The sequence below is a fragment of the Aythya ferina genome (assembly GCF_964211825.1).
Source record: "Aythya ferina genome assembly, chromosome: 4".
NCBI classification, from domain to species: Eukaryota; Metazoa; Chordata; class Aves; order Anseriformes; family Anatidae; genus Aythya; species Aythya ferina.
Window position 1 is genome coordinate 7833275 of NC_140300.1, and position 143116 is coordinate 7976390.

Genomic DNA, 143116 nt, shown 5'->3' on the forward strand with positions numbered 1-143116 from the left:
TAATGACTACAGAAAAATACAGCCGTGGCGTTTGGGAGGACTTGCTCAGCTTGCCTTCAAGCACCACTTGAGCGTTAAACGCAAGTGTGTGAATTTACTTAGCATATCATTTCGGGGATGGGATCGGAGTATTTTTTATTTTTTTTTGTCGCAGATGACAGGGGAGAAGCATGCATTCATCCATTCATTCATAAACTCGACTTGTGGCACTGCACGCTGGGGAAGGGATCTTTCGCATCATTTTTAAAACAGAAAGAGTGCAAAGCCCTGTCAACTGACAATATCCATCCAAGCTGTCATTGCCAATCACTTGAATGGACTGCAGCAGAGAGTATTTTCCACAATGAGATACCAATGGGGGTGACCATTAGGTCAGGAATCTTATTTTCTCAGCTCACCAACCCCTGCAAATAAATTCTCACCAAAAGGAGAGAAAAGCCTCATTGATTTGACAAGCGATCAGACACTGCAGTTGTCATTTTCCCAGCAGTTGCTGGCATATTTTTGCCTGGTGTGCGAGATATGAATTTCCTGACTTAACCTATCAAGCTCTTAAAGGGATCATCCCTTTTTCATCTGCATCCCTGTGAAAAGCAGAACTCTCAGCAAGAAGAGCCTGAAAGCAAAACACTGCTTTGGGCTTTAACTTACTATTAGTTGATTTACAACAGCCCAAGTTCAGAGGGGCTACTTTGCTGTTACCAGTCTGACACACTCACTCTACCTGCAAGAACGTGTTTTTTCCCATCTATACCCACCTTAATTTGCAAAACACATCTTTACCAAATTCATTTGTTTTTCCTTATGAATGCATCAAAACCAAACCAAGAGAGGCAACGAAAGCAAGAAAACTGCATCCTTTGATGGAAGAAGTCACATTTTCAGGTCTCTGTGTTCTAAGGAATCCACGTGGAGTTGAATTATCTTTTTGGAAAACAGATTTTAAAGTTCTGTACTAATGTGAAAAAATCTTTATGTTGAGTTCCAACAAAGGGCTTAAATTCTACTTAGGATTTTAGTGTCACAGACTGGTGTTGGGAAACACGGTATGCCTTACTCTGTGCTACCTGTATCTATGCTTAAAAGTTCACGTTAGACTTGTTTGGGAATTTTTGGAAGGAATGTCTTTGCTGATATTTGTATATGAAGGTTCTTTGGGAGTATTTTCTGACCATGAGGAGAGCTGGGGCCCTAGCTGGAGAATAATTAAGAGTCTGCAAGGATGCAACAGTCCTTCCTCTGCCTCCTCCACATCAGGCAGCTGTGGAGAAGCAAGGATCTGAATCGGAATTTCCAGGATGACATCTTTGCTTTTCCTTTTTTTTTTTTTTGTTTGTTTAAAAACAGAGGTTCAACACACAGAAATCTTTCACAAGAAGCCCATCCCTGCCCAGTTCTAGACACTTGCTAAAGACCTAGCTGAAGTGCTCACTGCCTATTTGAATAAAGATATTTTCCACCCCAGATTAAGATTTGCAAAACCTGTAGTTCCATTCAGCCATTCTATCTCTAGTTCCCAATAATGAAAATTGCCACAGGCCTTGCTTAATCTATGGCATGATTATTATTCAGAAAAATAATCCATTAATATTGGAAGGACTTACGTTAACATTTCAGTAGATGTGCATATATATACATATATATATAATAATATATGTATACACATGTACATATTTATTATATATACATGTATAAATTCATCCCAATACAATATCTATTTATTATTGAGATGGAAATCTGAGAAAGTCATATTCCGAATAATGCCACAAAAAATAGATTAAGTCAGGTAAAGCCTCACATCCATACTTTACACTTCGTGCCATACTTGGTCTAACAAAGATTGTTGGTTTGCCCTATCAGGGCTCCCTAAAAAGAGAAAATGAAGAGTTTTATGATCAAACACCAGAGAAAGAAAATTAATAAATTTTCTGGTAAATTGACAGTTTAATAGAGTTGGTATCAAATGCATTAACTGTTGCCAGGGCATTGCCTGTTAATCAGCAGTTTGTATTTCCTTGCTGGTCTTTTCTTCGGAGCATATTGTTCCAGAAATTCTAGTTGCATACTGAAGCCTGAATTTGCTTCCAGAGCAGCCTGGCTAGCTTGAAGTTCTTCCTCCTTCTTTTTCATTGCAGATAAGGAATACTGCCTCTGCTCAGGGACAGGGGACCACCAGAACATCATTTTATTCCTTACACATTTACCGGCGCTGGCTTTGCCACCACCTTGCATAAAACGCTCAACAATTCAGGCTTTGAGCAGTCTCTAGATTGTACTGACACTTTTTTAACTACATTTTCGAGCATTCTTTCCTCTGTGCATTGTACATGGTAACCTTACCAACGTAGTCTTTTCAGTTGCTGCTAATTTCCTACTTTGATTTTACAGCTAACTCTGCAACTACAGCGTATAATTTTTAATTCATACAGCAATGCTTTTAGAGCACTAATGATCTGGTAGATATGAGACTAACACAGTCTAAACGATTATGTCAAAGAAAATGAATTCAATGCTCGGAAAGGTTCTGAAAACAATTAACCATGGACAAAATCCTAAAAGGAGTCTTCTTTGGGAAATTTAAAACCCTGAGGGGAAAAAAAAAAAAAAAGTTTCCTTTATTCTTTGCATATGAAAAAAATGTCTTTATAAAGCAAATTAAATAAGCATTTTTAAATACTTCCACTGTATAGCACTAGGGATTTTAAATGCAAGCAGGCTAGTGCTATCTGTCAGGAGGACTTTCTCCCCTCCCCAGGTCCATTTTTTTCTCCCTGTCTGCTGTTAAGTTTCTATTATCCTCCATTCCCTGTAATAATGGGCTTAAGATCAAGTGAAACTGGAAATGGAAAGAACAGTGAAAGATGACAGACTTGAAGGGATTTTATTGGAACTATGGGTTGCTCCTAAGGTCAGAATCAGTAAGTATAATTAGATTCCTAGCATTTACAACAAATGTAAAGCAACTCAGAGATTTCTTTTGTGTGCATGTAATTAAACATGCACTTTTACTGCCCTCTGCAGTATTGCAAAGTTACTTTGATTCCAGCACATGAAAGCTGCTTGAAAGAACAGACACAAATCTTCATCTCTATATTGCGCTCATATTTCTGAAAACAAAGCATTTTTCAGAAGAAATGGAATAGCCCCTTTCTAACGGGACACAAAAGGGAACATTGTTTTTTCTAATAATTAGGGCCTTTTCAGTACCTCCCAGGAACTCTCTCAATGGGAACCTGAATAGAAAGCAAGCTCCCAACGCAGACAGCTGAACCCCGGTTTAACCCATGAAGGAAGTTCCAGGGTTCCACTTAAAACTTATTTCTCAAGTGTATGAATCAGCACCTTGGGGATAAATTCGTTTCCTATTGTGTTTCAACACTATCCAAGGGAGGTAAAGTGGCAAACTCCGAGAAGAAACTAGCATTGGGAATCCAAAAATCCAGTGAAGTGACAGATGCTGGACCTCAATTCCTTGCACATCTTGTATTTAGGTGGTGGATGCTGCAAAATTAAATACCAAATGTATTGAATAAATTCTGCCCCGCAATACTGCCTTCTCTCCTGATTTCGTACATATCCCACTTCCTAACTACACTGGGTTCTTTGAAACTAAAATAGATTTTGACCCTTCCTAAAGTAACTTCAGTCTCTTTGCCAGTCATGCAGTATTTCACCAAAATTATCCCTATTTGTCATGAAGCTCTCAGGAAGGAATTCCCAAATAGTTATTAACCAATCTTGTCACGTTTTGAGACACCATATAGAAGGAAACCAGAGAATGAGAACTTCCACTAAGTTCAAATTTCTTTCAAAAGAGCTCTTTTACCAATCCAGTTTTGATTAAAAAAAAAGCCCCCAGTAGACTTCCCCACGGATCCACATTCAAATGTAATTACAAAAACCTTGCCTTTGTACCAGGGATCTTCTGTGCATTAGCAACACAACAAAGCAGATAATCCTGAAAATAACTTTAGTAAATACACGCATGAACAAAATGTTGTTTGAATGGGTATTTTTGACTTAAAAATGGATTCATGGAACAAAGCTGGCTTTAGCTTGGCTTCCTTAAAGAGGCTTAAATCATTGCATTGTCAAGTCTTTTTCAGAACATCTGTCCCACCCTTTCTAATTTTTAAACTAGCTTTCCATTTTCCTCTGTATTTAACAAAAGGGTACATACCTTCCTGTAAGCTTTATGTGACACCGGCTAAGTAATGAAGGAAGGCCCAGTTAATGCACAAGTGAAGGAAGAGTTGGCACAGCTTAGCTCCGACGTGCTCAGCACGTTACCAAAGTCAAAAAAGGTGGAGTTTTGAATTAGCCAGAGCCAAGACTACTGTCAGTTAGCTAGGCATGGTTTGAGGGATGCTGAAAGAGAACACAAGGCTCTTGCTATGATGGGAGTAAAAGAAACATAAAACAGAAGGCTCAAATCTATAAAAAGCAAGGCTGACAGGTTCTGCTGCCCACATAACAACCTGCGCGTTTTGAAAAGGCTTTAACCTATTAATTCCACTGTTTGACTCACCAGTTCTCCATCTGAAGCAAACTCCATCAAATGCAATCATGCACAATTGAAAAAAAAATGTTATTCTTCTATAATATTGTTCTATTAACTAGACATTAACCTATCCAAATGATGTTATCCCACATTTAACCACCAGAGGACTTCATTGAGAGCAGCCCTGAGAAGGCCCTGGGGGTGCTGGTTGATGAGAAGCTCAATGTGAGCCAGCAATGAGCACCTGCAGCCCAGAATGCCAGCCGTGTCCTGTGCTGCACCAACAGCAGCATGGGCAGCAGGGAAGAGAGGGGATTGTCCCCCTCTGCTCTGGTGAGACCCCACCTGGAGCCCTGCACCCAGCTCTAGGGCGCCCAGGACAAAGATGTGGATCTATTTGAACGAGTCCAGAGGAGGCCATGAAGATGATCAAGGTGCTGGAGCACCTCTCCTGGGAAGACAGGCTGAGGGAGCTGGGGTTGTTCAGCCTGGAGAAGAGAAGGCTCCAGGGAGACCTTACAGCAGCCTGCCAGTGCCTAAAGGAGGCTGCAGGAAAGCTGGGGAGGGACTCTTTGACAGGGGGTGCAGTGACTGAACAAGGGGTAGTGGCTTTAAACTAAGGTAGGGTAGGTTTAGATAAGATACTAGGAAGAAATTATTTACTCTGAGGGTGGTGAGGCACTGAACAGGCTGCCCAGAGGAGCTGTGGGTGCCCCATCCCTGGAGGTACCCAAGGTCAGGCTGGATGGGGATTTGGGCAGCCTGGGCTGGTGGGAGGTGTCCCTGCCCATGGCAGGGGTTGGAATTGGATGGGCTTTAAGGTCCCTTCCAAGCCATATCATTCTAAGATTTGTTCAATTTTGCACTCAATGAAGAAAATAATAATAATAATAATCCTGTTTATCATTTTTGAAAATACATCCCATCCCAGAAAACACGGGTGCTCTCTTTAAACCCCTACCTAGATGCAATCCTTAAACACTTAAGTTCTCTGAATAGTTAAAGTGAAGGGGAGTAACTCATAGGATTAAAAACAATGCCATGGATGCCCAGTTGTTTCAGAACAAACTCAGAATCTGAGCCTCTTTCACAAGCAGACACTGATCATAGTACAGCTAAAAAGATTTCTAAGCTGAAATGGTTTACCAACAGGTATCAGTGCTTGGGTAAGAATGCATGCTGAACACCCCAGACCTGCACCTAAGGGTTGCTTTTAAGCAAGCCAGGATAAATAAATTACCTAAGCTTACAGATAAACCCCTGAGAAGTTACTCTGTAGGAACTTTAGTGTCCCAAGATGCTTGCTGAAAGAGAAATATTTGTTATACATTTTGTTATAACAGAAAAGCAGTCTCCACTCTTTGCCTAATATCTTCTTACCCTACGGTTCCACTACATTTCTTCGTGAAGTTTTGCCCTCTTTCCCCCAGGCCTGGATCTTTCAGCATGCACCTTTTGCTTTACTTATTAAACAGCCTTTTTAAAAGGCTGTAAAAACTCTGCCCACGAGTTTTCTCTTTTACATTTCTGATTCTCTCCCTCATTCCACTGGGGGGAGTGAGTGAGCAGCTGTGTGATGCATAGTTGCCTATGAATGTTAAATCAAGTGTTAAATCTAACATCCCCCTTTAAAAAGTCGAGTTACTTCTCTTGACTCCAATACTGCCTTATCCTGATTCTCCACAAGAGGCTTAAAATTACTTACTACAGGATTAAGGTGATATTGTGTGACCCGTTTTACCCAGGAGACCAGGTTGCATGTATCTGCTAGCATCTCTGGGCTTAATTTTATTCAAAACGACCTGAACAGCCTGGGTATAACTTAGTGTCCTCGTTTCAGCTGGGATAGTTAATTTTTTCCTAGTAGCTGCTATGGTGCTGTGATTTGGATTTAGGATGAGAATAATGCTGATAACACACCAATGTTCTAGTTGTTGCAGAGCAGTGCTTGCTTACACTGTCAAAGACTTTTCAGCTTCTTGTGCTGCCTCAACAGGGCACATCAGGGGCTGGGAGGGGACACAGCCAGGGCAGCTGGCCCAGGTTAAACCACAACACCTTGACAAGTTTTGCCATGCTCTTTGCGGGAAGTTTAGATAGAGTATGGCATTATGAATAACATGGAGAAAAGCCAATTCACCGATCATCTAATTCCTCACATACTCCCTTCAGTAAAACAACAGCAAAGTAGACAGCTTGACTATTTCTACTTGCTACAGCAAGTGTAAAAGCAGAAGAAGCACCTGGCACTTCCTGAAACCATGGAAACTGAGACAACAGCTCAGTGGCAACTACCACCCTATGGTTTGCAGAATCAAGTACTTCAGGATTATGAGTACAGAATCAAGATGAAACGAAGTATTAATTTGCAGCTCTGCAATACATGTATGTAGTTTTCTAGAGAAATCCTGCTGTACTAGTTCACATTGGGTAAAGACACAACCTCATTTAACATTAATACTTTATTCTTGACCAATGCTGAAGTGTGTACTATCGGTTTCTTATTTACAATACGAGTAGCTTTGTTCCTGACTTCGTGTGACTCATTACAAATCTTCAAAACATTTAACAGTGAAGCAAACAAAAAAACTCACGAAAACATTTAGTACCAGCAGTTGCCAGCACGAAGTGGCACAGCGGAAGAACTACATTAAGTGTTTGATGGAAATCAGATGCACTAACCATAAAAAAAAACAAGACAAAACAAAACACAGAATACCCAACAGCAGGTAGTCATGATTTGAAATGGTGTTCCCAAGGAGCTTCATGTGCACTTGCCTGTCAGCCCTACCACCCAAGTTAGAATCATACCTTGACATCCAGAACTGTTACTGAACTCTAGTTTAAAGGCCATTTAGCTAGCATGTACAGAACATCAACACCCAGAAATTCCACGTTAGAGATCAAATCAGGTGAGGTCCTGTTAACAGAGCTTTAACTGTCCACCTAGTTTTTCCAGAAGTTCCAGAGAACACAGCCTTGTAACCAGCTCATGGATACCTACTAATCTAAACTGCTTTGAAGGAGACTGCAAAAGGCTCACCCATTACAAACCAGTCTTAAATTCACCACAGTGGCCTGCATACAGATTCTAGGTCTTTCTCGAAGTCAGAGGACATTGCTAAAACCCATGTAATACTCTAGCTTATTATTAATATCAGTCTCAGATGTATGGCTTTCAGTATTTTCTCTGCATTTTGTTATCCACAGAATAAATGAAGTTGATTAGTTGTTATGAAGTTATTAACAAATGAAGTTGTTATCCACAGTAGGAAATGAAGTTGAAGAGTCATAAAGAAATGCACATCCATTTATTTTCCAGCAACATCCCATACAAAAGCAATAGAAACATTAACTGCTTTCAGCAGAAAGTCTGTACAGTGTTATCATTTACAAGTTTTACATTTAAAATTGGCAAATTAAAAAGCATCAATTATTTTCCCTAAACATTTTGTTTTCTTGACTGTATTAACAAACAACTCATTAATATTTACAATTCTCAAATTCATGCTACTGCTTCTTAAAACAATATTACTGCTACCTAGTCTTTACAATATTGACTAATTTCTTGAGTAATTCTTCTCCAATTGTTTCAGAAACATTTTTGCAAATAAAAATAATCTTTTTTTTTTTTCATTTTTAAAAGGTAAGGCAGTTTAAACTTTAGTGACTGCAACAGACAAGTGTGCTAGTACTAATCAGCAGTATGCTTCAGCTACCGCCTGCATTACTTCCAGACAGATCTTTGTAGAGACAGATGGAAAAGCAAAATGACATACAGACGCTGAAAAACATTTCCCTATTTTGCTCTTGATCTGCAGGTGGACAACTGAAATAAGGGATGCAATGGTGCAAAAAAAATAAATTGTAAGATCTTGCTGAACTGTTTATAATCACTTGAGAATAGCACTGCCTTTGGCTATTTTTTTCTATTGAAAGGTTTTATAAAAAAAATCTGACATAAGTTAAAAAGAAGTCACACAATTTAATTCTATTTTTACATAAGTTTGGTCCAGAGAGTATGTAGACCAACCATGACTTAGAGAACAGTCTTTAACTTTGCTTAAACTTTCTTACTATTATCAGGTAGAAAACACCCAGTTTATGAATCAAGCTAACCTCTCAAAATTAAAAGGAATTTCCCCTAAACCAATTTGCATAAGACTATTTAACTCACAGTATTGAAATCTTTAAGTGGCTCACTCAAACATGCTTCCAAGTCAAATTCACCTTCTGCTTGATAGTCAATGTGTCTAACTTTGGTGGGAGTGCCAGAACAGGTATCCTGGAATACAAAAAATGTTAAAAATAAGAAGTTAAATACAGGTTTGCTTATGCAATAATTCATTTAATTTATTCAGTTCATTTAAACAACTCTGTAACGGAGACTTAAAAACACTTTTTTTAAAAGGCTATATAGAAACCTTAGACTAGTCTGAAGAGATTTAAGTGAAGGCCATTCAACCACTTTCTAAAGTTTCTTACGTACATCTTAAGGATCAGTGTATGCATATACCAAAACGTTATACAGCATCAATAATCATCACGAAAGATGTATTAACAGCAAGAAAAGCACTAGTAAATCTTTAGAAAAGGGCACTGCTCAGCTGTGCTACGTATTTTCTAGGTACAAAAAAAGCCTTCAAAATGTCCACTCATGCCCAGAAAACTACACCAATTGTTTCCTGTTTTAAAATCAGATATTGCAAAGTAAAGTAGCATTTCCTCTCTACATCACAGTTCACCAGTGACATGTTTTGAACAGGTGTATTCTCTTCTGCAAGCTATGAAAAATTAGGTAAGTGATCATCTCAGATGACAGTTAAGTTACAATTCTCTAAATTCAGGCTACAGACAGACATTGATTACAGCTGTTAATGTGTCTGAATTTAGTAATTGCTCAGCCCCTAAACACAGCTGACTGTGGAGCTTCTTGTGTATTCAGGCTACTCTGGCCACAATTCTAATTAACGGACCAATTACTAAACAAATATTTATGCAAATGACAGGCATTCTTACATCATTATCTTGACAGCTCGTTTGAGACTCTGTAGAATGGCTTCCTACGGATTCTGTCTCCATCTCACCAAGGTCAACAGGACTACTGTAAAATAATTAAAAAGCATACACCTTAGAACCAATTACATTTTTTAACAGGAGGTTTATTGTAGTTTATGGGCGCAGACCGGAAAGCTATGTCAGAACAAGAGCAACGAGACCTGCAGAGGTTATACAGAGGTGACAACTGCTGAGACAAAACAGAACGGCAGGTTAACTTACACAGCCAAAATGACTGAAGACTACGTTAAAGCCTTGAGATTGAGTACTGCAACTAAAACAACCCAACACTCAAGCAATGCCTCAATATATAGAGAACAACAGTTACGGAAAGAGCAAAGAACTTTTATTTCCCTGGGCAAGATTTTCATTAATTTGATTTCCACACAAGATTTAAGAGCCACAATACACAGAACTGGACGCTAGAATCTGAAGACAGACTAGCATTTCAACACCAAAAGATACCACAGGTTTCAGGATGAAATACCACTTAACTCCATTCTTGTTGATTACAAGTAAAAGAAAGCTAAAGTGAGCCCTTGCTTTTTTAGATCCACTGCTCCATATTGATTTTAAGATCATCACCATTGTTTGGGGGGGGTGAGGGGGGGGGTGCGCCAAGGGAGGTGATCAAGTAGTCTGTCACCACAAATCTGTTTCTTGAGGAATTAGTTACGTCTGCATCCCTTCATTCTGTAATACCACAGTTTTATTTTGGATATTCCCTGACCAGTTTTATTGCTTTCTGTAGAAAAAAAATAACTATTTGCATCATTCTGTTCTGAGCTCAGTATTCATGAGATCTGTCAGTCAGAATTCTCCAACACTGCTTCTACCACAGATTAATCAATTTACACTGCCCTGAAAGAACATTCTGCCTTGCTGGTGTGATATTTCCCTCTATAAAGCACTGCAGCATGAACTCTGATCTCATCCAGTGGAAATACATGAAAAGAAATGAGGGGTATATAGATATGCCCTTACAAGTCCAGTCTCACCAATTAGGTCCACAAAGCTGTTACATACTCTGAGAAGGAACTGAGTAGCTCCCAAGAACACTAACTGTGGACAACATTCAGTAACCACTGACTTGTCTCACAAATGGCTACGCTGCTTTATTTTTTTGAACATAAGGTGTTGTGTTTTTTTAATATATACATTTCTCTTTAAGATTCTATACATACATTTCTTGCAGATCACATCCTTCTTCAGTAGGTGGATCCCAGGAATGCAGTGCAACTTTCCATAGTTTTATTTGTTGGTCCCATGACCTACGGCTGTACTTCTTAAATTTATTTGGAGTTCTGGGGTGAACTCCTGGTATACGATGGCATCTACATTAGACATGAAAAAATTATTAATGCTTTTCACACAGAGATATGAGAGAGCTGCAAAAGTTAAGACATTTCCCGCTGCCCATGCTCATTACAACCCAGTAAATTCTAAGCGATTTTTTGAGGAAAAACTAACAAACAAAAACCACCAACAAAAAAGACTACTGCACAATTCCAATACCCAAGTGAAAGGCTGGCATCTACATGTGAATATTTTAGTTCTTCCATTTTTGCATCAAGTGAGGAAAAAAAAAGTCAATGTTAGACCTGAAAACTTAATTATGCAGTTTCCACATATAACATATAATCCAAACCGTAAGAGAAACCATAGTCCATTTTGTCTGTCAGTTTACTAATGAGAAAACTGGCTGAAAAAAAAAAGTAGTTTCATTTCCTCTAAATGACAAGCACAGAAAAAGAACTTACACTTTCATTTCTGCAGCATGAGGAAGTTCGAAAGGAAATGTACATGTACATTTCCTTTACATGTACATTTCCTCATGTACAGAGTAGTTGTAAAATAAACAAAAATCCAAGACACATTTAATTTGTTCATTTTGCTTATCTGGTAAAAAAAAAAAAGTCGTAGTTTCATATGTAGATACCTCAGATATCAAGTTTAGTATGTTCACATGCTTTCAAAGAACAGATATGACCTCTATTTGTACGTTTAGTTTTCCAGAAACTCAAGCAACTTACCTAGGAACTTCTTTAATGTATCTATCGTACGCAATTGTATTTTTTCCATAGTTTATCTGTTTTTGTCTTCTCATCAAAACCACTTCATCCGTCTCAAGTTCTACTGGTGCAGTGGACTCCTTTGAATCAGAACTAAGAAAAAAGTAATATAAAATGGGGGTACCAGAAAATAAGTGATACACCTAGAACAAATTTGTATGCCGCAAATTAAAAAGAAACATTAAAAAATTTAAAATGGATGCTGAGAATGTTACTGAATTTCAGTATCAGGGGAGACCTTGGATGAACTACTTAGTTTTCAGAAGCAACACAGCACATTTGAAAATTCAAACCTATTGTTTGTCAGCTAAGTTAGAAACCTACCTTCCAGAAGAGGACCTTCTTTCTCTTGAAAACTCATTTATCAGTAGTTTTCTTCTGTATCTGTAAGAGTTCAAGTCAGTAGTAAGAATATACACAAAGAGAACAGACAAGGCTACACTGTCCCAGCTCACAGTTAATTTTACTTCTCAGTTAAACAGTAGCCTTAAATAAGTCAACCTAAGTACCTTCCCACTATGGAACAGTTGCTTCAGTTTTTCCCTAAAAACAAACAAACAAACAAAAGCAAAACAAAACAAACAAACAAAAAAACACACAACAAAACAGAGCTCCAAGAACTTTCACTTCTCAACTCTTCTGTCTAAAATACCTTCCCATGGTAAAAATACGCAAAAACAGTAAATATCAAAAGGATATTCAAAGGAGATCATTTAAATCTGGAGACACGGGAGAAGTTTTGTCCAAAAAGGAGAGGTTTAGTGACTCTCCAGTGTGCTATGTCACTGCTATAGGACCTAAGCCACAGCTAGCCTAAAGCAGAACTTGCTACCTCTGACTCTAAGGCCAAGGTTGGTCTGGTTTTACTACAACAGTTAAGTTAAAAATACAAGTCAATACAGATTCTACAAGAAAACTGCCATTTTCCCTCCTTTCTCCACATCTTAAAACACCCATGGGTACCTTGCAATTTCTTTGTTAACGCTGGTTCTCATTTCATCTTCTTCCACTGCAGCTGCCCAGTCTGAACACCGGGAAAGGGGGCCAGGGCCTTCTGGTGTTGTAAAACTGAAGAAGAAAAAAAAGTAAGAATTAACTTTATTGTATTTCATCCCTCTCCTACCATCTCCCCCCTTCACAGCTCGATAGCTATTTGATATATTCATGTACAGTAATGACAATTCTGAAGATCTTCTATGGTTCTGTAGAAGCATTTAAAATGCTGCAAATGGCAGCATTTTAAAACCAAACAATTGATAGATCCACTTCGAGGTTGTCTGTTTTTGTTTTGTTTTTGTTCAGAAGTTTAGGTAGGTATCTGTAGAAACTAACCACTGTAGCAAGTTACCTAGCCTACACTTCAGTAAGTTTAAGTTGGTTTCCTTCAGAATATGGTATGTGAATTATCGTCTTCACTCGTTTACTCACTTCCGTATTTTCACTCCACTAAACAATTTATCAAATATTTACTTTCATGATTGCAGACTCGTTAGCTATAGGAGACAAAAGTTAGAACATGTAATTTTATTGTACAGATCATTACAAAACACACTCAGTTTTCAGTTGGTAACCTGAGATTTGCTCTGACCTTGCAAACAGCATTTAACAACTTCATTGCAGCCCATTAACATCACGAGCAGATTTGGACTATTAAAAGGGAGTAAGCTTATAACCTTTCCCAGCTGACAACTGCCTACATTCAGATTATTAAATATGTTTTCCAGACCACCTCCTGTCCTGATGATTTATCTTCCTAAAGTACAAAATCAAAACCGCATCCCACGGACCAGAGCTTTTTCATTAGATCTGGAAATTCTCTGGAGAGTTGCAAAGGTTCTGCCCAGAGAAGTCTCTTGAAGTCAGGGAATTTGACCCATCTGCACTAAAAACAGCTCCAAATCCCTTTCTGCTCCCAGCTCAGAAACGGGCTTGCACTACTTTAATGTTTTTGTTAAATTCATGCTGGAAGTCCTTTTTAGATGAACTCCAGTTGCCAACTCAAAAAAGTTACAAGTCACATTGCAAATATCTGTTCATCCAAAAATGATTTCTAGCATTTACTTAAATCCATCTCTAACTGAAAAAGCAGGTTCCATTTGGTTACTGCTCCCCCATGGAAGAAAATGGTGCACTGCTGACTGTCCCAAAATAAACAATTCAAGCATGCTTCCTGATATTAATTTAGTAATTTATTTTTTATATCAGCCTTTCATCCATTGATCAATCTCTTCTGGGCTTACCATCAATGTGTACTTCTAGGGTACAACCCATCTCATTCTGGATCAGAAGCCTAGGTTCAATCAACAGGGCTGTATGCTGCAACTCCCATCCGCCGATGAGAGGAACAAAAGGGACCCTGGTATTTATAGCTCAGATTTAACAGTGCTATAAAATAAGATACATTCACTAAATTGTCATTTCCTGTGCTGGGGAAATGGTAAGGAAGGCAAATGGCAAGGAAGGCAAATGGCAGCACTACGAACAGAGTGACTGACCTCAGAAGTGGGTCCCCATACATTTGTTTAGAAACAACTTTTTGGAATGATGTAGCATCCTCAGAAGTAAGACGAAAAATAAGAGCAGATCACTTTGCAGACTTGCATGTTTCATTAGCCCACTTTTTTTTTTTTTCTTTTTTTTTTTTTTTAAACCATAACAGTAAGCACAGCCTGTACCCACAAAGACAGACGGGTTGGCTTGTGCTGTTAAGCATGTCATGATAAACAGCAGTAAACAGGCATAAAGCACAAGCATAAAAAAAAAAATGAAGAAAAACAGTGCAAATCATCAGAATTAATCACAAAATGGCCGAGGCTGGAAGGACCTCTAAAGATCATCTACTCCAACCCCCCTGCTGATCAGGATCACCTAGAGCACACTGTGCAGGATGGCATCTAGGCAGGCTTTGAGTATCTCCGAAGAAGGAGACCTCACAAGCTCTCTGGGCAGCCTGTCCCAGTGCTCTGTCACCCTCACAAGGAAGAAGCGTCCCCTTGTATTCAGTTGGAACCTCCTGTGCTTCAGTTTGTGCCCGTTGCTTCTCACCCTGTTGCTGGGCACAACTGAAAAGAGCACGGCTCTATTGTCTTGATGTTCTCCCCTCAAACATTTATACATATTGATAAGGTTAAAAGATTAAAGAGCCTTCTTTCTCAAGGAGCAACTCCAAGACACCACAGTAGATTATTCTCTCCTATTTACTGTGCACTGAGCTGTGTCAGGGGAGGATCATAGCGTGTGTGAGGAAAAACCGCCTTGCTGTGCGGACACTCAGACCCTGGGACATGATCCTGGAGAGGTGGCTGGTGCCCCACACCTCTCGGTGCTCAGGAGGCATCTGGATGCTGCCCTTATCGGTGTTCCAGCAGGGTTTTCCCTAAGGGGAGCAGCCCCAAACCTACCTGCCCAGCCTGCCGTCGGCTGCCCTGCCGGAGCTCTCGTCCCTCGCCGCGCCGCCGTCCTGGCTCTGCCGCCTCCGCTTCCCATCCGCGCCGCGCTTCCTCCCCTGGCACCACCGAGGAGCAGACTGCGGGCTGCCGGCGGACAAGACAAAGCCGTTATTTCCACCTCTATTAAAAATAAATAATAATAAAAGAAAACGACTCCCCGCAACGACGCGGCGTCCCCTCAGCGAGGGGCCGGCGGCTCGCAACATGGCGGCGGCGGCGCCCCCCTCATGAGGCGGCCGCGCTGAGGGGGAAGCGAGGGAGGGAAGCAAGGAGGAAGGGGGTGAAGGGAGATGGCCGAGAGGGACCTCCAGGCTTCCCCATGGCTCCTACCTGGCGGTCTCGGCGCCGTGAGGGCTCCGCTGCCGGGCAGCCATGGCGTGGGGCGGCAGGGAGGGCAGTCGGCCCCGCTTCGCATCTCCCGCCGCCGCCGCGCCGAGCCCGCCTCCCTGCCGGCCCCTCCACCGCGGCGCCCCGGGGGGACACACGGGCGTGTGGAGGGCTGAGGAGGGGGAAAATGCGGCCGCCGGGCCGCCGCCGAGCTTCGCCGAGAACCAAGAGGGCTCCTTGGTGGTTGATGGAGGAACGGGAGGCTTCAAGGCGCTCCCGGCTCCGTCGCCGTCCCCCCCGCCGCCATGGTTGGACCCGGCCCGGGGCGTGTTGGCGGGAGAGCCGAGCGCGGCCCCCGGCAGCGCCATGGCTGAGGCACCTCCCTCTCAGCACCAAAACCCCCCCAAAAACAGGCGAAAAAGGGAAAGGGGAGGCTGGCCGGGATTTAAAGGTTAAGGCCTGGAGGCAGCAGGATGGCTCTTTAATCCAGGAGGAGGATAAGGGTATTTAAACGGCCGCTTCAAGCCCAAACTCAAGAGCTACAGTATAAATTTGTATCTTATGAAGAAACATAACCTTAAATAATAATTAAAATCAGTATTGAATAACAGTGCTTATTCCACAAGGTCACTAAACTTCTAAATAAGTGGAGTTTTTTGTGTTACTATGATTTCAAGCACAGGCATCACGAATTCCCATGCACCTGTGAGACCTGCTACAGGCTGACATTTACCAGAAACTGTCTGGAAAACAGCCCCAGGAAAACACAAACACACCTTTAAATAAAGTATCTTTCTTTTATTATTTTTGAAATGTAATAATGGCCAGATTTCTGTGGATTCTGTCAGTGTTCAAAAAGTGGCAAGGTAGAAACAAGAATGGGATGTTTATCTAAAGATAACATATAATAGTCATTCTAGACTTCTGGTCATAAATTTACTGCTGTCAAGGGATTACTTCTCAGGAACTGTAAGCTTTTTAAGAACTATTGTCATCTGTGGCCATAGCAGCACTCTCTTGCTGTAGAAGCTGGCACAATTTTGCATTAATTCTAAGAATGCAGTTTCCTGCATCGCAAACCCAGCAATCTTGCACTGACCCAGGTGGCCTCTCCATTAGGGGCATTTGGTTACCACCTGCAGCATGGGATAACTTATTTTCCACTATCCAGGTCTTCATCATGTCTTTTAAATAAATAAGTAAAAGAATATTATCACTGTACAGCAGCTAACTTTGAAGGTAAACACATCTTAGATGTCCTGTTTTCAGATCTTAGTGTTTTACTGAGCATGGAGCCAGCCTGTTGTCACAGAACAGCAGCATCTCAGAGACTTCCTACAACAGATCTCAAAGAGAAAAAGCACAGGACCTGCCTACAAACTTTGAGAAAAAAAAACATGAAACGGCTCTGGGCATAAGAGCAAAAGGAAGAGGTCAGATATAAATGTCTCAGATCAGCACAGGGATCACTGCAGTATTACCTATGTGCTCTTGAAGGCCGATAGGAGGCACCTACCAGCTCTGAGAAGCTCAGCATTGCCCTGAAGTGGTGAACATCCTCTTCATGGTGATTTACAGAGCTCACTGTCTCTTGTCTTCCTGTAACAAGCGAAACTCACACTATTAATTTCCTCCAAAAGGCCCAAACGCTATTTAAGCACTTGGCTAAACTTTCTTTTGCAAAGCTGGGCCAAACAACGGATGGATGAATAGAGACATTACCACAAACCTCCCAGCAAAATGAACAGCTTCAAATTGAAAATGCTCACTGCCTGCCTGCCCTTGTTGTGCCGCACCAAGCCAGACCAAGAGTCTTCAGCCACTAATTTGCAATAGCTTTTAGACTTTAAACAGTTTGAAATCTCAGCGGGTAGGTGGCTTGCTTTGAGTTTTTGCATTATTTTGCTTAATTTTACAAATGGAAGAAAAGCAAAACCATTGAGAATGCACTGAAATTAGTTTTCACTTATAGAAAATTCATCTGCATTCTCATTATATACATATATACACACACACACCAAAAAATACACACTTATATAAATAACTATACACTTGTAAGTGTTCTTTTTGCTATTTCATGATGCTCTTTGGATAGTATCCACATACTTTGTGCTCCTGGCTGAAATCAGTAGTATTTAGGGAAGATGCAAGGGAGAACTGAGTTTACTTTCTGTCACCTCGTGCTCTTCCCCTTCCCTCCCCCCAAAGTTTGTACACAGGTCCTGCATTTTTCTCCTCTGCAAGACCTATTGCAGGATGCCTCCAAGTTGCCCATCTGTGTGCAGTAACAATCAGGCTGGCTCTGCACTCAGTAAAATTCTAAGACATGAAAGCAGTACAATTTAAGTGATGTACCCATCTTGGAAGTTCCTTCCCCTTTGCCCACGTCTCTTGTTCAGCATTTGTATAAAAAATACATGCTTGCACAGGAATGTTTCTGCTGCAGTAGCACTGCTCCTTTCCCACACCATACTACAGATAACAGAATTGTGTTTCTGAACCAAGGACACTCTTGCAGCTCAGCGGAGGTTCAAAGCAGATACAAACCAACCCATTTCTTCCAGCCTTACTCTGAGATCAGTTGACTTGTTTACCTGAACTCATCCAAGCTGCCCGATAGAGAATGGTCCCAGCCTAGAAGATGCACAGTGCTGTTAGCATAGCACTGCATTCAGTTTACCGAGCAAAACTATCTGCTGGAACACAGATGAGGGGTTACAGTTGTCTTGCAACTTTTCCATCCTTTCCAGCAAAGAAAATCCTTCAGAAAAGCACTCTCACACTCCAGTGGGAATCTTAAGGGAACAAGGAGATATCTTCATCATTGTGACCTCAAAGGAACAGTTTTTTTTGTTCTTGTTTTTAAAAAAAGACACAGTGGCATTTCAGAACTGCTAGTGAAGGACTGTTTCTACAAGCACAGATAATGTATCATCTGTAAGGTTATTCTCCCAGTGGAAGATACGTGTCACTTCTTGAAAGAAATTTAAACCTGACTAGCAAAGTTCGGAATTTATTTTGGCATAATTACAAACTGAGCACAGAATTACGCAAACTGCATTTAATTAAGAGGTAAAAGTAATGGAAAACTATCAACTGGAAACTGAGCATGGAATACTAAATTTCAGCTTTGCTTACCTGAGTTATAAATCCTTACATCAAATAGTTTCAGATAGATAAACAAGCAAATGGATGGATTGCATTCAAGTTTTAACTGCTCTATTTAGACTGATGGTGTTGCTAATTAAAAGGTGTTGATATGGTTCTATATCCAGTGGCAGCACTGCAGGAGATGACTTTAGTAGACCTCAAACCTTATCTGTTCAGTATCATTCCTTTCATTCTGCTATCATAGCTCGTCCAACCATGTGGAACCTGGATTAGGGAACAAGCCTGTCCAAAATGTTACTGCCACAGGCAGATTGGTTGTTCTATTCCTAATTTAAGTACCTTCAACCAAGAAACACACATTAAGAACTGACTCATTACAAGTCGTATGGATTTGTGTCCGTAAGTCAGCTGCAGACCTTATCTATCACAGACAAAAGCTTCAGGGCTCTGACAGCTGAGCTTAAACATTTTGTGATAGCCCATTACCCCCAAGTGACAACTCCACCTGCCCCACAAGGACACCTTTCTCCTGGCAGAATGGGTTCTGGAACCTCAGCTTCCCCCTACCACCAAGCTACAATGCATTAAATGCAAGCCCATGACAAGATGTCAAAATACAAACTGAGGAGTTGGACTCAATCCCTCCCCTTTCAGCAAGAACTAGACCCCCATCCAAAAAAACACCCTAAAGCAAACAAAAAGACTACCAAACCCACATATGCCTTTTATAATGAAGCACCGACAAATTCAACATGGAAAAATGACTAAAAGGGATTTTTAAAGTCTTTATTTCTTCTGCGTAAAGACGATATGCCAAAAACATAACATTCTCATATGTACAATCATAAAGTACATGGAAGCATGCACACTGGAACAACAATGGTCTATGTATTACTTTAAAAGGTGCTGTACAGATTTGTACCCCATATACACACCCCATGCTCAGCAGTACGTGACTGAGACACGTTGTGCTGGGATACTACCAAACCCTATGCCTAAGCACAGATAGATGAGTCCCAACAGCCACAGGAACTGCACAGGACAAAAGTCACCAACCCATAGTCAGTTTCCTTCCACCCCACAACAGTGAGAGGTTAACTAACGTTTTAAATAGCAGAGGCCCCAGCCTCTTCCTGTGTTTGGGAACAGAGCACACAGCCAGGACATTCTTACCACTGAGCAGTAGCTGTGACCTAACACACTTCTGTTGAAGCAGCAGCACACATTCCCCTACCTAATCAAAGTTTGTTCTTTGTTAGGAACTGCCAAACTCATGATAAATAACCACAGCAGTGAATTTCTGTGCATGTGACAGGCCTTGGTGAAGGCAATCTAATGTTCCAGCCCACTGCAATAATGCTGTTTGCAGTCAGGTTTTCCTGGTGCACTGGACACATCAGAATTGTGCCTGAAAATCCCAAACAAGCACAGAAATCCTGCAAAAACTCACCTCGAAAAGATTTTAGCAACAATTGGAAATATGGTTTTGGAAGGGACTGGAAGTAGTTCCTGAGGAAGCAGCTTACTTCTGCTTCAGCAGAACAGCTGGCTTCTGGCCCTTGGGTACATTGCAAGCCCCACAACAAGGCTACTAGGCACCATCCCTAGGCCACAGTTTCTGCAGAGGCCTTACAAAGGGCTGCAACAGCAAAGCTGAACTACTGCAAAGAGAATTACCAGCTCTAACAGACACTTGTACCTCATACATGCTACATAAGTCACAAGGTCTGTAAAAAATTCTTCCAATTGAAATAGTTCTGCTCTAAACTCCACTGGAGCCACAGCCCTCACTTTTGAAGTTTTCAGCACAGTGATACAAAGGTAGAGCAAGGGAGAGTCAAGACCATTGTGGATTTCAGCCAGGACACTCCATGCCCAAGAGCAGCCCCAAACCTGCAAATACTGCTGGCTGTCATCCATTTCCTGTAACAATACCACTGCCCTCATCTACTTTCAGCAGTAGATTGTTTTTTCAGGACATGCTGCAACACACATGAAAGTGCAATCCAGGTATTCAGACTGTGTTGCTGTTCAGACAGTCACTCATCCCCTCATAGAGACACAGTTGATTATAATAAACCATCTACCTTTCCCCTTCTCTCCTCTCACTTAGGCAGATGCTACCTTAATGCGTTTTATCTCAGAGAACGGAAAACAAGCTGAAAAGGTAATCACCAAAAGTTAAAAGCAGTCTGTCTTTAGCAACTGAAGAAAGGCTGGAATTATCTACATTCTTTTGAAGCAGTTCTCCAGGTTGCATGTACAATCGGTCCAGTAGAACAAACAGGGTTTTAAGTCCTTGGTTTAACAGGAAGTATTCTTCACTCTGAATCAATATTGGACCAATTCAGCAGCAAAACATCAGTTCGCTTTATGCAGCATGGTCTCCAAATAGCGACAGGAAGAGCCATCAACTGAAATAGACTTTACAGTATGGTGCAAGTCATCTGTCAGTGCAGGTCAAGAAGAAACAGTCTCACAAACTTTAAGGAACATCCATCATCATCTTAGCAAAAGCTTAATGAAATTTGAGGTTTTACACTTGAGGCAGAACTTGCAGAAGACAATCTATCCTTAACGATCTGGAGAAACCTAAACAAAAGGCAGATAACATTTTATAAATACATTATTATCTATTCATTAACAGCAAAACATTACTCTAAGCTGTGGTATTACAGTACAAAAGGATCAGAGCATTGTACAGGGTGAACTTAAAGCACAGTGTAAAAGACACAGCCATACTTTCCATACTAAAGGAAGTGTTACAGACTGCGTGAACACTTTGAGAATGTAACTTACTGTAAAAAGAATACATACCTGATATAACTAAACTATTTGCCAATAAGAAAATGAAGCAGCTGAGCCTATATCCCAACCCCTTACATCATCTTCACTTAAATATTTACTACTTCAAAAAATACATTTATCTCAAATCTAATCAACACATTCCTGACATGTGTCCTACTATTTTTTTTTTCTCTTTAAAAAGCAACCAGATACATTCAAAATTATAGACATGTAATGGGGCTCAGAACAGCTCCGTTTTTTTTTCCTGAGACCAAAACTCCGAGTAGAAATTTTCAAAAATGGAGCGGAGTGGGGTTCTCTCATAACTCACAAGCTAGTTTTAAAGCAATATTCGCTTTCCACAGATATGTCAGAAAGCTCCTGCCATTTGAGAGCTAGAGCTCATCACTCCTGAAAACTATTGTAAAAGGTATTGTCTATCTCTGAATATTGATCTCTGTATCCCAGGCAACCTAGGTGTTGTCTCAGAGAGAAGCTATTTAATTCACTTTCTGTATTTTATGTGTCACAAAGACAGCTTTTCAATTAGAATGAGTGATTACAAACCCAGTGAGCATAAACAATCATTATAGCCTTGTTTAAAACAAAGACAACTACAAAGCAGATAAATATCAAGTGACTACCCAGAAGACCAGAAAGGCTCCCAACTCTGATTATAAATGCACGCTTTTTTCACCTGCTCATTTCACCTCGTGCTGATTGTACATATGCTGACTGTAAATCCCTTCTTCTTTCAGTGCAGAATTTATGAGGCTTTACCAGTCTTCCAAGTCTTGATCCACTGATCTCGTGCTGTATCATATTCAAGTCATTCTGTCACAGGAGGAAAGTCCTTCTTTGATAGTTCTATATACAAAGACAGACTAAATATTTACAAATACTGAATTAGCACTTTAGAAAAAGTAACACATTACGTCTTAGTCAAGCTCAAAGAATTTAACTTAAAATCATTTGAGCCAACAGCAAAAAGATGTTAGTAGCACTCTAAAAAAAAAAGTTGTTCTACCTGCCTTTTCCTCATATTCCTAGGGGAATGCAAAATCTAAGTAGTGTAAAACTAGTTATGCGGCACATTTTTAATGAGGCAATATTTTAATGATTTTATTATGCAATATATTTCATGATAATGACTGTTAAAGACACCTGTATCCTACTCCATACTTCAGTCTTCATTAAGCGTAGATCAAATTACACAAAATACTATATTCATAAAACTCTGACTCAAGATACAAACCATCGTATTAACGCAACAAAAGAATCTACAGTTCAGAAGAGAACTTTCATTGAAACCTATTGCTGCAAATGCAGAGCTGATTTCATCACAAAATACTAAAGGCAGAAAATCTGCTATTAAAATAGTTTTCAAAAAAATGGCAATTAGGTGATAAGACATGTTTTCTAACCAAACAAATATTTCAACTAACTCTGAAGTATTAGAACTTTTAAGGTACTGCACTAAATACAGGAGGATGAGAGGTTAACACTTACCATAAAGGAATAAAAAGAGAAACTGATCTGTTTGAACTGAACAGTTGGATTCTGTTCAATGCTGCATATGGGCTACTGAAACAGAATAGATAAAACAAATAGTCACCATGAACTCACCTTGGTATTTAAATTCTTTTTGTCATTATTCTCTCTCCAGTGCTTCCCCATCCCTTTTCAGAGTATTCTGGCTGATGTCCTTCCAGTAAACTGCTACAAAGCTTAAGCCTACAAATAGAAATCCACATATTTTCCTTCTGTACCCCTTCTTCAATTCAAAATTGCTTTATTACAGTAACCTTTTTCTACTAAGAACAGCGACAACCTCCTGCTTAATCTAATTGACTATCACAAGAGAACAGTAAGGATAGAATTTTACCACCAACACATCCTTAAAACCAATAATAAAAAAATAATCATGAAAGCTTGGATTGGAATATAGTAATAATGCAAGCTTGGTTCTTAACTTAGTATGTGGAAAAAAACAATTGATAAGCTGCATTTTATACCTCTCCAGCCTGCAGTCTGAATCTCTGAAAGTTTTGCTGTCAGGCAGAAAGATGCTTGTGTTTTTCTGTTTCTGGGCGTTCCATCCCGAAGAACAACTCGCTGGAATCAGGTCACTGCATAAAAACAAAGAACTGTCATTGTTACAAGCTGTAGAGCAGCTTCACCTCTGAGGAGAAGAAAGTTTTCAGCTCCTAGGCTTAGCAGGCCAGTAACAACAACAGGGACCAATTCTACAAATTGCCATTGCTTTCCGTAAGACAACAGGGGAAAGATTGTCAGCATCTTACAGCATTTCCTAATGGTGGAAGCAGCAGAAAGCAGTAGGTGGGGAGTTAGACTAGAGAAAAAAATACTGAGAAAAAAAGCAGTATTATACAGGGATGGAAAAGCGAGATAAAAAAAAGCCATGAACACCTTCACAGCATAGACAATTAAAAGAGATCATCATTATAGTATTTACCTTGTTATTTCTATACCATGTTGTACTGTCATTACTTCATCATTGTCACCTAAGGTCTCCCACTCTGAACAATTCGAAAAAGCCCTCTGATGTCCTGATTCAGTAAAACTGAAAATAAAATGAAAAGGTCTGAAATCATGGAGCTTTGTATCATAGTTCCTCCTAACTCTTCAGAGGATAAGGGGGCTAAGTTGAGAAAAAACACAACCGTATAAGCATTTTTACTAATGTTTGTGAAAAAAGAACTACTCACCTCCCTCTCCCCACCCCCCAACTTAAAACATTGGATCATGGCTGCCTTTTTTGTGGTTCCGACACAACTTTGTATAGAGTTAAACCTCATTCTACTTTATTAACTTATTTTCCTGGAAGATTTTTACACCAAAACTAGGAAAGGGAAGTAAGAAATAAGATCAAAATCAATCACTAGAGCAGAAGTGTAATTCCTGAGCAACTTAAAACAAAAAAAGGTACTAGCCTGAAAAACTCTACCTTTCTGTTACATATTTTTGAACATTAACCTGACTCTGGTTACCCAGCCTGGGACTAGGACAATTCTGTTGTGCCAGTAAGTACTTTTTCCTCATACTACCTTTCATAAGCAAGGAAAAGCTTTATCAAAATACAGAAGGGATATGAAGAAAGAACTTTTCATAAATACAATTTCCCTGTAATATCTGTAGTAAATTTAACAGGGCAGTAATTTACCAGGCAGCAAGCTTCAATATTTGCTGACTTATGAATGCACATTTTTTTGTGCATTCCATTCCTCTACTATAACATTCATTAACTTCTATATAGCCAAACTTCTGCATGCCAGAAGGTAGAATGCAGTGCACATAACACATACAGAAAATAACTACTGCAGAGCCACAGTAATTTCAGAATTACAACCACTGAAGCAGAAACTACATTCTATGTGGAATCAAGAGCAAGACATTAATGTTGTCTGAACATATACATAAAAAACCACCTGCCTCAAAATAACTTATGCTGTATGTCCTGATGTTTTCTTCAACTTTGCAACAGAACACAGTGTAAATATATCCAATCATACAGCATAATTATTCTGGAATGAATTCCTGTCTTCATTAAATTGCACTACGTTTACATAAAATTAGAGCTATTAGCAAATGGAAGAATAAATTCCAGTTATATTCCAAAAGTCTGTTTGTAATATGAATGGATCACCACATGGAGAATCATTTCATACCTTTCCAGTGCATGGTACATATGCATATAATGGCTTTTGCCCTTTGAAACCACAGAAGGGTCAGGATTGTTTCGTTTTCTGCGTTTCCATACTGGAGAACAATCAGGAGAGCAGGAACTACAAAAATAGGATGAAAAAAATAAGATGTAAAAATTCACGTGTTTAAATGCTTATCAGTTTTGCAAAGTAACAGCATGTGATGGTTCGCAAGATTTTTTTTCCCTTTGTGGTATGATCCTTCAGTGATAACAAAGGAATACCGAAGAAAATGGCTCAGATTTGGTAATCATTCCATTGTATTCTGAAAACTGAACCCAGTCAGAATTGCCCAAGAAAATCCAGTGAGCTTGGAAGTGGAACATTTTCAGCACGCATAACCCCCGATTGAAGTACTTCAGTAGAGAGATGAGTGCATGAGGTGCTTTGGTTTTACACTCCCTGCTGTTCTGCTGACAAGCACAGTGCTGTTAAAACACAGAAGCAGAAAGAATGCTGCTCTCTTCTGCTGTTCATCAAGCAATTCTGTAATTCTGGTAGTTTTTCCCCCATTCAATGCTCTGTACCATAGATGGCCTGCATTCAGCAGTGTAAACGTGAAGCTTAGTCCCAGCATCAATCGCCCTCTCACTAAACATTTCATACAAAGAAAAACCTGACAGCAGCAACGTGTATTTATTTATCTCAGTAAGTTGATCAAAGAAGTTTTATTTCATACCCCTCTGGTGCATAGTCTGTCTGGCTGTGTTGGTTTCCACACTCATTTCTCTTCAGTTTTTCATCAAACATGGGGAAAACAGAATCATCATGATCTCTGCAGAACCATTCCTGAGAACTGCCTGAAGGTTCCGTATTACTAAAAACACAACAAAAATCTGGATTTTAAATACTACCCAGCTAGCTTACTGCTTCAAAAAGACACAATACTTGCAGTGGTTCATGGCTCACCTCATACAACACCCAAATGGTGCAAACAACTGCAGCTTCCACTGCACGTCAATCAGATCACAGCTAAAAACTATTTACACACCTCAGTGATAGTGCTTACAGAAGTACATTCACTCTTCTACTCCCACTTTACTGGTCCAAAACTTGTAAAATGTTAAGTGGTGCGAGTGAATGAAGCTAGCCTTGTTACAGAAATTCAAAGGTATGAAAAAAAATAAAAAAAATTCCATCTTGAACACAGCTGCCATTCTCCTGCAAAGAACACAGAATTCTCTCTAATCTTCACAGAATTCTTGAATTCTCTCGTGTATCATTATCGCAGGACAGTGGTTCTGCTGACAACAGAAGAAGGAACGATGGAAAGCTTGTCAAGGTCAAGGAACAGTAATGACCAGATTTCTACTTATTCTTATCCCTTTCTAAGATAATTTTATCTTGTGCTGACTGGTGTGAATGCACAGGGGAATACTGTGTTCTACCACAGAGAGACCAAATGCGTTCTTCCTTCAAGTGGAAGGAGATTCATCAGAGATGAATTTAGACTAAAAATGGACTTGAAGATTAACAGAATTCAAAAATTAAAACAAAGGTTTCAATTAGGCCCCCATTCCTGAGTCTGAAACTCATTTCCTCTTCAGTTACTACTTAGGAACACTCTGAAGGAAACACAGAGTCTTCCTGTGAAGCAAGAGGTGTGCTGCTGACCGATTCTCCAATACATACACTGGCTGCAGATCCCAGGTCTCTTCAGCAGGAGGATCCCATGCGTGCAGTGCTATCTTCCACAGCCTGATCTGCTGGTCCCAGGATCTACGGCTGTACTTCTTAAATTTGTTGGGCGTTCGAGGATGCACTCCCGGTATTCGTTGATTCCTGTAAATACACAGTAATGTTTGTACTTCAAGATATTATTTTTGTTCTTAAAAAAAATCCTGTCCATCAGATAAAGCAAGCAGCAGTGGTCTAATAGTTCTCCTATTTCTAAACACTTACACTAAGATATGTAAATTCTAAAGCATTGTTGACAACAGACTGCACAAGCAACAACAAAATACTGATTCAGACCATAGCTTCATTCAGTCCAGCAAGACACCAAAGCAGGTGCCTACTGGCTGCAGACAAACAGGAAACCAAAGAAACACACTTCAGTAGTATCCTAGCCTCTGGATACTTCTATCTCAAACTTCATGAATCTTGTCCAGTTTCTTTGTACTCACTGTTGTACTGGGCATAGCTGGGATGGAGTTAGCTTTCTTCATAAGTACCCCTGCTTCGCTGTGTTTTGGATTTACAGCTAAACAGTGGTGATAAGAAACTAATATTTTGCCTACTAATTTCTCTCTTTTTCCCTAATCTGCCCAGCTCCCTCCTGCAGCCAGTAAGCTGGGAGCAGGCAAGAAGAGGGGAAAACAGCTGTCACAGCTGACTCAAATTGCCCAAAGCAGTATTCCATATTATATAACATCAAGCTCAGCAACAAGAACTGGGGCAGAGGAAGAAGACATATCTTCCAAAGTGGCTGCTTCTCAGAGACCAGCAGACTATCAGTATTCTTGTGTAAGTGATTGCCTTTGCATACACCAAGTTTCCCCCTCCTCCTTTCCATCACCTATTAATTTTCCCTGATCTCAATCCATGAGCTTTCTCAATTTTGCTCTCCCTATTCCCCCTCCAAGCCACTGGGAAAGGGGCAGTGAGCAAAGAGCTGTGTGGGTACGTGGCTGCCAGGGGTCAACTCACAATTGTCTTCACTGAAGACTTCTTCCACGCATTATTACAAGGTGGATTGCTCTGCTTCTAAATAGCATTTTTCCTTTGGGAGCATGGAGAGCCATGTACCCACATGCTCCAGCTAATACACAAATGGTGTGCCTTTCCTGAATCATCACTGTGTAGATGCTGTAACAATGCTGCCTGGGATCAACCAGTGACCAGAGGCAGTATTTCTCAGATGGTGCAACCAACTCAGACCCTAACCACCACTAAGTTCACTCAAACCCTGGCTCCAGTACAAAATACTGTTCACAGGAACAAAAAAATCATGCTTTAAATCACACAAAGCACCTTTACCTCAAGTAGTTCTCCCTACCACCTTCACAGATCAATATAATCATCCACTGCAGTTTTGTTATCATTTTAAAATAAATAGATCCCTGCTTAAGAACAGTATTATTAACTGCCTTGTTAAAATGCCACCCAGAAAACTTTTTAAATAGTTTATCCATTATTTTTTTTCCCTCCTCAATGTTCTCACCTCTTCCTATTTTCCACCTACAATTTAACTGATCACAGCACAGCTACGCAGCAGCCAGGCACCATTGTAAGACTGGCTGCAGTCCTATCACTGATGACACAGAGACAAGCAAAATCACAATTCAAAAGGCAGTCTGCAACTCTGAAGAAAGAACTTTATTGAAGATGCGTTCATTATATTGTGGAATATCTGTGGTCATTTATGACATCTGTTGTTGATATTTAATCAAGTTTTTAATATTTTGTTCAACAGGAAGCTTGCTGCACTCACTGCGCTGGCTGGCAATTTTCACCACAGACTCTTAAAGGCAGAATCCAGAGAACACAATTCTAAGTATCAAGTCACATTAAAACCAGAAACTCTATGTAACTACCTCCAAAACTAAAAACCAAGAACACAGATGCACATCCACATGTTACTACAGACTAGTTTCTGAGTCCTGATAGGTCTGCAGTAAGCAGAGGGGACTAACTAAGAAGTCTTCAACTTCCACAATTCATATAAAAAAGCCTGAAGTGGAATAACAAAGATGAAAAGAAATCCAAGTTCTGATTTCAGTTACGTACTGACAAATCATTAACGATTGGTTGCTCTTAACAATACTTAAATGCAAGGCTTCATTCATTCCTCAAAGATAGCATTTCCTGGTATCAATTAACTTCATAATGGCCTACCAACAGTCACCAGAAAGGTCTCATTAAAAATCTGATTAATACAGATACTTTTTTCAAGCATGATCGCCACTATACCAACAGCAATACACTAATGCAATATTTAGCTTTAAAACTTCACTAACTAAATTTGCTCCTATACAAAAAAAAAATATGACTTCTCTATAAAGAAAATAATTGATTCAAGTTTTCTTCACTTATCATTCCTATTACTTCAAGCGAACTGAAGCTGTGTGCTGACCTACCCATGTCACAAAAAAAAAAGTATTTGGAAACGCGCAACACAGTACAACTTACTTTGGAACTTCTTTAATGTATCTGTCATATGCAAGTGTGTTCTTTCCAAAATTGATCTGTTTTTGTCTTCTCCTCAGAACCACTTCATCTGTTTCCCTTTCAGACGGATTAGCTGAATCATTTGAAACAGAACTTAAAAATAAAAGTTAGAATGAGACTGTTGTAGAGCTATTAAGGTGCTTTTCAAGTCACATAAACATACAGTCTGCAACTGCAATGACAGACAGTGGACAGAACTCTTACTTCGCTAGTTTACACAGAGCTGAAAGTTGGACTAACCAAACCAGCCACTAGAACAAGCAGACTGGGGTTTTCTAGGTTAATGCAATTGCTCAGGTTTGTAATAAGCAGACATACTTGAGGCTACTTAGTGCCAGAGCTGCCTTACAACAAGGAAATCAAGTTGTGCATGATTACTGCATACATGAGTAACAACCTCCTAGTATACATTAAAAATCAGCTCAGTAAAACAAAGATGGATAATATAAAGGCTTGAGTGACCTCATGGCCATTTCTCTAAGCCTAGAAAATTGGTTTTTGTTTTCCCACCTCACTATCTCTATTTTCTTGGACAGACAATTGTAATATGAAATCTAACCTAAGAAGGAAGAGAACTTGCAATGATCACACAAACAGCTTTTGAGTTCTCCAGGCTACTCTCTACTTCAGGTTTCCTTCAGGCTTAATATGAAAAAGCCTGTCCATATTTCAAGTCTTTGTTTATGCATGTGAAATAGGTGAAAATCATCAGATGGTTATTGCTAAAACCACACAACAGTAATTTAGTAATTATTCAATACTTACTTTGTCATTTTCCTAGCAGATGTTCTCATTGTTTTGCCTTCTTCAATTCCACCTTCCCAGTCAGGGCAATTATAAAGAGGCTGAGAATCGTCTGCTGTCATAGTCCTGGAAAATCAGAACTGTGTATGAACATTTGTTGCTCATAAATATTTAAGTGACAGAACCTTCAGTGGTGGACAAATGCAGCTTCCTCCCCAACTGTGACACCATGAGAGTGTTCCTACTCCATTTTAGTTCAAAGTCAAACAAATTAAAACATTTCAACTTAAGTCATCTTCTGTGGCAATGTAGTATAATTGGGTTAACTTTGCAGGAAAAGAAAACAGTCAAAGTTTTACATTAAAACATAGACCTTAATCTCTTAAAACATTCCCAGCTTAGCTACTGCCAGCTCTTTCTACAGCTCCATCAAAGAGCATAATAAACAAAATTATGTAAGGTCAAAAATCTTTCACTGGCAAAGGACTTCATAAAGGACAGGAGAAATGGAATAGATTAGAAAAATGTCTATCACCCAAGCAGAACTAATATCCTGACAGACACTTGTATTTCATACTTTCCTGGCACACCATTTCAAGAATGTAAGCTCTGCCACATAATGGCAAGAAGGGAGCCAGGAAGCTGCTTAATAACTAGTGGATTATTGATATTTTCTGAGTGAAGTGACACACACCTGTTACAGTTAAAAAAAACAACAACACAGTAAATAAAAACTGGAAAATGAAGCAATATCCTAGTGGGGTCAGAAGTTTTCCTTCAGACTGAAGTCTGTCCACTTCTTTAAGCACTAATGCCTCAACTTTTAACATAAAGTAAAATAAAGTAGATTTAGTTTACAGTCTAACCTCCCTGAACTGTTTTGCATCAACAGTTGAAGTGACCATCGATGCTGTTAAAATAATCTTAACACTACATGGCATGAAGATCCAGCACAAAGGAATTTATCTACTCAACCAAAAAGAAACAATATGTTGCTAACACATCTGTTTTGATTCACAATTGTAATGTGCCATTGTTTTTTTTAACGACAGCGTTAAGAGACACAGGAAACACTCCTGAAGGTAAGATTATTTTTCCTAACCTCTTCAAAAGAGTTGTTTATTAACTGAAACAATATCAAACACACCATTGGAAATTATAAGAGCCACTTTCATATAATGCAGTACTCAGATGTACAAAGCACTCAGAAGTTTTCATGTATCTTCACTAAAATATTTAACCTCTCCTAATTTACGTTCTATGCAATATTCTGCAGGTATCCAAGCATTCACCACTTCTCATACTTCCTGTCAGACATTAAAATACCAACTTCAATCAGTTCTTCTGCCTGAGGTCTTTAGTCCAGAATACCCAAGAAGCAAACCAAAATACTCATGGAACTACCCACCTGTAATATTTGATTTCATCAAATTATTATCAACACTAGACTGCAAAGAAAATTGTTGTTTACTAAAAATTGCAGTAAAGCTGAATGCACTGTCAAGAGAAGAGACTTCATCATTGTTTGCCCCACTCACATAAAGATGCACAAACAAGCAAAGCATAAAAAAACCCAGCATATAGCTTCCACGGGAGTTTTATACTAACACTGAAAACATCAATAATAAAGAGCTTAAGCTACTGCTTCAGTATATACAATTTCTTTCTTTCATAAGCATTACTTGCTGATGTTATGGCACGTATTTCAATTAGCCAAACTTAATGGTCTACTGTTGCAGATATAGTTTGCTAACTGTGTGCTATGGCATTATAAGAAAACATTGAATTTGATCACATCCCAAGCTTTGTCAAATTGCTTAAGACAAGTGTGCCAAGAGAGTATTTAAACAAGCTTGACATGCACTGCTTACCTCTCCAACCACTGGTCTATATGGCTACATTGATACTGATCAATTCCCAAAGAATCCGAATCATTCCAGCTTCCACATTTCTGTTCTTGTTGCCAGCAGTCTGGATCTTGCATGTAACTAGAAAATAAGAATTTTCATTCCGTCACAGGGAGTCACTAAACACTGACTATGTGGAACAGAGCATTGTCAATTATAGTTACAAAATGTTGATTACTTTGGCAGAGATACACAATTTGTGCCAAGTTATTCATTCAGCAATGCTATCTTGGAGAGTGTGGTCGATAATGCAATTACTGAGAAAAGGGTCTTTTACTACTGCAGTTATGACACCTGAATTTTAAAATAGTCTGCTCATTTTTAGAAAAGCAGAAGTACCCTTTCTCTATTTGGGATAAAAAAGGGGGAAAACATAACTGAAGACCTTCAATAGTGTTTATAGAACTGCTGACATGTGCCAACATTCACAGTTTGCAATACATTAGTTTACATTTATATACTAGTCTATTCATCATTTAATGCTCAGAAGAACCAAACATACAGAATTATGACTTTTAACACAGGAAAACGGCACGTTTAAAGAGACTTAGGTCAACCGTTGACATGGAAACACTTTTATACAGGAAATAGTTTACCAGACACTGCCTTGGGGTCCTCACAAGCACGGAAGGAGCTAGCGTGAGGCACCTGTAACAGGCTGAAAGGACAGCCGAGGACTGCTGAAAGAATAAGTTACCTAATTTTTCCTTGCCTTCCTCCTCAGTTCTGGCGGCTTTGACATCTTAAATGATAGGTTACTAAATAAAACTGCTCCGCAGCCCTAGCTTCTAGGGTAAGAACCAGCAGCTCTGCCAGCACCTCCCTGAGGGAAGGAGCCCGTGCTGCCGGCTCCACACTGCAGGCACACAGACCCAGCCCCCGTAAGGTAACTACACTTTTTTAAGTCAAAAAGTGAAAGTGAGGGCTTTGTTATTGTAAACCTGGCTTAACAGCCTAGCTTTTGTTCCTCCACCCAGACTCGCTTTCGGCACGTTCCGTGACACATTTCCATTTCGACACATTCCTTTTCGCAAAGACAGTTAAAAGACAAAACGCCTCCCTAATCACCCGCGACAATTACCCAATTAAAACACCTGAAACAAGCAGCACACAAACCCCAACCAAACCCCCGCGCCCCTCACCACTGACCCGAAAACACACCACCAAGGCAAAGCAGCACCTTTTCTCCTCACGACCACGAACCGAGGCCACCCCACAACCCTATCTCCCCCCAGAAACCGCCCTGAAGGAGCCAGACCCTCACCCCCAGCCCTCCGGGGGGGCTCCCACCTGTGCAGCCCGCCGGGCCCCCCGCCGCCATCGCAGCGCGGCAGCCCCCGCCGCCCGCCCGACATGGCTGAGGCGAGCCCCACCGCCGCTGCCGAACATGGCTGCCGGCCGGGCGCACGGCGCAGGCGCGGTCATGGCTGCCTGAGGGGAGCCGCAGAGCGAGGTTCTCTCTCTCAGCTTATTTTATGCAGCCCTCCTCATTCATACTATACGAGGGAGATGTATAAAAGAAGGAGTTGTCAAGTGTTCCTTCAGGGGAATGTTAGCCCTTCTTCTGCTGTCATATTCTGAGCTGAAACCACAGCAATAAGTTGGTCTGCTTTCCACCCACCCCCCAGTTTTAACCGTGAAACACAACTTAAAAATGAAAACCAGAAGTCTTTCTTGCATAAAATCAGCTGTATTTTTATTAATCTCTTCACAAAGTTTTAAAATGAACTACATGTATTCATTAAGCCTTTAACATAAAGGCTATCCAATAACTCTGTTTTAAAATAGATAAACTGTTTGGATCAAAAAGCAACACAAATAACAAACCTTGTGGTATATCTTTGGAAGAAAATGTCTTGTAGTGCATGTCAGAGCTTGAATGTTCATATCTCACCTCCTCAAATATCTCAAAATTTCTTAAGAAATGTCACTCATTAATTACTTGTGTAAGTTGAGGCTGACTGGAATGCTACATAGCTGCAGTGTACAACGCTTCAGCACAACAAAGATACTCGATTGGAAGTGATCACATAATAATCAGGTATTCTTGTTGCAGGTTTTGGCAAGCCTCCTGGTAAACAACTTCATTTATAGCATGGATTCCAACTATATCCTGCTTAGGCAACATGCCTTTTGTGGGTTACCAAATTATGTTTGTCACTAACAAACATTTTGCCAGTATTATCTGGAATGCTACAATTACAGAAAACCAAACAAAACACAACTGTGGAAATAAATAATACATATAGACACTGCCCATGTTCTCAGAAACACCTGTTCAGCTGCAGTGCATATGGAAATTTGGGCTATATATGTCTACATACTTATGTGGTACTTACACTGACACTATGCAGCCACATATAGCTTGTCATAATGTAATGACATTACATAATGTACTGCAGTTTACTAACATTACCTACCTACAGGTGAGTGATGGGAAGAACATGCAGCTGAAAAAGTATCTCCAAGTCACTAATAATAGACGAAGGTTTTATTCTTAAAGTAAATATTTTATCCCATAACATTACTCGGTTCATTTTTCTCTTAGAAAATTGTTGTAAAAAGAACAATTCTAATCCCTACCCCTTTGTTTAGGAAACATATCATGGTTGGGCGGGAGGCAATGTATTTATTTTTTACTGCAAGCAAAATGAGGACCTGAAGCTATCACGAAGACAAATTCCTATTTTTATACTATATAAATTTCATGTTCAGTGAATTATGCAAGACAAATAAGATTATCAGATGACCTGTGTTAAGAAACCTGTCATGGTTTTTCCTTTTACTGTCTCTTAGAAGAAAATGTCATACAGATTTTTAACAAGTTAGTTCTGTAACATAGCTTTTAAAAAGCTTACCAACTTTGGAGGCATGCCAGATTATTACAAGAATTTAAACTTGGAAAAATGCTTGTTTTAAGGAATTTAAGACAGGCAGTATTATTAACATAAATCATTATTTTATTTTTGTAATTGTTACAAAGTTTTCTTAGAGGCACTTCTGTGGACAGAACACTACCATAAAAAATATGCAACAGTATTATACATTTATGACTATTACTTTGCTGTATTGTCATACTGGCAAAAGAAATAAGATGGGTAAAATCAAAGTTCTACTGAAAGGAAAGATTTCAATCAATACAAAGAAGATAGAGTTATCTAAAGAAAAACACTACTGCACAAGCAATTGGGAGACTAAAGCTTTTACTACATGAGATATTACTGGCAATTGACTTTTTTTTTTTAATATAAATATCTGCAACTACATGTGCTTATTGTCTAAAGTTCTCAAGGCCTTTATGATTTTAACTTCATACATCATTACAATAAATATTTTTATTCCAAACAGGAAAAGAGATGTAGGAATTGGCTGTCAGTGACAGAGTCCAGAATCCTACCTTCCCTTCTGCAGCTATTTCAAGGACCATATCCCTTATATATGTGCCATATTATGCAAACTTACTGTTAAGTAAATGGTTCAAAATGCTTATTTATAAAGTCTACTGTATAATAAGAAGGTGCATGTCAGGTGATACCACCTGGCCTTGTAGGACTCTTTGAAAGGTTAAAAAAAGTCCTGCAGAGAGACTACTTCAAAATTCCAAATAACTTTTCTACAAAAGTACTGGAAAATTCACTCATCAGCTTCTTGATTTTCTACTAATTTTCAGACTTTACAACAAAACTGAAACTCAATTTTATGCTATTCAGATGGCGCATGCCATTTAAAATAAAATTGTACTGCCAGGTGCAGTGTTAAATTTTTACTTTTTATGATCTGAAACAACATGTAATGAAAACCAGAAAAAAACACTCTTATTAATAGGCAGTACAGATAATTGTGTAGTAAAAGTTGTATACGTAACAACTGAGATATATACTCAGTGTCCTTATACTCGTTTGGTCTCTTATAAGTGCAAATTTAAAAACAAACAAACAAACAAACAAGAAAAAAAAAAAAAAGCTTCTCCACCAGCCATACAATATAGTATGTCAGATCTCAAATGATGCTGTCAAATCTGTTTTCAGTTCCTTATCGCTCTCCAAAACACGGCTTAAAGCCACATATATATAACCATTTCCTCACCACATTGATTTAATTGGAGTTTGGTGCATTCAGCATACATCCTATGGCTAGGCTGATACTAGCAAAATCTTTGGTGGTTGCACTTCCAGTACTTGTGCCATTTTTAACACCCTGCTACCTATTCCTTCTCAGAACAGTCTTGCTTCTCAAGGACATCAAGATTTTTTCAGTTAGCCACTGGCATGTTACCTGTGCTTATGATTTACAGAACCTTCTGATCACACACTATATAAGGGAAGCATTAAGGCTTTCATTCTCCTAGACCAAAGCTTTAAACAACTCCTTTCTCTCACCATTTGTCCCACCTGTCTGCTAGAGGTTACTGCCCCTCTAAGATGGACTACCTGGATAAGCAAATACCTGCATCTCAGCCACTGCAGTGCACAGATCAGTGTGAGAACTCAAACACACATTCTCCAGCACCTTGAAGCTTTTCACCAAGCAGTGTGACAAGCAATCATTCATTGAAGGGTCTGATAGACATACAAAACAGTAAACACGACATTTAGGTCCAGGAGAAGGACTCTCTTAAATTTATGGAAAATGCTTGGGTTTAAATTTGCAAATTATCCTGATGCAGACTGTAAAAGGGAGTGTGCATCAGTGCCCTCTGAATGTTAAAACACTGAATACTGCTTATGAGCAGTCTTGAAAGTGCACACCTGAAAAATTCTGATTAGTGAAATGAATGATGGTCATTCTTGGGGCATCTAACATGGCAATTTACACCTCTGTGATCCTGGCATCTCTTTCAGGGAAAAGGTTACCTTTCAAAACTTAAAGGCTTTGAAAAAGCTGAGCACTCTTTCAGAGTAATTTGACAGTTTGGATATTTGCTGTGCTCCTTTCAAACTTAGAAAATAATCCATCATCTAGAAAACATTGAAACCCTAAGCAATGTAGCTCCTGGAAACCAACAGATTTAATGATGCACAGCATTAGTAGTGTAAGTAAGCAGGGTACAGTTCTGAATCCTTCTGTTGTTTGAAATAAATATGTCCATCGAAAAATAAACTAGACACAACTGGAATAAAAAGTCCCTGTGGGAATTGCATATCTTCAGGAATTCAATTCCTGAGTTTACAGAAACCCATCCCCTTTACATGTGGAGGGGACCAGCAGAAGGAACACAACCGGAATACTTGCTTTGTGAACACTAGCCAAGATGAATAATAACTTGAAAAACAGATTAAATAAACACAAAGGTATCAATGAAGACTAACCAAAGTCATTTTTTTCAGTTAGCCCTTTGTGAAAGAATCAGAAATACTTATGTTTAAAAGAGAATACTACCGCACACATGGATGGGATAACCTTATTCCATCCACGACATAAACAAAATATTGTAGTTCCAGAAACTGACATCTGATGAATAAAAAAAAAACAAAGACACAGGTAAAAATGGAAAGGAACATAAAAAGATCAACATCCATATTAAAGGCTGTAAAAGAAAGCTCTGAGTTTGAACTCCTGTAGAATGTGAAGTATAAGAAAATGCTAACAGGCCTTTTGGCCAAAACCACTATGAAATACATTCAGATTTAAAAAGTTAAAGCATATCCAAGTATTATTCATCTTATTATGCAAACATCTAAAATGCAGAACTTGGCTCGGCAAGTTGGACAAGGCACGCGGCTCGACAGCCAGGTCTCTGGGTGCTGCTGATCCTGTCGGCTAGCAAACCATTTGCCCATGCAAGTGAGGCACCACATAGGACGACAGTAGCATTGCTGGCATTCCCCTTCATTTGGCTCCTGGCAGTTCTTGATGAGCTTGATGTTTGCAATAGTCTGCATACACCCTATGCATGGCTCCAGCTCCTGAAGGAGAATAATGTCAAAACTATGAATCGCACACAATAGCTTGCTATTGCTCTTCAAAAGGCTTTTTGAAAATTATCTCCATACAAGCACAGCAGGAACCCGAGCTGGGCAGAGCCTCAAGGCAGACCTGCCTCAGCAGAAGATAGCATGTGCTTCCAGTCTCCAGAGCTTCCATGAGAACACAAACTAATGAATGAGAACAAATTTACTCTATAGGCAGAAAATCCAGAACTGCTGCGTGAAACTGATTAAGCACAAATGACTGAAAACAGATTTTTTTTCAGGTCTCTGAAGATCTCCATCTGTTTCCAGAGTACAGCAGCCACATTAAGGTAAACAAGCAGCCATCTTTATCATTCAGACATGCTCTTTTTCAAACAACACAGAAATATACAGTTAGGAAAATAATCAAAGCAAGCAGTTCTCACTACTTGTTACATCAAGTGGTTCCTATCTTCCATGTTTGTAAATAAAAGACATAAATAACAGGAAACATGGGGTCTCCTGAAATTAATGAGCACTGGTCTTGAGGGACCAGAAATTTACTTAATTTTTCTCGGAAAATATTAGAATAATTTATATTTCCCCACAGTTAATTATGCCATGTGAACTAGCAGTTGCATATAGAGAGATCATCTTGCTCTGAAGTGTTTTAGCAATTAGAATCACAGAATGGTTTGGGTTGGAAGGACCTTAAAGATCATCTAATTCCAACCCCCTGCCATTAATTAATTGATAAACAATTAGCATTTCCCATGTGTCTTCCAGCTAAAGCTCTCCAAGAACTTGATGAAGTTCAAAAGAGTGCTGAACAGGCAAGGAGATGTGAATCCTGTTCATGCTGCTATCAGGGATTTATAAAATTCTGAGAAATGCATCTTAACACCTAAATGTGTATTTATATTAAAGAAAAATGGAAATAACTATCTGTTACTTACCTTTTTAAAAATATAATGGCATAAATGAAAACAAAACAAAACAAAACATTGAAGTGTTTACTAGCATTTACAAAACTATCCTCACAGCAGGGTAAAACCATACTGTTGGTGTAAGATAGCACTGATATAACAAAAAGCAGCTCTGCTTTGTGGTCTCTGGTTACCACTTCCACAGCACATCTTCCTTTAACCACATAGGTGGTTTGATTGTTGAACAGATCAGACAAAAACTAGTCATCTTCCTTAGCCTCTTTTCACCCCAGTCATTTCTCCCAGTCATGTTCACCACAGACAAAGTGTTGCATTAACATTAGGAAAGGAAGAGTGTAGGAAGCAGGACTGCTTCTTTCAGGGGCTATATAAGGTTTTAGTTTGAGAAATTAGAGTTTATCTTAGTTTTTAGGCAAGAAAAACTCCAGTGCAGAAAGGTTAACTAACTTTTTCTATATATTCACAGAGCTTCAGAGTAGGGAAAAATCACGTCGTATTTTTAATGTCTGCATCATATTTTTTGTTGTGTTTTTTTTTTTTTTTTTTTAATTGTGCAATGTCAAAGCAAAATTGAGTAGCTCAGTTGACACTTAAATATGACACAAATTAAAGCTCTGAAAGCAACTCTAACAAATAAATAGTATATTTTCTTTAATGTCTTCAGACTGTTTGCTGGCACTGCAATCAGAATGCACAACCTCATTATGTGCAGACATGTCTGATCCAGCTTTATTTTAGCTATTGCATGTAACCATGCAGTGAAGATAATAGAAGCTGCGTGATACTGCCCAGGATATCAAGTACTCACTCCATTAGGTGGTACATCTGCCACAGTCTCCCTGCAAGGTCACCAGAGCTAGTTCGATTAGTTGCCTCTGTTACACTGAACAATGCTTTAGTCACGCTTATGATTACAGCACAAGTATAATAATAACCAGGTCTCCCCAAAGGCTACTGAAGGAAGGACTCCATGGCATTATTTACAATTAAAGCAAGCCCCAGTTAAGCATCTTTAATTTATTACAGAAGAAGATCCAGCAAAACCTGGCTGTCTAGAAAAGCAAGCTGTAATAGAGCAAACTGCCTAAAGCACAGTAACAACAGCTGTTATTCTAGGTCTCTGTAAACCTTCTGAAAATACAACCTCACCATATCCAAATGTTTTCAAGTAAAAGTTTTATGAAAATTATTATAGGGGACTTCCTTCTACTATGCTATTTTTCTTGTGTCTCAAAAATGTAATGTTCACAAGACAGCTTGTTTCTTAGTAGAAGGAACAGAAGCAGCAGCCAGATCTACATAATAAATGTTTACTGAAACAGAAGGTGAGCCCTAAGTAAACAGAGTTACCAATTACAGTAATCACAGGCTCACCTACATTGAAAAATATAATTATTACAGTCTCACATGGATAGAAGGTCTCACCTGAGTGCTTGGAACAGAATAAGGCTGGTTAATTTCCACCAGAGAAGTAAAGGTTTCTAGAAATAAATCACTAAGGCTTTGATGGATCACAACATTAGCTGCATTGCTGATGGGAGCACGGAGCTTTTCTCGGAGCTCCCCATACTCTGTGGAGTTCAGCCTGAAGAAAAAAAGATGGAACAAAATGTTACCTTGGTTATCCATTCAAATACCTTGATAGTACAGTGCAGAGATGAACATCAGAGAAGTGAATACACAGAAAAGCTGTGTAGGTTGGTACGTACTGGTTAGAATAAACATGACAGCAATGATTTTATTTTCTTTTGCTGTTTGTTTGTTTCTGATACAACTTGAAACACGATGTCATCCTGCCTGGATCCCAACCTGCATATATAAGTAAGTTCAGGCTTCATGTCCAGCCAGTTCTTCATCATACCCTTATCAGATTGCCAGCAAGATATTCCAAAGATCAGCTAAAGCGTCATAAAAGGAAGGCTTTTGAAGTCATTAGCATGAATAAAAGTAATACTGATAGATAAATCATACTTTAACTAGAAAATACTGCATGCACAGTTTCTGTCCATCTTTTTAATGCCTATTTACTTACACAATAGTACAAGTTCATTATAATAATATATATAATTCCCTAGAGTTCATGAACTCGTGAGGACAGAAATTACAATTATCATATGAGGAGGCATGTATCACATATCAATACAGTACATGTAAGTATCAGAAGAATGACAGTCGGTATAAGTTTCTATGACTCTGTGATACAATTACAGACTAAAACTGAAATTTTACAAAGGCTACAAATGGCTGCTGAATGTGACTTATGCTCTGATTTAAGGCAGCAGCAGGCTGTGTTTCACACTAGGTTACCTCTAGTAAAATAAGTCTCCCTAAGCGAGTTGCACAGGCCTTAAGTGCCACAAGACTTTACAGATCCTGTAGTGACACATTATTATTGTTACCCTTTGAAATTTAGCAGCTCTGAACTGTAGATTCAGAAGTCCCCATCTCAGTGTTTCCACTCATTAAACAGCTTTCATTGAAGGAGCCCTGGGAACATTGCCCTGAAATTCCTAGGTCATTCTGCCACTAGCTCGGTTCCTGCAGCACAAGGCTAGCTTAATTTTAATTCCTGGTGGTCTCAATTGTTTTAACTGCTGTAGGATAATGGAGCTTGCTGACTACAGTGTCTGTACAAATAACAGAGACCTTTGTATCCAGAGAATGAACTCACGCTGAACATGCAGAGAAACATGGCCTGCCTACACAAAAGCATTTTTCTTTCAGAAACATCCCACTGTATCTACTTCTGATTCTGCATATATACAATGATTCTGTAGCCTTAAAAAGGGATTTTTGTCCTATGGCAATTTTCTTAAATACTGTATGGCTGCAGCCTAACTGATTTGCTCTTTTTGACATGTCTTATTACAAGAGCTTCTAAACAGTCTTCTCGGTGCTGTTCCATTTAGCCATAGAATTTGTGGTTTTGTAATTTTTTTTCCTAACAGAAATTGCCAAGGAAGTCACACTTTTCTCAGCAGGGGATATAGTTTTATCACTCTGACACTGAAGCACTTACAGAAGAAGATAATTTAGTTGTTTAATATTTATTTGGTCACCACTCTCACAGGCCTATAGAAGTCTCCTCTTTTGGATTCTGTAATGCTCACCCTAACTTCTCAGTTTGAGCTGTTCACCTGGATGTCTCATGCCACCCTCACGCTTGCCAGGACCCCTCCGTTTAGCTAAATGTCTGGTAACGTCTATTTTTAGTTACCTCGTAAATAAATGCTGCTGACTTACAAATTTACAGCAGACACTCAAATACCTTTTCAAATGTATAGTTGCAGGAGCACAAACATGTCTTTGTGTACTCCTTTTAATGACACAAGAACATCAAAGACTTTAGCACCGTTCTAATCAGTGTTACAGGTTTCTGCAGAATCTTGTACTTTTGCCCTGCTACACAGAAAGACTGCTGAAAAAATAGCGCAGGCCCTGGGAAAATGATCCATAACAGTTCACAGAATATTTACGATGATTTACTGCTATGAGAATACATAAATCATAAATGGACCAAAATTATTTCCTTGCTTTAAGGATAGTTGGCTTGCTCAGTGAGCTCTCTTTTGACAAGTAACAAAGTTACAAGCCTTGAGCAGGATGGGGAAAAAAAGACATGGGAGAACAACAGACAGTTTTAGACAAATCACTATTTCTTCACTCCCAAAATTTGTGAGACCAAAGATTCAGAGATTCTCCCTTTCTTTCCTGTTCTTCACCTTTCAACTAAGTTTTTCTAGTTACTTTTTTTTTTCTGCATCCAGAACAACCCTTTTTCTAAGAGAGGACCAAATGGGGCAGTCCCTCTGTTTAACCGTTGTGCATTATTACTGTAGGTACATGAATCTTCCTAAAAAATCTTTCTTCAACACGCTGCACGGTAGAACTGTGCTCACAGCATCTCTGAACACCAGGCAGGGAGCAAAAAGGAAGGGGCAAGACCCAAGGAGCCTTCAGATCTGCCACAAACACACTCCATCAGCATCATCAAATACCATATCTATAACATAACAGGGCAATATATTTTGTTTTACCGAATATCAAACGCCTTCACGTAGGGATTAATACTGGCAACACGGATGGTGAGGAACTGCACAGGCATATTTGAGTCTGGCGTGAGCTCATGCTGTCTGGAGTCTGTCACTGTCAAATGAATGTCCTGCTGCTGGGCAACATGTAAACAGTAGGTGGTCACCTTAATCACCCACGTGTCCGTAACGATCACCCTTGCTCCTGGGGCTCCAGTAGCAAATTTGTCAATTCTCCTGAATTCTGTATTGATGGAAGAAGCCACTGCCCTCCATCCTGACTGTGGGAGAGCGTGAACAGCAAGCGTCCGGGCTAAGGGGTGGTTATTCCAACCCTTCCGTGACCAGTAATATGCCAGGGCACCAGCCACCGCTGGGAAGAGAACGGCGAAAAACAGGAAAGTTTTCCATCCACTTGAAGCCAGGTAGAAAAAATAAAGATGTTTTTCAGGTGCAGCAAAGCACATACCAAGGTAATAACCTGCAAGGAAGAGGAAGCAGTTAAGTACACACGTAAAGACACACCCCTGGATCTTACAGTTAATCTAGCCAGTGAGCTCACTCCCGGGACAGCTGTAGGACGGTATCTGTCATCCTAAGCAATTTGATACTTCGTACCCTTACCTGTCACTGAGTTTTACTAGAAATATATCACTCAAGGAAGCCGATTTGAACTTCCTGGTTAAATAAAAACCTCTTTTTTTTTTTTGTAATGGCATGGATGCAGCCAGGTAGTTTCAAAGCTCAGCATTCCAAAGAAGCTGGAGAGCTCCCACCACGCCGCCCGCTGTCGGGGAGCTGCCCACCTTCCCGCACCCAAGGGTGGGAGGCGGGTGCCAGCCCCTTTCTCCCCACCGAAGCCGGGTGTCTCACCGAGGGGCAGCAGGGAGTGAGCCAGCAGTGTGCCGGTGCTGCGCCGCAGGTGGTATTGCACGAAGGCCGCGTCCTCGCTGCCCAGCCAGGCGGCCAGCAGGCCCTGCACCGTCAGCCCCGCCGAGCGCACCTCGTCCGGGGGGAAGACGAAGCAGACGGCGAACACCACGTAAGCCAACGTGAAGGTCACCGCCGGGCTCTCCATGCTGAGCCGCTGGGGCACAGCACGGCTCAGTACGGCTCAGCTCGGCTTTGCGAGGCTCTCTGGGAGATGTAGTCCTGCAGGCTCACCAAAGTCCTGCTGCCACCGCACGGCACGGCCTCAGGAGATAGATGGCCGTGGGGAGGCTGGGCAGGGCCAGGAGGGTTTGGGGTTGCTCCTCACCCAAAGGCTCTCGTTGTGGCGTCACCTGCTGTCTCCATCCCCGGCAGCCAGGCACGTGAATGCGGAGGTGCTGTGCTTGATGAAGTTCATAAACTTTTAATTGTATGCTGCGCAGGCCCAGCGGAGGAAATTAATTAGAGTTTTAAACCCAGAAGAGTGCTGTATGAAGATAACATCCGTCTGAATTAGGCTAATGTTTTACTTAAGGCTCCAGAAAAAAAAGAACACAGAAAAAAAAAAAAAAAAAAAAAAAAAAAGTACTTTTTCTCCAGGCTTCCTGTTGTGTTTTACGTAATATTTTCTTTAGAGGATGATCAGCTAAGACCTTAATGGGAGACAGATTTAAAGGTACATTTGTACACTCCAAAACACAGTAGAGTCCTACCTGTGATTTCTGGCTACTCCTGAAATAGAAGCGAAACAAAACAAAACAAAAACTAATAGCCACAAGAATGGCTGTTTCTCTCAGAATGCAACAACCCCCCTGCCTGCACCCTGCAGTAACCATGAACTGCAACGTTTATCTGTTACAAAGAAAGAGGAAATTGTGTAATTGGAGAAGCACAGAAAAGAAACCATTGTGCAACATTTTAAACTGCTACCAAGTAAACCAAGTAAATAGGAAATGCAGCCCCCACAATGTGAAATCTTATGCTGGCAGATGGTTGCTGTGTTACTGATGTTGTTGGGGATCAGGAATTCGCGGTTGTTTAGTGATTCTTGAATAAGATTGCTGCATCGATACAACTAAGCTTAGATTGGGAGCATCTTATTTCATCCTAAAAGACAGTGTTGTTACAAAATTGTTTTAACAATCATTTCATTGTTGCTAATGACTCAGCTGCAAGAACTGTTTTAATTCGTCGGCTGGGCTATGAAGATTCATAAAAATAAGCTTGTGAAGGTGGTTTTTTTTTTTTTTTTTTAAGAGGAATGTTGAAACAGAATAACTGAGATGTTGTGGAATTTATTGTGCCAGGGGGAGGAGAGGCAAAATACTATCAGAGCTGTGTGGGACAGTTGTGCAAAAGTCCTGAAGGTCCATGTGGATGTATTTATCAACACAGATTTCTCAACAGAACCAGAATTTAAACGTGAATGTAAAACTTTTCCAACTTCTGAGCTGATCCTGCATTGTTTTCTGTATCAGCAAATTTTTATTTATTTTAAAGGATCTTAATGGGGAAAAAAAAAAAAAAACATTTCATGAGCTCAGCACAGGCGTGACTCTCAGGGGACGCTCTGGGTTTTTACTTCCAGAGACCTCTCAAAAAGTCAGCCCAGCCTGCTGTAGGCTCAGACCTGACTCCTCCAGTCTCCTGAGAGAGAATACTAGAGCCTATTCCTGTGATTTTTACCCTTTTTTGCTTTGTGTGGGCATCAGGGTGTGTGTAGTATGGACTGATGAGCACAGGCAGGCACCTGCCTGAGTCCATAAATATCTCTATGGGCTTTCAGTGCTTTGCAGCAGCCCTCTTAGCTCACTTCCTTCTGCTGCAAGAGGGTTTTGGCTATTAAAATGTTGGTTTTGTAAAATGTCACACCAAAAAGTGGAGTTATTTAGCACAGGATTTACAGGATTTACGGACTCGAGTCTTTGCCCCCCAAATACACTTCAGTCCTGTGGGGGCCGAGCTTGGGGTGCCAGTAACACCACAAATTTCTCCAGAATAGCACTAAACACGGGGTTTTCTCCCCCCAAGAGCCAGCAGGTGCTTGGCCTAGCGAGAAGCGGGGCTGAGCCATTCAGCCATAACAGAGCGCCGCAAAACTACAATTCCCAGCATGCCTCACGCGGCAACACCCCCTTCCGAGGCGCCCTATTGGCGCGCCGCCCCTCTATCCCCGCCCCACCTGGCAGCGCTCTTTTCCTATTGGCTAAAGCGTTGTGAATGCCGCTTCCCATTCGCCGGTTGGAGCCGCCGTTGAAATTTGAAATCCTGAGGCGGCGGAGGTGGTGGCGGCTGTGGCGGAGGGGGGTTGGTGCCTGCTGGGTCCCGCCGCTGGACGCGCTGAGGGGGCTCGGGCCCGGGTCGCTGCCGGCAGGTAAGTCGCTGAGAGGGTTCCTTGGTGTGCTTTGGGGGGCGCTTGGGGGCCCCTTTGTGTTTTTTCGGGGGGTTGGGAGGGTTTTGTGGGTGTGTGTGGGGTCTTGTGAGGGGGTCTGTGGGGTTGGGGCCCAGAGGCAGGGCTCAGGGGGCGGCGGGGGGCTCGGGAAGGGCTTGGGGTCGTCCTTGGGGTCGTCCTTGGGTCTTGGGGGCGATGTAGGGGGGTCTCTGGGGAGTGGGGGTGAGGGGAGGGGGTACGGGTTTGGCTCAGTGGGATTGGGGTCCCCAGGGAGCTGGGGGGGGCTCGGTCAACAGAGATGCGCTTTTCTAGGTTGTTGAGGCCGCTTTTTGGTCCCCCATAAAGAAGGGAGGACGAGGGGGCTGGCTGCTGCCCCCCACGGCTGTTCTGGGCTGGGGCTGATGTGAATTCTCCCTCAAACGGTTTGGGAGTCGGGTGGCCTCTGTGGTCAGAGGCAGGCCACGACTGTGAAGGAGGCTGTTAACGGGAAAAGTCATCGCTGGTTCTGAGCTGAGGTGTTTGTGGTAGAAAGGAAAAACTTTTTGAGGAAAGTCCAAGTGAGATGGGCCTGTTTAGCCTAGAGAAGAGGGTACTGAGAAGGGATCTCACCAATCTCTACAAGTACCTGAGGGGGCCATGTGAAGAGGATGGGGCCAAGCTCTTCTCAGTGGTGGCCAGTGATAGAACGGTGGTTAACGGGTGTAAATTGAACCACAGGAGGCTTCATTGCCATATGAGGGAGAGCTTCTTTATGGTTTGGATGACAGAGCACTGGAACGGGCTGCCCAGAGAGGTTGTGGAGTCTCTTTATTTGGAGATGCTCAGAACCTGCCTGGATGTGGTCCTGTGCAGCATGCTTTATGTGATCCTGCTTGAGCGGGACTAATGATCTCTGGAGGTCCCTTCTAACCTCAACCATTCTGTGAAAAGATAACTGTCAGCTCTGTGGGGAAACACAGCAGCACGTGCCTTGGGTCACTTAGTGATGTGTGAGCTGCAGTTAATATGTGAAAACCAGCCCAAAATACCAGGTGTGAATGTTGGTTGTAATGTGTCACTCTGTCTGGGGTGAGTGCTCTGCATCTTAGCTGCTGGAGGGCTTCAAAAGGATAAATAAGTAGGAAAAAATTGCTTTTGCTTTGTGTGTTCAGTGCAGGCATTTGAGACCACACTGGTGTATTGGGTGTTGTGCCTCTGTGACTGGTAGTACCTAACAGGTAGCTGCTAGGAAGCCCTCAATTTATAAATTGGATTCACTTGTTGTCACCAGACTTATGTTCTCAAATTCGGAATGGAAGACTGCTGCTTGTACATAAATAAATATTCTTCAGAAACACGAAGCAGTTTCATCTTGGGATCTCTGAGTGGCCATAGTGGGGGAAAACTTGTCTTTCACAACCCCTACTTGCATGAGTTGGCTACTGACCACCTCAAACAATGTCATTTTTTTTTTTACTTAAATATTTTAAATAAATGCAGAATTTGACTTCTAGACTTAATATCTAAAAGTCTGGACAAAAATACACACATGTATATGGGGTCAATTTGTTAGCCATTCTAGTGATCTGAATCTGGTGCATGTGTAGCTGAATAACAAGCCTGAAGTCTTCAGGTGAGCATCCCATGCTTATGGAGCTTGTTTTAAAGGTGCTGCCAACTTCATCACATCTTAGGCTTTGTTTCTAAACTGATTGCACAAAATAACTAAAGAATTGCTATCCCAATTTTAGCTTGCACTGAAGTGTTTTATTTCAAGTTCTACAGGTTAATGTAAAAATATTTTATGTAAAATAACTTGGGCTAAAGTATGAGTGTGGTGAAAGCTAAAGAAGGAATGAAGAAATAGCAAATAGAGGCGTACTTGGCATTGCTTCCATATCTGTTGTTTGCATTCTATTGCTGATTAACACCCTGCTGTTGTCAGTCTCTCAGACAAAGAAGCTGAGCTTACTGGAGAGTAGGAAACAGACTTTCCCATAAGGATTATTGTAAGAGTGGGGAGATGAATATTCAAATTTCCATATTTAAGTCTCTGCATACAAGGGCAATGAGATTGAAAATGTGACAAAGCTTTCAGTGTGAGTGTTCTTGTTACCTCTTTACGAAAATTGAAATGATCATTTGGAGTCTCCCTCTGCTAATTTTGTTGACTGCATGATGGAGGGTGAAGAAAGAAGCTGATGGTCAGCTGTTTGTTCAAATCAAGCTTTTGAGATAACTTGGAATGGTTATCCAGTGCAGAAAGCCAACATCTCTGCTTGATGATCCTGGTTATCTTGCATAAGTGCTGTCTGATGCCTTCTAATTTCAATTCCTATGAAAGAAATCACTTTGTCAGAGGCCTGGCAGATAGCTGAACTATCCTTGGTGGACAATGGTTATGCCTAGATCTTGCTTAAAATGCTTCTTGTGCTCTGGTCCTTCTTGGTTGTTTCTGTTTGCTCAGTAGCAACACTGAGCATTGTTGCTTTAATGTTTAAAAACAGAGGAGACTCCAATGGGAATTAGAAGTAGACTGAGTTCAAGTACATAGAACATGTTGGCTTGCCTGGGATACTTGAAGTGTTCTTTTTGTATTTTTAGCTTATTTTCATCTTTGATCTTAGATGTTGTGGAAATTTTAGTTTCAAGTCTTTCACATTTTAAATATTAGTAAAATTAGACAAGTCTGTATGGTCTAGTGAAGCTTTGTGCATGTCTTAAAAGCAATATTTCATAAATATCTATTACTTTTTTTTTTTAGATTTACATACTAGTAATGTCTATACAACAAAGGATTCTTAAGTATATGTGCTTCACAAAAGCAGCATGTGTTCAGACAGTGCTGGAAAAAGCTGAATAATTGTATTCAGGACTCTGATCCTAAACACACCCTAACTAAACACATTTGTGTTTTGCTGATATACAATGTAGAAATGAGACCATGTGAATAAAATAGAGGAATGATTGTCATCTGCCCCTTGCAAAAGCTGTAATTTTGCTTAGCTGGATGCCCTATTACAAGAGACATGACTGCATGTCACTGCTGGTTTTAAGGGGCTGAGAATGAAGAAACTTGCAAATGATAGAGCTCCTTCTAAAGTATGGGCAGCTTAATTAGTAGGGTAGTATGTTAACTGGAAAGCATAATATTAGCAATTAACTGCCTAGACCACTAGCAAAAGCAGAGGGGCTGGACAAATGCTGCATTTAGATGCTTTCATAGTCTTGAGGTACCTTTTCATGTCAGGATTTTGAATGCTTTTAAGGCTGCTTTTGAAGCTTTTTTTTTTGCTAGCCAGTGTCAGGCTTCCAACTTCAGTTATCTGAAAGTGCATCTGGCTGACCACACCCTCTCATTCATGCAGTGATGTTGTATGTGTTGATATCCTAGAATGAGTCTGCAGATTTTAAATGCAGAAAATGGAGAAAATGGAGAAAACATCAGTGATGATCTAACAGCGGAAGACTGTGGTTTTTGCTTCGCACCACCGGAACCTACAGGAAGACCTTCCATTCTGCGCCTGTCCCAGAAAGAAAACTTGCCACCAAAAAGCGTGGCAAAAGCTATGAAGGTAGAGTTTTGCTTTCATATTGGTTATGTTCTTCTTCCTCCTATGATCTACACTACTGAATGCGTATGCTGTTTGGAGCTTGAAGATGTTCTGGTGTTCATGTTCTTTTTTTCCTTCCCCCTGCTCACCCCTGTCCCTTTCTTAAAGGTAACCTTTCAAACTCCTCTAAGAGATCCTCAGACTCGAAAAATCTTGAGTCCTACCATGACGGACAAACTTGAGTCTACTTTCACACTTGATGATTGCAGTGAAGCCTTTCAGGATGATCTTTTATCTGCACCCGTCAGTATTGAGTAAGTAGAGTATTCACTGCTAGCAGCATTAGCAATGGGGGACATCTGCAAGCTAATTTTCCCCTTTTTAAACCTGTATATTTAAACTGTAATACAATATTTTGTAACGAGATGGAAACAGTAAAAATTAATGCTGACTTGATACACAAACTTCTTTCAAAGATAACTGTTACTACTTTTAAGAAAGCCTTCTTGTGGTTTGTAATATTGAATATTGAACTACATTTTTAATTCCTTTACTAACTGATGACTATAATAAGATATATTTCTTAGTGTATTTACTAGTAAGCATAAATAATTTAAGAGAAAAGTACTTTAGGCAGAGAATGTGAAACTGCTTCCTATGGTAAGGTTTTCATGCAAGGCTATGACTATTCTGAAGTTAATCAAGCCTTAAAACTCCATCTTTATGTAAGGTACTGCTTTATCTCTTTAGGCTTTCTCCTTAGGATACGTTTTCTGGAGGGTTAGCTTGAATTGCCACCTTGAGCCAGTGAGTGTTAAGATTAAAGGAAATCTAATAACACAGGGAATATCATGTCAATTCCAAGTAAGAACAGTCTAGCAGCCTGGGTCTTAAGGAGCCTGGTGACACCTGTCTAGAGAAGAGCACAAGGTCTGCAATGTTACAGTTTAGGGTTTTGTAACCTCTCCTTTACTACAAGTGTTGTTATAATGGTATAATGATAAAATATCTAAATAGGCAAGCCTCAATGCATATTTTTCTTACTGAATTTTTCAGCCCCTTCTTAAACTTCTGCAAACATCTGGTGTCTACAGTGCCCAGTGACAAGAAGTCTCAGATCTTAACTTTTGTCTTCTGTGAGGAAGCACATCCTTTTGTTTTCAGCTACTCTATAGTATTCATTTGATCCCAATTCTTGTGTTTGGGACAGGGAGAAGAGAGAAAGATTGAATGCTTACATGTTCATTAAACATTTAGGTTTGCTTCAGCTGTTAATTTGTATGTAAACTTCAGTTGAGAAAAGTACATCTGAGCAAACCACCTCAATTCTTAAGTAACTTAATTGTGTTTATGCCTCAAACTTATTGCTTAAATGAAGATTTGGTACATACATGGCTCAGTTCAGTTAAAAAGGCTAGCACCAAACTGGCTTTAGTTAGGGGGATGAGTGTGTGTCAAGATACCACTTTGGCTGTGCATAGCTTTTCTACATTTAAAATATAAGAATCTGCTTGCAGCAAACAAGCTAAAGGAGTGGGTCTTGCTGAAAGAGGTCACTTTTGACTAGTTTCTGAATAAATTAAGCAAAGTTTCAAGCAGGTGTCTTGCTCTGGGCTGGCATTTATTAGGTTAAGCACTGAAGGAGAATGGGAGGGGCCTGAGCAGTTGAACAAGTCTGGGGCTGAACTATAGCAGGGAAGAGGCGCTCCAACCCGGTGAGAAGAACTTCCTGAACTCTATCTCCTGCCTTTGCTTTCAGGCTTATCAAAGTGGTATTTTTATTGACAGGCTTTTAATCATGTCCTGCTCTACAGCAGATATGAATGGCACATAGAAATAGCTACTTTGAGCAGGGACAAAACAATGGGAGGAAATCCTGTTTCAGGAAGTAATGGCTTAACTCTCTGTAGTCTGAGGCAAAGCCTCAGAAGTTAAGTAAAGTTTGGGGAACTAACGTGGAGAGCAATGACTTGTAGACTACCAACCAGTAGTGAGTACACAAACTCATTCTTTAACCTGTTTCTTCTGCTGGAGAGTCTTATGTTTTACTTACTGGAGAAGTATTTGCTTGTATACTGCTTTGCTCTTCAGCTCTTGTGTTGTATTGAGTTCAGAGTGCCTGAAATGTAGGATCTTTTTTTGACATATAGGCCTCTGCAGATGATATCCTGGTGGATACTTGCACCGGGGGGAAGGGGGGGGAAATCTGTTGGTGACCAGACAGAGCATTGACTAGAATGGGAGAACCTGAATCATAATTTAGTTTAGTCTGTCTTGTGACTTGGTCATGACTCATGGATGAAATTACACAAAAATGCACCACTTGTTGTGCCTTTCCTCAGACTCCTTGTTGTTAATAACTTCCTAAGCAACGTGTATTTCACACTGCTTAGTGACAGAGAAATGTCTGGAAGTTGTAGTGAGTACAGGTCATCAGAGGTGACTGGCGTAAGGTAACTGTGTGTAGAACTGATGGCTTAAGAATACTGAGTACCTTCAAAGATTGATTTTTCATGTAGTTTGTGTGTGCTAGCTCGTGATTTTAGACTACTTAGGTAGCATCTGGATTTTTGCTTTTAGGGCATTCTTTTGCTATCAGCTGCTCTCATTATACCACCAATTTTTATTATCTGAAGAAAGCTACTTAAGCAAATAGCATTTCACATCATATTTAAAGAGATATCTAAAAAATGGCTATATCATGTGTGATTTGACCTTTTTTAATGCAGCACGAGTCTTCAAAAGACTGAAGCTGAAGCAAGTAATACAGAGATAAATACGCAAATGCCAGAGAAAGTCAGTGCTGCTCCTTTCCCAGATGATGAGATGCCAGTGAAGAGCCGAGGTTCCTACAATATTGATTTTGATAACTTAAATGACATCAATCCCTTTCAGAGTTCAATGCAGCTTCAGAACTCTCCTGGAAATCTGCAAAAATCTCCTGTAAGAGTATCTAGCAGCTCTGGGAAAACTTCTGAAAAAAGTAGTAATTCTCTTCCACTGGATAGTACAGCTTCTTCAGCTATAGCAAGTACTGAGCACCCAAGTGAAGAGGAGAATACTTTTTTTGCTGGAAAAGAATCTGTTTTGACAGAGTTGGAGTCTAACAAACCCAAGCTGTCCCCAAAACAAACTATCAGTGACTCTGTGCAGGAGTCAACTTCCACAGAAGTAAACCAAGCTGGTAAATCTGGCAATCTGGGTCCTCGTAGCTCTGATATAACTGATTCTTCTAAAACTGGGGAATCAAAGCTTCAGAATGTTTCAGTAGCAGAAAAAGCTTCTGCAGAAGAGTTGAAGCCTCTGGAAGAACCTGCTGTCTCTAAAAGGGAACCCTCAGAAAAGCCTGGTGTCCCCAAAGCCGGACCAGTAAAACTGGAATTTGACTTTGATAATACCAGTGCTAGAAAACCACCGCCGAAGAAACTAGGTAAAAGGCCTGGTATTAAACCACCTTCCAAAAAAATTCCGACTACCAAAACAAAGCCAGAGAATACTGAAGTGCAAAATAAAAGTAATGTGGAAGATGAAATTCCTGTTCCAAAAGCATCTTATAAGTTTGACTGGGACAAACTTGATGATCCAAACTTCAATCCCTTTGGAGGAGGCTCTAAAATTTCCACCTCACCCAAGTGCTCTGAACCTAGCTCTCAGAAAGCTGACCTGCAGGAGGAGCTGGATCACACCTCACCAAGAAAGGAGCCTCTTCCAGTGGAGCAGGATAACAGACCAATTACTGGTGAAATTCTTGAGAAAAAAGAACCCAGAAGCCCGTAAGTAAATCTGTATAACTGAAAGCAGAAGGGTCTTGAACTCGTGTGAGGAAAAAGTAGTTAAATGGTATCTATCTAATAATAATTAGACTCCTACACCTCCTTGACTTTCTTCCTCCAAGGCTGGCTTGCTTATATTGCACATGGTAACCTTTAACACAACATGTTGCAGCAGCTAAGATTTTACTGGAGAAACCATGGCTAGCTCTTGGCAAAATGTATCTGTAAATTTGGAGGAAGGGAAGGGGGCAGACTTACATGGGAAGAGCATTAATGCTTTGGTCAAGTAGCTCTTTACCTACTCCAAGATGAAAGTGAAGTGTGAAATATCAGGTAACTATTATCTTTCAGTAAACAGGTAAGTAGGCAGTGTTGCATATCAGGTACTACATGGAAGAACTAGGCAGTTCTGTTCTATACTTAGTGTCTTGGCTGAACTCAGAGGTGCTGTTTCTGCCTTGCATTAAATGGTATCTGAATGCTATCTCCCAAATATATCTCCTAAAAATGCTGGTTATGAAAGTTCTATTTTTTTGGCACCAGATGAAGCAAGCTTCTCCTACTTGGGAATGGGAGATAATGTGTTGCCTTTTCTTGGAAGTGTAACTATTAAAATGTCAGCATTACAATAGGCAGCCAGGAACAAACCTGAAGGAGACTGCCAGGAGATGCTGATTTTAACAGAAATGTTTGCTCTCCCAGTGTACTGTAATCAGCTACTATTTACCAAAGGGGAAAGTTATGCTGTCAGCATTAACTGAAGTATTGGACCTCTCTAATGAAGTTCTATGGCTTACACCAAGAATCACAGTGTTATTTTGGTGGAAAGAGCAGCCTGCTTGTAATTCTGCTCTTAATTAAACAAAAGCCTATCTTTAGTTTAAAAATGTTGGGCTGCTCAAATGGAAATGAGAAGGGTGTTAAGTGAACAGGAACAAGTAATACTGTTGTGATTTTTCTGCTTCCCACATAGCACTGCTTCTGGTGGAGGTAGAGCTTTGTCATTTAAGTTGTGACCAGGCAAGACGGAGAATTTACATCCTCATCTTCTTTGAAGCTTCCTGTACTTTGCGGTAGAAGTGCTCAAATAAGCTTATTTATTCAGTGCTTCAGTATATCTCATAGATAAAATTCAGAACTGTCTATGACTGGGATTTTGACTTTTCCCTCCTCTTCCCACCAAGGGAGATCGGCAAACAGAATGTGGTAGAAGACAAGCCAAGAATGCAAGAAACGCCAGGAGTTCAAGAAGCTGAACTTCCAGAAGCACCGGCAATGGTAAGGTATAGAAAAGATAGCCAGCTTTTACCAAGTTGTTCCTTGGAACAAAGTTCTTTGCAACTTAACCTTGTCAGACCCATGTTTGATAATTTATCCAAGAAACAGTTTTTTTTTTTTATGAAGCTTCAGCAGTTCTAGAGTAAATGTAAACTATGTCGACTTGTCTTTTGAAGGTAGCATCAGAGACAGACAATTGGTGTCTTGGTATGTGGTATCATTTTTGATCAGCAGTTGCGTACGAGGACAAACACAAGGGTGTGGATTCTTAAAAAGTGACTCCTGTACTTAGTGTTGGTACTGTTTAGTTTCCCTGTCTGAATTACTGAGGCTTATTATCCTGGTTGCACAGCTAATTTGTGCCAAACCAATTTGATTATTAGTGACTTTCATATTGCATTTAAATTGTTGTTTTAAACAATAAAAAGGATTGTTCTTTTCTTTTCAGGAGAAGCAAATAAACCCATCTAAAGTGTCTCCAGCTAATACCCCATCTCAAGATAATTTAGTTTCTGCTGACAGTGGGAAAAGGTCAACGCCTGCAGAAGAAACTAAACCTAGCTCACACAAAACTGAAATAACAGCAGATGAGCAGACAGCAAGCACTGAAGCTGAAGAGTTCTTCAGACCATCAGCAGAAGGTAAGGATACTCCTTCACAGTAAAATGGAAAGATATTGTTATAGTAACTTCTGTGCATGTATTTCTTTTCAGTTTTAGTACTGATTTTAGCTTTTATTATCTTCCATTTCCTTCTTCTGGAAGGATTGTTGGGGGGAAAAGAAGCCCAACACAATAACTAGCAGGGTGGGAAATGTACCTGAGCTTACTTCTAACTTTTTCTGTATTAATAGGTTAAGCTAAATTGAAATAGCTGGCTATCAGCCATCAGCTGCTTGTGAAGATGAAACTTGTGTAGAAATAATTTATTTGGGGCTTCAGTGGCAGCTTTTCTTTTTTTAAGAAGAAAACCTCTGCCCTTAAAATCACTTCTGGTATTAAGGGGTTTCTAAAGGGAGAACACTGGAGCTATACAACTACCTGTAATTGTGAGTCTTGAGGGTAACTGCAAGCCCTCAGCACTTCTTGAATAGTCGCTGCTTATTGCTATATGGATGGTCATTCATACATTTTAGAACTCTTTGCCTGATTTTCATTTTATTTCTTTTTGAGATAAAAGTGCAATATCTTTTAGTAGATGGAAAATGAGCTCATGAGATAGGAGCACAAACTTATTGACTGTATACACCAGCATAGCTGTAGATGCTTCACTGTGAGATAGCAATGAAGATGCAATATTATCATATCATATCACTTCTTTTCCAGTTCTAGGAATGGGCAATGAAATAGACTATCTGGAGCAGTTTGGAACTTCATCAGTAAGTATTGTATTGAAATGCTTTGTTTGCCTCCCTGGCTGGGTGAAAAGGAAGCCATGAAGCCTTAAATGTTTTTGTGAAGTAACTTGACTTTGAACTTGCTTACAGAAATACAGGTTTATTTCACAGGAATGTGTCAATAAGGCATGGTGAGGAGGAGGGAATATAGTTATAAACAATTCTGCAAAGAATCAGATGTTCTATGCTTCCAGTTTGCAGAGTTTGCCATTTTTCTTACAGTGGTGAAGTTTGGATGGATGACATTTCCCCTCTCTGCCAAAATGGCAAGAACAGCATGCTTTGAAAGTGCAGGATCATTGTTTTGAAAAGATTTTTTAAGCCCTTCTGTTTCATGGGCTGTTTCAGGAAATGTTTCAGGAAATCTGACTCTGAATTGGCTATGTCATGTTTCAATCAGTTCAGCTCAGTTGTTTTTTTCTCCCGCTTTGGGCTGGAGTGGGAGTGGCTTTGAGTATAGAGTGAATATACTGAAATTAAACTTGGTTTTTAGTCATACTGTGTTTGTCCTTATTTTTATGTGAGTAAAAACAAAAGACAAGACTATGCATTCAGTTTACAGTACCATCTTTCAGTGTCTTTGCTGGTTTTGAATAGTTAGTAAAAGTTTGTCCTTTTGGCTCTATCTGTGAGCAGAGGACTGTTCACTTGATGTTACATAAGGACTTCAGAACTCGGTGCCCACAAGCTTATGTATTTTTCTCCTGAGAACAATACTCTGGCCACAGAAGAATAGGCTCACCCTCTCTCCAGAGGGTTATTTGTGTGGGGGTTTGCGTGTGTGTTATTCTATGAAGCAGCAAATCTACCAGTTTATGCCTCTTCCCCTCAGTTCAAAGAGTCTGCTTTGAGGAAACAATCTCTGTATTTGAAGTTTGACCCTCTGCTGAGAGACAGTCCAAGAAAACCAATTTTTGGCACTATTGAGACAAGTACAAGTATCATGACTGCAACTGCTCCACCACGGTATGGGTAGGTATTGATTTAATCCAGACTGTAGTATGTGGTGGTATAAGGAAAGGCAGCGCTGGAATATTATGTTGTGTGTGTTTGTTTTTAGCCCTGTTTCTGATCTAAGCAAACTGCTTGAGGAAGCTGAAAAGCCTGCAGTGAGTCTTCAAAATGAAGAGAAACCAAAAGGACTAGATCTTCTAGGAACATTTACAACTTCTGTAAGGATGTCTGGAGTGATACTGGGTTTCATGTCTTTATTTTGGGGAAGCGATCAGCCAGAATCTGGAGTTAAGACTTACACAGCTTTTAAAGATTGCAGAATATTTGAGGCTTATTTTAATTGTTGTCCTAGAAAGGTTGGTTAACTACTCATATCAAAGCTGAACTTTTGGACGGACTTAATTTTCTTGTATTACAAATCTTTTTTTGTGGAAACTGATGGCATTGTACATGGTCTAGGAGAATTTGAACTGTTTTTAAAAACTGCTTTAATCAAGCAATCTTTTTTCATACAGCTGAAGCCACAAAAATAAGACAAACTTCTATTTTAATTGCAGTGCTGAGATGAAAAGCACTTTTTGATTAAACTTGATGCCATACAGTGTAAGCTTCAGAGCAATGAACACCCTTATATGAACAGATCTGCACACAGTAACTCATACTGAAAAGGTGTTCTGTTTACTCATAGGGAATAGTATGGTGTCATAACCATCAGAAACACAGCAGATAATTGGAGGATAGCACTCTGTTACACCTCAGATAACAATGTAGCTTTATAAAATACCTACAAGATAAGAAAGCCATGGTAATTAAGTTATGGAGGTGTTTAGGGGGGCTTCTTATTGGGATATATTCATTTAGACTGAATAATCTATCAACAGTTAATGATTGCATAAAAAAGTCAGAATCACTTAACTCAGCTTTTACCTCCTCACAGGACACAGATTCCTTAATCCCAGACTCCTTCACTAGTGACATTTCTCCACTCCATTCTGCTGCTTCCACAGATGCTGCGGTGGATGCTATTATAGATGTACTAAAATATAGCCAAAAAGACATGGATGCAGCTGTTGAACTGGTTAAAAGAGAGGTATGGTGACACTTGACTCTGCATAGCCTTGAAAATTGTTTTTGTTTAGATTGTGTTGTAGAGTTCCATGCTTGGCAATTCTGTCAGTCATACTAGACATAAACATCTCATCTCCAAAAGTTTGTTGTGTTCTTGATAGGAACAATAGGTGTAGAACTCTGAAGAGCTGATATCTAAGGAAATATGTGAAACTTCACTTTTAGTTGGGTTCTGCCTTAGAACCGATGCATATTAAAAAGCATTCTTGATCAGATTTGGGGCTTGATACCAGTTATCAAAATATTTTTTTTAAACTACCCAGGAAATACCTATTCTTACCAGTGGGAAGGAGGGGCTGCGTTTTATATAACTATTCCAGTAAAGCAAGATAAATCTGTAATGTCAATTCAGCGTGGTGATAACTTTTTTTTTGTGGAACAGGGAGGCATGTCAGTATGTCCAGCAACTAAAATAAGTGCTGGGGAGATCCAGAGCTCCCTCTGGACTAACATTAGTTGGGAGGGGCAGAAAGAGTCAATGGGATTTTAAACATTGACTCACAGAGTGGCTGAGGTTGGAAGGGCCCTCTGGAGGCTGTGTGGTCTGACTCCTGCTAAGGCATGGCCACCCAGAGCAGGTGGCCCAGGACTATGTCCAGGTGGCTTTTGAAGCCCTCCAAGGAGGGGAGCTCCACAACCTCTCCAGGCAACCTGCATGGTAAAAATAATATTTCCTGATGTTCGGGAGGAACCTTTTGTGTTCTAGTTCTTGCCTGTTGCTTCTTGTCCTGTCACTGGGCACTGCTGAAAAGAGCTTGGCTTGGTCTTCTTTGCATCTTTCCTTCAGGTATATACAGACATGGATGAAATCCCCCTGAGCTCCTTCTTTTTCCATGCTGAACAGTCTCAGCTCTCCTCGTAGGATAGGTGCTCCAGGCCTTTCACTATTTTGGTGGACCTCTGGACTCTTTTCAGTGCTGGGGGACCCAGAACTAGACCCAGCACTCCAGGTGCAGCCTCACCAGTGCCGAGTTAGAGAAGGATTGCGAGAGGAAGGATTGCCTTTTTCCCTGCTGCTGATACTTTGCCTGATGCATCCAAGAATAGTTAGCCTTCTTAAGAGCAAGGGCGTGTTGCTGGTTCGTTTTCAAATTGGTGTCCACCAGGATTCCTAGATCCTTTTCTGCAAAGCTGCCTTCTAGTTGGGTGCCTCCCAGCATGTGTTGGTGCCATTTGTTCCTTCTGAGGTGCAGGACTTCGTACGTCTCTAGTGTGTTGAGGTCCTTCTAGATGACAGCATGACCCTCTGGTGAATGGGTCACTCCCTTTTGCCTCATCTGTGAACTCATTGAGGGTGCACTCTACCCCCAGTCATCCAGATTGTTAATGAAAAAGGTAAATAGGACTGGACCAAGTATTGATGCCTGAGGCACTTCCCTCATTATCTTCTGTAACTAAATCACTACAGAAATTGCTTTTGAAACCCCACCTTCTCCCTGATGCCAAAAGAATAGTGTATTCACTCACTTTAAAAAATCTGGATACTTAATTTATTATAGCTTTTGAATTATGTGAATTCATGAATACTGAATATTGTAAGAGAAGGACTGAAGCACCAGTTCCCATAAAGCTAGTTTTCACTTCAAAATTAACTGCAGAAGAAAAGCATTCTAAATTCCAAGTGAATATGGCAACCAGTAAATTCCCTTGGTGAAGGTGACCTGCAGCCTATTGCTGCTTTACAGTTCTTTTCTTTTTTAGAGTATAAAAATACTACCTTTTCTGGGAGTGACTTTTACCCAGTATGTTGTCTAACACATGAAATGGGAAATGTGTGGCTCCGGCAGGGGTCACCTCTTAGTGCACTGATCTGAAACAAAGAAGTTAGAAGAACAGGGAGCAAAGCTTCTAATATCTTGAACATAATTCTTTGAAGTGAGATATTAGAGCACCATTTTAAACATGGAGAAATAGTTGCAGCAAGGCAGGTGTGACTGTTATACCAGCTATTGGGGCTCTTAAAAATGGATAGAAGTGCTCGGGTTTACTGTATTAACCTGAAAGCAAGATGGATCGAATTTACGATTTTTGTGAAACACCTCAAGCTGAGATGAGAAGGAGGGAAAATGTGTTTTCCTCCTGAGCAAATGTATCATTTCATGAAAGCATGCTTTCTTGTCTGCTGAACCATTTCAGATGAGTTTGCTAATGAAAGCTTCTATCTTAACATGCTTCTGCTGTTTTAACACTTATTTCTAGCTTAACTATTATTGATGCCTTCTGCAGGCATACCTCTTGAGTTGAAATGTTCAGATTCTCCTTATTTTATATTCTTTTTCACTCATGACTTGCTTCCTGCCTTCTGAAACACTACAGTACACTTAAAATGCATTTACTCTTAAAACTGCTTTTAAAAAAAAAAAAACAAACAAAACAGTATACTGCAATGTACCATGCAACTTTGAGAGGAAGACAGCAATAATTAAGTGCACTTACCTTTTTCTGTTCAAATTTCACAGCTGTTATGGGCCTTGTTTGATGTTCAAGGCCTCCCACACTGTGCAGTCAACTTATCAACATTATGGCTATTAATAGAAATTCCAGGACAAAACTGAATTCCTGGGGTTTGCACAAACTACTTAGTATTAAGCAGTAAAAGCACTCTTTGCTGTTACTGTGAGCTCTGCTTTAATTAAACTGATGTGAAATAGTTACATTTATTTTTAAGATGACTGAGGTGTCTTAAATTTGGAAACATGTTAGGGAGTGAGTTGAGTATTGAATAAAGATGACTCCAAACAGCAAATTAATCTTGACCAGCTTAGTCTTTCAGTATTTACTGTCTGTCTTGTGTTATGATCAGTAGATGCGTGACTGACTTTTTATGATTTGTAAATAAAAAGGGAATATATGTCACCTGAGAGCATTACTGGCCAATGAGCAATGTGTAGGATGGATAAGAGCAAGCAAGTGGTGGACTTGCCAGCTGAGAGAATTTGGTAACGCTGGGAATTGTGCAGTTTGAGTTCTAGTTTTCACGTACATCTTACTTGACTCAAATTTGTAAAGAAATGTTTCACTTTGAACCTGTTAGGCAGTTAGAGTTTGAAATGGGGAAAATTAAGTATAACTAAGCTACCCTTTGGACCATTCCTAGTATCAAATCTTGTATCACTTCATGTGAAAGAGACATGTTTACTTTTCCCTGAAAGGTTGAAGAGAAACAGTTGGAGACTCTCGAATGGAAAAAGAAGTATGAAAAGCTTCATATGGAATACAAGGAAATGGGGTAAGTATCTCTTCTATGCCAGCTTATTTACTGCAGCTGCTTCTTCCATCTTATAGTCTAACTTTCTTTTCTTTTTATAGAAAAATAGTTGCTGAGTTTGAAGGTACAATAACCCAAATGATGGGTAAGTTCTGAATTTGCATTTGAAATTATTCTGGGGGCTGTGCTTAGCCTAAGGTTGCCAACTGAACTGTTTCACTTCTGATGTCATTAATGTTTCAAGTGCTTTGAGGGTGAATAAGGTTTCAGACAAGGTACTTAGAGGGTAACATTTCAATGAATATTCATATAGACATGGCTGTGTGTTGATTTAGTAGATAATAATGACATTGGGAGGCAAGCATGAGCACATCTAACATCCTCTGACACTCCAGTGGACTGTGAACTACCAGTTTATTAAAACTGGCAGATCCAGATGTCTGCAGCTTGCTTAACGGTTCATTATCTGGCCTTAATTAAGCAATGGGATGTCAGTAGGAGATCTTGCTGGACTGATCTGCCCTCTGCTTCCATCAAGTTTGTCTTCCTAACTTTTGAAGCACATTAAGTGAAGTTCTTGTTACATAGGTACATTGTCCTAGCTGAGAAGTGAATTAGCCAAATCTGTGCCTTGCTTAAATGTAGTTCCTTTTCAGGAAACTGAAGAGTATGCTGTGTCTTTTGTATGTATGCTTTTTTTAAAAGTAAGCCTATGGGAAATGTAGCTCAGGCGTGCTAGCGAAAAGTTGTCCTGGAAAGGTTTGCCAGGCTAGTTTGTCTTGTTATCCCAGTCTTCTCCAGTTATTCAACTATTGTGATAATCACAATCTTTAATAGCCTTGGGGTTAGTACAAGAGAATATGTAGCAAACTAAGAGAATACTACTACTTTACTAAAAGTAAAGATACAGCCTCCTTTTTGGAGGAGACATTATGCTATGAAAACATCTTTTCACAGTGTTATCTGGTGGGTTACTTGTCCATATTATAGATCTAGCTTTATACTAATTCAATAACAATCATTAATGTAACCCTGTTACCTCCGATTTCTTTAGAGGATGCTCAGAAGCAAAAGGAGCTTTCAAAGAAAGAAATGCAGAGGATGATGGAAGAGAAGCAACAAGTTATTTCAGATCTGAATTCTATGGAGAAATCTTTTTCTGAACTCTTTAAGAGATTTGAAAAACAGAAAGAAGTGCTGGAGGGTTACCATAAAGTAAGATGCTATAATGCAAATAATATTCTTCCAAGATAAATAAGACTTCCTTTCCTATTAGAGAAGATCATAAGTTATGCATTTCTAGAGCAGCCATTAATTAGCTAGTAGAGGCACAGCCTGTAAAACAAGTTGTCTGCTTTAAAGATTTAAAAATGTTCTATTATATTTAGTGGCTGGCTTAAAGTATGATAATGATCTTTCTGTTAGAAGCCAAAGGCTTTTCAAACAAAAATGAGCTGTTTCTTATTGTATGCATATTGGTTTTTCTGTTAATTATGAGGAACAAATCTATTGTAGCAACTTGTTGCATAAGGACAGCTTGTTTTCCCCTATGTAGCATTGAATGGGTACTGAAGAGGATTTTCTATTACAAGTCAAAATGATATACTTTACTGAATGTTCTCTAGCTTAAACTGGTGAAGTCAAACATACTCAGACTAGAAGAATGAAGTTAATGATGATCATAAGCTATGGTTTCTTATACAAAATGCTTAGACTTATTCAGCAGAAACCTATGCAGGACTTCATCTTGCATTCTTTCCATCCCTCTGCCCTGCTTTCCAAAGCCCTTTCCTTAGCACAGAGTTAAAGCATCACCTGGAGACAGTGAGTTGCTGAAGTCAGGAGTTGGAATTAGTAGGGAGACTTGGCACTTGTTTCATAGCTTATGTTACTTGGCAATTTTTCCTCTTACTCTGATTGCTAAATACTGTCACTTTGGTGTAGTTAAGTTGCTGACTTGTGCAAAGTCTTTCCATTTTACCAACTAGTACATAAAAAGCCAACTAAACTTCTTCCTGTGGCAGAATGAAGAGGCTTTGAAAAAATATGCTGAAGAATACCTGGCTAGAATTAAGAGAGAGGAACAGAGATATCAGGCACTAAAGGCACATGCTGAAGAAAAGCTGCATCAGTAAGTACCATGCCAAGAAGCCAAGTACTAAGAGTGAAATATGCAGTTTTCCCCAGTTGCTGTTAAATGGGGTTTGCTTATGCCAAAACCTGGCTTAAAGTATTGATTTTGGGGGGTTGATCTTCAAAGAATGAGAATCTAGTGTGATTCTATGAACAGTCATACTGTGCTGTTTGAATGTGATAGAAACATCCATTTTGCTTCAATTCCAGAGCAAATGAGGAAATTGCCCAAGTACGAAGCAAAGCTAAATCGGAGACTGCAGCACTCCAAGCCAGCCTCCGCAAAGAACAAATGAGGATCCAGTCTTTAGAGAGGAGCCTTGAACAAAAGGTTAGTCAAAATGCTGTGATTGAGTCTTTTTAATCTATTGCCTTAGACAAGCTGAAGAAATACCTTGCACCACTACTAGAAATAGTCCTAATAACTGCTGTTTTAGGTGACTGCTGTCCAGGTAGGTGTTGGGAAATAAGTACTGAAATTGAGTCTTGACATAATTGATGTGTGCCTTATCTGTATATAGATTTTTTTTTTTTGGAGCAAAAGGGCTTGTTGATGGGTCATAGAAATGACCAATTGAGGCTGCTGTCTCAGGATGCTCTCTAAACTACTGAAGGAGTTAGTGTTTTGAAACTTAAACACATCCAAGAGCAGAATCTGGAAATGATCTTGAATAACTGTCTGATTCAGCTTGTTTGTAGACACATGATTTGTAAGCCATTAGCACTAGTCAAGCTGTTTTGTATTGGCTGAACTCTTTCAATATTGTTCAGGCCCTTAATCTTTATGAAACACTGCGATCAAATACACTTCATGGATGAAGTCTTGAAATGCTTTGTAAAGCCACATCAGTCTCCTTTGTTAGAACAAATAAATAGAAATATTTGAGGGTTGAAACATATATTGCTGGAAGTGCATGCTTTTAGTTCTACTGCATCGTGGTTGTACTTCTGCCAACACTGAAGACTCAAAAACAGATAATTCTGATTCATTCCTGCTGTTAAGAAAAAATATCCTGTATTTATGTCTTCACGGTTATGGCTAAGGTTTGAATAAATAAGTAAACAGTAGGCCTATAACTAGAAAGATGAGATGAGTCATTTAGCAGAGAACTATTTTTTTCCTGTTTAAGATTTGATTTTTCTTTTTATTTTATGTTAGGAACTCTTATTAAAATGGTTTAACCACTCAAGCAATTAACACAAGCTGGAAACTACTACCACATGTCGGTAAAAGTACCGAAGCATCATCCCATGGAGATGTCTGTCTTTTGAAGTTTAGAATCCAAACCATTGCTATCATCTTGAATTTCAGTATACCTAACAAAATGACCTTGAGTCTGAAAAGTCTAAGTTTACCAAAATTTTTAGAAACAAATTGATCTATGGAAATCTGTTGAAGTAGAGAGAAACTATAGTTAAATCTGCTTCACTTCCTGGGGCTCTTAAGGGGATCTACATGATATCTACAAAGTAGACTGTCCCTTTTGAGTAAATTTCTGTAAGTCACTAGCATATAAATGGACTTTCTATTCCATGTTGGGAAGTGTGGCTTATTGTGACTCAGCTTGCTACCTGTAGTATACCTTACATGTACCTGTAACTCTTCTTTTTTTCTTTAACAGGCTAAAGAAAACGATGAACTAACAAAAATCTGTGATGACTTGATTTTGAAGATGGAAAAAAATGCATAGCTTAATTGTTCTTGTAAATATTTCTAGTTTTTCTGACTTCCTGTCCCGTGTGTTCATTCAGTCTTTTAATTATGTATTGGGGGAAAAAAATAAAACTTCACGTTTGCACTCCTCTTGTATATTATTATCTCTTGTTGGAAATGTCAGTTTACTGATATGTTTATAAATACTGTAGTTCGATTTTCTCTTCTGGTATGTATCAATATGTTGCCTACTTTCACATATGTCAGTGGAAGGAAAAACTTCTAATTGTCTTACCCTCAGTCTCTTCCCTGTGTGAGAACACCAAGATTCTGTGATGACCTGGCTGCTGATGAAGGTCAGCATTAAGGCCATGTCTGTCTTTCACTTCCTGCTGTGTCGTTCCAGTCAAAACTTTACAAAGTTAGAGGACTGTAGTTTTAAGCAGACTAGGTGTCACATCCTGTCAATGGTGACTTATGTTCCTTCTAAATAAGAGACGGTTGTGAATCTTGAGAAGACCTGATAGCTGTTTGCAGTAAACCAGGCCAATTACTGATCTTGAAAGTGAATACTGAGCAGAATATTGTATAGGAGTGTTTTGTACTTTATTTCCAAGCAGGGCTTGGCGGTGGGGGGAAGAAGTTGTGGGATAATTTTTTCACTTAGTGATGTAAAAAAAAAAAAAAAAAAAAAAACAACTCGAACTTCAGCTTTTCTTTATTAAAAGAAAAATATAAACATGAGCTGAAGTGATTTGTTTTCAGATGAGCTAAGATGCCAAGGGACTGGAAAACAGGACAGACTTGCTTGCTACTCTACTGCCGTAATATTTTTCAAGTCATTAGTCTGATACTATTGACTTTCCAGTCAGCCATCTAGAGCTCTATGCCACTCTTACAGAAAGGCTTTGAGGAATGTAGTAGGCTGCAGGTCACAGGTCATAATGAAATCAGTTTTAATTAGGACAGAAGTAGATACGTCAGATAAGTTATTACCTAACAGACCTTCTACAGGATTGTCTCGTTGTGTAAGCTATAGTTTTTCATTTAATATTACTGGGAGGTCATTCCCTCACTTGCCTAACTAGTAGCTGCATTTTTCTCTCAGAAGAGTTGTTGCTGCCGGGTGTGCTTGTAGCTGTACTTGGAGCTCTTCCCTTATTTGTTAAGGGTAGTTTGCTTGGGGCAGGAGGAAAAATGACTAACAGTACTTAAATCATAGAATCCGTGGTATACTCTGGCTAGGTAGCTACTCATCATTATTGGTATGTTTACAGGAAGCTGTATGTAGCTAGAATACTCGAGACCTGTTCCACTCTAGGGTTAACTAACACTTCAAAGCTCATGGTGTGTTGAGTTTTCTTTCACTTTGTAGTTTCAGAACTAACCTGGGAATGTCAATGTGAAGTCAGTAGCAATGATATTGAATGCCCGCTTCCTGCAGAAATTGCTTTGCTAGATTTTTTTCTTTAATCTATAGCTCAGGAAGTGCTACATGGAGGCAGAGAAGAAATCATTCACAGAACAGACTGTACAAAAACAAAGCCTTGCTATCAAATTTAGATAACAGGGATTGCTCCAAGCTGTGTCTTCGAGTGTCCCTTTGTAGTAGACTTAAACAGAGCTGAGAAACTTGGTGCCTGTTGAATATGAACTCTTGCTCATATTTTTAATTATGGAGACTAATTTCTCTTGAAGTCCTCATTGAATACTGAGGCTGTGGGTTGATGTTAAGATAAGATTAGGCGTGTAGCCACAAAGTGTAGTCCTTTTCTCTCTGGTGTTGGATCATCTCTGTGGTGTGCTGGCCCAGATGGACTAACTGGCCAAGGTGAAAGGGTGTCTGATTAGAAGAAACTGGTTTGCAGGGGATCGATGTGCTGTGAAGGTTCACTTTTTACATCTAGTACAAAAAGGGGTAAAAAAAAAAAAAAAAGGCAGGTCACTTTGGCAGAGTAACTGACTACCTTAATGCAAAACTGAACTTGAACTAATAACTCTACAAACTCATATTATTAGAAATAAACTTGCAATGGCAAATCTTCCCACAAGATGTAGCTGCTGCTCTTCCAAATATTGGCTGTAAATGGCAGGGCTGTGTGTCAGCACACTGCAGAAGTGGAGATAATCTCTGACTAGTGCTTAATACTAATAAGGCAATTGTTCTAGTAAATTGTTCTAGTAGGTTCCTGTTGGGAGGGATGAAGAGCTGCAAAGTGATGTATGCCAACAGACTGTATATACATAGTGATAATACTACATGGAACTTCAGTGCTACAGCTATCAAAATAGTAATCATACCACCAATTAATATAATCAAGTTCTTCAGAGTTGGCTGGGTGACAGGGTCTCTGTTGCTAGTTTTGCCCTTCTGCTCTATGGATGTGGGATGGGGGAGTTGTAGGCATTTTGTGTGTGCCTTTAGGCAACTGCTGCATAAGGGAGTACTGGCACCCTCCTCACCTTCCTTTGTTCCATCAGAGTGAAATGTCCATGGATGGCTTTGGGTGGGTTGCATAAGCAGACCGTCTCTGATCCAGTATCTCGGCAGATAAAGGGAGGAGAGCTGTGAAGTGGAGGAAGGAGAGGAGCCTCTCAGCTTGCTTGTTCCCTTGCTTGAATATAAGGGCATTGCAGACACCTTAGTCCCCAGTCTGCTGACTGAGGTGGATGCAGATCAAGTTCAGTAAGAGAGCAGCACACCAGATACAATTTTCATTTGGTCTCTTATCACGTGTATCATCAAAAGTCACATCTCATGTGGCTGTTTATTGCCTATTTATATTGAATAATGGAAACTGCACTTCAGTAAGATGTTGAGAGATAGCACACCACAGTCCTACTGCAATCTGTGACTACTGTGCTGTGAAATCTGCCTGAGGCTCTTCTATTTGCTGGTTATCTCCCTCTGTACAAGATAACTGTATGTGACAATCATCACTCAGAGATGGCTATGAATACCTGTGCACTGAGGAGGATGAGTGGGCAGTTTTTGAATGTGTGAATTACCAAAGCTTATCGCTTGAGTATTCCTTAACTTTCAGCCTGGATGACTACATTTTGCTTGTCAAGTTTGTGCATGGCTTTTTTTTCCCTTTTGCTTCTTTGTATGGTCTGCTTTGACCTTTGCATTTTAATCAGCTCAGAAGGGATAACTTATTTTTCTCTACAAGTGCAGTATATATCTTCAATTTAGCACTCACAGTCTGTGAGAAAGTCTAATGTTTCATAATTTCTAGTTGAAGAGTGTTTAAGTGTCACCTTCCTTATTTCAAAGCATCATTTTTTTTTTTAACTATTATTCCTCTAGTGCTGCACAATCCCCGTCAGAAGAATTCATTTTTACAGCATGCAATATAGGTGGCTGGGTGCACAGTACTGAAGTTGTGTGTTCCAGCTGGATGAGATTAGAGTACACTACCCTCAGGTATGCATCAAGCTGGTTGGTTTGTTATCTTATTGCTATTTACCAGCAGCAAGCAGATAATAGGGAAATAGTGTACTACCTGGTGCCTCTGTGCTCACTTGTTTTTCTTTATTCATACTAAAATAATATAGATTTTATATAAATGCAAGTAATTGTTAGGTGCTGCACAATCAGAGGATGACAGTTCTTGCTCCAGACAGCCAGTTTCTGGTTCAAGTATACAGGATGAGATACTTTTATTTCAAAGTTGTTTAGGGTGGATCAAAGGTACTGAATCTGTTGTGAGAGCTAACTGCACTCGTGTATTTATAGTAAGGTCTTTCAGGGGACTGGGCTTCTAACACCTTTTCATGATGTTTCCCAGGTTCTTCATATTACTCAAGTCTTAAGAGTGCGCAGCTGCTTTTGGACTCTTCTCAGCTGTGCTACTGTGCAAGCAATCTGCACTGATGTTAGTCAGACTGTGATGGGACTCCTTTTTCTGTTAGGTTTTCAAAGCAAATGTAACTGCTTAGCCTTGTCTAGCATATCCAAAGTCACCTTTCCAGCCATGTCAGCTCCTGTTCCATCATAACCTGATTTCAGGGGAACACTCTTCATGGTCCAAGCACAGAGTACCTGGACTCACATCTTGTTAGAGACATAGGTTATGAAGTCATGGCTCAAACCCTGCTGCATTTAATACATATCTCCAGACTCATTCCAGAATTGGAGGGTTGCATTCTGACTTTCTAGTCCTTTTTGCACCGCTCTGGTTTAAATAAATGCCATAGTGTAATGTGGGACAGTTTCAGGAGAATCATCTCAGTGTGAAACTTGAACCATGCAGGGCTGAATCTGTTGCTGTGACTTCAGATGGACACTTGAATGTACCAGCTTCACTTCTAAGGCTGGAACTGATAACTCCAAAGCAGATGTAATTCACTTCTGTCCCACATTTAAAAACACAAACCAAACACTGTAATTTGCACAGAAGAAAGCCAGACAAATAATGGGACATCTGTGTTTTCCTCATTTTGGAGCAAGGATTTGCTACCTGAACCAGTAAACAATATTTTAAAGCAGAAAATAGAAATTAATACTCTTTTTCCACCAGAAAACAGATTTAGAAAGCTTTTAGCTTCAGCATGCTGTATTTGGCTGAATGAGGAGCTCAGCCTTGTCAGAAGTCATTCGATCATGGCATAACTGATCCTTCTTTGGCTTTGAAAGATTCCTGTGATTTTTTTTTTTTTGAGCTTGTAAAATGGATTGGTCACAGCATTTACTTTCTTAGATGTCTTTTCCTTTCCTGTATGCCTAGTTAGTACTGGCAAACTAAATGCTGCCCAGGAGTGAAGGAATTCCTGTGAGTTTCTTCCTAGTTTTACTGACACTCATATCATTAAAAGTAACAGCAGTTTACATCAGGTATTTGCTTTTCAGCACTTGTCAGGCTTTTGCCAGTGATGTCTTACTCCCTGAACATCTCGGTGGCCATTTGCAGACTGGGAACATAACTCTGTCAGACTCTAGATTTATTTTTTTGAGTCTGCTGGGCGAGAGTTTCCCAGTGGTGAAATCCTGCTGGCTTTAAGAGGGTTGTGGTGTAACTTTATCTGTCTTCTGGAGTCCTTCCTGACTCTTGGTGTGCTTAGAGAGGAGAAGCCAGGCTGTGAGACTGGCTCCTGGCTGGTGTCACCTGCCAGAGCGCTGATGGAGCTGGAGCCCAGCTTGTGTATGATCCCAGTGTCCCAGAAGCAGCTGTGACAGTTTGATGGAGCAAACGTGTGTTGCAACAGAGCACCAAGTGTGCTCATGTGTCATATACATTGTTAGGCATAAGAAAAGAGCTGCTTGGGACATAAATCTGGTGAATCTTCCTCCCTGCATCTCTTTAAATCCCTTGGACTTGCAGTGCAAGACTGGGGGGAAAGGTCTTTGAGCCCTTCCACTACTGTGTTGCTCCAGTCCCAGATCTGGTGGCTAACCCTCTTGTGCAACAGCAAGGTGGAATTCAGATGTTTGTGGAAGAAATGTGGTAGGATGGCATGGAGCTGTCTAATGAACCATTCAATGCTTTTCTTCAATTTGTCTTGGGAGCATGTTGAGCTATATTGTATCCTCAAGCCAGTTATGCTTTTTAATTTGTTTAGATGTCTTATTTTTTTTGTCCAATTTCATCTACAAAGAAATATAGTTTCTCTGCATTGCCTTTTTCTCCCCAAATCAAAAGCCTGTATTTCTTTCCTTCTACCATAAGTAAATGTTGAGCTTTTCAAATTCAGTTAACTCCCTTTTGTACCAGTTCTTCAAGATGCTTCTCTTATTCCCTTGTAGCTAGCCAAAAAAAGAACAAAACTTGCAGAAAGGTGATTCTGGATACAAGGAACAAAGAGTCCATATTAAATAGTGGGAATGGGCTGTGCAGCCTAGAGTATAGGAGGGCGTCAGGCAGTAAGGGAACCCAAATGTTTTCCTTGAATTTCTGGACATGGATTTGTCCCTAGTTTAAGAGAACAGGTACTATTAAGGAGGAAAAAAAAAAGGCATTGCGTGGCAGACACAGGAAAGAGAGAACATTTTTTGGGAACTTAGTTATGTAAAGTTCCATCATGCAGCAAGTTCCACCACTTGTCTGGCTCTGGCACCTAAACCAGCCAGCCCCTGCCTTTCTTTCCATTAGCAAACCCACCGGGACTGCGTTTGGGAAGCGAGTGACAAGCGTTATCCTGGCTTGTGCTGAGGAGCTGTGCGGGAGCCTTTGCCCAACAGCTGATGGTTTTATTTATAAGCGTGGCGCCACGACTTGTCATTCCCTTTGAAAGCATCGTCAGTGTGATGAGGGAGAATTATGTTTGGGTTGGAAGAGAGGTAAATGTTGGTCTAAAAATAGATCCTCAGCCTAGCTCCTAAAGTGCGTTCAGCAAAGCTGAGGGCATAGAGGTGTGCTGGCTGCTTTCTGTTCTCCCAACCTCAGCAGCATCTTGCTGCCGGCCTGTTCAGTGCTGCTGTTCACTGTGTCCCCTGTAGCCTGGAGGCAGAATGTCATTGAATATAATCTATAGCATTAATCGATAACATTTTTTATTGGTTCTTGCAGTAAATCAATAACATTTCTAATTGGATCTTGCAATAAAGCTGGGGTTTAGTCAATGGGGGGCTAAATTTGAGTGTTGGGATCTAAGTGCTGAGTCGTAGCGTGCGCTTGGAGAAGCTGCTTTGGTACTCCGTGCCTCCGTTTCCACAGTGGTAGCTGGAAATTGATGAGGGCTGCTGCTTTGCACAATGCACTGGGAGGTTTTCAGTTCCAAAAGCTGAGCCTGTTACCAATATTTTCCGTCTGAGGGGCAGCCTGGAGCTAGCACTCTGAATTTTAGCCACCCAGATCTCGTGATAGAAAAGCTGTTGTTCTGATAAATGAACTAATTAACAATGAAGCATCACATCTGGTAGAAAAATATCTGCTGGAGTTTCTAGGGAGATTTCTGTAAACAAATAAAATCCTTTCCAAAACAGTGTTTTGATCAGCAGTTGTTTCCAAACAATGGAACTTATATCTGGGTCTCAAATCTGAAATCTCCAGCTGAGATCTGGTCTGCCTGGAATCCAGGACATGGAGACTGGCTGTGGGTTTAACTATTGAATGGAGGTGACAGATACTTTTTTTCAAAAAGCAGATCTTGTTGCACTGTTCACGTTGTCTGTGACGAGTGTTCTGGGTGATGAGCAGAGTCTGGCTGTACATCGTGGTACCTCTGAACCTGCCAGCCCCACAGACATCTCCCCTGTCAGCCATCTCACAGCTGGCACCGCGGCAAAGTTCGTGTTTCTCTCAGCCTGTCCCTATTTCCCAGGGCAAGCTGTATGGGGTTGCTTTGGAGGAGAGCCTTTCTGTGGGAAAAGATCATGCCAGGACCCTTGGTGTCCATTTATGCCAATACATTTCAGCCAAAGGGCTGACTAGTGAGTAGCTCTTAAGTTTTATTTGAGTCTTGGTTTAATCAAGATGACCTCCAAACCTGGGGCTGCAGCTCTGGGATGTGGGGGTGAAAAGCTGGACTGTGTTTCGTAGCACTGGGTGAGCAACTGGCAATGAAAAAATGTGCTTTTTCTAAACAAAAATGGGAACACCCTGTATTTTCTGTAAAATGAAGGCTTTTAAAGAGTCTCAAAGTGGTGGCTGATGCTAGAACTTAGGGCGAGGCTGTCTGGTTGTTGCAGAGCCCCCAGCAGCTGGTGCTGTATCACCCACTGTTTATTTAGCTGGCACTGACAAACCCATTGCTCAAACTTGTGACATTTCAATACTTGGGGTGACTCAATATGAGTAGGGAGTGTTGTTAACTTCTTTCTGGTGCCCGAGGTCTTCGAGTGACAATTATTCAAGGCAGAGCCCAGAGCTGGTTTGTCTGCTTGGCGTCTGCAATTCGTTCCTACAAGTGCTGCTCTCCTCTTCCACCATAAATCCCATCCGAGGCACCCCAGGAAAGCTTGTGCTTGGGCTTTAGGTAATGGCAGACCATGGAGACCGAAGGAGGAGGATGCTTTGTATTACCCAGGATTAGGTCCAATCTGAGCATCCATCCTAACGTGAGCAGGATTAAAAAAAAAAATACAACTGGAAATGTTGGTGGCATATTTGTCCTTTCCTATTTAGATACAAAAATATAAATAAGACCACAGGTCAGTACATACATACACATCTCTCTAAGCATCATTCCTTGTTGTCTGATCCAAGCTCCAAACCTCCAGATAAGGGTCTTGCGTGTTTTCAACTATGCTAAGACGCAGCTCAGGATCTTACCAGCTCCGAGAAGTGTTCCCGAAGCTAAATAAGAGTCCCAGTCCACCAGTGGCATAGCACTTTGTAGCACTGCCAGGTGTTTTTCAGCTGATTCGCATGGGTGGACAGGGAGCAAAGCAGCTTGATTGCTGTAGGCATGGAGTTAAGGTACCTATGCTGCCTGTCCAGGTGTGAAACTGTTGTGCACTTAATTGCTTGCTTTGCTCACAGCGATATTTGGTTTCTCAGCTTTGTAAGAAATATAATTTATGGGAACTTCATACTCCTGGCAAGCAACCAAGCAATTAATTCAGGCTGCATCTTTCAGTTGCATTTTGCTGTGCTACGTGGCTGTGAAATCCAGAGGATGATGAAGAAATGGATAAAACTGTGGATCCATGATTACATAGTGGATTCTTGTAAATAAAATGAACAGCAGCTTGGGTTGTAGTTTGATTAATATTGAGTAAAATACGAAATGAAAAGCTGGAAACCTACCAGCGATCATAGGAGAAATGAACTGGATGGGCAAAACCGAGCTCCAGGTTTTATGGTATGGCTCAGGCAGGGTTGTGAAGCGTTTTGGTAGCAGCAAGCACATCTCCAGGTCCTTACAAGTGTGCTAAGAGGGGCCTGGGCTGTGAATTCATGGCAGAGGATGGTGATAGACTCCAGGGCTCGAGGCAGCATGCTGCAGGGTGTCTGCTGGGACAGAGGGCAGAAAGAGCCAGCATGAGTTTCAACCCATGGTTCCCAAAAAGTTGAGGCTCAATAAATAAATGGTGTAAGTGTGCTTTAATTCTCCAGTTTGTAGTTCACACCTGCTTTGCACTGCCGGTAGAGGTCTGCAAATAAGAAAAAGTGAAAAGAGGGTTGCTACTTCCCTTGGAACATCAAAACAAGACAACAAACTGCAAGGCCACGTACCACGCCATCTGCAGCAAGGAACAGGCAGGAGCTAGGTTTCTGTGCTGGCTGTACATAATTGTAATAATTGTAATAAACAGGTCCAAGGCACGTTTCAGCACAACTGTCATGCACGGGAAGCTAGAAATGTCCTGGTCCTATACAGCCAGTTCCTTAAGGCTGTTAGACATGTCATTTGCACGGATTTCAGTGGGAATGAGGTATTTGCTCATGATGAGGACCCAAGTGCTATTCCTCCCCCCTACTCTGCGCTTTACATGTGGGGAGATAGCAGACTTGTGAGGTATCCCTGCCACCAAGCTGCATTTTGCTGCAATTCCCCCTTTCCTGTAATACCTGGTAATATAACTTATGATTCCAGGGGTAACTTTACAAAAAATAAAAAAATTAAAAAAAAAAAATATATATATATATGGTGGAAGCTAACAGGTGTCACTGCAGTGGAGTCAGACATTTCCTTTGGCCCAGAGCTGGCCTCTGTCCCAGCTGTTTCCTCCTGCGCGAGACAGCTCCAGGGTGGGAGGCTGCTGTCACAGCAAGCTGCCTTTCCTTTACATCTTCTTCACAGCTCTGCAGATGGATCAATGGACTGCTTTCAACTCTCAGCTTTCTTTTTAGACCAGTGGGGAAATGATCTGTCGTTCTCAAAGAAAAGTAGGGAGGTGGCACAAGGGATCCTCTTGGATTAGGGCCACAGATCAGTCGCGGCAGGAGCGAGGGATAGTTGCAGGAAGGATTTGGTAGGTTTTCAGGACCGTGACTTTCAAAGACTGGTGAGTCGGGGCCATGCTAAAGGTCTGCAGGACACAACCATGGCTTTTTGCTCAAGATGGTCCACCTGGCTATGGGGCTGACATGAGCCATCAGCTTTATGAGGTGAATTTCCAATCCCAATTCCTTCCCTCCATCCTATTCCAAGATACAGCCACCCTGACAAAAGCAACAAAGAGACAACAACTTGCACAGAAGTAAATAAAGAAATAAATAAAGGAATAAAGAAATCTTTATTAAAGACTGTGACCCCTGCTCGGGGTGGCCCTGCTGGGGCAAGGCTCAGAGCAGAAGGCCCCAGAGGTCCCTGCCAGCCTTGGCCACCCTGTGAATACTTACTCTAGCTTTGACTTGCATAAAGTGGTCTAGAAAGAAAGGCAAAAATCTCAGCCCCTGCTTTCTGTTACAGGTGGAAATTCAGACGTTCCCCAAGAAATTCTTACAAGTGACCTGAATTTAACTTAGACTTAACATTTTCGAGCTTTGTAAAAAAAGTTTTAAGAGGCTCTCTCAGACCAAAACTTGCTGAGTGAGAGGGAGCAGCAAAACGGGGACTTTATTTTCCCACTAATCTCTTTTTTGCAGCCACTGGTGAGGAAAAAAGAAGCTTTTCTCAGCTCTTAGCTCTTTTTTTTGCTGTCAGACCTTTCTGTTGGGAGAGAGTTGTTTTTTTTTTTTTTTTTTTTTTTTTCCCCTTATTCTTATTGTGACTTGGGATTGTGCACACCAGAAAGCAACTGACTCTGCATAATAAATTGGAGGTGACCTGAAAAAAAAACAAATAAGCTGGAGTTTCTTGTGCATTCAAAAACCATATGCTCCAAAACCTGTTTGTCTGTACGTTGATGGTTATTTCCATTTGCCAAGGAACTACATGTACGCTTCTGCTTTTTCAAAAGTACATTGTGTGTGTTGTTGACAGGAGGCGCTTTGGCTCCAAAATACTGCCAAATATCATTGTCCAACAGGGAGAGATCTTCTCCTCCTTCTCCTTCTCTCCTGTTCCCACTGTACTCCTATCCTTCTACATCTCCTTCTCTTCCTCTCCCATCCTATCTGCACGTCTCCCTCTTTTTTCTCCTCCTCTCCACTTCCCCTCTGGCCAGAAAACCTTCCCATCACAATTTTGCACTGAGATCTGCTATAATTTGCATTAAATTCTTAATTAATATAGAATTCTTAGTTAATATAATTGCGCTTAACTAATTTAAATACAAAATTGTTTTGAGTCATGATGTGAAGCAACCAACATTACCAAGAAAGCCAAGGAGCTGAAGTTGTTATTTTGGCTCAGAGAGTTTAATATGAAATGCAAATACAGATAGCCTCTTTCCCCTGGATTTTGTGCCTCTGGTTGTAGCATTCTGATTCGGGAATATCTATTAATATTAAATAATACACTTGGGTGACTTTCGTAGGTGGAAGCCAGTACAGATTTCAAAGGACTCCAAAGGAGGCCCTTCATAAAGGAAAGAAATAATTACACATTGTTTTTTTATTTTGTTATGTTTTTACCTTATTTGCCTCCAAGAAGCTTTAAATAGGCTTTCTTTGTTTGTCCACACTGGAGCAATATAACCAGGGAATTTGGCAGGATCCCAGATCCTGGCAGCAACTGCCAATAAAAGCTCGCTGAGCAAGTACAAAAAATAAAATCACACAGTATCATTTTTAACTTTGATTAAGTTGTGCTAAATTGCTCCAAGGGAGGTAATGGCAAGCTCCAAGGGGTTAGGACCAGCACGGGATGTGAAGGATGTTTATCTTGCAAGTGTTTGCTTTGTGCTGTATATGTAGTTCCCACTGCTGGGGAAACACTTTGTGAAAAGCCCACTATTGAAAGTTTGGGGAATAAACACTGCAACAACAGGAACAAACAAAAAACTTTTGTACATGCATAACAAGTCACTATCAAATAATAAAGTTGATTATGCTTTAAAATGCTCTTTGCCATCCAGTGATGGGGCTGCCTCAGATTTGCCAGCAAGTGGCTGAGTGATGCCAGGGACTGTGGTCCTAAGCCTGACACACCGTGGCTGATGTGCCACCGTCTCGAGGAACAGGACATGGTTGAGTGGTCACACACTTGTGTTAGGATAACCACAATAATGCTACTGCCCATCCGTGGTGTGATGCTATATAGGGCAGGAGGGTGGGGAAATTGGCTCTTGTTATTCCGGCCCTGTTTGCTGTGAAACACGGTTTGGGAATGCTCCTAGAGTGGGCTTGGCTGAGAAGGGATCCAGCTGAGTGATGGGAGCCACCGCTAGCCCCTTAGGTGGCTTTCTGGGGGTGCTTGAGGACCAGAGGCTGAGACATTTAGGATATTTGTGTCTCACATTTGGCATGGAAGGGAGTTAATACAACTTCGTGGTCATGAAGCCAACAGATGGGGCCCATTCATGGGGATGCCCACCATCCCGAGGCCTGGGAGCTTCACATTTCAGCCTTCAGATGCTTCACATTAACATTTTCTTTAGGGCACAATGTCTTCCCTCAGTTCCCGGGATGCCAGGGGTGTCAGAGCTCCAGGGTCAGCCTGTTCCTGCTCTGCGCCCACCCCCAGATTCCCCCTGCACAGCACTGGGACCATGGTTGAGGATCACCTCTCCCTAGTGTTATCCTTCTCCTGGGGCAAAACCACTTTATGTGTGGGGAAGACTACTGGAGGAAAACCTCCTCTAATCCCATCTAATTCCACCCAGTCTGGAGACCTGCTCCACACCTGCCATTGCAATGGAGAGCCCCAACACCTCCATCAATAAAACTGCTTTTTCCTTGCCTAGCTTCTGGCAAGAAAAGGCTATTTGGGAACACAAAGTAGCTCTCTTCCTCCCTCAGCTGTTATCCAGAACTTAGGTACTCATTTTTTATTTATTTATTTTTTCTTTTCTACATCACTGCCCTGTGATATATGATCCTCCAGTGCATCTCACTGTCCTGATTCCCAACTTCCCTTCACTTGAAGCCATGCACTTGTTCAGCTCAGTGGCTGCAGAAAGCATCCGCTCCCTGGACATTTCTGCTGGCCTTGCTGTTTGGAGTTCTAGCTCTGCTGCCCTCAGTAATTCCTCCTGAAAATCTTGGGTCCCACAAAGAGTTCTCTGTTGAGCCAGGAAGTGTTTGTGCTTCACGGTCTGTATGCAGATGCCAAAGTTCTCAGCTGTGGAGCAGAATTCTTTACTTTGTCCTCCATTCCTTGGTTTCAAGTAAAAAAGGAAAAAAAAAAAACAATGCCCAAACAATAGTATTTCTCCACATTCTTCTGGTTGCTGGAATCCCAGTACTTATCAAATGACTCCTCAGCCTTCGCATTGAATATGGTTCTCAGCAGCCATGCCCCACTCGATTCATCTGCTTTTCTTCACAGCGAGACAGTACAATCAGTTGTGGCTGCATTTCCTCCACTTTATCCCATTAGCAGCTCCATTATAAACTCTGTGCTTGCTCCCACATTGGTCTGAAGGTGTTTTTTTTCCTCTGGAAATCCACCACTGTCAGGAGTCCTGGCACCGGTTTGCTTGGTTTCCACATGGTTTACCTGCTAACACTGCTCCAGAGTGGCTCTGGCCCAGCCTCTGTCAGCACGTTTCACAGATCACATGCTGATGTAACTCATGTTTTTTACACTGGAGATTTTTATTTATTTATTTATTTTAACCCAAAGAAAGAGTAAAAACTGTGGTAAGGACAAGGATTACAGCTGGGGTTATGCTTTGCCTTTCTGCACGTGTACCAGGCCCAGCAGCACTACTCCAAGTGGGCCTGCAGATCAGGCCTTGCACCGGGCCCTTCTCCAGGGGTAGTGAACATTTTGATGACAGAAAGGGAGCGATTTGGTCCCCATGTGTGAACATGTTGTGCTGGTGAGACAACCTGTGGTGCCAGTGGCGTCCTGAGCAACCTGCTCTGGCCTGGCTTGAGCTAGGGCCCTGGATAGGACATCTCCAGAAGTCCCTTACCACCATAGCCATGCTGTGACCCTGCCTTAAGCAGCTTTTAAGGCCTGTTCCTGGGTGCCCACAGGTTAGGACTGAGCCTTGCTTAAACTTCAGGGATCCAGCTGTGAGGAGATGGGGTCCTTTCTTCCCTATCACTTGCTGGGTTTTGCTCTCAGCCTTCAGATCTGTCGTGTTTATGTGTGGATTTGGTCCCCTTCTCTGCCAGATCAATGGCAGGACTCCTAGTCTGGCAATCCACCGGACCAGACTTTGTTAAAGCATGTGTTTGAGTTATTTATGTCATCTGCTAAGCAGCCAAAAAACATTGGGCCAGACCTTCACATGCTACTGGGATTTCTTTGAAGAGGCAGAGATGTTTCCGTTGCTGTAAGCCTATGTTGTGAATACAACTGGCAGGTCTGGTCAAGGAGATTCACCAAGTGTCTGGGTACCGAGAGAACAAGAGGGTCCAGCGAGGACAAAGCAGGCAGCATCCAGTGTCCACAACCACCAGCCAACAGAAGCACAGCCCATGATGCCTCACGTCTATTGAACCTGGCCAGGTGTCCTGCTTTTAGCTGTGATAGAGTTAATTTTCTTCCTGTGGTGCTGTGTTTTGGATTTTGCATGAGAACAATGATGATAACACCCTGATGTTTTTGTTGTTGCAGAGCAGTGCTTACAGTAAGTCAAGGATTTTTCAGTTTCTCATACTACCATGCCAGCAAGGAGGCTGGGAGGGGACAGAGTCAGGACAGCTGGCCCAGGCTGGCCCAAGGGATGTTTTGTACTGTATGGCATAATTCTGAACAAAAACACTGGGGAGGGCACTGCTCAGGGCTGGGCTGGGCATTGGTCAGCAAGTGGTGAGCAACTGCATTGTGCATTTCTTGTTTTGTATATTCTTTTATCATTATTATTATTTTCCATTCCTTTTCTGTTCTATTAAACTGTCTTTATCTCAACCCACAAGTTTTATCTTTTTTTTTTTTTTTTTTTTTTTTTTCCAGTTCTCTCCCCCATCCCATAGCCGGGGAGTGAGCAAACAGCTGTGTGGTGCTGAGCTGCCTGTGGGGTTAAACCAGAACATCAGCAGAGCAGAAGAACCAGAGCTAGTAGCTTATGGCTCAGCAGACTCCTTTTTTTTTTTTTTTCTTTTTCTTTTTTTTTTTTTCTTCTGTGCTTGAGCAGCAACTTCTTTTAAACCTTCACCTACCTTCACCTAGGGCTGAAACTATTTTCTGTTCCTCAGGGAATGCCATCATTTCCTCTCATCCTGTATTGCACCAAAATGTTGGGGCAGATGAATGTGCCAGCAGCTACCAGGTGTTGGAGCTGCATGGAGCGGTGGTGGGGACTGACCAGCTACCCCATTGTGGGAGGAGGTAGTAATGGTTCCTGGCTTGCCTTACAGTGCCAGGGGGATATCCAGGGAATGCACTTCATCCCAAGCACGTGGCATCTTGGTGGATCTTGATCTCTCAGTCCAGGAGTCTCTCAGTATTGCAGAAAGCCCAAAGAAGCTACAATAAAATAATAATAGTAATAACAACAACAACAAAACAACAACAACAATAATAATAATAAAAAATAATGATCAAGATGGTCCCCTCCAATGGACATGGAGAAGATCCTGCGTATCAGGACAGAAGGCTGTTTAGGCAAGATAGGGCATAAATGTCTGGCCAGCTTGGTGTCTCTGTGGTCAGTCTGGCTGGAGATCCGCCAGCTGAAGGGTGAAGGAGGCACCTGAGGTGAAAACTTTATCAAGAGATTGTAAATGCAAAATTCAGACATTTGCTCTCATTGATTTTCTTTCTGGAAGCCCACAGGTTTTCTCTGGCTGCTCCAGAACCATTCTGTAGCACATTTCAAAGTAGAAAAAAATAATTTCTTATAGCTGGTGTTGGGCAGCAAGCCCTTCAACTCTCGACGTGTTTCCAATGACTTTCACATTTTTTCCTTCATATTTCTGTTGGCCTGTGCTATAATTTAGACACTTGCTTCTGTACCTCTTTGGTTAAGGTTTAAACAAAACTAAAATCTTGTGATGCTTTACTGTGTGGACTTGGGCCTGGCTAAACTTTCCAGGCTCTTTAGCTCTACCAACTGTTTCTGTGTGCTGCATAGTAATGTTGGTTAAAAGCTCTTCTTTTGTAGTAAATGAGAGCATGCTTGTATTTATTGTGCTTCTTCTTGCAGACATGCCAGTAGAAGAGAGTTACCAGCACAGGTTTGTGTGGGTGGTATTTTTGTATATTGTCACTAATGCTTTAGGAGAGGTGGATAGGATGTGTATGCTCAAATAACATAATTCCTGTGCCTCCTACTGTGTGTCTCTGGTAAGATGATAACTGTGTGGAAATCTTAAAAGGAAGCCCTGATTTACACCACAGGTTGATCAGAGATCATAGTCACAGGGGACAGAGGTAGAATCATTGGGTCACAGAATCATTTAGGTTGGAAAGGACCTCAAAGATTACCAAATCCAGCTGAAGCCTCAATTACTTTCAGGTTTTATCCAAAGATCATCTAATTGGTAGATTTTGCTGATTTTGAGGACTCTGATGTGAATAGGTCACATTTCAAAGCAGGGATTTTAACCTCTTTGTTTCAATGAGAAATAAATTCTCCAGATATACTGTATAAAGGTTCATTTCTGTGTTATCACGATTGAAAATATTGTCATCAATTAGCAAGGAATACGATATAGTGACATAATCTGAGTACAAAGTGTGGGTTACAAATCTATGTCAGTAATTATCTGTGTGTTCTTTAACTAGTTAATATGATGTGATAGATAAAACAGAGAAAAACAATGCATTTTCTCCCTAATTCCTTATATATAAAAATGATGAGCTGGACATGAGTTCCCCCAAAACTATGAAAAGTTGAAGGTTGTGCCATTTGTCAGTGGAAAGGTCATTTCACTGGCATTAATCCAAATTTGATCTAAAGAGCCAGAATATCCTCAGATACCATATTTTGTTCGTTTGTCTGTTTTGATTAACATTATAAACAGCATCTAAGCAGAGTTGTGGCTATGAGGAATCCCAAACTTCCAACCCATGAATACCAAATGATGAAAACTGACCTATGGAAAAACTGCCCTTGCATGCACATGCTTCCCATCACTGCAGCCAGGATATAACCATTGTCTGCCATCCATGCTTTGGTCCCCTGCTTGACCTGTCCCTAAAGGGAGTGCTGGACACACTGGAGAGGGTTTTGCTCCAAGCAGAGACTGTCCATTTATCTAAGTCTATATCTTGGCTCAGGAGATTTCTGGATGCATTTAAAAACTTCTGTACTCTAAAGAAATAATCAGGTTGGGGTTCATGCTGGGTGTTTTGGGGACCTTTCTGCCCCGCTGTGATGTCTCAATGGTTTTGCTGTTCAGCACAAGCTGGCAGTCTCGCCTGCTCACTCGACTTGTGGGGCACAGAGCCCAGGGGCTGTTTCAAGGTGCACGTGAAAGTAGTGAGTGCTGGAATCAGTGAGTGGCCGTGAACCCAACACAAATCTGCCAGACTGAAAAGCTGGCACGTTCACCCACCTTGCCACCCCTTTTATAACAGTGACTGACAAGGCTTGAAAGGATGTGTACACTGGAGCCAGGTCCCATTAAGTAAATTGAAATTCTTCCCCTCCCTTTCCCCTCAATCTGGCATCCAAACACTTCAGCAGAATAAATATAACAGCTACATAAAATCTACTATTTACTTTTGATCCACTTATTTGCTACTTTACTGCGTGCTTGCCCAGTTACATCACTGGCCACTCGCTCGGGGAGCTCAGCCCTTTCTCTGCTCAGGGCACCTCTGCATCATGAGCACCTCCCGAGCTGCTGGGGCTGAGTGTGGGATGGAGCTTGGCTCCAGCCCTGCCTGTCACTGGGTGAGCTCTTTGAAGCCACGATTAAAGGTAAGGTTTTTCTTCTCGATATTTGCAGCAGCTGATGCTTTTCTTTGGTGACATGTTAGGAACCAAATGCTTTCAGCCCAATGTTGAAGGGTGGTGAAGCCTGCTGGCCTCCAGCCTCGAGTCAAGTGATTTGTACACGAGTACATCTTTTCACAGCTGTGCAGGTGGCTGCTGGACCTGGGAATCACTGCTAAGCACCCCTCCTGGTGCTAAAAGCCACTGTGGCCTTGCGTCCTCACCCAGAACTTGGCACCACCCCTCCTTTGGCACCTCTTTCGGAGAGAGACTGGTTTTTGAAATCCTATGCACCAAGACAGGGTTGACTCCCATCATCATCTGAAACTTCCTTCCATGTGGTTCTTGGAGGAAGTTTGACTGCTGGGGGGGGGGAATCCAGAGCCATCCAGCACTCCTCCTGGGGTCTAGCCTTTCCCTTCTCATGTCCCTATACACCTGCACCAGTGTCACTGAGGATCACTGTTCTAGGGTCCTTGGGGACACTCCAGTCCCACCTGGGTGCTTCCAACCAGCCATGATGTTTCTATGAGAGAAGCAAGGCCAAACTCTGCCCATACCTGTATATTATAAAACTGAAAGCAAATTTTCCTATGCATGCATATCTAACATATCAGAAAATACGTATTTCCATCCACTGCCATCAGCAGTGCTATAAGCATTTACCCTGCCTCACTACAGGGGAGAAGGCCTGGAGAGTTGTGTCTTGGCTGATTCAAGTGCACGAGCCTGTTCATACCCCTCTGTTGTTATAGCTCCCCCTTAAAGGAGAAGATTAGCACTCCATTTAACAGCTCTTTATATGACAACACACCATAAATTAAGTTCAGCATAGAGGCAAGCGTGTGCACCTCCAGGCCTAGTCTCTGAGTCTTCCTATTAGGAGCAGAGCAATTTCCCAAATCAAAATGCAGTCTTATGGCTTTGCCACAGCTAAATCCTCTTCAGGTTTAAGCTGGGACTCCAGAAAGAAGCCCCTGGAGCTTTCTACTCTCTCCTGAACAAAGCCTCAGAAAGAAGTGAGAATAGGCTATAATGAGGAAACTTGCCAAAATGCTTATTTTCCAGGCAAACATTTCAAGCTGGATGAAGGTGTGAAGTGACTGGGATGCATGCAGGCAGGTGTGAAGAACAGACCACATGTGGATGGGGGAAAGAGGGATTTGGAGAGGTGTTCTGCAGAGATGAGAGAGAGTAACTTTGGATGTTGCTGATGAGACCAGCTCCTGGCCTCAGGGCTGAGACCTCAGGCAAAGGCTGAAGAGGTTGTGACTGGGGTACTTTTGGGACCTACAGACGATTTAGTGGAAAGAGAGTAGAAAGAGAGGGTACTGTGTCCTTAATTAAAACATTTTCCTAAGGGCTATCACTGCTTCTCTGTAATCAGAAATATCTAAAGCTCACGAAACACCAAACCAATGCAAAATCTGAGATTCTGCATGGACTGATGAGACTCGGGTGGTTTGACTGGTCTCTGGCTTGGTATGTGCTCACTTTGGAGACCGGTGACCACAACCAACAAAAGGGAAAAAAAGCTGCTGGCAGTGGGACAGACTGACAAGAGAATGGACAAGGAGGGGGGATGCTGCCCATCTTTACACAGCTGCTGTCTTCAATGGTAGCTAGTGGAAGACAAGGCTCTGGGCCATGTATTAGAACAGCATGGGTGTGAGAGAATGTTTCAGTTCTTTTACATCTCTATTACAGTGTCCTCTCCAAACTGCATCCCCTGTGATGGTGTCTGCAGTAGAGCTGGGAAAACAGGAGTGGGAAAACTGGCAATCTCCCCTGACTCCTCTGCCTGGGGTGGAGCACACCTTCCACCTGCACCAAAACCATCAGCAAGAGGAGCACATGAGAACAGGAGAGCTTAAGCACTTGGGGCACTCTAATTATATTTTTAAGGCACTCGGTGACCTGGACTCATGTGTTAGCCCAGATGCATTTGGACTGTGCTCTCCTGTGCATAAGAGACACATCCTGAAGCCCTTTTAGTTTTGGTCAAAGCAAAGATCAAAGAAAGGTCTTCCACAGATGGCACACACTGCATCCAGCTTGTCTCCTGAGACAGAGCTACAGGTCCTCAGGTACAGAGAGTGGAAGTCTCACCCCGGTGGTAACAAAGCAGCACACGTATATGTATCCTGATACGTAACGTTAGCAGTTTCACATACTTCATAGCTCTTTGCTCACTCAGGAATGTGGTCACTGCACACAGGCATTGAAATGCCAGTTATTTAACAGCGTAGTGTTGCTCAGCCAAGAAGAAATGGGAACAGAAGTGTATTTTCTGCCTCTTGTTAAAAGGGCACACTTTTGAATACGGGGCCTTATTCTGACCTCAGTCACTCAGAATGGCTCCACGTTAACAAAGGAGGTAGTGTTGATTATACTGTGATATAGAGATCAGGATCAGTCCTGTTAGTTGTCTTTATATTTTAACCAAAATTTCAAAAGCATTGAAAGGCTGGTTGATCTTTCAAATAAGAGTTGCGCTCATAAAAAAAAAAAAAAAAAAGGAAAAAAAAAAAAATGAAAAAAAAAGGAAAAAAAAAAGTGTTTTAAATTGGGGTGTTAAAAGAATGTAAATTTTAGTCCATCCCAGATTCAGCTGCAATTAGCATCACCATTACTATGCTGATTTATTCCTGTATAGTCCCTTGTTACTCGGAGAGAAAGAGTGAATGAGATCAAAGATGCGTGGTCCTGGCACTTCAGCATCTCCTGGGAAATCTCTGCTCCCTCCTTCCAGGAGCACTGCTTTGGCTTTGCAGTCATGGCTCCAGGACCTGGTGGTTGCTGCTCCTGCATGGGTGGCTGTGGACAGCTGTGGGATGGCACGTGAACCATGTGTTGGTCTCTTGGTCCCATCTAGGTTACTAATATGGGTGTAACCACAAGGTACAATCTCTGTCCCAGACAATTTCATCTAATGAGCACTGGTGGGGTTTAACTTAGCTGTCGGCAGCACAGCAGATCCTGCTTTCCGAGAGGAAAGAAGAGAAGACAAGGGGGAAATTTATGTGTTCCCCTGGGTTTACTGGTCCATGGCTCCTGTAACAACACAGCAAAACATGGATTTGCTGCAAAAAGAGGCAGGATAGGTTAGTTTAGGACTAATCTGTGTGTGTGTCCAGCTCTTCCTCCTGCCATTCTGCGTACATCATGATGCAGATGTCCCCAGCTGCTGTCCTCAGTGGTGGCATGCAGCACTGGGGCCACGCAGGGTTGTCCTTTTCCATACAAACTCCAGTGCTTTGGCTAACCCATTTTTCAGGATCTAATTGTTTCCAGTTCATTCTGGGAAAGACATTGCTCTAACCCATGCTCTCAGCACTGGCTCCTCTAAGCAGCTGAGTGCTGTCTCAAAGGCCAGCCTGGGGAGCTTAAAGTGCTGGGGCATCAGGAAGAGTTTCTCCTGAGACCCAAAGACAGAAGGAAGCATTTTTTTTTCTTTTCTTTTTTTCTTTTTTTTTTTTAAATTTTATTTTTTTTTTTCTTTCCTCTGTGAGCATGGGGCATGCTCTGCTTGCTAGCATTGTCCCCGAGCTTTATTGTTCAGATTGCTTCCTATTGCAGAGATCTGCAAGAGGCTGTGCCCTGGGTTGCTCCTGCTCTCTTCCAGTGGCATGTTAGAGTGATTTCATATGGTTTTCTTCTATAGGATATAAACTTGCTCCTTAAGTGCCCTTTGGAAGCCCTGCACGGCACCAGCGCTTGTCGTGGTGTAAGGGACTCTTGTTCTGGACTGGATGGATGTTTTTAGGACACTCTTCATTTGCCTTTGGAGAAGTAGCAACGACCCGGCTGTTGGCCAGGAAATCAGAAGCAGCATCCACAGTGGTCCTGGCTCCATCACCAGCCGTTCTTGTCACGTTGCCCAAGCTGCTGCCCCCTTTTCACATGATGAAAGCACTGTACAAGGCTTGTACCCCCCGCTGGCTGGCCAGCTTCCTCCTCCAGATACATGCAGCACTACCTGGGAACAAGCTACCAGCAGATAACTTGTCTAGCTAGGAACATATCCTTTTTGCCTCTAACACTACTACGCCTACCTTCCCGTTTTTATTACACTACACAAGCTGTATATGGCTGCGTGTTACCTTTTCCAGCCCCAGAGGTGTTGTTCTCTCTGTCACCTTCTCTTTCTACCCAAACACGAGTAAATTATTTGTGACTTTTTTTTCTTTCTTTTTCTTTTTTTTTTTTTTCCTCAACTGCAGATGGAAGGAGGGGGGATATTCCCTGGAGAAGCAGGCTGCAGATGTGGGAGCAGGCTGTAGATGGTGCTGCTGGCCCAGGAAAGCGGAGCTGGGCTCTATTTGCCGACAATAAAAGCTCCAGTAAAAGCAGCGCCACTTGAGCAAGTCAGCACGGAGAAAACCAAGGCAGCTCAGAGCTCTCGGAGCACCTCGGCGGGTAAATGCTGAGCTCTGCTGCCAAAAGCTGATGTGTTGAAAAGGGGACGCAGAGAGACAGCGCTGAGGGATCGAGGACCACCGGGGTGTTTGGGGGGACAAAGCGATCTCCTTCGGCTGTCCTCTGCAGACCCAGCCCTGCCCATGGTGGAGAAGGACAGAGCTGTGCCTAGGCCAGGATTTTTTGGGCAAAGGGTAGATGCTCTGGCAAGAGATGTAAGAAGCCACGAGAGATTAGGAATAACTGAACATCAGAGAAATTTCTTCCTAATCCCCAGCCATTGGTTTAAGCCCTTAAGATTTTGATTTCTTCTAAACCTCTTGTTTTTTGTTTGTTTAATGCTGGCTATTATGACCAACTAATCTTGTTAGCCACAAATGCAAGCAATTCTCTTGTGGATTCCTACTAGATTTGTTGGCTAGAGGAAGAAAATCACTGGCAATTGAATTATCATGGCTTAATGAATTACCACTTCTCCGCTGAGCCCTGGCCACTGGCGATTTATGAGCTCTTAGCCCTTTGCAGTTGCACAGTGGAGCTCGGCAGCACTTTTAACTGAGATCTAATCTGCTTTCGCAGAGTGGTAGCATCTCCCACAACGCCAGGCACTGTTTCAACACCAGCCAACCTACCAGGGAATGAGCCACAATCCGCTCATACCTGGAGTCACGCTGATGCCTTGCAGCAGTGAGTTTCACAAGTCAATTAGACAGCATTTACCAGCATTAGTATGCTAACACGTCTGCAGCTGGCCAGGTGCCTCCAGCTTCCCTATAACTTTCTAGCCCAAGCGAGGGAAAACCAAACTGACATGGCAAAGCATTGGACTTGGCTGCTGTGACCTGCCAAAAGGTTTTCTGCCCCTAAATGCTCCCCCTAATACACTCTCACTGCTTTCTGTGATGCTTATGGAGCAGCTCTCTGAGCCCGTCGTCTGTCCTGTGCCTGTTTCCAGTATTCATGCCACTACAGCAACTGTTTGGGGTGGTTCAGATCGGACATTTCTGTGTCACGTGGCAGGAGGAGCACTAGGTAATGCTGAAACTTTGGGGCTGAGTCCTTATTTAAGGCCTGGCAGGACTCCACAAGTCCTGAATAAACACCTTCATCGGTCCCTTCAAGTAAATCAAGAAAAGCAGCCCTCCTTGACTCCGTTTCAGGCTTGCAAAGACTTTTTCTTCTTTGCCTTCCCTCTCTTGGAGGAAGTTTATATCAGAATACTGCTGAAATTCAAGATCCCTCATCTGCCTCACCCCCTAAAACAGAGGCACAAAAGAGGCATTAAAGACACCGAACATGCAAATAATCAAATGTTTTCATATGCAGAAGAACGGTTGCTTTTAGTAACTCATCCTAGAACACGACGGCATTAGAGGTTTTGGAATGAGGGCCTCCCAACAGCATCAATAAAGGGAAAAGGTCCAAAAAGTAAGCTAAACAGTGCTGCCGCCTGAATATAGCCTTTCATTCAGTCGTCCCCACACTGTTTCAGGCTCATTTTAGAGCTTTTTCTTTTTTTTTGATAAATGATGGAATTTGTGTTTTTTGGCTCCCATTCAAGAGTTTATATTTTTGTTCTATAATTTCCTTAAACATTTAATTTCCTACATTAGTTGACGGTCTCTTGCATCTGCCGGAAAATTAGTTCTGGTGCTTCTGTGCCTGCACTGGGATTTTTTTTTATTATTATTTTAGTTTTTGAAGCTGCAGAGAGAGTGAATCCACCCGCAGCCAGATGCTGTGTTGGTATACAGCCTCAGCCTTGGGGGTGATGTAGGAAGACACCACAGATAAAGAGATCAGAGTCAAAAGGCTCTGGTGTTAAAGTTGTCAGGGGTTCTCCTATTCTGTTTAGCTGCAACACCATGGCCATCTCCAAAAAATTTGAACTCTGAGGTGATAACTATGTGGGAACAGTTTTTTTTTTTTTTTTTCCTAAATGCTGCCGTTGACCTGTGGAACTCATTGCTGTGAGGTATTGGTGCTGTCCTGAATGGACAAAAGTATTTCTGACAGATCTCTCCATTCCTCCTTCACTTTGATGCTCTTGCTTTCCAGTGCTGCCTCTGCAAACAAGGTGTTCCTCATTTCAGGCCAACCCTCCCTACAATGGTGGAGACTGCACATCTGCAGAGTGGCAATCCTGAAAATGAACACGTGAAAATACTTTTCCTAATGGCATTTAGGAAAAAATGGATGGGAAATGGCATTTAGGAAAAATGCCATTAGCAAAATTAGCAAAAATGCCACTAGCACAGAAGTAGGTGTGTTTGGACATTTCTTTTTGGAGTTGGTGAGGGGACATCACATCTGTAAATCCTGATTCCCACAGCCCCGAGGAATGACACATGTTGAGAAGCATCCTTTGACTCTCTTGTGTCTTCGCTCATTCAAGTAAACTGAGACAAGGGATTTTTTGGGAGCCAACCCCCCTGAGCCCAATGCCACAAACATACACCCTTGTTCTCCTTCAGGAGAGGGCAGCATTCGGCCCTGTTGTCCCAATGGCAGCAAATAACTCCTGAGACACGGCAGCCCCTCATCTGTTCCTACCAGGCAGCTGTGGGATAAATCTTCACTGATGCAAAATGATAGGATCTGTCCCAAGTTAGATAAGTTGCACATTATTAAAAAGTTACTGGAAGGCAGAGAAATCATCATTTCCTTGATGCTTGGCTGGGAAGAGAGGCATGTGCTTCAGCCTTTTGCAGAGCGGAGGACTGAGCGTTCTTGGCACTCCGGCAAGGAAAAAGAGGTGAAGTCCTGGGCTGACATGGGATTGGACATCCGAATGGGCAGACCTCAGAGCAGTGGGACCAGTTGAACCCCCTTTTGTCAGCAGGTCAGGTGCTTTTTGGCCAGGTGACAGCATTTCTAGAGTTTAGGTCTGGTCAGGCACATCGGCTCTTGCAAACAATTCTGATTCTCACAACAATCTGAGCCTGCTACCATGGTATCCGAGGAAATCTGCTCTGGTTTGAATTAGCATACCATTACAAGAGATAAAGGCGCTCTCCCAATTGCTATCAGCTGAGGTTTGCTGCAGCAGATGTCCTCCCCTGTCTCTTCCTAAGTAAAAGCTTCCACTGACTGGACTTGAGAACGTCCCGTGTCTCGGTGGGAATGATCTGATGGAAAGCTTAACAAATACTCTTTGTTTATTAAGCCTGCAACATACACAGTGTGTTTGTGGCCACGGAGGATGTGTAGGAAAATCTTCATGCATCCTGGAAATACTGGGAAGAGCAAGAGTTGTTTATAAGTGGAGAAAGTGCCTGTTGGAAGGGATGCACAGAGGGCTGTGGGCTGCAGGAAGGAGCTATGCCTGCAGGCAGCACCTTTTGCTGGGTGAAGGCCTGTCTTTGGAACAAAACAATTGCAAATTGGAAGAACTAAGCCCAATGCACCATTTCTGTCCGTCGGCTAGATGCATCTTTGCAGCCTGTGACATGTCGACTCATGAGTTATGGTGGAAACCAAACCTTCCATTACATCAGAAAACAAGTCCATGGTAAATGGAAGGCTCTTATCCTAACTCAGTGGAGTGTGATTGCTCCACCTGCCAGGAAACCCACACAAATGCAACGCTGATTTATTTCCAGCCAACCTCTGGGGACAGCCCTCCACCCCACCAGGAGCTCTGCAAGGGGCTTGGACCAGCCCTGGGACTGAGCTGGCGGTGAGGAGCCCACTTTTGTAAGGTGGCTTTGGCATAAGGTATCTTGCCCAAAAGACTTTGGCCTAGAAAGAGACCGGCAAGTAGCCTGAGAGGAAGCAATGGGCATGCCAGCCTGCATGCTCTGCCCCAAACAGGGCCCATGCCTGCAGGAAAACCTCATGCATGGCTCTAGGATGCAGATCATGGGACTTTGTCCTTCCTCTGTCAAAACTTCCACTCATTTCTATGGGGTTTTTCATCTGAGCTTAGGCTTCGTGGTCCTCTCCTGTCAATGGTTGGATTTCATCTCCTTCCCTTCTGTACAACGTGCTGGTTGCCTCCTCCATCCCCCTCTTCTTCATCAGGTTGGGATATTGGGAGAGCTGTGTGTGGTCCTGGCCAGCTCCTGGTCCACGCTTGCTCCAGGAGAAATTAAGGTTTCAAAGGTAAAAAGGGTGCATGTGTGTGAAGTTGGGCTCATTTTAGTTGATACCAAAAATGTCTGGAAGAGTGATGTTTGGCTGGGAAATTCCTGCCCAACCCCACAGGTCACCTGAATTCCCAGAAAGGCAATGGCTGGAGAGCACCAAACAGTATGTGAGAAAATATCAGACGTGGAAAATGTACAGTAGCAGTTCTTAGGCCAGACACGTTAGAAAAATTAAGAGGCACGATCAGTTCTGCCATCCTTTTCTGCCAGGTAATGTGAAATCTGATACTGAGACTAATACAAAAAAGTCACAGGGGCCCTTGTACCTCTAGGATTTTTTGTTATTGTTCTGAGTTGAGATTTTTCTCTTTTTCTGAAAAAGTGGATTGCTGTATGTTGGCCCCACTTGCTGCTCTGCTCCTTCATCTTGATACCTGGAAACCTCTGTGAGGCAGGGCTGTGACAAACAACCACAAAAGGAGGACAGATTTATCAAGAAAAAGTGCTGCGGACATTAGGTGGGATGCACTTCTCCTCATGTAACCCTCTAACCTGGATGCTGAGGGTGCCTCCATGGGGTGCCTCAAAGGAGGTACCTCGAGGTAGTGCATAGGAATGAACCTCCTTTGCTGGATGTCATTGCTCCTCATGATGGAAAAGCACATGGGTGAGTGTGGACTGGATGCCTCTCTTTTAATCAGCTTATGCTGAGATGAATCCTCTCTGGAGATTTGATCTATGCGCAGGAGCTCCAACAGAGCTACATCCAGGGCAAGGAGAGAGCTTAAGTGACAAGATTAAGCTAGAAGCTTAGTCCCCTGAAGATGGTGATGGAGGGAAGAGATGGACAGACTGAGTTCTGCTGTGCAGGTTGAGGTAGGGATGTCTTTGGCGTGCTGAAAAACCAAGACACTATTACAGCTGGCTGAGAACTGTCTATTTTTTTATGACAAAAAAAAAAATAAGCCAACAATATTGAAATGAAACATTTGGGCTCAGCTGTGTTCAACATTTATGCATGCTCAGCTCACACAGGATGGAGACCTGGTGGCTAATTCTCTTACATAGACCAAGCCTGTAGCTGGACTACATATCCCATAATGAACTACTGCCTTCTGCCTTGTTGTGTTTCTGTGTTTTGCCATGGGACCCGCTGATGCATTTTGGGGTGGGAAGTCTCAAACGCGCTGAGGCTTGTCTACTAAGGAGGCTGGGACCATAGGGCATGTGTCTGGTGACCTCTCAGCAGCTCATCCAGGTGCAAGATCAAGCCTGAAGCATGTCAAAGTGACGTATGAAATATTGCTTCCCAGAACAATTTATTCTACGAAAAACATTTTGATATTTCAACATTTTGTCCCGAGTCATAACGGAAACAAATACTGAAATATTAGAAATTCCTGTGGGATGAAATTCCTGTGAAGTTCATTTTTGCACTTAGTGAAAGTAAATACAAAAATGTCTTGTGGGTGATTTCTTGTTTTTGCTCCCTTAATTAAAGTTTCCTGATTCTTTTCCATGGTGCCAGGGCCAGTTTAAAGTGCTTATTCCCTTCAAGAGCCATTGCACGCAAATAGGCCTTGAGATGTCTCCATCGTGGGGAGGGAGATTCACATGGAAATCCAGATTTCTAGTGAGGGTAGTCCAAGGGTGGGGAGCAAAACCTCCTCCTTGCTCAGTTATGGGCACCTCTTTGCAGAGCACTGATTGTTGCTGTGGTTTGCTTGCTGCTTTGCATCAATGGGATACTGTCAGGAGAAACAAAGATATGCATTTTTTATTCATTTTCTTCCTGGCATATATAAAATGTGCTGCTTTGTTGGAAACCTTTTCGGTTTATTTTAATAGCAGTGTGGGACGTCAGGAAACATTCAGATTTCAAGCCTTGCACAGTGGCAGAATTCACATTTCAATTAAGTTTGCAGGAAGGCTTCCTTTAGCCAGCAAGGTGCTCACCAGCGCTAGTGTTCCTCTGCTAGTGTTCCTCTTCCTTGTCCTTTCTTCATCCCTAGCTCAACTGACCATGGCTAGAAAGTTTATTGCTACCGAATTTGGCAAGGGCTTGATGCCAGTCAAAGCAACTGGCATTTTTGGAAGACTTGGCCCATCTGCATCCTGAGATTCTTAACATGAGGTCCAAAATATGATTTTTGCTCTCCGTCTGTGTACACAAATATTACTGAGTTATGATGTCAGCTCTTTCTCCAGAATTTGCCTTTTCACAGAATCCCAGAACAGTTGAGGTTGGAAGGGACCTCTGGAAGTCATCTGGTTGAAACCCCTGCTTAAGCAGGTCCATGTAGAGCTGCCAAGGGCACTTAGCATCTTTGGTGTGTTTGGAGTTTATGGGTGGCCTCTGAAGGGGGTAAAGTTTGGGAGGCCTGTGCAATCAGGGTGGATCCATGCTGTATGGGTCCCCTGCTTTTGCCACTCTTCCAGCATCAGTTTCCCAGCATCGATGAGCATTTCCCAGCTGAAGCAGTTTAGGATGGTTGTCATTCAACACAAATGAACTGTTATCTTGAGCACAGACCATCCCTAGCATTTCCAGCACATTAGGAACCTGCTTATTATGTTTGTCTTTGGAAAGGAAAATATCACATACAAGAACAAAGCCCCATGCTCATAACAACTGCAGGGCATCAACACAATATTTACAATGTGGTGAGCATGGGGAGACACAGAGGGGAATGAACTCAAGGCTCTTTGTACATCCACTGGGGCCATGGCCCCACACCAGCATGGGTCCAGAGAGGTGATGTTCCCGAGCAACTCTGAATCCACTTGCAGAAACAGATTCTCTTGAAAATTGCTGTGCTTCCTGTGTATCTAATTTGGGATTAGCAAGCCAATACTGTGGTAATTTGAGCAAGTGGTTTTGGCTGTTCAGCCCTCTGAATGAATTGGGGTGGCTCCAGAAGGCACAGCTGCTTTCGAGTCCTTCTCTGCAGATTGATATGGGTCTGCTGCTCCTCAGGTGGCTACGACCACCATCAAGCTGGCCACTGCAGAGAAGTTATTTAGGGCAGCAGTTAGGAGAACGATGTGTCTGAGCCACAGAAACAAGCCAGGGAGTCCTTTTTGCAGGGGCTATGCCTGCTGCAAGTCACAGCCTCTGCTGGCAGGGGGGTGGATGGCTTACGGTGATGTCTGCAGTCATGGTTTGACAGCAACTGATATGATGCCTCAGCAGTTTTATTAGCAAAAGCAGAAAATTCAGTATAAATATCCCTATCCCATTGCCACTTTAGCTTCCTACAAAAATCCTTCCCATCTACATCAATGGTGAGTTTATACATGTCTTGTTTTGAGGCCTTTGCATCTTAGGAGAAGTTAGCCGTAGGAAATGTCAGGTAGTAAAAAATATTTAGTCATTTGGGATTATTGCCACTGCATGGCAAAATGAGTTGAGGTAGAGACTTACCAAGTTATTGCACTTTTTTCACCCTTGATCCCCATTCAAATTAAATGTGGGGAGTCGTAATACAACATGAGCTACTAACCCATGTACAACATGTGCTACTTAAAAGTGCTCTGTCAATGTAAGGGTACAGAAATACTGTATTTCTCAGCTGTTGCCCAATTTTTCACAAAATAGTTAAACTTCTCTAAAATTCAATGTGCATGGAAAGATTTCAGATCCATCTTAGGTGTGGTGGGGCCAGGAGGGCAGATCTTATAAGTGAGTGATCACAAACGAGGCTGCAGGCCCTGATAGTACCCTCACGTGCACCTGAGCTCATTGCTGCCATGGTCCAGCCTGCACATCATGATTGAATTTTGGAGAAATAATGCTAGCAGTGATAATATTGATGCTACATAACGTTTCAGAGAATGGACATATTGCAGAGGAGTTGACTGGATTAAAAGAGATCACATAGATATGCTCTTAGAGATGTTTGTTTCTATGACTTTCTGGAGACTACAAGAAATCAGGTTTCAATGTGCTTGCCGGGCACAAAAATAGTAAGCAGTTTGAGCATCAGAGCAACACACAGAGTGCATGAGTATGAGGAATGGAGAGGTGACTTTTAAGTTGGATGGAAGTTGTGAAATATTGGTATGTTGAGCACAAAAAACTCATCAGCAAATTCAGACTCCAGGGTGGGGGTGGCTGATATGGCAAATAAAGCCTTGGGAGCACACATCAAGAGGTACGTGCACGGGAAGCTGCCAGGCAGAGTGGGAGAAAACAAGCAGCAGGAGCTGTGGCTGTCTGCAGGGTTTTCCCAAGGGGACCAGACAGTTGGGAGGCTGGTGGTGAAATCCCCACAGCCCTGCTCATGCAAGCCCATCCCCGTGGGCAGATTTGGGTTCTGATCTGGAAATCGTCGCTTGCCCCTGTGTCTGTTCCCCCTCTCTCACAGCTATGTGTGCATGGCAGGGTGTCATGATCAAATGCATGGAATTGCCCTGGAAAGGCATTTTCCTCTGCTGTGTACAGACATGCCCAGTGCAACAGCGTTTGGGGCTATATGTACTCATTGAAATAAAGAAGAGTGAGGAAAGCAAAGCTGACATTGATGATTGTTAAAGATTTTTTTTTTTTTTGGCAAGAAAAGAAAAAGTCTTCTAACATATCTACTTCTTCCTCAGGCATTGAGGAATTTGCTCCCTGCTTCATTTGCTTCCCTGCTGTGCTCTGGTACATGATTCAGAGCAGACCTGTCCTGCCATGTATGCTTCACACCACTCCATCCTGACAGACTGAACAGTGATGGAAACAACTCCAGGAGAGCCCGTCCTACCTGGGAAAGTACATGTATTTCTGCAGGGCTGCAAAGCTCTGCATTATCCCCCAGGTTAGATTTGGCTTTGAAAAGCCACCCACTGCCTCATAAAGGCTGCGCCAACTATGCATCCTCCAGCTGGAAACACTTCCTGGGTTCCTGGTTTTCACCATGAGAAACCTCCACGTGAATCCCCCCTTGGAGCAGGCTTGTCCTGCAGAGTCAACCTGCATCTGCTTCTTCGTCAGCTGGTGGGATTTATGGTGTTGGTACCCCACAGGAACTGGAGAAAAGCTGTAATTTGTTCATGGTGCAAGGCACTGTACAAATGCAGAATGCAGGAAAACAAGAAGAGGCCAGCTGGTGCTGAGCTGGGCGTATCAGCAACCACTCACATTTTTCTTGTATTTATTTTTATTGTAGAGAAGGGTTTTTTTGTTCCTGAGTCAGGGGGGGACTGTCTAAAGTACTGCTGGTATTTGCTTCACTACCTTCCTGTGAGTGTAAATCTTCCCTTCTCCTTTCTCTCTATGGGGGCAAAACATCCAGTAAATCCCCTTTTTTAAACTAGTGATCAGATATATCAGCAGGCACAAAATGAATTGTGAATTGAGTTTAGATCTCCGCCTCTGCAGGGGGCTCTGGGTCTGCTAAACTTTCACACTTGATAGCCGAAATCTGCTTGTGATTAAAGGGGAAAATGAAAAGCAGACAGCCGAGGTGAAAGGTGCAGATTGCTCTGTTTTGCTGCCTGGGTTGGTACGTCAGGCTGCAGCGCTGTGGAAGGGCAGTGCCTGACATGCAAACCCAGCACAACCAAGTCAGGTGGAGATGCTGCGATTTCACTTCAATGCTGGCCTCAAACTCTGGTTTCCCATCTGCTAAATTTTGGAGAATATTGCAGCAATTGCACATACTTATATCTTCTAATTCACTGGATTTTTGCAAACACCCAGTGCTAGCGGCCCTGGGACAACCCCTTATATGCCTAGGGAAGGACTTGGCTGGCAGCAGCCACCGTTTGTGGGGCCCGAGACATCTCAGCAAGAAGGAAATTCCATCCCCAGGAGGTGGCTAGAAGCAGCATGAGGGCAGGAAACCTGCAGGAAAGGAAGCACGAAGGAGGGTGGCATTTGGTGATGAAGCAGTCATATATGCAAACCCCAATATGTCTGATATGGGTAGCAGGAGTTTTGTTTGTCCGTTCGATGGAAGGAAGGGACCAAGTCAGGAAGAAAATGCCCCCATAGAGAAACTCAAAAATTTCTTTCATATTTCAGGGAATAAAGGGACCATGTCTTCAAGACAATGTTGATGAAGGGCCAAATTTAAGTTGTCTAGCTACAGGATGCAGCTTTAGAATCATAGTACCTTCTCTGTACAGGGAGCTATGGCAAGAAAGCTGAGTAATAAGTGTTCTGAATTGCTGATTGCTACCCAAATTTTACCTAACTTATTAAATAACTACTGGAAAATGTGGCCTGAAGCCTGATTCGTACACTGTTCAAATTGCTTTCACAGATGGAATGAAGCAGAAGAAAGCAATGAACTGGAGAGTAACGCATACCCATGAACTGAAGCTACTTCAGGAGGAGGTACCTGAGACCCTGAGACTGCAGAGCTCTTGTACCTAGTGAATCGGCTGAAGCACCAGCACTGGCAAACAGAGCTGGAGAGGTGGCTCCAGCCTTCCCTTACTTCTTTCTAAACCCTTCCTCTTGGCTCCCTTCTCTCACCATGGCCATGGGCTGAGATCACATCAGGACTTATGCTCCACGTGGGCTCAGGTACTGCTTCTCGGCACTGCAGACTTCAAACCAGGGGCTAAGGAGTCCCTCCTATCTGTCCCCATTTCAAGCCTTATCGCATCCCTGGAGCAGCATCTCCAGCTCAGGGGAAGAGGAACAGGCCAAAACACAAGGGTGGGAGGGACGTGGAAAGTTTGGATTGGACGGGCGAAGTGAACCTTTGCCTTGACTTTCATGCTAGGCATCTATTGCCAAAAGGGATGAATAATGTTTATGCATGAATTATCAACACAGAGAATCCCTGAAGCAACAAGTCGCTCCCCGCTGGCTGGTGAATGTTTTCACAGTGGCTTGCAGCTGGGCGCAGCACCCCTGGAGCAGTGCTAAAGACAGGCAGAGTTTTAAGCTGGTTAGAAATTGTCACCAGCAGGCTCTCGTGGAGACACAGGACATCTCTCTAGCTCTCTTTTTCAGCCGGGGGGGCACGCTAAGCGTTTTGTGCTGCTGTTTTCACAGGCTCTCTGATGTGCACATACTGAGAGATCCTACCACGGGGATCAGACAGACACTTTGTTCAAGTCTGCAGATGAAGTGGTGAGAAATTATTAAGAGGATTAGCTGCTGGTCCAAATACATGTCTGCTGGAGCAGCCAAAATACTGCTAGACGCAGGGAGAAAAAAATGTATTAGTTCATACTCTCTTTTGTATTGTCTATGGTTTCATAATTGAGGAGTTCAGAGTTCATGAGGGAGCTAAACCAGTGCAGCAGCAAAAAGGGTAGATTCCTGTAGCAGACCCTTGAAAGAAAAGAAAGCCAGGCATGTTATCAAAATGTGCTTTTAAATCCATGCAAGTTACCAAAAAGAACCAAAACCTGACAAGGACTCCGAAAGGTCAGGCCAGGCCCCACCCCGACCAGGGAACCTGGCAGCCATTTTAGGGAGGGCTGAGCTGAACTGATCTGCCATTTTCTGAGGCCCTGAAAATACGAGCAGAAAGCTCAGAGAGAGCTCTATCATATTTTGGCTGGACTGGAACAAGTCCCTGGCCTCCCAGAAGAGGCTTCAGCACCTCTTTTGCCCACCTTTCTGCCATCCTGCTGCAATCTCCCCCTTCAGGCCTGGGATATATTTGCTCAGGACCTTGCCCCCTAACCCAGCAATATTATTCTGAAGCCTTTTACTTCTGAGTCAGTCTTTACTTCTTCTTGTTTTATGTGATATACAGACAAAGGTGTAATTTATTCAAGTTCATGCAGTGGTTCTTGCCAGAATAAAGAGAAGTAAGAGCTGTCCAGTTGCTTGACTGCTCACTACAGGCCTGGGACCCCAGATGTCCATTCCCTTAAGGACAAGTGGAGATTGTTAGATTTCATGTTTAGTTTAACCTATAGCTACAAAAGAATAATAATTCAGATTTTGGCTGGCTGACACTCCGGAGTTGAAAATCTAAAGTTTTTCTTAATAAAGCTTTGCATACATACGAAGCTGTGCAGTGAACATAAATTACAGGAGAAAATTGATTTGGACATTAGAAACAGTAGAAAGGCAAGGAAGCACTGATGGTGTTAGCTGTGGGATCTGCTATGGGAATCTGTGGGAATGGGTTTAGATCTCATCTTGAGGCAACAGAAGGTGCGATGGGAGCCCTGGGATTGTTTTCAGCCATTTTCTATGATTCTGTGCCAAATTTTCCCTGGGTGCAATTTTTTTGCTCTACTTCTGCTCCTAGTGATTCTGTTATTCTCTCTTGACAAAGCATAGGCTGAGGCAGTTACTTTCTTAGGAAGGTGAAAATATCTCCATATGTTAATCTGTAGTCCTGAATTCCTTTGGGATGACCCTAATGATATAAATACAGCTATGATTTATTATCCTCTGTGCTTAACACATAGATGTCCCACTGTACTCTTTGTTTGGAGTTCATTCACGCCATGCCCATGCATCACTTGCTGCTAACAAACTTGTTGATTCTGGATTTGAATTCACAATGTTCAAGGGATCGGCTGTCTTTGCAGCCTCATACAGTTTTCTTCATCAGCCCTTTGACTCCCTCTGGATTTATTTTGTGGATATAAATAAAGCTTATTCTGCAGTTCTTTTAAGAGAGCTAAATATAAGTGGGGAGAAAAAGCAACAGACTTAGAAGCACAGAGAATGCAAGAAAAAACCTCTCGCTGAATTGTCAGGACTCCTCTGTTTTTATACCAAAGCTCTGCTTGTCTGAACTCATGACCATTACCCTGATCATGATGGAAACAGGCTACATGTTCCAAGTGTATCAGAATTAATGATCAGCTGCTGCAAAAAGATGGACACTATTTCTTAGTCTTAGCCTGCCTGGTGCAAAGTTGTTTTCCAGCATATGGGGTGTTTTTATGAATCTGTGAGTAATGTGATGTCTGTCAGAATTATTTGTATTATCACTATTAATTGTAGCTACCCAACTGCCGTTTTAACTGTCTGATGGGATGCAGCAGTATCTTTGCGGCATGAGATCATGACAGCTATGGAAAGGTGGAGGAGAAAAGTTTCCAGATCTCATGAAAAAAACACTGGGATTAATCCTCATCCTGCTGAAGTCAGATTTCAAATGATCTGATGTCCACACAGGCCTTCCTTCAAGTCCATAGGACTTTCCTGGATCTACAAATGTTCATTTTCCAGTACTGAGCTATATTCAATCCTTGAGTGTCCAGAGAGAGACTTTGCAAGACAATAACCGTTTGAAAATTTCCAAGTAATGGTATTTGAAATCTCCTCCTTATCCTGAAAATAAATAAATAAATAAATAAATAAATAAATAAATAAACTGTTTAATCAAAAGGAAGAATTGAATTAAAATGATAAGGATGAAATGACTCTTCAGCAGGTCATGTAGGGTATAATTTGTTTCTTGGCTCAGCCTGGTTCAGTGAATTCTCCTGCATTCAATCGTTGAGTTAGTTCTGAGTATTTACAGCAGCTTTGCAGTGTTTCCTAGCTATTGCAGTGCTAAGGTTTAAACCGATAATTAGAAGTACCTGAGGCTTTCTTTTTTTGGTTTTCCTGCTCACATTTGGAGGGTGTGAGGGGTAAAAGGCAAACTTGGACATTTGAATTTCTCTCCTGGAATGGTGCTGCTTAAAAATTTGCTTAATCTTATCAGCCTGGCAGGACTCTGCTGTATGTGTGTGTGTTCCCTTACACAACTAGAGGAAACAGCCACAGTGGTGGAAACTCTGACGTGATCACATCAGAAATGGTCAGTGGCTGAACAGCCATCGAAGACCACCCCACAATTCCCCTCTGCCTGACTTCTTGCATTCACTACCAATTGCAGGCAGGGTTTAAAGGTGATCTTTATTCTCTGCCCACAGCAGGGGAAGGTTATGGCTTTCTCTGACTTCAGTGGGAAACTGCTGGGTCCTTTTGCAGAAGCATCACTTGATGCTTTCTTCACCAGACTGTCCAGGACACTGATTTTATCGTCCAAAATGAAGGTCCTTATGAGCCTGAAATGTGATAATCTGGCGTCAAAAGAAGAGACAAGTTTGTAGGGCGAAGAGATCTTATTAGATTATCTAGACTGAAAAATATTGGCAAGCTGTGGGACACACAGGTGCCTTTTCAGGGCAGATTTGAGGAAAGACTTAAATTCCATCAAAATGTCCCAGGTAAGCTGCAGACGAAGGGCCTTGTGCCCTGCAAGCTGATGTCTGTTTCCAGCTTTAGCAGTTAATATCTCTCTTAAGTTTGCCCACCACTGTCTGTAACTACCAATACATGGGCAAACTAACATGTTGTCTTGATAACTGGGGAGGTGCATGTGTGCACCCCCAGCAGACAGTGACAAATTTAAGTGAGTAGAGACCTCAGTGAAAGTACACTGGGGGAAATGAAGAATAACAGCATTCATTGCTTCGAGGGAACCTGGCAGGATGGGCAGTTCCCCTCGTATTTTGGCACTCCTGCTTCTGATCTGGGGACCCTAAGAACTGAGGGCAAAAGAAAGAAGGGGAGAGGAAAGAAAAGAAACCTTGTTATTCAGACTTTTTTAAACCTCCATCAAAGGACTGGTTTGCGTTTTGGACATGTCTCAATGTAGGTTGTCATTAGTGACTGACTAGCTATATTTGAATAGATACAAGTGACAACTCAGAGCCTTTTCCCAGCCTTTTTTCTTTTACTCTGGTATGTGGAAAAAAAAAAAAAAAAAAAAAAAAAAGGTTCATTGCATTCTAAACTACATCTGCAGATGGTGTGTGCTCCTTGGCTCCAGTTGGGGCTCGAAGTGAAACACCACAAAATGCCTATTGTTGCTAGCACATTCTGCCCTGCTCTGGTAAGAAGCCCTGTTTGCTCTCAGCAGATTTGGATCCTGGTTCCTGTCCCTGATGTTTTCGTATGAACTTTTTTGGATGGCATGCCAGACTTTCTGAGGTTTGCCAGTTTCTGATTATAGGCTGGTTCTTGGGAACGGGAAAAAGGCCATGGTACCAATTCTCATCCTGCCCCAAATGTAGGCTGCATCCCAGGACCACTGAGGTCAGCAGAACAGTAACAGTGGATGTCAGAGGGAGTCTGAAACCACAATAACTCCACTGAAACCCTTGGAAGGTGGGTAGAGTTCATTGCTGTTACATTTCCAAGAACTAGGGAATTTTGATCCACAGAGACATATGTGTCCCTGATTCCCAGTGGTTTCTTAGCTCTGGTGCAGGTTAGGAGCTGAGCCCTGAAATAATTTGTAACTGTGATTCCAGTGCCTCAGGGTGTTCAGACCTACCTAATATTGCTGTATACCGAGGTCCTGGCTGGAACTTGGGCTCCTTGAAGTGGAAAGAGACATACAGGCTGGAATTTATCTGGCCACTTGCTGATACTTACAGTGTTGGTGCCTACTTTGGAGCTACAGGCTATGGAAACAGTGCAGTTAGTAGAGTTGATAAGGAGTGGGATATCATGAAATAGTTGCCTAAAACTGATCTCCTAAGAAAGTCTCCTTTTCTTCATTAACTGCAAATTAAAAAAAAAAAAAAGTCTATTTTTTCTTGATTAACTGACAGCTGTGTCATAGATGTCTAAATTTAGGTAGGAGGTGTGCCATCTAGAATGGGAGTCAATGTCTCCTTCAGAGAGGATATACTGTTAGTCAAGACAGCTTGGCCTGGGAAGTGAAATGCAGATGCAGTGAATTTTAGTTCACTTGGGTACTTTTAGACACCAGCTATGCCGACTCTTAGGTTTGCCATCCACTCCCCTGCTGCTTCTCCCAGTGGTGAATCTCTTATTTACACATGGGCCTGGTCTGATTTAAAGTGAGGTCTTTAGAAATAAGGTATCCAGTCAGTAGTCACTCCTGAAATCCTGGTCTACCTGGTTTTCTTCTCAGGTCCTCTTCCCCTCTCTCTTCTCACTCTTTCAAGCTCAGTTGTTTTGGTTACAAGAAGTGCAAACTTTCCTTTCTTTGCAGCCTTTGTCCCAAATACTTTCATCCTCACAGGACACTTTTTGCTATCTTCCATCATCTTTGGAACAGATCAGCATGTTTTGGAAACCTAATTCAGTGGTAGTGAAGTGGTATGTTTCACCTGAGCTCAGTAGTGTTTTAGACCAGCTGAGGCTACAGCTTTTCATGTTCTGTGATGTGCTTCGATCAAAGGCGGGAAAACACAAAAATGTTTGCTGAATTGTGTTTTATGGATCAGAGGAGGCTTTTCACTCCTTCATGAGTTGTTCGGGGCTTAAAAAAAACAAGCCCCCAGTCCTTGCATATTCAGTTCAGATGCTGACAGAGCAGATGGTGAGAGAGTATTTTCTCTTCAGCCTTTCCATGTGCACTCACGCAGTTCAGCGCAAGAGGCCTTGATCCCGCCTGGGCCTGTGGCCATTCCTGCAGTACACATGCTAGATGATAGCACATTTTCTTTTCTCATGTCAAACGCTGGGTGTGTTTCCATCCCTTAGATAAACTTTATGGTGTTTCTATTTCCCTTTCCCCCATGGTACTGATTATCCCAGAAATAGATAGGAGCTGGAAAGCTCTGTTCTGGATCCTGTGTTGCATCTGGCATTGTGAGTGGATCCATTTTTGGGGCTGTGATAATTTCGTGTTTGCCCTTGTGCCAAGACTCTTCTGTTTTTAAGTTTTATTATTTTTTCCCTCCATGAATTGTATAGATTTTTTGTCAAGTGTTTCTTGTTTGAATCCTCTTGTTCTCTTCTTCTTTTTATCTTTCTGCTTCTCCATCTCCTTGACTTTCTTATTCTTTGTCTTTTGCTGGGTCACTCACCCTGGTCTCACAGCACTGAGCTGAGACCCCTGGAGGTGTCACACAGCAGCAGTGGGGCACAATGTTCTTCAGAGACAAAAAGGGGGCAAATGTCTTTAAGCTTATCCCTGCCTGAAGAGAAGCTTAAACCCTGGAAACTCACTCGTGTATCACATATGATCTTGTCACTCTGCTGTTATTCCGGAAGGCTGTGAAACTTCAGCAGAAGGCGGGTGTATATTGAGTTGATACAGAAAGCTTTGGTGTCCTTCTGGGAAGAACAACACGTCAGTGTTGGTTCTTCTACCGGGACAAGTATGAAGTGTATCTCCCAGGCTGCGGCCCAAGCTGTAGGTGGTAGCTGACTTTGGTCTGTCTGAATCCTGAGCAGAAAGGTTTTGTGTGTGGCACCTCCCTGAAGGGATATCAGGGAGAAAAGAGCTTCTGCCTGAGGCAGGGACAGTGACCATCCTGGGCAGTTAACAACAACATAAATGCGTGGCCTGCCGCCCTTGGAAGTAGTGAGACCACTTCAGCTTTTCCTTTGAGATGTTTGTAGGGCAAACTCCTCGGGGAGGTGGTCCAGGTATTTCTAGAATGTCTCACCATTTATGAGCAGATAATTACTTTTGTGTGAATGGTTTAAGATGTTTGAATTTTTCCAGATGCTCTTTAGGTATCTGGAGAGCTACATCTCTCCTTCTCCTGCCTGTTCCCATGGGGAGGTAACTTCAGTGTCCCAGGAGTCTGCTACTTTGGAAACTCCATAAATATGAACCTGGGACATCTCCTGCCAGGGGAGGCAGGATCTTCTCCATCATTTGTAAAGCTCTTTCAGATCCTTGAGATGCAGTTATTGTTTTGACCTTATTGTGAAATCTCAGGGGTCATGACTCAAGGAATAATTGTCCATATGGAAATAAGGACAGGACTATTGAGCATTGTAGTCATAACACTTTAAAGACTAGATAAACAAGTGCTATGGGAAGGACATAAACTTTTGTTTCAGGGCAAAACTATTGTGGGTCAGGAAGTAATTCTCCTTTCAGACCATTTATTCTGTAACTGATGGCTGCAACAGAGGCTGGACACTCTCAGAATCAATATCCCATGGCAGAGGCACCTCTGTTTATCTGTTACTTCCAAGTTTTGCAATGAATTCATCGGGATAAACAATCTTTTGTTTTACTCTTGCAAATTCGACCACCTCCCCACTTCTTGTATTCCCATACTTTATTTCCTCCTTGGCACTAATTGCTTGCTTTCAGTCAGCATGTTTCTGCTTTCCAAGCCTGTAAGCCATGATCTGGGGGGCACAGTCACATTTACATCCCTTCGCAGATGGCCTGTTTCTAGCACTGTCAGTCCTTGGGGTTTATTTTTTGCTCTCTTTATGCTCAGGGACAGACACTGCTCAGTGGGTCTTTGTGATTCTAATCTTTTTTTTTTTTTTTTTTTTCTTTTTTCTTTCTTTTTTTTTTTTTTTTTTTTTAATACAGTTTGAGGAGCAATGAACTTGAAAAACAAGATCCCTTTCTCTGGGGCGAGAAGGCACCTGAATTTTGGCCTGTCTGTACCACCCACTAAGGATGTGCGTGACAGTTTAGAGAGGGCTGAGAGCAGTGTGTTTGTCGTCATTGTAATGCCCTTTGTTGTTTCCATATAGTTCCCATTTCTGCAGACACCATCTGTTTGTTGGGATTTTTTTTTTTTTCTGCCTCGTCACTGCAGGCTTCAGGAAATGCCATCTTGCCAGGTGGCATCTCTATTTGCTACTGCTACAGTAGCTCTAGAAGCAGGTGCAGTTTGTGGCATAATGTCGCTTTGTGCCAACCCATTACAAGCCATGGCCCTTTCAGGGACTTGGATGGGGTTATTGCTTTAGCTCAGCTCCATTTGAGACGTGGGCATTGCATCTGAAGTGCCACTGGCAGCTGACTTCTCACTTTGATTTATGCTAACCTTAGAGCTGCTGGTAATTGCATGCATGTTCTTGTATTCAGAAAGTTTATGCAGTAGCCAAGGAGCAGGGATGTCTTCATGCAGCACTGGGAGGATGAATGGCTCATTTTGATGAGCATCTCAGACACTTTGGGGCATGTGAAAAGGCCTGCCTGTGTGCTTCTTCTTGTGACAACAGAAAGGCTGGTGGAAGAAGAATTGATAATGCTGCAGCTCTGTTCTCCAAGACTTTCTGAACTGATTTGTGGATATTTCATCAGCCAAAATAATACATGCAGAGCAATGGTTTTGTATAGTGTGATTCTGTGGCTCATTAAGTGAGTTGGATGACCAGCTGGGGCTTGTCTTCTTGGTATCCCTGACAAGTAGCACAAGGGGGAAGTGGTCAATTCACAGTTTTTTTCTTGGCAACTTCATCTACCTGCTTCAGCTGAACCCACGGGGCCACATCAGAGTGCACAAGAAATGATCAGAAATTCTTCTCATACTGGTGCTTCCTCTGTGAGTGCCCAGAAGATGTTTTGTAGCTGTTTTACATGGAAATATGTGTTCTGGAATAGGCAGTGAAATTCTAAGCTACCAGGCATTTCATATTTTAGATAACACTTCTCCAAACAATTCCTTAGACTCGTTGACTTGTTCATTTTTATGCACTGCAAGGAAAAGTTTGCATACAGCCAGGAGATTAAAGAAGATGGGAAACGAGAAGCTGATGTCAACGCAGGGTGATGCTGTATTACAATTCCTTGTGTAGCAATATGCTCTTTTCTGCAGCTGCTCAAAGAAAATTTATAAGGAAATACAAAGAACAGAGGTGATGTTCAGAGATGAAGTGGGAACAGTGCAAATGAGATTCCTTTTGAATCATGTACAGATGTTCAGGTGAAGAGAATGGGAAGAGCTTTTCACTGGGTGAAAATAAAACACCAAGGAATCATAGGTAAGAAAATCCATGCTTTCTCTCATGTGGAGGTACTCGTGTTTGCACCTCCTCATCAACCGCAAGGACAGTCAGGACATCTTATATCAGCTTTGCTCCTACTGCCCTGCTGCAAATATCACAAATGCCAAAGCTGGTGCCTTCCTTCCTCCCCACCTTGAAGCAAAGCCGAGGTCTTCTCTGACATTCGCTCAGCCCGTCAGCAGGAGCTCTCAGCTCTCAGCCTCATTTGTCACACTCAGTGTAGCTTTTCCATGCGCAAATGAATACCAGATTGCTGGAGGAAGTTGTGCTCTTTTGCCCTGCTCCCAGTCACAAGGTGAGTGTGTAGCAAACTCCCAGAGGCTGCTTTTGTGTTCCACATATCAGATTGATCTCCTGCAATGAGCACCTGGGCAGGACTCCCTAAAGCCATTAAATTTGGAAGGCAATGCACTAATTTTCCCCAGAAATCATCTCTTCTGTCACTGTCAAGAACATCCTTCCAGTCCCTTGCGGGTGCCAGCAAAGCTGTAAACATGGAATCTGTTACAGTCCTTCAACATCTTTGTTTACAGCTGCTCTAAATACATTCATGTGAGTAATCCCTGCACCTCAACATGTTCCCCACATTGACACCGTGCACAACTATCCACTTCAATGCAATTCATCATGCTAATAGAGATAATTTGATGGATCCTTCTTTTATTTGAAAAGAACAGGTGTACCCTAGTGATGAGGATGAGTCTAGAAGCACTGTGGAAAACACTGCCTTTGGAGAAAATTTAGGTTGTTGTTCTGTTTCTTCAAAATAAATGTCAAGTTAAAAACATAACCCAAGTCTTGTTCCTCTTTCTGAGCTGATCTAAAGCTCCTCAAGAGGTGCTGAAATCACTGCCTTCAGTCCAAGAAGCTTTTATTTAGGCCTTTTTTTCAAGTTCATTTCTCCTCAGCAGTTAGGTAAATGTAAATATTCGGACATGCTGTTAAATGTGCTGTGAGCAGAGTTGGCAATACCACTAAGAAAGGTCCAATACTGATTTCAACCTAAGTGAAAAAGAGGATTATGTGATCATTCCATCGGACCATCTATTTTTTATTTTATTTTTATTTAAATCTCATGGCTAATTTCAAACCAGTATCGAAAGGAGGGGGAAGATCTCCGATACAATGAAGTTTCTGCAAATACTTTGAAACTTGGCGGCTGGGTAGAGGATAGAGATGTGGAATAGTGATAAGTGTCCTGAAAATAGAGAGAAGTGGTTGAATTTCTTTCAGTCTGCTTGTTAGTATGTTATGCTGGCTGGCTGGACCATAAGCACATGGCTTGGGACAAAACATGGGGTATTTTAGTGCTTCTCTAGTAGGGCAGAGCAGAAGGTCTAGGGAGAACTAGGGTGATTGCAGGGGGTTGGTGTTGGCAGCCGAAGGGCTTGTGTTGAGGTGAAACCACATTTCCTCAGTCTTACTGCTCACACAACTGCTTGCTTAACGTGGGCAAAAGAATGTATTTTTCCCTTGCATTGTGCATAAAATTTCCTGAAACATTTTGTCTCAAATTGACTTGAAATATTTAGCCTGCAGCAGATATCCGGAGCATAACATTTCAGCCCACACAGTTGAAGTCTGGCAAAATAGGAATTGATTGAAAGTAGGGTCTGTTCCAGGACCATTCAGGAGGAGACTGAAGGGGACAAGCTCTGCTACTCGTTTTACCCCACTTCTGCAAAATATCATTGGAAGTGCTGGCTACTACAGCCATCCTCCAGATATAACTGAGTTAAGTAATAGAAGCTATTTCCCAAAAGAAAAGCTGCACTGGTTTCTGGCTCTCCAGAAACCCAATGCTATTGCCCAAGGTGTTTTGCTGGCAGCAGAAGGCAGACCTGGGGTCAGGATATCATTTTGGCTGAACTGTGTGTGCAAAAGCAAATGTGCCAGAAGCACCGGAGAAGGGGAGAGGAGGTGGCAGCAGAAAGCCCAGAGTGGCCACAAGACAGCTCTGAGCATAACCCCAGCTGACCGCTAAGAGGGTGTTTTGAGTATAGAGTTGACCAGAAAGAGACCGAGAAGACAAGGAGAAGCTCTTCCGTAGGTTTTGGTTCCCGCTATGACCAGTGGAAAATGGGAACATGAACTTTCTCTGCAGATAAACAGGACTGCATCAAAAATACTCAATTCAATTAACAGCTTTTGTAATGGAAACATTTCCATGGTCCTAAGGATCAGCTCTGTACTGTGGCTAAATGATCTTGCATTCCATTTACGTACACAATGAAAGATATGCATATATGTTTAAAATAAAAGAACACTCTGGACTGAGTATCACTTTATAGGTTTTTGAAAGAATTGTACTTAAATTTGAGTTTATTCCCATCTGTCATGTTGGGTGAGATACATATGATCAAAAGTAGATGCACAGAGCACAGACATTTCCATCTGAGCTGGACTCTGTAGCTGCCTCTTCTATTTTTTCATATCTAGGGTATAATTCTGCATGTCTTAAAAAAGGCCTCTAAAGTAGGTCAGACAAGTCTCTCCTTAAAACCACCTACTGAAGAGCACGAGGGTGGCCAGCTCTACCTTGTCGGCATCTGAAATGAGGTGAAATAAATCCCCCCCACTGCTGATCCCCAGGTGCGTGGCGCCTAATGCCTGCCCTGGGGTGGGTGGTCTGATCTGTCAGGTCCTGGGCTGGATGACAGGACTGTTTGGAAGTGGTTTCCACGAGCTGTCTGTGCAGTTTCCTTTGCAGACAAATTTTAGCTTTTTATCCTTTAGATGGTGGTGGGACACTCCGGCCCTGACCGTATGTTGTCTTTCTGCAGGAGATGTGTGTGAGGTGCCTCACTTCTGCTCCATTTTAGCAATCCAGCCGCTGACCCTGGGCACTGTTTTTGCTCTCTGTGGGATTTTTGGTGCCACTGGGTTTGAAGTGTTGTCCATTAACCCAGCTTTAGCAAGCTTACAAAGGAAGGAGAGTGGTGTGGTGAAAGCACCCCACTGGGTGGCAGGAGATCTGAGCTCGGCTCTTCACTCTGCCACAAAAAAAATATCACTGTTGATCTTGGGTGCGTTTCTTACACTTTCTGCTCCACCACAGTTTCCCCATCTGTAAAATGTGAATGATTTTTACCTACCTGGCTGAAAACTGAGAACCTCATAACTGGAACTCGAGGAACCTAGAGGGAAGTTCTGGTCTGGATTTGCTCATGACAAAGCATCTACTAACATATTTTCAGCCGGTGCCTGGCAGAGCATAAATGTTCAAATTTCTGTTTAAATAAGCTCTTTCATCAGATGAAAGAACATACCAGGAACCGGTCAGCAGTCTGCTCTGCAGAGTGGCCCCTGAAAGGGGAGCTCAGACCAAGGAGTTAATAGCTTCCAGGTAATGAGGAGAGCACATAGCTGCACCAAAATGCAGTCAGTACCTGAGGACTGACCCAGGGAGCTCCTTTTATTCTGAGCAATCCCATTTATCAACTGCTGGTCACCTCTGCAGTGGGAGGGCAAGGAGAAGGAGGGCACTCCTTTGGTGGACATTGAACCATTACCTGTGCCATAAAGGATTTGGCTTGAACTGGCATGAATTAAAGGCTTTGGTCAGGTTGGCCTTGGAATTGTTTAGGATGAAACCGATTCCTTTTAGCCTTTGAGAGGGCCCAATTTAAGCTGTTTAGCTGAGCAGCATGGAAAATACTGCACTTTAGTTATTATGTGGTCAAACTGAAGAGCAGATGCCATTTACTGATACTGCTGGATCCATAACCTCACATCCTTTCGGAAACACCATACTCATTACACTTTCTATCATTGTTGTTATGGCCACCAGCGAAGAAAATCCAGCCTGTTTTATCCATTATGTTTCTTGGATTCTGTGTTGCTTAGAAGGCTTACATGTCCCCCAGCCCATTCGCTGCAGGGCAGCACATGTTCATCGCAGGGCTTGCACTCCATTGGGAAATGTGTGTCTTTTGAGACACAAGGGCAGGAAACGCTTCTGTGAGATGTCAATGGCCTTAGAGTTTATTAGGATAAATGTGGTCACAAAGGCTCTTATGAAAAGAAAACACTTCTAAGAGACTGATTACTTGTTCTTCTAACCCTAAAGCTTTTTTTTTTTTTTTTTTTTTTTTTCTGGCTGCCTGCAATGGCATCTTGCTTTACTTGTGCAGTTTGCTGCCTTGGACAGTCTCTTTGCCTGTCCTACCTGGGAGATGGTTTCTGCTAGCAGCATTGAAAGAGCCTGGTCTGTGCCTCCATGACCATCCAAAACCAGAGTCTGATTATTTTGCTCAGACCCATTTTCCATCAGTGTGGCTCCTCTGAATGGATGTTGATCCCACTGTCATCACAACTGAATTGGGCTGATCTCATGCGTGCTGATACCTTAGTCATGATAAACATTTTGAGTGGAGGTTAACAGTGATTTTCACCTGCCATGAAGTGATAGAGTGTGAACTTGAGAGCTTTGTACCAGCTAACTGTCTCACCTAAATTTTGGACAATAAGTCCAATAAGTAATATAGACAAAGGAAAGTGTTACTTTTGACTGCTTTCTGGAATAAAGAGAGTATTTTTCTCTTTATAGCTTCCCTGAGGAGCTGTGAATGTACATAGAGGAGCAATGAGAAAAAATTAGGAGAGGAAAATTCAGGACAACTGGTAGTAAACTGAGGTGTTAATCTTCTGCCCTGCTCTCACCCCTTCACCCCTCCACCTGTGAGGACCATTTCTCAGCAACATGCAGTGGGAAAAGAGATGGAAATGGTGAAGGAATGGAAATGGCATCTTGGTTCAATGGGCACTGTCTCCACTTGGGTTTCAAATGAAGAAGAAAACAGAAATAAAACACCGGTCCCCTTCCAGAAGAAAATAACACTGTGAGGGGACTCAGGGGCTGGACTGCCAGTGCTGATTGCTGTCCCAGAGGCATAAAACCCCCCACTTTGAGCAGCTGCCCTGCTCAACACGATGGGAACTTCTGGTGCCACACCAAAATGAGCGTGAAAGTTCCTCAGTAAAGAATTTTATACAACGATTGGATGAAAAAGAGCAGAGGCACAATCCTGCCCCAGCAGGCAATAAACCTGGATGATCTTGGAGGCATTTTCCATTCCTGTTGTCCCTGTTTTGCACCACAGTGATTAAGCCTCAAAGCGGTTGGTGTTTATCTAAACCCTTTTAGTCTGGAAAACAGGCAGGAATCCGCTGGAAGGAGAGACTTGTGAGTTTTCCTGCCCTCCCTTGTGCTGGCGGTTGGAAACACTGTGGGGCCGGCATTGTTTATGATCTTTCTTTGCTCCCACTTCTGGCCCAACCCTTTGGAAGTGCAGAACCACACAAACAAACAAAAAATAATTAAAAAAAAAAAAAAAGCCCTAGGAACAAGACACTTCAAAGTCAGTCTGAATGTCGGCAAAAAGGTTTGCTGGAAATGCTTTGTCCTTTGCGTGTGGAGCAAGATGCTGTCCCTGCCACGGATGCTGCGTGCACAACTATTTCCCCTCAAGCAGACCATGCCTGTGGCTAAGTGGCACAAGGGGAAATTGTCCTCTCTACGCATTGTACCCCTGCTCATGGAGGTGGGCTTTCCTCCAAACCCCTGCACACCATCCTGAAGGTCACGATGATGAGCAGAGCAACGATGCAGTGACAGCTCTGTTCTCCCACTGCGCTCTTCGTGAAGGGACTCCCTGCTGCAGCTGCTCTGCGATCTTCCAACGAGCTCTTCTTTCACTGTGCTTGTTTATGTCTTTCTTTTCCTTAGGTCAGTAAAAGCTGTCTTGTTGAAGCTGTGTTTCTTATTAGGAAGGTTTCTGTGGTCCAGGATGGCCTGTCATATCTTTTTCTTCCTGTGTGTGAAATAAATTTGGAAAGTTTGGTTTTCATTCGGCTGTAGAACAAAAACAAATTCCAAAAAACTCACAAAAGATGGGCTTGTTTACTGATATAATCACAGCATGGCCCCTGCGGCGGGGCCCAAACCAGTGTCTATTCCATTAATGTCAGCGTGGCTATTGTGAAGGACAAGTTCAAGACCAACCGTGACAAGACACGCGAATGTAGAAGTTCCTAAACAGTCACTTAATTTGGACATCCCCTTCTTTAATCTCCTGAAAATAAATATAAACTTTCCTATTTAGACTGCAGCAGAATCTGAAAAAAAGAAAAAAAGAAAAAAAAAAAGACTGTTCTTCATTAATATGAATGAAGTTATAAATTAGCAGCCTCTCCTGTGATAAAAATCACTTTATAATCAGCATGGAGTCTAGGCAAGCACTCCATCACTCATGTCTTTATTTAATACAGGTTTGGGAGACAACAGCTTTATCTCCGGCTCTGCCAAAGCTGGTCTCCACTAAAGACCAGTACTGCTACTATTTGCAGAGCTTTGAACAAGCTGGGTGTGCCTGTACCAGTATTGCCTCCATCCTGCCAAAGGGAACCTGTCTGTCCCAATCACAAATCAAACCTTTTTTCCAAGAACTGCAGTTTGGTGTCATGGGAAATTGTCTGCCAGTTGCCAGAAATGATGGCTTGTGTGAGCAGCAGTTGCTTCTTCACAGCCAAGGATGTGCTGTACCTAAAAGCTGACTTACGCATCAGCTCTGTTCCTTTATAGGAAAGCTTGCTTTATAGAAATGTAAATTTAGGTGATGCTTAAACCAACCGAGCCTCTGTCTTGGTTGGGACCTTTGATCTGAGTGGAATATCATGACAATAGCAACGATCTCAGAGGAACGAGGCTGCTAACAAGCAATGTCCACATTGGTTGGATAGATGCCAGAGTACGGCTGACAGGGATGACGTGCCACAGGAAAAGAGCAGGGACAGTCAGAAAATGCTTTTTTTTTTTTTTTTTTTTTTTTTTTTTTTTTTTTTTTTTTTTTTTTTTTCCCTGTTGTTTGGAAAAATCTATGGAGGGAGAAAGTGGGTCTTATTGATAAAACATTGGCCTAAGACAAAGAGCTGGGTTAAATACCGTTGCTGGCACAGGCTTTGGGTGTGCATCCAAGAATAAGTCATGGGACCTTCGCCCCTGGTTCTCAGCCCATAAAATGGAGATGTGGAGGAGGAGAATAACAGCCCCTTTCCTTTATCCTTGCTTTGTATGTGGCAGACCAAAAATCTTGGGGGAAGGGGCAGCATCAGAAACAATAGAGGCTTGTTCCCTTTTCAGGCCTCTGAGCATTGCTGTGCAACAGACGCAGGTTGTGCTATCTGAAGGCCTCTTTCAAGGTTATGTGGTTGGGACCAGCGCTTATTTCTAGGCTTTAGAATTAGAAAATGAAAGGACCCAACTGTTTCAAAGGTCAAAGTGTCCACCTGTCCCGGGCAGGCTCCTAGACTGATTTTCTAGTGTACACTGTAACGTTTTACTTTGCTTGGAGTATGAGATGTGAGTTCAATAGCAATTTGCAGCCCAAAGTGGTAACTTAATTGGCAAATCTTTGAAGGAGAAAGTTTGGGCTCAGCAAAATCTAACCTTCCTTCTGGGACCGCATTCCACTATAAGGCTGTCAGTTTGTCCAGGACTTAGCTTTCACCAGAAATGCCCTCACTACTGGGAATATAACCTATTCCTTGTGACATAACGAAAATGGAGAGGATGGTTCCTGATTCTTGACTCTGCATTTCGTTTTGATTTTGTGTATTTTTATTGTTGCTGTTGGAATGGGAGCATTAAGGTAGAGAAAAACATGGGCCCACTCATTTGTTTCTGTGCTTTTTCAGCAGGAAAAAATATTTATTTTCTTTAGTCCCCAAACTGAAGCATTTCACATATTGAAAAAAGGTTCTTGTCTTTTGAAATGGAAGGTTTCTCAAAAGAGGGTTTTGTTATTACTATTTCCTTTAAGTATATGACATTTTTGACATAAGTTCATTCTTGGGTAGAAAATTTTGAGGGGAAATATTTTTAGCTTGTTGAAATATATCTGTTTTTCAGCATTTGTGGGCTGGTAGATTGCATGGACTATGAAACCATAAAGAGTATGAGCTATTCTAAAGCTCTTCTGTGGGATGTCTGTACTACTGTTTTGAAAAAACAAAATCCTGAAAATATGAAGTATTTCACTGATAGCTATTTTAGAAATATTGATAATAGTCAGGGAATGTGTTACTGCTTACACTTTATCTTCAGTCTGTTCATAGCCTGAAGCCTTTTGAAAACTTTTACGAGGATAATAAAGAAGAGGATTGTGCGGACGAGAAAAAAGGATAAACACATATAAGAAAAATTTGAGAAAACTCCAGAAATACTTATTTTCACTTACCCATGATCAATCTACAAAGACTAAAAAAGCTACTGAATTTGGCTGATAAAGCTTAATGTCATTTTGTTTCCATTTTAAATTATTATGGAGTTGTGCTAAGCAGAATTCCTGAGGCTAAGGAAAACTCAGGTACTCCAAACAAATACTGTTTGAAGTGAATGTTTTTTGGCAAGGTGTTTCATGGTATGTATTGCATAATTCCATCCAAGATATTTTGATACCTTGTTTTAGGAAAAGAAATTGCTGAGGATTCAAAGTAAAATAAGACTGCGGGGGAAAGAAAACTAATCTGTTTTCTTGGAACATCCCTCAGAATGTTGCAAGTCTTGCAGAAGTTTATGGGTAGCCAGAAGCATCAACTGAAGCCCTCACCATTCACCGGTCCGTTACCAAAAATGAACATTAGAGAATATTTCCATTTTACATTGGTTTATATGATAATTTTATGATTTAGAGAGGTCATGTTCAGACTAGCTCCTTAGGAATGTCACTCTCCAAACTCTCCCCAAAATCCTCAGCATTAGGCGGCACTTTGTGTTTTGAAAGATCCACTCATCAATCACCACTTCACAATATTAACTAATCCTGGCAACACCCTTGTCAGATATGGAAATTTAAGGCAAAAAGAAGTTAAATTCCAAATTGTGAAAGGATCCCTAATTTTGACATCAGGATAACGACATAGGCATTTCTAAACAATAGGCGAATCTTGAATTCTAGAAATATTTGGACACATACCTCCCACTGAAACCAAGAGGTAAAGAGGAGATGTTTTTACTTCTCCTATAGTCAAAATTTCAAGTCTTTTCTCTCTTCTATACCACAGAGATTATTTATATTTTTGTGGGAGATATTATAGAGCTATAGGAAATACTGAAACCCATTAAACATTTGGAATGAGTGCACCGAAAGTTGTCACGCATTATCTGGGATTAAAGTTGAGTACTTCTATCCAGAACCTCCACTACTGAAAGTTAATTGTTGAAACTTGACTTTACTGGCTGGCAAAATGCCCGTGTACCTCAGCAAAAGGTCAGGCATACCGCTTGCTTGCTAGGCAGAGGCAAGAGCATATGAGAATCTCCAGGCAGCTTTCATCCCTCATTTTGGATTTCAGTCTCTTTTTGGTGTTTAGAGGCTGTCAAAAAGCTGAGAAAAATCACATTATTTCTTCCAGTTTCCTGATTCAGAGGTGTTTGTGGAAAGGGCTGTAGAAGCCCTGTATGATCAAAGGGACTGGCTGGCCAGGGGCTCCTCCTCTCCTCCTCTAGGCTTGAGTCATGGGACAGAAAGAGGAGTTTGGCTATGGACACAAGAGATGCATGGTCAAGTTCGTCTCCTTACAGCATGTGCTAAAACTTATCCTACAAAACCTCAAGTTAATTCAGATGAATTCTCCTCAAAGGTGCCTGTTTTGCTCCACTGGCAGGGACACTCTAAAAGTGGACACCCAAAGTCCAACGGGATGAAACCCAGTCCAGCCTTTTTTGTGCCTATGTGAGTTACTGAACCCTTAACCAGCTTTGATGGTCTAGCTTTAGGGTGACTTTGAATCACTGGCAAAAGCAGAAGTCATTGACACTCCAAGGTTTATTTGTCAGCTGTAGGCAACTTCTTCTGCACCTTGTCCGTAAATAGGATGTGACGGGTCATAAGGTTCCTATTTGGGTCCTGTGAGACTCCCAGATGTTTGGGACTGCCACCAGCATCATTCCACCCCATGCCTGCAGGGATGGGATCCAACCCAACAGGGCTGTGGCTGCAGCAGAGGCGCCTCCTGCCCGGGCACCAGGTCTGCACAAAGCTTCCCGTATCCACGTCCCGCCAGAACGGGGAGAGGGCCTTGAAAAATGATGCTGCCGGCATGAAGGCAGCAGGGGGAGGCTTCCGAAGACCTTTCTGGAAAGCTGAAAACAGGAAACGTTTAATCAATCTCTGAGAGAGGAAAAAAAAAAAAAGAAAGAAAAAAAGAGAGTCTCTTTCTGAGCAGCCAGGATGTTTGTGAAATCCCTTCTCCGTTTATTATGATGCTGAGTTTCAGCTGGCTGTTTTATTAAAGACAGCTGGGACACATTACTTGCGCATTAACACTGAGCCAGCTTTCATTTTAAAACTTACCCATTGCTGGGAGCTTTCCTTAATGCGTTCCTGCTGCTGCCAGCTCCATAATCCACACCAGCAGCCGCGGGGGAAGATCACCTCACTTTACCATACTTCTTATTTCCGGAGAAAGGCCTCGTAAAAGTCAGCCTGGCTAAGCAGGAGCAGGACGGCCCCTCTCCTTGCTGCAGCTCCAAGGTGGAGCAAGGCTTGCTGGAGCGAGGGGTCGGAGGCACATCCGCCAAGAGGACATCTGCTCGCGAAGCAAAACTCTTAACGCTCATATGCAACTCTCTCTTAATTGCTTTCCAGGGACATATTAGAGCTTTTTGCAATGTAAACTGTGTTTCAGTACATCACAAATCACTGTGCGTAGATCGTTGTGGAGGTTGGCAAGCCCTGTTGTGAAAGCTAGTGGGGATGAGCGTGCCGTGGTGGCTGCGAAGGATTGTCAATGGGGTGCATCAGGAGGGTTTGGGTGGGGAGCACCAGCACCTATCTGGGGCTGGGGGTTAGGTGGCCACGGTCCTTGTCCTCCAGCACATGTCCCCCAAGAACTTGTTCTCGTCAGGGATTTGGGAGGTGACTACAATCCCTAACCCATAATCTCCTGTCCATAAGTAAACACCAAAGTGTGGATGGAGGGAGGTGAAAGTGTCTCGTGTGCTCCCAGCCCTGTGGCCTGGGATGTCAGAGGACATTTGGTCCCTGCTTTCTGTCCTCATCCCAATCCTGAACATGGCTATGGATGCCCTCTGGGAACATAGGTGTAAAATGCTGTTGTGAATTCAGGTCTGAATTTTGGGAAGGGGTCAAAGAGGTAATGTTCCTGTGCCCACACTGCTTTGTAACCCCTTCTCTTAACAGAATAAGGCTTGTGCCATTGTGCAGTGTGTTGTGTATGTGCATTTACATGTTTATGTAGCAGGTGTGCTTCCTAACTAATTTTGAACTCATGTGCCAATTTCAACTAAATGTAACAGAGGGGTAGAGATTTCAAATAACTGAATTCTTACAAGTGTAAATAAGCCTTTAGATGGAGAAGAGAGGCTCTGTTAACACCCTCACTGATAGGCTGCACTGGGACTGTGCTTTATTAGACACGTGAGAATCCACTCAGACATGCTCCATTAAGTGTTTTAATTGTAGAGGACGTTTCCATTCCTGTTTATGCCTTATTAAATACCAGAGTGATCACCCTTCTCCCAAGTCCAGGAAGAGGCATTCATAACATTTTGCTTTCACATGACACTAGACAGCTGCCCAGGGAACAAACTGCCCGGAGGGTGAGTTTCTCCCTGATTTATCTTAGCTGATGCTTAGTTAATATCATCTTATTTCTCAGCAGCACTGTGGATCCTTTCTTGATCTGTAAAAGTACCAGAATCCTTTTTTTTCCCCTGAATTCTATTAATGTCTTAACACAGTGAAATCACACAACAATGAGATTCTCAGGTAAATAACGCCTGTACATAAATATATATATATATATATATATTTTAGTGGTTTTTTTTTTTTTTTTTTCTTTTTTTTTCTTTTCCCTCCTTTACCTGTTTCTTTTCCTTTGGCTTATTCTCCTCTATTTGCAATGTGAGAAGGGGTAAGTGTGCCTTACTTACTTGCCACCTCTGCATTATTTATTATTTTGTCTCTGCACAAAAAGGGAACCATGACCTGCTCTGACAGTATCGTCTATGCTGCAAAGCTGCCGTCCTGCTGGTGAGGAGGTGGCTATGGTGCCCAGCCTGTTACAACGCTCTGAAATCCCCCCTAAAAACTCACCTGTGCTGTGATTCTTTCAAAGAGTTTGATAACTGCTGAGCACTAGCATGCTGATATTGCTTTCTAGTGTGCTACTCCATAATGCCTTGTTGTTTCTTTGTATTTCTACCTCAGTCTGCATCTCCCTGTTGCCTCTTTAGACTTAAAGCACACTTGGAATAGAAACTGTCTGCAGTAAGTGTTGACATATTTTATTTTATTTTTCTACACCATCTAGCACAATATCCCCGTCCAAGTTTAGGGTTCATCCATAGTAACACCACGGATGGCTCATCCATTTGGAAGAACTCTTGTCCCTTGGCCACAGTTGCCATCAGCAAATCTGGTGCAAATCACTATCTGAAGGTCCTATGTAGGTTTTGATGTGGCCAGCATGGTTAGTGTGGCTCACAGTGAATGGCTATTTAAACTGTTACAGACAAAGCAGGTGCCCATGTGATCTGTTTTGCTAGAGCTGCTCTTGATGTGATCTTCATCAAAAGAGTGATGGAAAACAGCTGTAGAGTAGCATCTTAAACAGGCCCCACTCCCCCCATCAGCAAACAAACATCACCACCTTAGAGCATCTTTAAACCAGTTTAATTGCATCTGAACTGGGTCTTGTGCTGGTGAATCAATAAAATTACAACCTACATATTTTCACTCTCTCTATTTTTTTTTTTTTAATAGAAAGTTGCTCTGTTTTTTATAGTAATTTCTGTAGGTCTGAAGCCCTCTTGTTTTTGTGTATCCATCCTTCCTGTCACCCCAGTAAGCACTTTCCAGTAAGCAAGAGCTTCATAGAGATCTCCAGGTGGGTGGCATGGAAGAAGGGACGTGACCTCAAGGGAAGACTTTAACTTGAAGTGCTGCACAAAACCTATTATAAAAAGGGAACAATCCAAAATTAAGAGCAAGTGTCCAGTCTGCCATGTGGCCATTGAAATGGTTGGCATGGTTTTGGAAACTCATTTTACACTGAAGGTGTCTCAAGTCCTTGGTGGCACCTGATAGACTCCTCTAACTCATCTCACGTGACAGAAATTGGTGTGAAGCCAGTGCCATGACCTGTTGTTAGAGTGGCTATCTGAAGTGTGCCTCAGCCCAATGGAGTCGAGCTGAAATCATAGCAAGGAAAGGAGGCTGTTCCCCAGAATCCAATTCAGCAGTGCTGCGGTTGCATAAAACTATTTAAGTTTGATGTAGCAGCACTCTCCAGAGGGGCTAGATGCCTGGGGAAGCCAGAGGTACATATCAGAGCCCTGCACAAATTATGGTTGGAAGAGAAACCTCTAAATTCTTGGAAAGTATTTATCAGGTTCATGAAATATTAGGCCTAATACTGTAGGGTCATAAGCCAGAATGGGGCTGATATGTGTACGGAGATCCAGAAGCGTATATGTGTGTGTGTGTGTATCTGCCTAATATTTCCCAAACCTTTCTCCAGCCCAGGTCAAATAGCACAGATTGGAAATGCTCATGAGTAATTTTGGTTTCACTGGATTGGCACTTGTCAAAGGAAATGGAGTTCTCTGGAAAATTCCTGAGGGTCTCCAAAGACCATTACACGAAGTGAGGGAGAGGAGGGGGGAGGCAGCTCAGGCGTACACTTCCCCTGTCAGAGGCCATTAAGGAGGTGCCCATGACATGTCACCAGCTCTTGGTGGTGAATAGTGGCACTGAAGTGAATGAGCTACCCTGTCGTGTTTGGTTTTGGGTAAAATTTTCCTTTCTCCTTGCATCCTGCTCAAGCAAATGACTAGGTTCTGCCTTTACCAGCCTTTATATAGAATGATCTTTTGCAACACTCCTTCATTTCCACTGCCTTGAGCCACCTTTCTTTATCTCCTCCATTTTATGCCAAAATAATCACCTGAACAAAAGTGAGCGTGCTATTTTATACCATATACCTTGCCTTAGCAAGGAATTAATTACTGTAGTTATGTATAGGAAGGAGCTCTGCAGTTCATTCATTGCAGTTTGCTTTAATAAATTCAAGGACCACTGGGTCAGGCCCTGGGCTCGAGTAAATCTACATAGCTGCACTAAAGCAGGTGATGATCTGCCCCATTATTTTTCTTACAGTGCTGCAGTTTGCCTGGGACACTTGGTTTAACATTCACATCCTGAGTCTTGCAAAAAGTGCCAGGGGAAATTTATAACCAGAAGTTAATTAACCATGAATCAGTTAATATTTGGGCATGTGAAGTGCTATATACATGCAAGGGATTAAGCTGTCAGAAGGAACTTCAGTTTTAAATCTCCCAGGAAAGCTGTCACTTCTGGCAGCCTGCTGGTCTCCAAGTTGACGCTATGCAGGGTGGCTGCAGGAGCACTGGTTTGGGGGAAAGGTTCCTTTTGCTATTTTCTACAGGTTCTGGGGCTTTTCTATGGATTCCTATCCAAATACTCCCCTTCTTGCCTTGGATTCCTACCCAAGAAACTAGATTACCCTTTTTTTCTGGGGTAATTAATGCACAGGGTGAGATGCATACATCTGCACTGTACAGATCACAGTGACTGCAGTGTGTCCTGCTGGCTCTGGAAGAAGGACACCTGTACGGTCTCTGCAGACCCCGCTGTCCACAGAGACACTGGCAGCATCTGTGAGATGAGCTCTGCATCGCAGGAAGGATTCAGAGATGAATGTAAGGACTCATCTGCTATTGCTCCTCATCCTGGCTGGTTCTGCTAGAGGATTTATACTCTAATCAATCCCACATTGCCTTTTTTCCTTGACCTGTGCTATAAGAAGTTATTACACTGGCCATCTGCTTCTGGCTAACATGATCTACTGTAGTCCAGACCATAGCCCATAAATGTAGGCAGAGGTGGGCATCTGTGTATTAAAGCCAATTTCTCTCACTGCCCTGCTGCTTGGACATTTGTGCCTCCACCAGAGCTTTAAAACAGCTGCTGAACTGATAGATCACCTTGATGTGCCTAGTCACCAGCACAAGGAAACCTAAATTTAGCAATAAACTAGGTGTTTCGTTTAATGTTTTTCCTGGAGATGGAGGTTTAGTCCAACAGTGCTATTTGCAGAGCTCTGACTGTTGACTGAGCAGGAGAAAGAGTGACACATCAGGGTCAGGCCAGCTGTCCTGCAGGCTGCAGGTGACCTGCTGGGGCCAGGAAGGGATTAGGAGCTGCAAAGGGTGGTGCTGGTGACCACGCACCCCTGTGGACCCAGAGGAGCTGACACAACCCTGCTGCAGCTAGGAGCACTGCCTGAATTACGAGACCTCAATGAGCTGCTGAGCTTTAGGATGTCGATGTGGCTGCTTGCAGCTCCCCAAGGTGGCAACAGCCTCATTTCACAGAGCTTCAAAGAGCCAGGTTTGATATAACCAACTTTTTTTTCTTTTTTTTTTTTTTTTCTTTTTTTTTTCCTGTCCACTTGAACCTAATGAATGCACCACATCTGCAGTAGCTGCTGAGTAATAGTGACAGCTTGTATGAAGAAAATGAACATGAATGGAGCATTAATAAAGCTCTGCTAGACCCATTTAAAGCAGGCACTTTCCCAGAACTAGGAGCTGATGTTAAATTGCTGGGGTTGTGTAACTAAAGGAAGGGATGGAGCTGAACTTCCCATCATAACATAGCCCTCTCTAAAGTATTTGGAGAACTAATGTCTTCATAAGGATCCAGGCCATTATTTAGGGACCCTTGCTATCAGTTTTGTCTGCTACACTGGTAAGGCTCACAAACTTCATAACATTTTTATGTCCAGAGAAGCACAATAATATTAAAAATGATTTTTTTTTTTTTTTTACTTGCTAGGCATCAGTTTTGAAGTTGTATATAGGTAGGCAAATACCTGAGATATTGTGGTGACACACTCTGCGTCCTTTCACTGGAACAACAACGACATCTCTGGCATTTCCCAGTCTGTTACTGCTGTAGGAGGCTGATTTCTCATTATTTGGGCTGTTTGCAAACTTGGGCAAAGCGAAAAAATAACTTCTGTAATGCAAGGCCAGATGTTGTCCTCTTCCTCTGTATGAATAGCACAGCTGAAACTCGGGGACTGCTCCTAGAGCTCCTAGATTAAGATGCTGCTCTAAGCTGAAAGGCCCAGCTGGCAGCTCTCACCTCTTCATTTTGGAGTTGCTTTCCAGTATGAGCCTGCAAATTCAGACAGAAAGCCTTGTGGGGAGAACATACTGCCATTTACTTTAGTCCTCAAAATATTTACTCTGCTGTAACACCTACCAGACCATCTCGTCATGCACTAGACAGCACTAGATGGGAATATATGTGCTGAGCTCTTGACATGACCGTAGTGTGAAAGTTTTCATGTGAGCAGGAGAGCAGCGCACAGCGCGGGAGATGGATATCCACTTGGTTTCCCACAAAACAAAATAGTTATTAATGGTTCTGCGAGTTCCCCTCAACACTAATTTCCTGTTTAATTTAATAGGTGGAGAATGTCAGTGCTTTGTGGACTTAAGGGCTCATTTTTTGTCCCTGATTCCAAGTCCCTCATGAGCCAGACCCCTACAACAAGCCTATATGATCGGATACAACCCAGGATGTTTATTTCTTGTTCCAACACGTGGTTTCTAACTTCTTGCCTCCCTTGGTTATAAATCTCTCAGCTGCCAAGAACCTGGAATGTCACCCAACACACACCGGAGTTGGTCCTGCATTCATTTACCCTGCGTCCATTGGGAGCAGTGTTACTGCAACAAAGAAAGTTACACCATCATGGGATTAGAGACAGATCAGCCCAAGACCATTTCCCCTGAAACAGAACCAAACAAAACCCAAACAAACCAAAACAAAATCAGGCAACAACAAAAGTTACTGAGTTAGATCTAGGATGGACGTAACACTTGATTGCCAGAAGTTGGCGTCTCCTCTGGGGGCTGATACGACTTCTGGGAGATGATGCCTTCATCAGAGTGATGGATGAAGTTGCAGAGAATCCCCATATAGATCCACAAGGCACAGATAGGTTGTTAACATGACTCCACTTCATTCTGAAACCCATTAACCCGCACCATTCTGGGGACCTAATTTTGCTATGACTTGTGCATTCATTCTGCAGGCAGCGATTTCGCAGGAACACCTTCTGATTTAGATCAGTATAACCCAAATCAGACTGAGACCTCCTCAAAGAATTCTTTAACTTCTGTTATGATCTATCATCTAGCACTCGGTCTGTTGGCAGCTCAGAGCATGCACATGTATGCTTGTTACGAGATCTCCAATGACCACAGGGAAAAAGCTCTGGGGAGATGCTGGAAGTGCATGTGCTGTGTGGAAACTATAACTTACCCAGGTGCACAGCTCTTGAGGAGTCTGAGCCTCTGAGGGAACCAAAAACCCAATTTCCTGTGTGGGAGGAGAAAGTTTTGTGAGGGTTTTCAAATGGGAATAGAGATGCTTGAAACATAGACAGTAAATAGGTGTAATTTTTCTGGTATTCCTTTGGATACTATGTATTACAGGGATGTTCATATAAAAATCAAAAAAGGGAAGCAATTAAAAAACAAATGAACAAACAAACAACAACGCACATACACACACAACCACAAAGAATTAAATATAATACAAAGTTTGCTTAATTTTTGTAACAGTGCCTCATTGTGCCAGGTGAATTAGCCCCTGTTGTGCTGGGCACTCCACAGAGATACAGCAACAGCCAATATCCACTGCAAGAAACATGCAGCCATAAGGGTCAAGACAACACATGGCATATTCTCAGACCCATTTCCTCAGTTGGAAATTGTGGCCTCTAAAGATTAAACAACTGAGCAACACAGAACCAAAAAGCAATGCTAATACCAGGGATTAAGCACTACTGTGCTGAATCCTGGTCCAACAACCCCTGCACAACCAGTTCACACCAGCAGGAGTGTTGAGCTACCCAAGCACATCACAGTGACCAGCAGGGCTGCCAACCAGCTAAAAAAGAGGGCAACTCCTATAGCTTTGTCTCCAGAAACCTACACCTCTGCACAGAGACTTCCTCACTTCCCCCTCCTGTGAGGCAACCACCATGAAACCATGAGTACATCACTTTTTTTTTTTTTTTTTTTTTTTTACCCAGGAACTGCTAAATTCCTCTATCTGCCAATAGCAGTATAATAATCCCAGGGTGAAGAGCAGGAGCTGGGTTATCCCTGTATGTAGGTGTATGTTGAGGAGGCATGGAGTGGCTCCTGCTAAAAAAGGCTCAGTTGTTGGCAGAGAGGGTCAGAGAGAATATGGGGAAGAGCATATGAAGATGGCAAACCTTGTTTATGACCTTATTACAACCATGTAATGTTGCTTCTCAAGAATATTTTCTTTCCTGTCAGTGACCTGCAGCTAAATTAGTGGTGTATCTCTCGTATCTAATAGCTCTAAGTGGCTTCCTCTTCTATGAATTTGCCTAGTGCCTCTTTGAACCCAAGCACATTTTTGGAAATCCGGAGCATCCAGTGTCAAGGAGCCCCACTGCTTAACAGAGAAGTCTCCTCCTGTGTTTGAAGCTGCTGCTTTGGTGTTTTGTTTTCAACTTTGTTTTGCTTTATCAGGAGGGAAACTCCCTGTGCCAGCCCTGAGTCCAGAGCTTCCAGCATCCCCTGACTTCTACCTTGTAACTTGGTCTCTGCAGTCACCAGCAGCTGATGAATTCAGCTGCGGGAGGTCAAAGTCATTACTATTTATTTTCTTGCTTTTTCCACCTAAAATTATTCCTTTTTATGATTAACACAGCTAATGCTCAATTAAATGCTTAAAAATACAGATAAGCCACCACACTCTGATTCTCCTAATCCTTTGCTATCCTTTTTCCTCCCTTTTCCAGCTTTCCTAGGGTCTTGCCCCGTAGTTCAAGAAACTGCCTTACTACGAAGCAATGAAGACAGTAGGAAGTATCCTTAAATTGCCTTTTATGCGACTGAAACATTTATTTATGATCAGTCTGTTTGCGGTTTGAAATGGGACTTTACATCTCCTCAGCAGCTCTTTCACAGCTCATAGAGCAGCATATCAACATCAATGGGCTTAAGTTTACAAAGTCTTATAAGATCAGTGAGTATTAGACATGCTTCATGTGTTGCCATCACACTGAAATGATGAAGTTTCAGCTTTGGAAAGAGGGAGGGAAAGCTCTGCTAAATCTTTCCCCAGTCTTTCGATCGCGATCCAATACTTACCCTGGTTGTAGAGACTCAGAGACTGAGGTACAGAGACTTGGGCTGAGCCAAAGGACAAACCCCAGGCTGAAATGGGGCTGGGTTATGCTTTCCCTCTCTTTATGCTTTAAAAATCCTAAGAATCTTAACTTAAATGTTAATGAAAGCAGAGAAATATTGCAACATATTAACATTTCTGTTATAGCTCGTAGCCTGGAATTTCTTTTTTCAGATGTAATGACGTGCTTAATACATCTGAAGAAATTATGGTCAGGTAATAAATAAGGTTGAAGGAGAACAAACAAAAAGTACAGTGTCAGATGCTTTGAATAGGAGAACACTTATACCAAGAAATGCCAAAGAAAACACGCTTCTTCCGCAGGTCTTTTCACTGCTATTTATTCAGCATAGGCTGTGAATAAATAATAAATAGTAGAAAGCTACATGGGATTAAACTTTGGTAGTGACAGACATTACAGATAGGATGAACAGGCTGGAATTCCTTCTTTGTCACATAAAGCAGAAGTAATTAAACCTGGCTGGACAAATGCCAACAGAGCATTTTCAGTAGGAAACACAATCCAGCTGAAATGCAAGTACTTTCCTAAGTCACTCAGGTATCTTAAAATCCCTTGTTCTTAGAGTTTCAAAATGAACCTGAATGAAAGAGAATAAAACATATATATATATTTCTTCACAAATCACATTTTGCTTTGAAAATTTAAAATTATATAATTGCAAAGAATAAATAAAATAAATCAACTGGCACTGTGTAATCAATCCTAAATGCTATCTATTCCTTCAGAGAAAATTTCTCCATTTACTGCATGGTGGAAAGGGAAGGAATTATATTTTAATGTAGCATGAAGACAGATGTCAACCTCTCAAAAAAGATTAATCTCTACTGTCAGTGGTACCTTGGCCAGGGAACAACCTCTGGCTCCTGCAAAATTCAGTGCAGGCTGTCTTGCATATAAAATATTCACTGAAACCTCTGGAGCAAAATGTCTGAGTCCCCAGTGTCTGTGTACAGGCACAGAGATCTCTGTCCCTGTCTACAATGTGCCAGGAGCAGACCCGTGTCTGAACTCACCTCCCACCTCTGCCTGTGTAATGGGGCAAGGAAATGCTTGACCCAGCCCAAGGGGATGTCCAAGGAATGAGCTGACACCTGCTATGGGATTTCCAGGTGAAGAATTAGTGAAGTATTAGAAAGATGATGACTTTTTGCTCAGAAAATGCTGTCTGCCTGCAGTTGTGTTGAAGGGATCATGGGTAGGACTCCATCCGTCTTACAGCACTGGATGTAACCAGAGACCTGCGTCGATCCCTGATAAACTACTTTGGTTCAAGATTCACAGAAAGCTTTATTTCTCTCTTTAGCTGGCAAACCGTGTTGCATAGGATACGTTCCCTGGAAGCTTTCTGCTCAAACTTGATCTCATTGCATCTGAGCTAGCTGTTTGGAGTTGCACTGTGTCTGAAAAGCATTTAGCTGTTCAACATCCTGCTGGCCCCTCCTGTCTATTTTTCTGCTGGACAGAGGTGTCTGGAAAGGACAACCAGGTGTCACGCTTGTCTACTACCAGAAATGGAGTTCATAGTCTGTTAACATCAAAGCCTTTTCACCTGGAACCCCCTATTGCATGGAGGGTAGGACACAGCCACTAGCCATGAAAAGAGAGGGGCTGCATGGCAAAATGATTTTTCTGTAGTGCACGCAAGCCAAAATATCGAGATTTTATTCAACTGACTTGAATGAATTTTTCATTGCTCTTTCAAAAGAGATTGTGACAAAGCACTGTCTCTATCTTGGACAGAGTATTTTGGTTTAGGTTTTAAAATATCTTTAGACCTACGTAAATGTAGCTATGGGGTGAGAATCATCTAATCTAACTTTGTTTAAAGTTAGACAAGCTCTCTTTGCAGTCCATACAGATAAGCACCTCCAAAGGACCAATCACCCCATCTGTTGTAAAGCATTGAAAACAAATGCCATATAAATGTCTCTTTTGAAACCATCAGAATGAAGTATTTTCTTGTCTAACCCAGGTTTACAATAGCTTTGTGATTGCAGCACATAAAAAAAAAAAAGAATTCCCAAATGAATCAGTTTATTGGAATCAGCATTTTCAATGAAAAGCCTTGCAATGGAAAACCCCTCCTTGGCTGCAGCTAAGAGTTGTTTTCAGCAGCTGGGAAGGCAGGAGAAGTGGGCACTGCAACTGCAGGAACAGTGTGGATGGTATGGATGTTCTCACATGTAATTGTAGCATGTAGACTACCAGAATGGGGCTTTTTCCTGTGACCACATGTGTGTGCACCAAGGCCGCCCACCTTGGCATGCAGAGCCCATGAGCCCATGAGCCCTACTTCAATGCAATGGGTGTGGAAAATATGTGGCTTGGAAACAAAAAAACAACTTTTTTTTTTTTTTTTTTTTTTTTTTTTGCTTCTGTTCATCCTCTTGAGCCCTAAAGAAGTATGTTCAGGTCACATTTACAAGCTTTGATCTGCAAGACTCAGGACAAGAGATGTCTGTCCTTTGTGAAAGCCGAGATCCTCTCTTAATTGGCTGAGTCAAAGAGCTGATGTTTAGGAAAAGTGCCAGTTGTGACAAAACATAATGAAATGATGAGATTTGGCACTGCTACAGTGTAGTGTGCTGCTTGTTCCTGACAGCAATCCTGAAAGTCATTTATACATGGAAAGTACACAAAAAGCCATAATTAGACCATATGGTTAAGCAGTTCCTCTGGTGTCGCTCAGCAGAGCAGCACCAGCTTCTCGTTTTCAGCAGTAGAGTGCGTGGAAGGGTTGGATGCAACCTGGAGGATTTCCACTTTTTTATTTTTTTCGCAGGATTATCTTTTCCATCGCTATGGAAACCTCCCATTATTGGCTTTCTGGGGGAAAATATGTCCATATCTTTGATCTCAACCACAGCCCACATGGTCTATAAAACTTGGAAAGCTGGAGTACTGGCACAGCCGCTCTTCTCTCATCTCAGAACAGAGCAGCCATTCTTAATATATATGTATTTTTAACATTCTTGTCTGGGGAAAGATACAAGGCACCAATGACCCAAATACAACTATCGGTACAGGGGAAAATATTGTTTATCCGTATATGTTTGCTTAACACACTCTGAACAAAAATATAAACAAGTCAGGGAGCTAAATGGGGTGGAAAGCTCATGTGTGAAGGGAAGATCTGGGAGTCACCCCTCACAACAGGCACTGTGTTACTGCTCAGAGGAGGGCCAGAGTTATAAGGAGAAATAATCACAGCTATTTGTTTCTGCTAAAATGGGGGCTGGTTTCAGTACTCTTTGCTCCGGATGTAATTCTGAGCGACTTCTCTGAAGTCAGCAGGGTTAAAAGAGCAAAAACATGGTGGAGATGAAAAGTGACTCTTTGAATTCATGTCTATCAGATCTGTCTGTAGACCATTAAAATCTGTGATTAAAAGACAATGGAAAAGTCCAACATCACAGTCCTTTGTATTAAATTAATTTTAATTAATTTAAGGCAAAAATAAAAAGTACGTTGTCTCCCATGGGAAAAACAAACAAACAACAACAACAAAAGCAAAACATTAATTTTGTGCCTGTTCTGTTGTCATGGCCCTGTTGATTGTGTCAACATCAGCATCCAGTCCTAGGAAATATTCATCAGGATCTTGATTTTGCAAGGCCTAATAATTTAGTAATTTAGACTCAGTACTTCGGTAAGGGAAGGGAGCACAAAATTTATTCCTAAAGGCTGCAAAGGATAGAGTCCATGGTAAATGGAGAATAATGTCCCTGATTTACTCAGTAAATCTTTAATGTAGTTGGGCATCAAATCACCAGTCCCTTGGTGGCCATTTCAATGCCTGAATCACTAGAGTGACCTTTATTTATCCACCTTTTATTCCCTGATTTTTATTTACCTGGCTTTGTTTCATTTACTCTTTATTTACCTGCCCTTCTCACCTGTATGCACAGCAAAAATATTTCATTTTCAGGCAGAGAAAAGCATGGGTGTAACACTTGGTTGACATTTTTCAGATTTCCAAGCAATGATAATACTTGTCTCTGGAATTTTGAATTTCCTTCCAAGAAACCCCAGGAAACTGGGATTTTCTACATTTAACTCCTCACCATTTTTTACTAGTCTTGTATGGGATGTGGTTGGGGTGGAAGACTGAGACATGTCAGAACCATTTAAAGAGGAATCCGTGACATTAGACAACAAAAACTATCAGACTCATGGTGCCTAATATTTGTGCAACGATGGAGCTTTAAATTTATTCAACCTTATTTTTTCCTGTAGAGTAGATGAAGTCTAAAAAGATCTATGAAAAACAAAGGCCACCTCATGCCTTCAACCCTTTGGACTACCCAGAGCCAGCCTGGCTCAGAAGCCCTGGTAGGAGTGTCTTGTTGACATATTTCATTCCTTTGCAGAATAGACCATTGATTTTCAAGCAGCAAGCAAGCATGTCTTGTCTCCTTGAGCATCAGAAAAAAAAAAAAAAAAGAGAGTCAGTCTAGGAGGGTTACAGAGACGCCAGAAGGCCCCAGTGTTTATTAGTGTGGCTGGTGTCTTTATTTCTTTTGATACCTCATATGTTTTTGTGGTGGTGGTGGGTGGGAAGGGCGCCTCTCCTGTCTTGTGGGAAGTTTACCCGAGGAGAGGGAGAATGAGGAAAGCCCTCTGCAAGCCAAGAAGCTCTCGCAGGGTGCTGAGACAGCCCTTGCTCTGCTTGCGAGCAGTAGAAGCAGTGTCGGGTTTATCAAATTATAGCTGGGGACGGCTCTTCAAAGGGACCCTGGCGGCACGTTGCAGCAACGCTGCGATCCGTCGTGATTTATGAATGTCTTGCAGTTTCTTCTGCCAGATGTGCCTGCCCTTTGTTTTCTGCGGGGGCTGGCACCCTTCCATGACGGAGCCGTCCCACGCGGAGGGAGCGTGCGGAAGAGACAGGCTCTTGGAAAGGGAAACCGGGTGCGTTGGGAATGGCAGAGCCCCTGGGCGCAGCTCGGATGCCTCAGCTGCCTTTATGGAGCTGCATCTGCTCTTTACGAGCTGTAGGCTTCACTGATGCGGAGACGGAAATTGCGAAAGGCAGTTGTGGCTGGGATCTGCAGTGGCTTGCAGGTAGCAGTGAGATTTTGGAGAGCTGACAGCAAGCGCTGTCCTACTTCAAAATCATTGAGAAACAACTGTGATGGTTATGGGGATATAAAATACTCAAGGCTTGTTGAAGCCAATGGAAAGATTCCTGTTGACATCTTGGGGACAGAAATTTTAAGTAGGAACTTGGGATTCCTGATAGCATTTCTGGGCTGGGAGGATCCACGTGTAATTAATTCGTATTTCATTTGAAATGCTGATGGAGGAATCCAGTCCACTTCGGGACTGGATTTTCATCCTAAGATGGGTGAAAAGTTCTCTGCCCAGTCAATGAGGACAGGTACCTTGCTTAGCTGGGCAGGCCTTCACATTCATTGCAGGCATCAACAGTATCTTCCCCTCTCCCCAAAAGTGATGCATAGATATTCCCTTTAGGAAGTTCAGTCCACTTAGCACCTAAAATTTACACTTGCCAAGCAAGAATCTACTTGTAAGCAGAATCTACTTCCCCCAGATTTACCCAATTCCTCCTGGTTTGTATGAAGAGAATAAAGCCATGGCTAATTTTTTTTTTAGGAAGCAATCTGACCCTGCAAGGAGAATTATATACGTGACTTTCTACCCTTCTGGATCTCTTGTTTCTGTGAGTCGCAGCAGTTTGCTGAAAAGGGAGTATAAATAGAACAAAAATGTAAATAGGAGTGCCCTGGAAAAGGTGCAGCCTGAGGAGTATGTCGTGCAGGTGAAGACGTGCTTTTTCCACGGGTATTTAACACTCTTCAATGGAAGTCAACAACCAGGGGAGGAAACCCTCCCCTCCCCTGTGTGTTCCCAAAGCAGTGCACGTATGAGGTCCTGTCATCACAGATCACGCTTTTGTCAAGGCCAATGCCAGCTCCAGGCACGAGCCCAAAAGGTCCAGGGCTTCTGCAGGAAAGGCAGTGCAGGTCTGACAGCATGTCCATTTGGGTCATTTAAGAGGGCTCAGTCAAAAGGCAGGAAAAATAACTGGTTAGTTGACAGTGAATACTACCACACAGTGTGATGAAATAATTGGAAATAAATGAGTTTGGAGGCAGCCCAGTTCCTATCAGTTCCTGGCTGTTGATTTCTTTCTAAATACAATTTTTTTGGACAGTTAGGCCACAGAGGAGTCTCACCTGGGACTTTCCACCTACATGTGCCTGGCTTTCCTTTATAGAGAGAAAAAATATCCGGAGAGAAAATTGGAAATGTAATACTCCAGGAATAACTAGTTTTACCTGATTCACACACAATTTTCTTAGATGCAGTCAGTGGCAATATGACCTGCATCTAGAAATTTGTCATCAGCAAGTAGAGAGGTTACAAAATCCATAAAGCCATCAAGATTTATCAGTGCAAAGAGAATTTGCAGGGTGTGCAGGAAGAAAGGCTGTTAGTTGTTTGCTGCTGATTTGGGTCCCTTTCACTGGCCAAACAGAACTCACCTAGCAAGGGTATATATATTTTATTACATTTAATGTACTTTAGGAACCATATAATCAGTAGGTTAAAGAGCTTAAAGAGCTTTTGGCAAGTCTAGCTCCACAGTCCTGTGTCCTCATGACTATTCAATGTGGGATTTTTATTGTGGGGGCTCATAGCACTACCTAAAGCAAAGAAATGACCCCCTTTCCTTTGAGCATTTGAGGAACACAGAAGGCCAAATTCTGACATATGCTTCCCATGACATGTGGGAAATTTTGAGCACCAAACTGTCGCTTAGCAGTTCCCAGGCCTTGGCTCCACGGAAATGGATGTGGTAGCCCCCAAATAGCATGCCCTGCCTGACCTCTGGCTGCCCTAAGGGGTGGGATGGCCTGATGGTAACGTTATGTGGTGCCCTCCATCACATGAGTATGGAGCTTGGTGGAAGTGTTAGCCATGGAATGAGGATCTGGGGGCTCAGGTTAAGCCTCTGGGATAAAAAATAGAGAAATCAGAAAATTGGAAATATTTGTGGAAAGTCTTAGAAACCTTAGAAACAAAGTGACAAAGGTCAAAGACTTGTGAAGTACTTTTAACATGGTTCTCTTTCTTGTTTTCTGAAATACTATTATTGGATATCAAGAGGCCAGACTGGTGTCACACGTTAGGATTGACCTGTCCCTACGTCCCCAGACACCTGAGATCCCAAGCAAAGGAAGTGTGCTTCTGGAGAGATACAAGGAAGGGGAATTTCACCCCTGAGCCATGGAGTAGTGTGGAAGGATAGGCTAGGGCTGAACAGTATAGAAGAGTGGTGTAGAACTGGACTGATGGTGGTTCCCCCAGCCAAAATAGGCTATAAGCAGCAGCGTGCACAATGTAGGAGAAGATAGTGCTGATGATGAAGGGCCCAGAGGACCCATTAGCTTTAGGAGAGAAGTTTTGTCTTCCATCCTATCTGAGGCTGCAAGACCATTCACTCAGTGTCTGTGCGTGTATGTGCGTGCCTACAGGCAGTGGTTGGCCCCCAGTGAGAACAAGTACAGCTAATGCTGAAATATAAACGCATGCACACGTGCACACAGGGAACAGCGCTGATCTGAGCACTGTCTCCACATTCACTATGGTGTCTGAATCACTGTCAACAATGGCAGGGGTTTGAAACAGAGCCAGGAGCCCTTCTCTGCAAGAAGAGATGTGCTCTGCTGGCTGTGGTGGTGGCAGCAGGACAGGTCCTCGGCAGAGCCAGCAGCACGCTGTGTTCTGCTCTTCCCACCAAGCAGAAGGGCAAACACCTCGCAGCCCCTGCAGATTTCATGCTAAATTCATTCCCTGGTCCAAGAACAGCCAGGAGGGACTCGGGTGTGATGGGTTGGGTGAAAGGCTATGTGGTGCCCCTATCTGCTTAGTACAAAGCCCCTTACCAGGGCCAGGAGGCGGAGAAGGGGCAGAATTACTGTACAAACAGTTGTCCAAGATGAATTGCTTTTCATCCCTTGAGCAAGAGATGGCCTTTCAGCCCCAGGATACAATGAGGGTCTGTTCTGACTGTATCTTTTCACAGGCTGTGTACAGCCAAGGAGCATTTGTCAGGGACAGGCTGAGGTTTCTGGGAGAAATGAATCAGGCTCTCATGTGCTCCATCCTCCCTAGGCTGGAAACTGTTATGATGTTAATGGTGGTGATTACTGTGTGTTTACAACTAGAGGCGGGGTGTTTGTGTCATATCATTTGTCTTCTCCTTGGGTTTTGTGCTCTGACTCCATTTGTGCTCCTGCTTGTCATGGTCTGTTGCTGCTTGTTGTGCCCTGATCTGGCTGATAAATCCCAAATCTTTGATAGGGCGATTCACATGTCTGAAGTTCTGCTTTTGACAGCTCTAGTGCCATTTTGATGAATCATGCAACATTCAGAGTCTCCTTGAAATCTTTAGCAATGGAGACAAACAACTACATGTAAATACTTATGTTCATTGAAAAAAATGCCTAAGCTGCTTGGTAAAGATCTGGAAAAACTGACCAAAAAGGGTCAAAAGATTTTAAAAAGCCAATATTCAGAAAGAAACCTAACTTATTTTATTAAACTACTCTCAAGAGCTTTTGAGCTTGACTCGCTGCTATGGAGCACATGTTGGTGACCATCCTGAGAGCTCCTTCTGATCCAGATGGAACTATAAGATCAGTAAAACACAAATCAGGGACTGCACGGTAGCAATGATGACTTTGGACTGCAGAACTAGAAGGAGGTCTACGTGGGTCAACCAGCCTCGAGCTGTGTCCTTGTAGGCAGCTGTACCACAGCCTCTGGAGTCACCATGAATCCTTGTCCCATTAGCCTTTTGCTTAATGACTGTCTCGCTCAGTGTAACCTGATGTCCTTCCCCTGGGATGGGCTGCGTTTTTCCCAGTATTAATGCAAAAGTGCCAGCCACAGAGCAGAGCCAGGTCCTTACCCACACCTCTGCCCAACCTCTGTGCAGAGGAAGGGGCAGTTCTGAACCCTGACTCTATGCATGATGCCAATAGCTGATGTCAAAAAATAGGGATTGTCTTCCTTTACTGGGCTGTACTCTGATTTCATGCTCCCCAAAGCAGCATGACTTACTTCTAAGGCCATTAATGGAAAAGCCCAGCTGCCTGCAAAAGAGTCAGGAGGTAGTGAAGCAATCTCAGGTTGTTTCTGACTTGATTTTTGTTGTTGTTGTTGTTGTTTTTAAAGTGATTTCAGGCTCAAACTGTATTGTTCTGATTTACCCACACTTCCCCCCAGATTTGCACTGCTGGGGAAAAAAATACTTCAGTAACTTAATTCAAAACATATCAGAGTGAGTTGCCAACATAAACCCGTACTGACTTGTGGTTGAGGTCAGTGCTCATCCATATTGACCCAGGAGGCAAATACAGACCAAGGAAAAAAACAAGATAAATATTCTCCTTATGGGACAATACATCTTTATATTGGCTAGAAATCTCAATTTGATTTTTCTTATGCCCTCGGTAGGAAAAAAAAATGAAAAACAATAAAGAAAAACAAGCACATTTTAAAAGAAAGGAAAGATATGCTTTTCCAGGCAACATAGTAATTTTTTTGATTTCAAAACCACTTGCCTCATTGATTTTTGATCCAAACCACATAAACTCCACTTAAAAATACAGCCTGTCCCTGCAGGGCATTTAAAAATACACACTCCTTAGGTCTTTTCCTTTGTCAATATAGTGTGTGTCAGTGAGGAAGAAAAAAAAAAACAACCCACAAAACAGAAACAATAAAAATGATAAAAGGGGATTATCTATATTAGTCTAGGAGGTGATATGGGATCCCAGAGCTGGGGATGAGCTGTGCTGTCAGGCCATGACAAGGAAGTCAATGGGATCTTTGTCCCTGGTGTTGGTGAGGCTTTCATTTGCTCTACTGAATCAGGAGGTGGGGAAGATCATTACACAAAGTGTGATGCTAAAATTATGCTAATATACAAACGTTTTTTAGCTTCTAGGCCACAGCATGTTAGTGAGACCAGAGACAACAAAGTTCAAGAAGGGCAAGACATATCATGCTGTGACTAACACTTTTTGTCACACTGATCTCAGTCTCCTGCAGCTGGCCTTATCTCCTAAACTAAGCTTAAGACACTTCGTGAGGGCTTCCCCCAGACCCAGCTGAGATCAGCAGCAGAATTCCTCATCCACAGCACAGAGTTTTTAGAGCCTATTACAAATTTTGCATCTTCTCATTAACTGATGTTTTTGTGTCACTGTGAATTTCTAAATAATTCCACTAGCGACACCTCAGTGTCTTTTGGTATCTGTCATCTCATCCTTTATGTCATCTGATTTTTCCACTCTGACCTGAGTTCATTGGTGGTGTTCCCCTCTACCTCCTGTGTTGCTGGATGTCACACTCAGTGTAAATGCGCTAGACGATCAAATGGGAACGTGACAGCCTCCCCCCTTCACAGAGCTCCATTTTTGCACATGCAACCAGGAATCCTTTAGGGTATGGAGTACGGTATGCCACTAAAGCAATCTCACCAGAGGAAAAAAAGAGCTCTTTGTGACTGAACACTAGCAAAGCTTTTCAAGGGGTTTCTTCACTGCAGTCGTTGTGGAGTGGTGCAGGGGACTCAGACCCAGTCCTGGAGAAGGCAGATGGACCAGATGACCCCTCCAGCTCCCTTGGAGCACTGTTGTGTGTGGATGCTAGAGTCCATCAACCTCAGGGTCATCTTTGATCTGCAGCTCGCTTTTGTTTTCAATTTTCTTTACATCGTAAAACCTTGCAGCATCCAACAGGATGCTGACCTCGCTGTTTTGGGAGCACACCAAGTCATTTGTTTAGCACATACATTACACCAGATGGCTATATTTGAAATTAATTTATCACAATCTTTTTGGGCGGACTGAAATTATAAGTATGTGACAGCTTCTTGGGAAGCGCGGTGGTTTTTCAATATTCCCATCCTTGACACTCCTATGTTGAAATTTCTTTGAGTTAACTTCCAGAGAACCAAGTAATTTTCATTGTTAGGTCTGTACTGTAAATGTGTTCTCATGCATATTATGAGATAACAGCTTTACTCTCCTTTGCTGACTCCGTACAGAGGTGCACAGGGTGTGTAGGTATTCCTGTTGCACTGGCTAAAGGAATTCACGTGCCTGGCTTCACTCTGCCTTTGAAAATCTGCCTTTGAATTGCTAGGATCTCCTAACATGCCGCATCTCATAACTTTCCTGCCTGTTCCTAAAATACAAATCCAAAATGGGTTTTGAATTAAACATTTTCCCTTGGGCACTCTTAAATCATGTAGAAAAATGAAGCCAGGGGGAGGAGAATGTTTTAGAACCGAGATTATTTATTTTATTTTCCTTGTGATAAAAGCTCAATCCAAAACACATTAGAGACAATAAGAAAACACTCCTACTCGTTTGGTGGGTGAGAGCCCAACAAATCATGTCCAGAGGCCCCGTGAGGAGCCGTACCTTACTGCTGACTCACTTGGGCTTTCTCCTCATGCTTTGGGGCAAGGCCCAGAGATCCTTATCCGTAAAACCCTGCTGGGTGTAGCAGGGCTGTCGATCATGGGGTGACTGCCGGGGTGCATCCCGCGGAAGTGTTCAAGGGGGGGAGCACACCTGGCGCCGGGTAGGTGTGTTTGTTCAAGCAGTGCCGGGAAGGCTTCTCCTGACCCAAAGCCAAACGCCTCCCAGCTCAACGTGCTGACTTGCTGCGGCTTCCAGACATTTGCTGTTGGCTCAGCTCCTGCCCCAGGCTGACCGTGCTGTGCCAAGGTATGTGGTTTGCCTTCAGAGGGCAATGCAACTGGCATGAAGGGATGTACTTGTTTCTCTTTTCCTTCAAGGCTGAGCTTTCTTGGCAAACAGGAGATGTGTCCTCAAGAAGAGAGAGGAGGCGAAAGGTGGGCATGAGGGAGGAAATGACGACAAAAAATTCCTGGCTCAGATTGTCATGCTGGCAACTCCCTGTTCGATGGAATATTTCCCCACCTTTCTCCTCCACCATGACCTTATTGAACTAGGACAATGTCTTTGGAATAAACTGAGAAATGAAGATGGTAGGACAACCATTGGTCTCCTGAGGTTCTTCTCAGAAATTGGTTTTGCCCTGGGGGAGTATTTTTAATGACTAAGTCAACAAAACCTTCTGATTCATGACATTGTACCTTCAGGATCTCTGCTCCACCCAAACCCTCCTCTGCAAAGGATGGAGCGGAAGAGTAGGCCTTACATGGGATGCAGCCCTGAAGGGACTTCAGAGAAGCTGTAGCTTTATTTATTGTACAAAGTGCTTTAATCTGCCACTTTAGAGGCCTCAGCTGGGGTGTATATGGCCAAGCACATGTAGGTGCAAGCTTCTACAGGGAGCAAGAGTGGCTCAGCAGCCCTCCAGGTGGGGCAAGATATCAAAAGCGCTCCAGACTCACTCTCAAACCATTTTGTGGTCTCTTAATTAGGCTGTGGGACTTCTCCTTCTGGTAACATAGCAGAGCTGGTGACCTGAACTGCTCAGATCATCTGAGCTTGTTCTTGAGCTCACTGATGACAGTTGCTGAAAGATGGGGGCTGACAACACATTACCCAACCACAACAGAAGGTGACTTCAGGGGCACACATCTCATTTGGGGCCTGAAATTGTATATGAACTGTAGGAAATTATTGCCCAATGAGTGCTGGGTTTCTCTCTCTGTGGGATATTAGGTCACTGCAAACACCACACTTAAGATTGCTTAAATTTTCATGGAACTGTTTACTTTGGGAAGGGAACTGCCAAACAAACAATAGAAAGAATTCAAAGGAGGGAAATATTTGGGGCTATAAGCTGTTCTTGATCTGCCTGTGCAGGTTGTAGGCAGAAGTGGGAACAGTGTGTTAAATCTTCCTTAGGTATGGTGAAAAAGACAAGAGTAAAGTAGTCATTATTGTTACGTACTTTGTGCAGAATTGGGGCTGGAGGATTGGGGATCTTCAGGTTTTAGGTAGTTGTAAATTGGCTCACAGAGTTATGTGAAATCAGTGAAACTGATATTGTGTGCAGCAGTAAGGCATTTAAGTGTTGGTAGTGAACAAACCATTGGAATAGCTTCACTGTAAACATCTCCAGAAAATTAATAAGGATCCCGAAAGAAAGGTGCAGTGTTTTAATCCCCAACTAGAGAAGTATAGAAATAGAGAAGTATAAGCCTCATATCACAGGATTGACACTGCAAATGGCTTAGAAAACAGCAGTCACTCAGGTCAAGGAGAACAAATAACCACGTCTGGAAACTGTCTCGGTGCCACTCATCTCAGTAGGAAATGCCACAAAAGCGATGATGAAACAGAGCAGACTGCAACTTCTCCCTGGGAGGTGTGGAGCCCTTGGGAACAGGCTTAGACAACCTCACTAAAAACAACCAGACAGCTTGTATTTATTGTATAGAATAATATATTATCCTGAAATTAACCTGTGCATTCATGCTGGCCAGGTGGCTTACTGTAAGCCTGAGATGACATGGAATTGCAACAACAACAACAAAAAAATGTCTATAAATACAGGAATTCAGCTGGGATAATTGATAGATCATATCGCGAAACGTCCAGCAGCTTTCTTGACAGCTTGTAGGTTTTCCTCAGCAGACACCACAGTGGTTTCATAGTTTACTGTCGGATCGTTCCTCAGTGTTATCACATGCAGCCCTCTCCAAGCGACACGACGTTTCCTGTTTACAAAAACAGGAAACCGATGGAGCAGAAAGGGCAGGTTGCAACAACTCAGTTATTGCTGCTGGATTTTTCTCTCCCCTTGCTAACTACCCTGAAATGAAAAGAATTATTGGCGAGAGCACAATCCATAGCCATAAAGCACGGAAAGAGATGTAGTTCACCGCCTCTCTTGCTGGCATTGAGCTATGCTGTCATTTATCCCTGCAGAGACATGTTTTGCTTTACTTGGTGCCTTTACTGCTTGTAAATGCAAATACACCTCCTGTATTATTTTTAACCAATGTGGAACCGAAATGATGTGTTTATTTATTGCTTCTCTGACTAAATGCTGCGACTTTCATAAAATTGTAGTAGGCTCATTAATTTGACTACCTGACTTTGTAAAGAGGCACAGCATCATCACACCCTCTTCATTAAAAAATGCAGGGTCCTGAATATGTTTTCTTGCCACCTGGATTTTGTAGAGTGCCACTGTGGCTAGGCAGAAGGAGTCCAAGTGGCCTTTAATCTGCAGTGCTGTGGGTGGTTTGAATTGATGTACAAGTTTATGCAGACAGAGCTGAGGGGTTAGGGAGATCAAACTGAGCAGCATGTTGCAGGCTTGCCGAGCTTTTGTGAGGGTCTCGTCCCAGCAGCTGTAGCAAGGTGGGACTTGAAGCAAGGAGACAACATACCTGTTCCAGCTGCTCATACCAAATTTGACATTTAAATGCTGTTGAACCTAAGAAAGAAAATGTGAGGTATTAGCAGTAAGAAGGAAGGCAGCAGAACAGACAGGCCCTGAACACCAGATCATTTTGTTGCCCTTCTCCTCCTTCAGCTGCTCCTGTAACAAGGTTGTCAAGCATTCAAGGCTGTCAAGGTTTCCAGAGACACCAGTATAAACTGCCTGTTGTAATGAGGCTGGGAAGGTGTTGAATGCAGGACACACTTTCTGTGGGTCCTACCTTATCAGGTTCTGCTGTTAAGTACAAGGTTGATAAGGGTGCATCTTCTCTGCTTGCAGTAGGACATATTAAGGGGACAATTGAACCCCTGGGTAGGTGTTGAGAGCTGTGAAAGTTGTCCTTCACACCCCACAGCATCAGAGCTGTGAAAGTTGCCCTCCACATCCCACATCATCCCAAGTGCTCACTCTGTTCTTGGGGCTGGTCCTTGCCCATGGACGTGCCATGGGCAGTGGTGACCCCCTCCAGCTGGCACCCATGGGCTGAGCTCCCGGCTCACCCAGGCTGTCTGGAGATTCTGTCATGAGAAAGTGCCTTTTTCTCATCGATTTAAGGGTTTTCTACAAAAGTACTTGAAAGGGAAAACCGACAAGGGCTGCTTCCAAAGGAAGCTTGGCAACACCATCTGCAAAGCCTTGCACTGGCTTGAGACAGCCTTGGGCAAGGTCGCCTCAGCTTTGGGGCTGAGCTGTGAATAATTTCCATGGGATTAAAAAAAAAGAAAAAGAGCCCTAATTCCAGAGCTGGTTATCTCGTTTGGCAGTCTTTTCCACCCAGTGAAGGCTCCTGCAGTCCCAGAGCCTGGGAGCAGCAGGCAGACAGAGCTGGCATATGCAGGGCTGGTTATGGGACATCACCTGGGATTTTCTCCGAGGAGCTTTGGACCCTCAGGGACCTGGAACTGCTTGATCCTGGGTACTTTGTTCATAAGAAAAAGCCCTTTGTGCCTGAGTTGTGCCCGTCCTAAGATGCCCCAGTGGCTGTCCATACTCCAGGATGCCCATTATTCCCCATTTTTTGTTCAGCTTCCTGGTGAATGCAATGGAGCTCAGACTGGTGGCTGGAGAATGCAAAGACAGGAGAGACCCCTTTGATCTTATCTTTCTAGATATTCTGGGATGTGCTGACACATCGCTTCACCTGTATTTAGGGGAGGGTGGGTTTCCCTGAACTCCTGTGCCCATGAAGTCGTCTCTGCATAGCTGAGCACCCCAAAACCAGCCCCCTCTGACCGTCCCTCCCCAAGGCTGGCGCAGGGGCTCTGCTGGCTGGCCTCCCCTCACTGGCAAAGCCCTCTGTTTTCACAGCCAGTCCGTTAGCATTAGAATAAGGGAAAAGAGGGAAATGCAGTTCTTCTGGTGCCAAACTGGAAGGAAAACCCAGCAGAGCACTGGAGGAAATGAGGCCGTAATGCACAAAGTGTCCCGAAGGCAATGGGAACTGGGGCATTTTTGTATAGTCAGCCTCAAGCAGCTCACGAGGTCACACTGGCAAAGCAGAGCTTGGGCTTCCAGACCTAGACAAGGACTGGGTGTTCCTCCACTCTTGGACTATGAGAGGAGAGGTACAGCAAAGGTTTGTCACTTGTTCTTCCTTGGATTTAGGAGCTCTCCTATAGGGGTGCTACTCCACGTCCCTCTGACTGGCAGCAGTAAGGCTGGGAGCCTGCAAACAGTGGCAGCCCTGCCTGTGAGACTACAGCAATGACAAAAGAGTTGACAAGAAAATTGCATGCTTTAACAAGAACAGAAGTGGTTTATTTTGTGCTGCTGAAGCAATCTCTCCTGGCAGAGCATGTCAGCCATCTCTGGCTGATAGATGCTGGCAATTAGCAGTGTTCGCAGAAGGGCAATATTCCCCAGATCTTTATTTGTATAACCTTTATACAGGGAGCAGTAGTTCTGAGAGCCAAGATTGCATTTTCTAGCTCGAGCCAGCCCTTCGTCTTGCATAGCATGCTAGTGAAGCAGAGGAGGAAAATATATACATTACCCTGGAGAGGGTGAAACAAGAGCTGTGGAGAGGATGAAAGACAGTTCCTCCTGCTTTTTGGAGGGACTGGCTGGGACTATGGCTGGTTGCAGAGAGATGCTCTCCTCTGGCTATGTTGCTGAAAATGCTGCAAACCTGTCAGGTCTCACACGGTGAGGATGATCTTGGGATTGTCTCAGTGTGACCTGAGTGTTAGGCACATCATCCAAGTTAATTGTTCAGGATCCCTCTGAAGGCAGTGAGAAGAATGAGGCCAAGAGAGAGATGAGACACCCCATGAGGCACCCTGGTCCCGGAAGAGATACCCGTTAACATCTCAAATGGGTCTGAAGGTGGATGGGTGGA

At 42.3% G+C, this 143116-nt stretch overlaps 4 protein-coding genes and 1 long non-coding RNA gene across 12 annotated transcripts; 2 read left to right on the forward strand and 3 right to left on the reverse strand.

Annotated features, from left to right (window-relative positions):
• Window positions 1-7797: 7797 nt before the first annotated feature.
• SLBP (stem-loop histone mRNA binding protein) lies at window positions 7798-15752 on the reverse strand. 2 transcript variants are annotated; one of them, XM_084517768.1, is made up of 8 exons: window positions 15411-15752; window positions 15033-15200; window positions 12595-12699; window positions 11956-12015; window positions 11593-11724; window positions 10744-10893; window positions 9521-9605; window positions 7798-8786 (listed from the first exon to the last, which is right to left on the reverse strand). In XM_084517768.1, exons 1-8 carry the CDS (start codon window positions 15452-15454, stop codon window positions 8670-8672), a joined length of 861 nt encoding a protein of 286 aa, XP_084373894.1. In that variant the 5' UTR covers window positions 15455-15752; the 3' UTR covers window positions 7798-8669. The 2 variants fall into 2 exon arrangements, with proteins under 2 accessions (XP_084373894.1, XP_084373893.1); XM_084517767.1 differs by having other exon boundaries at window positions 15033-15164; window positions 15411-15597.
• Window positions 15753-19290: 3538 nt separating this feature from the next.
• On the reverse strand, window positions 19291-33239 carry LOC311436430 (uncharacterized protein). Of its 4 annotated transcripts, none has more exons than XM_084518593.1 (12): window positions 33142-33239; window positions 31816-31932; window positions 29966-30070; window positions 29162-29293; window positions 26663-26812; window positions 25710-25847; window positions 24995-25111; window positions 23782-23889; window positions 23321-23434; window positions 22815-22889; window positions 22003-22172; window positions 19291-21110 (listed from the first exon to the last, which is right to left on the reverse strand). In XM_084518593.1, coding segments are annotated over exons 1-11 (1122 nt in total). In that variant the 5' UTR covers window positions 33207-33239; the 3' UTR covers window positions 19291-21110; window positions 22003-22171. The 4 variants fall into 4 exon arrangements, with proteins under 4 accessions (XP_084374719.1, XP_084374716.1, XP_084374718.1 ...); XM_084518590.1 differs by having other exon boundaries at window positions 22003-22189; XM_084518592.1 differs by lacking the exon at window positions 22815-22889 and adding an exon at window positions 22932-23039.
• A 1551-nt stretch (window positions 33240-34790) lies between these two features.
• TMEM129 (transmembrane protein 129, E3 ubiquitin ligase) lies at window positions 34791-44262 on the reverse strand. Its single transcript, XM_084518832.1, has 4 exons — window positions 43594-44262; window positions 42727-43201; window positions 40115-40274; window positions 34791-37757 (listed from the first exon to the last, which is right to left on the reverse strand). Exons 1-4 carry the CDS (start codon window positions 43796-43798, stop codon window positions 37509-37511), a joined length of 1089 nt encoding a protein of 362 aa, XP_084374958.1. The 5' UTR covers window positions 43799-44262; the 3' UTR covers window positions 34791-37508.
• A 1598-nt stretch (window positions 44263-45860) lies between these two features.
• On the forward strand, window positions 45861-65244 carry TACC3 (transforming acidic coiled-coil containing protein 3). Of its 3 annotated transcripts, XM_084519034.1 has the most exons (16): window positions 45861-46024; window positions 49416-49596; window positions 49744-49889; window positions 52305-53348; window positions 54533-54626; window positions 55075-55267; window positions 55952-56004; window positions 56855-56994; window positions 57083-57194; window positions 57914-58066; window positions 61257-61333; window positions 61414-61457; window positions 62367-62527; window positions 63337-63443; window positions 63656-63776; window positions 65068-65244. In XM_084519034.1, exons 2-16 carry the CDS (start codon window positions 49417-49419, stop codon window positions 65134-65136), a joined length of 2694 nt encoding a protein of 897 aa, XP_084375160.1. In that variant the 5' UTR covers window positions 45861-46024; window position 49416; the 3' UTR covers window positions 65137-65244. The 3 variants fall into 3 exon arrangements, 2 of the variants coding, with proteins under 2 accessions (XP_084375160.1, XP_084375161.1); XR_014693015.1 differs by lacking the exon at window positions 61414-61457 and having other exon boundaries at window positions 45891-46024; XM_084519035.1 differs by lacking the exons at window positions 45861-46024; window positions 49416-49596; window positions 49744-49889 and adding an exon at window positions 51262-51565.
• A 29219-nt stretch (window positions 65245-94463) lies between these two features.
• LOC311436673 lies at window positions 94464-99354 on the forward strand. 2 transcript variants are annotated; one of them, XR_014693017.1, is made up of 4 exons: window positions 94464-94661; window positions 95973-96178; window positions 97628-97893; window positions 98371-99354. It is a non-coding gene; the product is annotated as an uncharacterized lncRNA (long non-coding RNA). The 2 variants fall into 2 exon arrangements; XR_014693016.1 differs by having other exon boundaries at window positions 97628-99354.
• Window positions 99355-143116: the final 43762 nt, after the last annotated feature.

Coding starts and splice junctions, on each gene's coding strand:
- SLBP (XM_084517768.1), bottom strand. CDS start 15,454: ATGGCTGCCCGGCAGCGGAGCCCTCACGGCGCCGAGACCGCCAG. Junction 9,606..10,743: donor GGATGTGATCTGCAAGAAAT/GTATGTATAGAA, acceptor ATTATTTTACAG/TAGTCCTGTTGACCTTGGTG. Junction 8,787..9,520: donor CGAGCTGTCAAGATAATGAT/GTAAGAATGCCT, acceptor TTTGTATTCCAG/GATACCTGTTCTGGCACTCC.
- LOC311436430 (XM_084518590.1), bottom strand. CDS start 33,206: ATGTCGGGCGGGCGGCGGGGGCTGCCGCGCTGCGATGGCGGCGGGGGG. Junction 25,848..26,662: donor ACCTGGGATCTGCAGCCAGT/GTATGTATTGGA, acceptor TTGTGTTTTTAG/TAATACGGAACCTTCAGGCA. Junction 23,890..24,994: donor ATGTACCATGCACTGGAAAG/GTATGAAATGAT, acceptor TTTTATTTTCAG/TTTTACTGAATCAGGACATC.
- TMEM129 (XM_084518832.1), bottom strand. CDS start 43,798: ATGGAGAGCCCGGCGGTGACCTTCACGTTGGCTTACGTGGTGTTCGCC. Junction 43,202..43,593: donor TCACTCCCTGCTGCCCCTCG/GTGAGACACCCG, acceptor TCTTCCTTGCAG/GTTATTACCTTGGTATGTGC. Junction 37,758..40,114: donor ATTCTGTTCCAAGCACTCAG/GTGAGACCTTCT, acceptor ATTCTCCTTCAG/GAGCTGGAGCCATGCATAGG.
- TACC3 (XM_084519034.1), top strand. CDS start 49,417: ATGAGTCTGCAGATTTTAAATGCAGAAAATGGAGAAAATGGAGAAAAC. Junction 57,195..57,913: donor TAGGAACATTTACAACTTCT/GTAAGGATGTCT, acceptor ACCTCCTCACAG/GACACAGATTCCTTAATCCC. Junction 61,334..61,413: donor ATGGAATACAAGGAAATGGG/GTAAGTATCTCT, acceptor TTCTTTTTATAG/AAAAATAGTTGCTGAGTTTG.